Source organism: Acipenser ruthenus, chromosome 8 (genome assembly GCF_902713425.1).
Source record: "Acipenser ruthenus chromosome 8, fAciRut3.2 maternal haplotype, whole genome shotgun sequence".
Taxonomy (NCBI): domain Eukaryota; kingdom Metazoa; phylum Chordata; class Actinopteri; order Acipenseriformes; family Acipenseridae; genus Acipenser; species Acipenser ruthenus.
Window position 1 is genome coordinate 34,385,271 of NC_081196.1, and position 121,896 is coordinate 34,507,166.

Sequence of the window (121,896 nt, forward strand, 5' to 3'; positions counted from 1 at the left end):
TTTTGTTTTATTCTATAAACTACTGACAACATTTCTCCCAAATTCCAAATAAAAATATTGTCATTTAGAGCATTTATTTGCAGAAAATGACAACTGGTCAAAATAACAAAAAAAAGATGCAGTGTTGTCAGACCTCAAATAATGCAAAGAAAATAAGTTCATATTCATTTTTAAACAACACAATACTAATGTTTTAACTTAGGAAGAGTTCAGAAATCAATATTTGGTGGAATAACCCTGATTTTCAAGCACAGCTTTCATGCGTCTTGGCATGCTCTCCACCAGTCTTTCACATTGATATTGGGTGACTTTATGCCACTCCTGGCGCAAAAATTCAAGCAGCTCGGCTTTGTTTGATAGCTTGTGACCATCCATCTTCCTGGAGCATTGTCCTGCTGGAAAAACCAATCCTCAGAGTTGGGGAACATTGTCAGAGCAGAAGGAAGCAAGTTTTCTTCCAGGACAACCTTGTACTTGGCTTGATTCATGCGTCCTTCACAAAGACAAATCTGCCCGATTCCAGCCTTGCTGAAGCACCTCCAGATGAGTCCAATTTTCAGCTTTGCCCAACACCTGGTCGTCTAATGGTTAGACGGAGACCTGGAGAGGCCTACAAGCCACAGTGTCTCGCACCCACTGTGAAATGTGGTGGAGGATCGGTGATGATCTGGGGGTGCTTCAGCAAGGCTGGAATCGGCCAGATTTGGCATGAATCAAGCCAAGTACAAGGTTGTCCTGGAAGAAAACTTGCTTCCTTCTGCTCTGACAATGTTCCCCAACTCTGAGGATTGGTTTTTCCAGCAGGACAATGCTCCATGCCACACAGCCAGGTCAATCAAGGTGTGGATGGAGGACCACCAGATCAAGACCCTGTCATGGCCAGCCCAATCTCCAGACCTGAACCCCATTGAAAACCTCTGGAATGTGATCAAGAGGAAGATGGATGGCCACAAGCTATCAAACAAAGCCGAGCTGCTTGAATTTTTGCGCCAGGAGTGGCATAAAGTCACCCAATATCAATGTGAAAGACTGGTGGAGAGCATGCCAAGACGCATGAAAGCTGTGCTTGAAAATCAGGGTTATTCCACCAAATATTGATTTCTGAACTCTTCCTAAGTTAAAACATTAGTATTGTGTTGTTTAAAAATGAATATGAACTTATTTTCTTTGCATTATTCGAGGTCTGACAACACTGCATCTTTTTTTTTTATTTTGACCAGTTGTCATTTTCTGCAAATAAATGCTAAATGACAATATTTTTATTTGAAATTTGGGAGAAATGTTGTCAGTAGTTTATAGAATAAAACAAAAATGTTCATTTTACCCAAACACATACCTAGAAATAGTAAAACCAGAGAAACTGATAATTTTGCAGTGGTCTCTTCATTTTTTCCAGAGCTGTATGTAGGTGAATATCATTACATGATACACCTATATACTAACTAAGATATGGTTGCTGCTGTAAACATTAATTTGATGTTCTGGACCCTGCACTTAATCATCACTACCTAGGGCCCTGCACAGCCTATGGCCGGCCCTGGTGATGTAAAATACACACGTTCCCATTGTAATAGCATTCACTGATAGAAGAAGCAGAAACAAGAGCATTGTTTTTACATGTGTTTCTCCTTCCTGTTTTAGAAATAACAAAAGACTGTATCAATGCACTGTCAGTTTAATTCTTTCAAGTGTGCAACACCTACAGTTCCCACAATGCAACCGGTCACCCATTTAATGCCTATAGAGTTTCTATCGTTTAAGCCTGACTTAGCAATTGTAAACAATAACTCTTACAGATTAAAACTATTTACAATAACAATATGAAAGAAAAAGAGTTTCCAAAGTTAATTTTAGGGGAATTTTACAACATACATTTACAACTCGTTACACAAATGCGAATCCAAGCTATACTTTTTATACACAGATTTTTTCACAGATCACAGACATTCTGAAGAAGGGTAGTAGTTAATGTAATTGTCAGTCCATTGTTCCAGTAGTACGAGGCTTGTAATGTAGTAAATATTACGACTTCTGTTTCCACAAGCAGTATAGGGTGGACCATGTTAATACACTAAAGAAAATAAACATACAATTAATATCACATATGTATATATTTATTTATTTCTGTATGTACTGCTTGTGTCACTTTAAACTGAGTCATCCCCAACCTGCACAATCCAATGCCCTTTCACAAACAAAAAGCAGGTTTTTGAGAGATCTTTTAAAGTGGCTTCAGGGCAGCATGATTCAATGCACTGCACTCCAGGGTCATAAATGCTGGTGATTCAAGGATTTAAAGGAGTGATCTAAAAGCCCACACTAGGCAAAGACAAAGGTAGCTAGTGGTGTGCCAAACATGCCAGCAGTTATATTGTAGCATTACAGGAATAATATTCAGTCTTTCAAAAAAGAATACATCTATAGAGTAATGTCTCAAAGGAAGGCATATGAAGTAATTTTTTCCATCCTTTGACTCACACCAGCATTATTTGTGATAACCTGTGTCACTGAGATCTGTCTGCTGAAAAGTATACCTGTTAAAACAGTCACGCCCCAGCAATTCCTGTCAACCATCAAAACACTGTCTCATTGACTGCACTGCTCTCTTTGATATACACCGTTTACGCTTCATTTGACAAATGTGTTTCAGGCTTGCATCTCAAGACCCACTCTTAATCCTGGCCAGTCCCATCATTGAAAGAGATTGAACACAATATAATGGGTGAATGACAAACCTTAAGTAAGGAAAAATGGCAAAGTCATACAGTTATTTAAACTAATCTGTGTGGTTAACCCTGGAGGTAGAGGCTGGTAAAATGCAGCAATGCTATCTCGCCTTCCTCAACTTGGACCCTCTGTAACAAATATCACCACTATATTAACAGGGTGTCACGATAAACTAATGTCACGATACGCGATATGCAGGCCGTGACACGATATGTATCACGATACATATCATGGTCCTGATTGGCTGTTTGTACGATGCATAATAAGATCAAATGGTCATCTAATGATGGACCATGTGAAGAGAAGAATTAAATAAGATAGGGAGAGTGTGTGTCCATAACAACTGCAAAACACACTTATTCTTCATTCAAGAACCATTTTGTGAACAACAAACAATAGATACCTCTTAAGATATGATATATCGTGTACAGAAAAATCATCGATACACAATGAATCAATACACATGCTTAACACAAAATCAACAGTTTGGCCATTCAACAACAATGCAAGTATTATCACCATTAACCTTATTGCTAATTTTAACAAATCAAACATATATATATATGGCCAAACCAAGAATAACTTCATAACAGAAACCTCCAAATGAAGTCAGCAAAGTAGCAAAGACAGCTAGTTAACTACAGGAGCACAGGCATAACAGACAATAGCTGACCACACATGTGAGGGGGAAAAAATTTACACCAGGCTTCCAGGGAAAGGGGCCAAATACTTAAAAACACCAACACAAACTCATTACACTGATGAAAACATAAGACATAAATCATTTTTCTACTTAAATTGAGTTGATTCAAGTTTCTTATAGGTGCACCTAATGAATAAGTGTTTCATGATTGAAAGTTGTGGATGATTCTGGAATCAGAATCCATGTATTATTGGCTTGTATTATTAGAGCTGCAGATGACAGTAACATGTCTATGATAAATATTAATGACTAGCAAAAAATGTTAATCATATCTCTCTACACTTGTATATTAAAATGCATACTAATATAAGTAAGCACTTATATTACTTCTTTAGAAGTGTCTGAAAAACTGCATTCAAAATAATCCATTATTAACTAAACGTATTGTGGCAAAGTGTCTTATGTCTGTTTTGAATTTATGAATTTCACAGTCTCAAATCATCTGAAGTTTTTGAAGCACAGTACAGTTACATTGAATTATTAAATGTAGGTATGATTTTCACAACCCCTGCATTTTATATTCCACTGTAATGTTTCTAAAATATGAAAACAATTGAAAGAAATTGTGTTTTGTGATTAAGATTCAGACACAAGGACTGTTGGTCTGTCCAGTCTATACCAAAGTATCAAGACAACAAACGGTTAAAAATGCACTTAGTACAAATGGTTTTCAATTAATTTACTTCCAATGTAAAGGCATCTTTTTTGGGGGAAAATGTTTCCATTAAAGAGAAAGTAGCTTCACATGTAATTTTCTGATTTGTTTACAGTAGCCTTGATTTTTATTATGTTGTGACAGGGTGAGGGTTGAAGTGAAGAGTGAAGTCTGGCCTCCCGACAGACAGAGGCGCTATTGAGGATAATTTATTTCCCTTACCAAGATGAATCTGATGCAGGTCTAGGGCCGGGTTGCGAGAGACATCTTGGTAAGGGCAGCCACACAGGTGCTTCTAGTTCCACTTCATCAATACAGAGTGAGAAATAATCCAATCAACTAGTGATTGGCTGTTGTTAGGTTGATGGGGCAGAGCCTAGAGCATATAGGGCACTGTGTGAGCTAGGGAAGTTAGTTCTGTTTGGAGAATGCGAGGGAGCGAGAACATGAGAACACGGCTAAAGAAAGGCACACTAACCTTCCTATATACAGTATACTTGTTCATTTGTCTCAGTAACCAGGGACCGAAGGAATACCGGCACACTCAGTGACCAAGGGGGCCTGTTCGGACTTGGTGGATTTAATCAAGGAGCCAGCTCAGAAAGCATCTGTCTCCTGTTTGGACTTAAAGCTCCTGCCTTGGAGGCTCAAGCCCGAGCATCACCTTTCACGAGGATGGCTTGACAGAGTGGGACCCCAAGGACAAATCTTACCTAATAAACCCCCTCTTACTCAAGACGTTGCCCAGTGAATCTGAGTCCTGTAGCGTTCTGGTGAAAGCACCTTAAACCAGACATCTCAAAAAATTAAAAAAAATAAAAGCACAATGAAATATGAAAAATGTAATTTGAAGTTTCTTACTTTTTAAATCAAAAACCTAAAATGTAATAAATGATATCAAATATTAACATAAAATGTTCTTAGCCTACTGGGTTGCATATTGTTATCTTCGTGGCTTTCACTACTATGTTTTTATTAAGGTTCTCTTAACTTCATTAGCATTGTACAATTTGGACACAATCATTACTCCTTAGTCATTTTTCATTCTAGGATGATTAAATTATGCTGTTATTCACAAAGGCGATTAATTATGCAATGTATTAGTTTCTTTTGACAGTTTGTTGCATCCACAGAGCTGGCATGACAAGTTCAAATGCACTTTGTGTTTTAGGGTCAAAAGGAAAAGGATTTAAAAAATACAACAGTTTGCAACATTTATATTATATCCATTTAATATTACTATATCATATTTTTTATAGAAAATATTAATACAGTAGCTGTATTTGTTTCATACTGTGTTTTTTTTTATGTAAGTGTGATACAGTGAATTAGACAATCTTATTATACAGAGCAAGTAGGAGACACTACGAATGTTTGAAGATAATATGTATATATATATATATATATATATATATATATATATATATATATATATATATTGTAACACATCAGGGAGGTGGTTTGTGTCCTCCCTGAAGAAAACATGTGCGTATGCACATTTTGTTTAATTGTTTTATTGTTCATTGATTAATTATCACCCGCACCTGAGCGGTATTGTAAATTAATGCCAGGCGCGGGGTATTTGAGACGTGCAGCTTGGCTGCACGGGGCTGCTGAGTAGAAGGAGGCAGATGAGGTGCTCTGCTTCCGAGCAGTCAAAGTGTAAGTGCTGTGAAACCTGTGTGTGTAGGTTTTGGTTTTTATGACAGGTAAACGGCTTAGCCGTCCTGCGAGCTAGTCAGGGACCTGCATGAAACGTTTAGTTAGTGCTCAAAACGGAGCTAGGTGTTTTGTTTCATTTTGTTTAATTTTTGTGTGTTTATTAAAAATTAGCGCAACCGCGCTTTAAAAAAACTCCATTTCTGTGTGCTGTGTCGTGATTTTAAAGGGGCACGAACCCGTGTGAGTGCCGGGCCGTTACAATATATATATAGTGATTGAGTGTACATTCCAAACAGGAATATAGAGGCTTTAGAACCCTAGGAATAAGGAATGTATACTCCATTTTGCTGAAGGTAAGTCTGTAGTGACGCCATGTTGGTAAAGGGTTCTAATTGGGATCAGGTGATGTAATTGGGAACATGCGTTCAATAGCAAAGCGCTCTCTCGTGGTGCCCTGTAACATATGTTAGCAGTTATTGAATGGTCTGTTAGGAGCGAGCAGTTTCACAAGAGCAGGCAAGAAATGTGTATTAAAACAGTTGCTTTAAGGCAGTTTTGCAATTTTTGTGTATATATATATATATATATATATATATATATATATATATATATATATATATATATATAAAAAATTTTTTAATGTAATTACTACTACTGTAATGTAAAGTTACTGATCCTTTTTTTTTTTTTTGGTTTAGTATCTTGAGGCACGAATTATATTTGTCAATAGTCCTTGTTTCCTTTTCTAATATACTTGTCAATTTAAAAAAATACCATAATCAGTTTTAAAAAGCCAAAATGACAACTAAAATATTACTTTTCACACATGTGTTGGTCATACAAATCCAAATTTGCAGCCACCGCACTGATAATGCATTAATTTAACATAAATTAATATTTAAACAAAATTAAAGACAGAGAGAGGTTACTTTTGTCAGTAATTACAGCAAGCAAGCATGCAAGCATGGTCCTGGTATTGAAATTCATGATGAGTCATACATGTGGCTACCAGACCTCAGCACAAGGACAATGCTGACTAGACTACTAGGCAGAAGCACATGTTTGATCTTTGAAGCCTATTCAATAATAACATACATATGTATTGATTTATTAATAAGAAATGAACACTGCATTTTGGATCTTACTCTAAATTGATGGTGTTGTACTATTCTGTCAGTGTGATTCACACTGCTTCTACTCCCAAAGAAAATAAATCATGAGTGCCATACATAGCACCTAGCATCGGGCTGAGAACAACACCACTCACCCACAAGTAGAGTTTCCCCAGTCTTTGCTTTTTAGTGCCTGTTCATGGTTATGCAGCATGACGTTGATCCTCCACCTTACTAAATACTAACTGCATAGTCTTGCTCAAAGAAGTTGGTCTAGTTCACCCAATGATGATGACTTTGAATTCAGTTCCAGGCAATGCAACTAGAAAGAGAAAACAATGCTAAAGTATGTAAAATAACCTCCTGGAGGCTTTTTAATTTCACATGCGCATATTATCTAAATTGAGGGAGTTCAACTACTTAGTGAAAATATCCCAAGCAAAAAGTTGAAAGTCTGAAAGTTGCCTGGTGCTACGAGGTTATCTCATAAATTAAATGAAGGACCCGCTTTATCAAGGCCTAACCCTAATGTTTAATTACCATGTCTGTTAGGTGTTCTAGCCTCAAATTAACCCTAGAAGCTCCTATTTAAGCATGTACTTATAATTTTCTTAAGTGTACTTTATGTACTTTAGGTAATTGATTTGGCAGACGTAAAACTGCTTACATTGTGTTGTTTAGGCATTTCTGTTGGTCTGCCTGGGGTTTTGCAGTGAGGCACTGCTTAAGTGAGCCAGTAAATACAATAAATACATAGCATGCACAGATAAATAAACCAGAGAAAGGCATTGGGTAAAGCTTTTGTAAAGCAATGTTTGGTATCAGTCTACATTTATGGGAACATTCATCAACTTCTATATATATTGTGGCAGAGATCGAATGGTGCTTGGTGTTAGATCTCCCTCTCGACCTGTGAGGGCACTGTGTAACGGGAACAGAGTACCCTTAACTAAATGGCACACCAATATATTCCGTAGGGTAGGTGGAAGTTGGTCATTTAGGAAAGGGGTGCAGCTACGGTATCCAAACTCAAAGACCCAGACGGTAAACGGTGTGGTATCCGAGGATTGGAGGAGCGGTTGCACTCATTAACCTAGGGGTCATGAGCGAGAATATAAAGAGGGGACTTAGCATACGTGATCTGTTCCTTGGTAAATGGTTAGTGTTGAAAACCTACAAGGAGTCTGTGTGCTGTTTCGTGAACCGTGAGTTTTGTCTTGTGTTTGTTAGTGTTTTCTTAACTATCGTCTGTTTTTTAATAGACTACCAGTTGCACGATCCAAAACTGTAGCGAAAGCCAGCATAAACCCGGACATCTCTTTCACCCCTGCATTTCATGGAGAACTGTATTACACCACTTGCACATATTCACAATCACAAAGAACTGTGTTTGTGTTTTGTGTTTAGTGTTGGTGTGTAAAACTGGACTTTTGGTTGCGGGTCAAACCCGGGGAATTACAAATACCGAATGATACACGCCTCTGTATCACTCCAACATTAATATTTACAGGTGTTTGCCATAAGGCTCTGGACATTGTTAATTAAATCAATAAACACCCTTGCACCTGGAAATCATTGTCTGTTTGTTTTGTACTCGCTCTGCACTGCACACCAGTATTCACTCACCACTTTGCCACAATATATATATTAAAGCCCCTTTCACACTGTCGCTCCTACCTGGGTCACAAGCCCGCATAGTGTGAAACTGCGTACCCGGGTCGACCCTAGCTCGGATGTGGGTCGAGCGAGACAAAATGCATGATGGACACTTGTAATTGAAGGAAGTAACAAACAGCCATGCCTGCGTGACGGTTTCACTTCCGCAAGGAACTTGCAAGCCATTTCTGTTTATTCTGTTTAACCATATTTTTGTTGATTGAGACACACCATGAGCCAGATTGCAGCAGGGCGTGGAGTAATGAAGAAACATTTGCTCTAATCAGCATTTGGGCTGACAATTCAATCCAGAGAAGCTTGAGTGGAAGTGTCCGTAACAAGCATGCCATCTTGAAAGCCTGAACAGATGAAAGGGTGGTCATGTGAACCTTGCTGCTTCTGGGGCATTGCATACGCACATTGTGTACTTGCTTATGTCATCCAGGTTGACCCTGGTTGACCCTGCTTCTTCAAAGCAGTGTGAAATCACAAAGCCAACCCACATGACACCGGGTCGTGACCCAGGTAGGGTCAGACTCGGGTAGAACATGCCAGTGTAAAAAGGAGTTAAAGTAAATAGCGTATTTCTTGTACTGTGATGAAGATAAGTGACAGTTTGGAGCATTGTATGTAAAGTTGGCATTAAATAAGCACACACAGTTACCATAGTTTTTGTTATCTGTATTTTTTTTGAGCCGCTGCTGGTTTAAGGATACCACCACCATCATAATGGAAATGTAATCTTAAAGTTAGTCCCAGTTGGATTGAAAATTGTATTTGATATTTCTGAATGCTGTGCATTAGGCTACTAAGGCAGCCTTGGTTTCAGTCACTCCTTGCTCTCCTTAGTCTGAAACATTCACTGTCTTTATGATCCTTGCCTTCGCACAGCAAAGACAATGTAGAGTATGCATGTTTTTTTTTTTTTTTTTGTAATGTAGCACCGTGAACAGGATTCCTTCAGTGATGATGTCAGACCAGAAACACAGACTCAGGAAGTAGCTCAGCTATTTTATTGAATAATAAAACAAAAGATTTAAACAAACACAAAACACTACAAAACAAAAAGGCGCGTTGGCCAAACAAATAAACACACTTAGCAGTTGTTTTTAACAGTTGTTTTTAGCTCTCCTTGCTCGCTCTCCCGTACTCTCCTCTGTACACTCTCCGCTTTAGCGCGGTCAGGTGGAGGCTTTTATATTCTGGCCGAGGGGTTAACTAGACATTAATTAATTATTACCCCTCGGCCATAGTCTGCACGAGTTTAGTAAGGATGTGTGACTGTCAGCTAGTTAAATAAATCACTAGCTGATCAGTTACGCATCCTTACAAGGTTTTAAACACAAAAACAATAACAAATAACAAATCGGCTTTTGCCGTAATAAACATAAATCATAATAAATAAATAATAAACAAAGGGGCGGGACACTCCGCCACAAGCATTTAGAAAGTCCTGAACTATTTAAGTATTGTTATCCCCTGCTGGGTTTAGCATACTGTTTTCATGCCTCTGTAGTATGACCTTTGTAGTCAATGGTACACTTTAATCGACATAATCATGAATTATTTAAGACTATAAAATGGCTGCTGTGTATACATAGGGCATTTACTTGCTCAGAAAGTACTTTGAGATGTTTTGTGTTCTACAAATCTAAGTTATTTAACTTTCAGAATGGCTTCTCATATTGCAATAAATGAAACAGTATTTTTGGTCACATTTTGTCTTCTTTAAAAAGGGGAGATATGTCTACGGATGCATCAATAGCCTACCCTTTGGTCAATTACTTGCTCATAGACTTCTAATTTCCTTTAATCTGACATGTTGCTTCAGACAAAATCCTGTTCTTTCACTGTAATGATGAATGGTCCAACAAATCAAAGGTAAGATCAATAAGGGGTCATTATATTGAGTCTAATCACTGCTGTGTCGGGATAATCAACCAAACCCTACAAAGCCTTGTGAAGGAAAGCAGAGCTTTGAGAAGCGGTTAGTAAAGTGAGTGGATATCTATTGGGAAAATTTGACAAGTCTTCCCATTTAAATTAAATGGCATTTATTGGTTACTGAATCACAGCGTGTTGTCATAAAAAATATAGACACATGGTGAGTAACATGTGAGAATCTGACCGTTCTTATATGCAATGCTCTTTGAACAACAGTGTTCCCATGTTTACTGTTTTAGTGAATTTTGAACCCTTCTTGTCTAGTAACTTAATGTTCCCTTTCAATTTGAAGACGACCAACAACAATACTTTAGGTATATAAGTATATCAAAGCCATCGCAAGGGAGCGTGAGTGGAGACAGCAGACAAGGGACGACTCAAAACCGTAAAAATTCTAAAGAGGGCCCATGATGTAGCCACTCCTCTGGTAGAGTGCGCGGCCACCCACCCAGGAGGGGGTAAGCCTGCGCTAGTATATGCAGCCGAAATGGTGTCCACTATCCAGTGAGACATTCGCTGCTTTGAGAGGGCTTGACCCAGGGTCCTTTCACCATGACAGACAAAGTCTTGTCCTATCTACATAGCCTCTCAATGCCTGAACAGGGCAGAGAGCATTTAATCGCCGATCCTCCTCTGAAAAAAATGGAGGGCGATGGAAAACCTCTAGCTCCACTGACATTCAAGTGGAAAGCTGTAACCACCTTAGGGAGGAAAGCGGGGTTCGTGCATAACGATACAGTTTCCATCATCCCAAATACGCATACAGGCACTGTGCACTGACAGAGCCTGTAACTCACTAACCCGTTTAGCGGACGTGATCACTAACAAAAAGGCTGTCTTCATAGAGAGATAGTTCAACTCTATGGAATTTATAGGCTCAAACAGGGCCTTATTGAGAGCCTCCAATACCACATCCAGACTCCAAAGACATACTTTCTAGGAGGACGTAACCGCCGAGCACCCTTTAGAAAACGGGTCACCAGAAAATGAGCGCCCAGGTAAACTGAGTCAATGGGGACATGGCATGCAGATATAGCTGCTAGGTACACTTACCTCCACTTGTAGGCGTATAACAACAATGTGGAGGAGGACCTAGCATTCCACCAGTGCAGGGCTTCCCAGCATACGCGAGACATGGTCAGCCAACAGTGTCTGTCGCATTTGGGATGTAGCTGGTAGGCACTGAGCCACGTCTGAAGCGGGCGCATAAGAAGTAACCCCAGCTGGAGGGCTGATGAAGCCATAGCCATCAGACCCAGCAACCTCTGACACAACACCTAAAGTACTATTGACCCCTGTTGAAACAGGGATAAGCAATTTTGAATGGCAGCTACTCTTATCTCACAGATAGACTCGCATTGTCACGGAGGCCAGCTGGAGTCCCAGGTAAACTGTACCTTGCACTGAAATGAAATGGCTTTTGGCATTGTTGAGGGTGAGTTGCCTCGTCACTATTGCCGTATGGGCCACTGCCCCTTCCTGCGACTGGGGACAGCTCAACCAGTCGCCCAGGTAATTCAACACCCTGATCCCCTGCAGCCGCAGGGGGCTAGGATGGCATTTTCGCACTTTGAAAATGTACGAGGGGCTAAGGAGAAGCCGAATGGCAGCACGGAAAACTAGAAGATGGTTCCTTGAAAAGCGAAGCAGAGATATTTCCTGTGCGTGGGATGAATAGGAACATGAATATGTGTCCTTTAAGTCCACAGTAGTAAACCAGTCACCCGGCCGGACAGACTGGAGAATGTGACAGTGTGCATGACCGGTATGTACGGTGGTGAGCACCCAAGTGTTAGAGGTGCAAGTGCTGCTGAGGCTGAGGTGGAGCCCATTGTGGGGACTGCCTAGGGTGGCGTTGGAACTGCCTCCAAGATCGCTGCGTCGTTGCGGGTAGGCCCGGCTGCGGTGCCTCAGGTCATCACGCGGGGCAGTGGGGATTGGAACCGTCCGAATCACTGTGTGAGTCATAGGCGGCGCCAGCTTCTTTCCCATACCAGAGTACAGCTGCAGCAATTCTTATACTGTTGGTCCAAAGGTATGGTCAGGGGATATTGATGCATCAAGCAACACTGACTTGTCCTCATCAGGGACCCTTGCTTGGGACAGCGAAGGTTGCCTGCACGCTACCAGGAGGCTTGCCAGGCTTCGGCCCAGTGCTTATTCGAGCAGCGTACTCGAACCCAGGCACAGCTCTGAAGCCACCGGTTCAGGTAGGGGCGCCAACTGCAGAAGCTGCTTCTGAATAAGGAGCACCTTCCCATGAGACCACAATCGAAATCTCATCAAGATCCTCCACGGCCATGCTGGAACATCCAGGGTGACCACCAGTGCAGGCGGGGTCAGCTGCGAGACCGGAGGGAACAAAGGACACAATTTCAGGACCTCCGCCAGAGAATGGCTGATTCTTCTGAAGCATTGCTGCTAGCTTCAGGACCTCAGACAGCAACCACTGGAGAGCCTTCAGCTACCGGCAGATTTTAACAGCAAGAATCCTGCAACACAGACAGCCCCGTCTGGACAGATCAGATATCATAATAGAGGTGTGCATATCATAATACATCTCCTACTAGCAGCTGATGAGTTAATAATACTGACATCAGCATAACACACATACTTAACTCTCGACAAGCAATTACCACTTCTCACCTAGCTGTTGCCTCTCCATTCGATTCAAAGGGCTGAGATGCCAAGCCATTAGAGTGACACTATGGGAAAAATACTTGACCAATTGAATGTTCAATTTAATGTTAGAGTTCATTGCATTTTAAGCTATACAGCAAGTATGCTGGCTTATGAAACGTGATTCTCTCTGAGCCCGACTTTGACCATTTCTGAGTCTGGGTGGATACACACTGTAATAAATGTAATAAATCTCCTCCCACCACCGGCTGATGATTTAATAATACTGATACTGGTTCAAGTCCATGTCAGCACTCCTGGCTAGGCTCTATGGGTCAAGAGGTCTCTGTCTGATACAGCAGCTGTGTGGTATCCTTTTTGGCAAGAAGAAACATTGTCATTAAAGAGACAGAAATGGAGGATACCCACTGACCTTCACTGTTGTGGAGTTCTGCTGTGGGGAGTGAACATAATTGTGGACACTGTAAACTGAAGAGAAAAAAAGGTAAACTAATTGGGCACTCAAATTCCCCACTTCTCTCTCTTTTGTTTGCAGACACACTTGTATCCCTTGTGTGTGTGTGTGTGGCAGTGGTAAGACTTGTACCTTTCAGCTTTGCTGTTTTGTTATTGTTGTAAGCCTCCGAATGGCACAATAGCCTTTGTCCTGGACAGTGTGTAGAACAGGGTTATTTTCTGGAATATATTTTTAGGTTTTTTTTAGGTTTTTTTTTAGTTTTTTTTTTAATGGTGTAGTTATTTATTTAGCTTTTTTTAATTCCTTGTTGTGCAAAAGGTATTTCAGGATGGAGATTTTCTGTTAGTTTGTCTAGGGTTTCATAAATCAACATCAGGGCTGAAGAAAGTGAAGAAAAAATCTTATTTTATTGGTAGGCCTGTCTGAGGCAATGAGTACAAACAAATATCTGTAACAAGTATGGCAATTTGAATGCAACAAACCTTGTATAGTATATATTTTTTATGAAAGTAAAACAACAAGTTTTATTTTGCAAAAACTGTCAAGCTTCTCTATTTTTTGCAAAAATTCCAAGTAATCTACAGAAGTGTTCTAGAATTACTCTGGGGTCTATAGGGTTAAACCTCCATCTAGATCCTGAAGTAGTTAATTACATCATTTTGCCCCAGGAGGTCCATCTTGTAGGACCTTCTGCGGCTGCAGTCTTTTTCAGTTGATGAATAGATATTGCATGTGTGTTTATCTAGCTGTGTGTGTGTGTGAATTTGAGGATGTGGCCCAGTAAAATAGTGTGCTTTGATGAAATGCAGCCTGGGTATTGCTAATAGCTGTCTTCAGTACACAGGGTGTCTTTCATCAGCCTTAAATGATGGCTGCTTTTGAACGGTTTCTCTGCACAAGACTGTATGTCACAATCAAGGGAGCAAAGGCGAGTGAAGTATGACAAAATGAAAAGCTATTACATGCAATGCAGTAGGCTGTACTAATTGCCTCACAGAACAGATGGAAGGAATCCTACGAGGTTACTTTGCTACTAATTCACAAATCTGCATAATACATAGTTTTTTTTTTATAAATAGCCTCAATTCAGCCCACACCTGTTAGTCTCCTGCTGTATATATATATATATATATATATATATATATATATAGATATAGATATAGATATAGATATAGATATAATCCATACAATGAGTACGTTAAATGAAGGAATTTATTTTATACCATTCATGTGGCAAAATTTCAATAAGTTATATTCATGTTATGTCATGAAAAGTTAGTGATCATATATTGTTTTCTTCAACTGCACTGAAAATACATACTATTGCTAAGCATACTGCGTATCGTTTAAAACAAAATGCTGATAAACACAAAATATGAAATATTTTAAGGATGTAAACTAATTTTTTACTTACATGAGGATATTTTAATAGAAGAATTTCAAAAAGACTTGACAAATCCCCATGAAGAATGCACTACACCCAGCCCACTGTCAGAAGGGATGAGCACCTTACTACCAACTCTATTGCCTTGTACAAATTTATGGATTACCATACAGTACCTTCAAATTAGTTTGGGGAGCTACAGTATTTTTATGATATTTTTTTTTATAGAAAATGTAAACATTCGTGGCATATACAAGATTCCAGTATGTCATGAGAAACTATGACATATGACTGTGATAGGGTAGCATCACAGCCCAGACTGTGATGCTACCCTATCACAGTCTTAGCAGATGCCCTTATCCAGGGCGACTTACAGTCGTAAACAAATACATTTCAAGAATCACAGTGCAAATAATAATACAATTAAGAGAAAGAAAAATACAATGATGAATACAATGACTTTGGTTCAAGCAAGTACAAGTGTGACAAAATACAATTCAATAATACAGCAGATAACAGTGTCAGTGATAGTTACATCAGGATATAATTAAATATAAAATACTACAGATTAAACACTTGGCAGATTATAGTACTCTGAAGTACAGGATTAAATGCAGTAAAATAGGGGGCAGATAAGAGCAAGTAAAGCGCATTTAAGGAAGGGTGATATGTGTCCCAGGGGAAAAACAGAGGAGTTCTACAGGTGCTTTCTGAAGAGGTGAGTCTTGAGGAGGCGCCGGAATGTGGTCAGGGACTGGGCAGTCCTGACATCTGTAGGAAGGTCATTCCACCACTGCGGGGCGAGGGTGGAGAAGGAGCGGGCTCTGGAGGCAGGGGAGCGTAGAGGAGGTAGAGCCAGTCTTCTAGTGCAGGCGGAGCGGAGAGGTCGAGTGGGGGTGTAGGGAGAGATGAGGGTCTGGAGGTAGCTGGGTGCAGTCTGGTCAAGGCATCTGTAGGCTAGTACAAGAGTCTTGAACTGGATGCGAGCGGTGATCGGGAGCCAGTGGAGTGAGCAGAGTAGTGGAGTTGCATGGGAGAAGCGAGCCAGAGAGAACACTAGGCGAGCAGCGGAGTTCTGGATGACGGGTGACGGATTCTTCAGATGTTGCTTAGGAAGAATCGGCAAGTGCGTGCCAGAGTGGAGATGTGCTGGGAATAAGAGAGGCAGGGGTCCAGGGTGACTCAGAGGTTCTTAGCGGAGGAAGAGGGAGAGAGTGTGGTAGATTCCAGAGGAACAGAGATAGAGAGGTCAGAGGAGGGGGAGGAGGAGGAGGGAAAGAAAAGGAGGTCAGATTTAGAGAGGTTGAGTTTGAGGTGATGCGAGTGCATCCAGGAGGAAATAGCAGACAGACAGGTAGAGATATGGGAGGGGATGGTGGAGTCAGAGGTGGTGAAGGAGAGGAAAATCTGAGCATCATTAGCATAGAAATGGTATGAGTAACCATAGGATGCGATGAGGGGGCCCAGGGAGCGGGTGTAGAGAGAAAACAGGAGAGGACACAAGACTGACCCTTGGGGGACTCCTGTTGAGAGAGGGCGAAGTGTGGAGGTTGTTCCACGTCAGGTTACCTGGTAAGTGCGGTTGGAGAGGTAGGAGGAGAATCAGGCCAGAGCAGTGCCAGAGATTCCCAGGTCAGCGAGAGAGGATAGTAGAATATACTGATCGACAGTGTCAAAGGCAGCAGAGAGGTTGAGGAGAATTAGGACAGAGGAGGCAGCTCGGGCAGAGTTTAGTGAGTTGGTGACAGACAGGAGAGCGATTTCAGTGGAGTGAGCAGCACTTCGCCCACGCTACTCCACTACTCCGCTTGCTCCACTGGCTCCCGATCACCGCTCGCATCCAGTTCAAGACTCTTGTACTAGCCTACAGATGCCTTGACCAGACTGCACCCAGCTACCTCCAGACCCTCATCTCTCCCTACACCCCCACTCGACCTCTCCGCTCCGCCTGCACTAGAAGACTGGCTCTACCTCCGCTACGCTCCCCTGCCTCCAGAGCCCGCTCCTTCTCCACCCTTGCTCCGCAGTGGTGGAATGATGACAGATGTCAGGACTGCCCGGTCCCTGACCACATCCCGGCGCCTCCTTAAGACTCACCTCTTCAAACAGCATCTGTAGAACTCCTCTGTTTGTATCCTGGGACACAATCACCCTTCATTTAAATGTGCTTTATTTTGCTCTTATCTGCCTACTCGCATACTCGCAAATTAACGTACTGCCAAAAAGACAAGCAAACTTCATGGCTCTCTGTCGCAGTTTTGGAAACTTCAGAATCAAGGTAACTGTAGAAATTGAGCAGATTTCCTTCGCTGTATTTACTGCGAAGCGAGTCATAGCATTGCAGGTCGATAAGTTCAAGTTGAATACTCGATTCCACTGCTTCTGGGTTAGTTGAAAATGGGTCAGCGAATAACTTCAGTTTTTGAGTGTCTCTATGAAAGTTTGAGAATTTCTGCTCAAATGAATATTGGAGCTTCCCCACGACTTCAGTATAGGGCCCGGAGTCACAACTGTGATCTGAAAACACCTGCTGGCATGTAGGAAAGTGAGAGAGATCATCTTGCTGCAGTTGCGTACAGAACAGTTTCAGTTTAGTCTGAAAAGACGTGATTTGGCTGGCGAGGTCACACACAAGTTGTTCCTTTACCTGAAGCCGAACATTGAGGATGGGCAGAAGCTCAACAAGGAGAGCAAGACCACAAAGCCCCTTAGTATCCTCCAGTAGGGTCACAGGTCTTTCTTTCTCTATCAAAAAAGATTTAATCTCCGGCAGCAGCGCCACAAACCTTTTCAAAACTTTACCCCTGCTGAGCCACCTGACTTCCGTATGATAAAGTACATCACTGTACTCAGCATCAATTTCTTCTAAATACGTTTTAAATTGACAGTGGTTGAGTCCATGAGATTTTATGAAGTTGACCATGGAGACAACAACATTCATCACATGTTCGAAACCCAGATCTTTCTCACACAGATTTTGCTGGTGTATAATGCAGTGATACTGGATGAGCTGCTCCTCTCCATCGCCCAGGTGCTGCTTGAGACATGCAATCATTCCATTACGCTCCCCTGTCATTGACGGTGCACCATCTGTCGAAATGCCAACCAGCTTTTGCCATTCAAACCCTAAAGACTCCATTTTATTGTAGAGACTGTTAAACAGGTCAATGCCAGTTGTTCACCCATGAAGTAGACAGACAGCAGACAGACAGGTAATGTCCCGCTAGTTCTTCGTAAACCTCAAACTCATTTGTCACACCATGCACAAAAATTGCCATCTGATCTGTGTCTGAGCAGTCAGTAGTTTCATCTGCTGCCAGGGAGAAGTATACAAACTTTTTTGCCACATCTTTTAGCTGACATAAAATGTTGTTTCCCAGATATGACACATGGCGCTGCACGGTCATACGATTCAAACAGACTTTTTTAGTTCAGAGCTTCAGTAGGACATATTTTTTTCGCATGCTATTAATAAGCAGTCTTTCACAAAATCGGTGAAAGGCCGAGATGTCTTGGCAATTGTGAAGCAATTTCTTAGCTTACCTCCATTTTAAAGTTTTTGATTCTTTCTGCACCTTCTGGAAGACATTTTGCTGGGCAGATAACTGTCGTTTAAGATCTGCAATTTTTTTTGTGTGTAGTTCTCCTGTGTATGAATTGAAATGTCGCCCGGGGGGAGGGAGGGTTAGGTCGGCCAGGGTGTCCTCGGCTCACCGCGCACCTGGCCGGGCGCGTGCGGGCTTGCCTGTAAGCTGCCCAGAGCTGCGTTGTCCTCCGACGCTGTAGCTCTGAGGCGGCTGCACGGTGAGTTCGCAGTGTGTAAAGAAGCGGGCGGCTGACGGCACACGCTTCGGAGGACAGCGTGTGTTCATCTTCGCCCCTCCCAAGTCAGCGCAGGGGTGGTAGCGGTGAGCTGAGCATAATAAAATTAAAAAAAAACTAATTGGCAACGACTAAATTATTAAAAGTTTTAAGCTACAGTATCTATTTCTATATTCTTATGTAAGAAAGCCCTGTATTTTCTAATCAAATAATTATTACCTGCAGCTTGGTTTGAAATGTTTACTTTAAAAGACTAATAATTAATGTGTGGAGCTGCCAGCAGACATTGAAGAACTATTAATATAATTGAAAGCATTCTCTTACCTCACGATGGATAATGCATTCATAGACTGTTCCCAATCAGTTCAACAGGTTTTGCAGCAAATCTACATCTTGCAGCAACCTCAGAGCAAACGCCTGCAGGGATACGATCCACCGCACACTTTGTATCAATCTGCCTAAATCTGCCCCAATATTTGTATAATTTATCTCTCTTCAGCCCTCTTGACCGGTCCTTTTTATCACTGGTCATGCAACTTCTCTGTCGTCTAATATGGATTTTAGTTTCCAATCCTTATTATTCAAGACACCACTTCCCGGTACTCATAATAACATGGCCGGTGCATTAGCTCAGATACAGATATCCAGATTCCTTCATAAAGTCTGCAGCTCATCCAATGCCTCTGGAAGCTTCGCAGTCAAATCATCTATTCAACTAAATCTCTCCTTAGTAATATCCTGTATTCAGCCCAGGATACATGGTATCTACTCTCACCCTTCAACTAGATCACCCTACACCACCGACTGGAGTACTTTTCTCAACAATTTCTGAACTAAAATGGATTTCCTCAACCCCTTTTCAATCAAGATTGGATTCTCGCTTTTTATTGTTCATTCCAAGGACTCTTTCACTATCAAAGTCTAATTATCTGGAATCCAACATCAGTATTATGTGATATCCGTTCTTCAACACTTCATTCCAGCTGCTCGTCTTTGCCTCTGTGGGATCTTTAAGAGCCATCATCTACCTCTCCTTGTGTCCCATTTTTACCGTTCTCAGATACTTTAATCTCTCAAGATAGTGATGTTTGGCTTCTGCAGTTTCGTTCCCCTATTCAGAACTGTCAGATCAAGTCATTTCAATTTGTAATTCGCATTTTCCCCAAGGTCGGACATTTCATATTTCGATTTACTTGCTCTTTCATCAACAGCAAAAACTTGGATTCCTACATTAATATTTCAACAGAAGCTAGAAGAAACAATTAAATGTGGTTGGCTCTCATTCAGCATTGGAACGGCCTGTTCTATATTCTATGATGATTTCATTTCAGCACTTCTTGACTTGGCCTTATTTACGAATGCTTCATTTAAGAGATTTGGAGGTGTTTTGTTTTTTTTTTAACAATGGTTTTTTAGTTTATTTCTTTCTTTATTTATTTTTTTGTTTCTAGAAATTTAAAACCTAATACTGCATCTAAAATCCACAGCTCTTCAAATATACCCAACTGTCGCAGCAGGACATATATGGGGTCATCTTTGATAAAATAAATGAATACTTTTTATGTGCGAAAACAAATCTACAGTTCATATTATTATTCCAGTTCACCTGTTATTATGCAATTACTACGGTGATTTCCAGATTTTAGTCTGGTCCCTACAGCTCTGCCAACTCCAGCAGTGACATCCCTGTTCAGCCAGCTAATGTTCAACTGAACCCATCTATCCGCGTACTACTCAATACAGCGCAAGCATACATGGCTGCAGCACTCCTACTTCCATCACCTCTCTTACTTCACCGGCTGAACCACCTATTGATTTTCTGTTCCCAAAGCAAGATTAATCCGACTCCATTTAACCACATGGCTTTCACAGTTCATGCAAAAGAATCTTTACATTTGGCACCAGCTATTATCTAATCCGATTTGTCAGGAATTCAACACCAATTTCGCTTGATGTCTTTCACTTCTCCAACTATACTATGAATTCCAGTTGTTTTTTCCTCTTGCGAGGAATTTCCAAGTGCTTTTCGGCTCCACCTGCTTGCCTGGCTATCTCTATAGTCATTCTAGGCAACTTGATTACTTTCTACGCCAAGGCTGTGCCCCTACACTTCCATACTGAAGTACATCGCAGAATGCAAGACCATTTCATCCTCTGACCCTTTGTTCTTCAATTCAAGCTGGTCCAATGAAAAAAAAAAATCTATCCCCATATGCTTCCATGCTGAAATACATTAACCCTTTGCGGTCCATTGTCGGACTGGGTCCGACATTGCAATTATTTCTCACAGGTCCTTTGTCGGACTGGGTCCGACATCATTATAGCAACGCAATAAACGGGTGTTTAGTCGTTTTTTCTCCGGAAAAAGCCGAGAAAACCATTCAATTGCCGAGTGGGATCGACAGGAGCCGAGACAAGTCGAAAAAAAAAAAAAAAAAATTAAAAGGCGTATCTCATGAATAGTCATACATGGTATCAGGTATCAGATAACGGGGGAGGTCGTAAGTAAACAAGTTGGCTGACTGAATCAGCGCACAGAAAACACGGACATTTGCAGAGCTTTTTTGAGATGTTATAGTAATAAAATAATGACTTGGATCGCATTATTGAGGAGTTTGGTGATAAAACGAGTGATCCGGAGATGATCGATCGGTATGTACGACTATTATTATTATTATTATTTATTTCTTACATAGGTGAACGCTATTGCAAACGAAAGGGTGGGGCGGGGCTGGAGATGCCTAGTGAGTGCTTTGTTGATATGCAGGGCCATTTAAACCCGTTTGACTGTGAAAAAAAAATACTTTTAAACAGCGAGTATAAAATTAACTGCGCGTGTGAAAATTAATTAGACCAGGCGTGCCTGACGTGCAATTAATAAATGAACCGCAAAGGGTTAAGGAACGTAAACACAAATCTCCTTCTGACCCCCTATTAATCAATGCAAGCGGGTCTTTTGTCTCAAGACACTGGTTTTCTTCTCAGCTCTCCACTTTGGTTTCCAGAGCAGGTCTTCCACCACAATTCTACAATCCGCATTCATGCAGAATCAGGGCAGCCACTTCAGCAGCAAGAGCAAAGAATAATCAGCATCTAATAAAAAATCAGCATCTAATAAAAAATGGGACGCTGGACCTCATCAGCAGTCGAAGCTTACATTCATTCTTCACCAGCCAAAATAGCATCTGCCCATCAGTCTATTGCTAGTATGTCCACAGTGGGGACGACCTATCCGCCTGGGCCACAAAAGGTTTCCTCCTAAAAAAGAAAATAAATAAAAATGAAAGGGTTTATTTTCCTTTCCACTGTGCGGAGGGTCTTCACATAGTCAGTAGGGTACAGTTACTAACCCCTGTGTCACTTTAAGCGTTTTTCTTTCTTTTTGAGTTAAATGTTTTCTCTCTTTTCTTCTTTTCTATATGCATTGGCGGTACTCCTTTTATCTTCTCATAAACGTCTTCAGCGGGGAGCCAGGGGTCCATCCTTTGGGGGGGTTAGTAATTCCACTTTCTCCAACCCTTTGTTAATCGCCTCTTCATTTACCTCATAGAGGGTTCTCCGTGAGTCAGAGGGGACCCCCGGCCCAACCTCTCCTTTAGCATGCATGATCCCTTGTCTTCTTCTCTTTCAGGTGCTGATGCCTCTTTTTATGTGAGGGCCCCAAGCGGTGGAACCCCTTTTGTTTGTCGGGTCTCCTCAAAGACGGTGACCCCTCTCCTATTTGTCGGGTCTCCTAAGCGACTATAATGTTGGGCTTTTGAAGAGGCGGAACACCCCGCTTTATATGTTCTAACATCTACTAACTTTGTTTTCTTTCCAGTTCGCGAGCCTCTTCGTATGTCGGGTAACCTCAAAGACGGTGCTCCTCTTTGTATGTCGGGTCACCTCAAAGACGGTGCCCCCCCTGCTGCATATGTTGGGCCATTGAAGAGCCGGAACTGCTTTTACATGTTAATATTACTAATCAATGTGTTTTTCTTTCTGGTTTGTGAGCTTCTTCATATGTCGGGTCATCTCAGAGACAGTGACCCCCCTCCTGTTTGTCGGGTCTCCTCAATGACAGAACTCCCCTTTATATGCGTAGGGCTTTTGAAGGACGGAGCCTCTCTCTTTATATGTTCTATTTGTTACTAACATTATGTCCTAAACATTACAGCAGGTTGCCTAGCTCCGCCCCCTGAACTACGTGATAAGTTGTGATTGTAAAATGGTTAAACGATAATATCAAAACTGATTTCTGATAGATTTTCAAATACTTCTGTCTCTTCAATGTAATCTACATAAGCAAATGCACTCATCAACATTAACAAATATAGAAATAAATTATTTTGCCTGTGAAGAAAGAGATGGCTATGAAAAGTACACAAGTATTCATCTATTTCTGAAAAAAAGCATTTTACAGCCTTTTAAAAAATTAGAAAAACACACAAAAAAGGTTATTTAATGCTGCTGTCCATTTTTTTACAATAATACTTTTGGCCTTCCAGTGTGTCCAGTGCAGCATCAGAGACAAGGCCAGCAGTGAGGAGAGGTCATGTGTTGCACAGCGAAGAATATAAGGGCTTACACATAAGCACCCTTTGATATTGTTGGAAGGAAGAAAAAAAAGTAAAACCCTGGAGTGTATTTTTAGTCTGGATTAATATAATCACTCATTCGGTTCATCTGAGGAGTGACAGATGGGCAATCCTGTCATCTCGCTGCCCAACCTCACCTTTTATTTTTATTAACAGATTCCAGATTCCCAGGATGAGAAAGCTATAATCTGCTCAGATGCCGAGAATGCAAACTCCTCCATACATGTGAAGTCCCTGGCCTGCGTTTTTCTTTGTCATTTTGTCTCCAAAATAGGACAGACGTCATTCGTCTCGAAAAACAAATGAGAAATAAAAGTGTTTGAAACAGAGAAATGTAACATAGTAAAGTGACCAAATTACCTTTAATGGGTTTTAAAAAGGCTGCAGGGAAAGCACAGATTGAAGGGGTCTGTGGCCCAGCCAGAGGAACAATGGTTAATTTACTGAGTTGGTTTTAATGGAAGTGTTGAACTTTAAGAAGCTGTAGGAAGTATAGTTCAATACAAAACCAAAGGCAAAATCAAACCTATTGTAAAGAGTCTGTGCATATAATAATACAATATTCAGCAGATCACACTGCCCTCAACCTGCATAAGTTCAGTACCGTGAATCATTCCGTAAGTTAAGTCATGTGAGTGTGCTTGGCTGGGGGACCGCTGTGAGAGTTGTGTTTGCCTCCTTTTGGGAAATTGGCTGGGTTTATACTGGTGACGCCTCTTCAGGCACACGGAGGCAACTTTCCAACTGGGCATTTGCCAAAACATTTGTCTGCTTTAATTATCTTCTTACAAATTCAGCTCAAATCCATGGGTTTCACTCTGCCCACAATTGTAATACTATTGCAGTAGGGTGAAAGGAAGAGTCATCCATGAGGGTGGGTGGTAACAAGTTTCCCCAAAGGGGTGACAAATATAATTTGAGGATTTGCACATGTCTTAAATAAACCAAGAAATGAAAGAAAATAGCTTATAGCAATTTGCTTTCATAAGAGGCAAACGAGATTTGTTTCCTGACTGAAAATCAATTTCGCCTGTAATTAACCCTTTCTATTGTAAATTCAGCTTGAACATACTAGTTTATTGCATAAACATAGTTGAAATAAATACATAAAACATTCCCTATATTTATTTGACTGCATACCTAAATTATATTATCGCACTGTTTGAAAGCTCAACAAAACAACATATTAACTGTGTAGCTGCTTCCATAACTACACAGATCCAATAAATGTTGATAAGTCTAACTAGCAAAGGCTGGACATGCTGTCATCACCCACATGAAGATATTATGCTCTCGGCTCCCCACAAGTGTAACCGGCTAATTTTCCCAGTGTCTCCACCCTTACTCATCATCACCAGTTGACACATCAGTATGACACATTTCTATAACTGCTGCCATTTTAATTAATCACTCAGAGGAGCATATGGTGCATCTGTTTGTTCAAGTGTGTTAAGCTGTGTAAGAGAAACAAGACAAATCAGAAGCAGTTTTTTTAATCACAATTCTTAAAGAAAGTTCATATAAAATGTTGTGTCTTTTATGTAGAAGGGATGACAGACTAGTACATATGATTACCTGCAGCCACTCAAAGCATTGCCCAGTAAATGGAATGGTCCCTTCACTCTCAGTATGTCACAGGTACCTAAGGTCACATTGTGAGATACCTTTGAGCTCCAGGTCAAGGTCGCAAAATACTAGGACAATCCTGTTTCTGGGGAGTAGACACAATGATACAATATGAATAAACAGTTATATTGCTATGGAGTATACAGTTTTAAAGTAAATCAATGGAACCAAAGTAGGTCATGACAGCTATCAACAATGGGCTCACCCTCTCAAAGATGAAGTAGAACATATAACTGAATTGGATACAGCTTTGTAAAGTACACGGTTAGACACACACTTGGTTACTATGGGTTTTCAAGGAATTCCGTTCAATAGAAATAGGTCAGGCACAATAGCAGGGCACATGCAATGGTGATGTTGTCTATATAAAGTAATGGCTGCAAATATTAGATTACATGGTTCTGTTTTAAATTCATAACTGCTATCTCGTAGTGCTAAAAGGCAAACTACATCAGTCTCCTCAGAAACAGCAAACTGAAAATGAACACATTGTTTAATGCAAAGATGTTATAAAAGAGTCCAAATCATTTAGAAAAAAGTGCCTGTGACACGATGACGTCGGGCCAGGAAATGCAGGACACAGAATGGTGAGTGAATGCGCTGGTGCGCCGGTTTATTGTAAAGCAAATACTTAGACAAAACAAACACTCAAAATTGACAGACAAATAAAAACACAGCGAACACTAAACAAACAAGTATCGTGCTGAGCTTTTTCAACACGCGTAACAATTGTTGATAGCTTTTGATTTCCTCTCCTCTCTCTCCCACACCTCCTCGCTGTACACCCAACCCAGAGTGAGTGATTCATGCCTCTATATATACAGCTGTGCCAGGACTCAATTGATAATTAATCATTCACTTGAATACCAGCACGTGATCTAATTTGTGCAATTCCCATTCCCACATACAAATGTATACTTTAATCTGCACTTGAAGTGATCGTGCAATCCCCATGCCTAAATACAAATATACTTTTTAAATCACCCGTGCTACATAACCCACACTTTGTGCGCCACTACACACATACATATAAACATAAAATACACACGGGGCAGGGCACACCACCACAGTGTCCTTTGTGTATTTAGGCTATTAAAAAAAAAAAAAAAAAAACTCTGGTAGGTTTAACTAATTCAAGAAGATCTATTGTGTGCCGTCATCACACCTTGAGTAAGTGTTTGTGAAGTATTATAAACCAGATATCAGAAATCTATCATGAAGTATTTGCCACAATTGCAGTACATGGACTGCAAGGAGGCAGTGTGGTCCAGTGGTTAAAGTCCACGGCTTGTAACCAGACGGTCACCAGTTCAAATCCCACCTCTGCCACTGACCAGCTCATTGTGTTACCCTGAGCAAGTCACTTAATCTCCTTGTGCTCCATCCTGCAGATGAGATGTTAAATCAATGTTCTACTGTAAGTGACCTGCATGTAATGAGCAGTTCACAGCCTTCCTCTGAAAAGTGCTTTGTGATGGTGGTCTGCTATGAAAGGTGCTATATAAAGATGTTAGATTATTATTATTATTATTATTATTACATATTATCCTGTGTACAGATGTCATCCCATGCATAGAGCACCTGTTGGCCTAAACACATTATTCAGAGAATGTGGCAGTTGATTCTGGACTGAACCATTTCACGACTGGGGGGGGGGGGGTAATGTACTTTTTAACAAAAATACAAATATTTTTTTTTCCTTTTCAAGCTATCCCTGAGTAAAATCTTCATTTGTGTGATTTATAATAAGTTAATATGTCGTGTGTAGCATGTCTCTTATTGTATAAGAGATACAGTCATTTCGCACAGTTTGAGCAGCTACCCCTGTTTATGCATGCCAGTGTCTTCAATGTATTTTTGCTTTATCCTGTAGAAATACTAGGGCCCTGTATTAATTATTTAAATTAAAAAGCAAATCATTCATATCAGCTGTATGAAGTTGTGTAACAATGTGCTGATAGTCAAAAGGATACAGTCGCAACAGCACACCTTAATATACGTTTTCTTTGCCTCCAATACCGACCCTTACCGCTTTTTGTTATGTAATAATGATGCTTTCCTCTACATCAGATTCACTCCATTGCCACAGCATACCTTTGTTCTCTTTGTGTGGTACCTGATTTCAAAGGGTTGCCGTGGTTGCAGGGCTAAGCACTTCAGCAAACAGTCAGTCAAAAGCAGTATTTTAAAAGAAAGTGTAATTATCTTTTCAGAGATAATTAAAATATTTTAACAGTATAAAACTAGCAAGAAACCTTTCTGAAAACACAGTACATTTCTAGATATTTTTATAACGTTTCCATTTAAAATTCCTTATTCCTTCAATATAGGGATCTGTGTGTGTGCAGCCAGTCAGCCAACGCAGGGATATCCAATCCACACATACTGTTTGCTAGCTGATGGCTTGTAACAAGAGCTATTTTTAGTCCACGTCCAAATTAAATGAAACCTTGAATCATTTAGGGCCCGAGTGGTAAAACTGAGTTAAGTGTGGAGGTGTTATTATCATGCCTCCAAACTTTACTCCTTGCTTCCACTGTAATTCACAAATGTCCTAATGGAGATTTTTCTGTGGCGTTTGATAAGCTCTCATGAATAATTACTTTGCATTAATACCACCCTTTTTCAAATACATTTTTAAAATATCATATCATCTGCACAGACAATGTTCCTCCATAAATCTAGCTTTTGTAACACCTTAGGCTATACTGTAGATGCAGTATATTTTATATTTTTATGTCCGTCTTAGTTCATATCAAGCATTGGGAAACCAATTAGTCTTGCATTTTTAGTCCTCTAAACATCAACAGAGATTAAAAATAATTATTAATTTTCCTTAAGTGTTGAGGCTCAGATAAAATGTACGTCTGCGATATTGGCGTTTAAGCAATCCTCGATTAGTTAAAGTGATTACAATTTCCCACTACTATTAATTCATTTTTAGTCATACTATCTTAAAACAGTGAGTGAGTGAAAGCTAGGCCAAGATAAAATTGCCCGGACTGTGCAATAAAAAAAACCTCATATAATGATAATTGTTTTTAATATATAGAATATAGAGATGGAATAAAGGTGTGGTATAATTTTCAAGACATTTGTCGTTGTTTTAGTACCTTTTGTCTTTAGTGCTTTCATTGACTGCCATTAAAACACGGGCAATCAATATTGCAGAAAATAAATACTGTGGATCAAATTAAAACAACTGTAAGTGAACAAAGTAAATATTTGCATTGCCCAAAGAAATCTGCTTGTGTGGTGGATCGCCTCTGGATACTTTTTGAACCCCTTTGGAAATAAAAGTCCAATCAGCTATGAACATGGAAAGCACTGAAGGAATTGGGGGACCAGGTAAAGCATTCAGTCCTTGGTCAGTCACAGATTTATTTAAAAGGCTATGTAATGCAAGTACACTTATGCTTTTATTTAATTATTTTGTGTATAACCTAAATTCATATTTATGTATTGGATGTGTGCGTATTCATAACTCTTGTGGCCATTTTCCAAGTACAAGTAATACACAAGTCATTTTGCTATTATTCATTATTCTGACAAAAAAACTAGTATGTAAAACAAAATGCATTGAATGCATTGGAGCTCTTGGCTCCAATAGGGCATTGATGACTGTCAATCTCAAGTCGCGATAGAGAACCATTTCTGGGGGGAGGAGGGACCAGTGTGACAGTCTCTGGCACAGTGGAAGTAAACGTCATTCTGTGTTGCATGAGTGAGGACGCACTTTTATGAAACAACAAAGTAAACAAAATAAATAATTAAGCAAAGAAAACACAAAACAGCACCCAAACTATGCTATCACAGCACAGAGCCATTGAACATAACCTACTCCCAGTTCTTTCCCTCAACTAACTAACCCAGGGAGCTGTCTCCCACTCCTCTTTTATACAGATGGCCATCAATTAACTGATAACTTGAGAATGGCCATATTCCACACTTATATATTAAACCTAAATTAAAAATACACAGAACTTAATTTACAACAGAAACACACACAATAACACTACTTCAAAATTTTCTGTGCAGGGCCCCTGCCTTGACACATACCTCCCTTCATAGTATTTCACCTCTAGAGACAGTGATGCTAATTTAGCGAATTTGTCGCAAGATTTGGTGACCTTTAAACATGATGGATATTTTATACATGGAAATTCTGTTGAGCCAGCAGTAAGGAGAATCATCCACAGTGGCTTGAACTGAAAACACTGTTTGCAGTCGTGCGTGAGAATGAATGCTGTTACATGGCAGACCAGCTCTACAAGTCGCCCATTTTTTTATATTTGTAAAAAATTTGCTATCAGAGGTGCAGGCTGTCAACAGATTTTTCCAGGGAAATAACGTTGATCCAGCAAAGTTAATTGACAGACTTGTCAGACTAGTCACCTCACTTGGACACAGTTTAAGACTTCCTACGGCAGAGGTTAATTACCTCACAGGTGATATCTACCAACATCTGGATCCTCGTCCTCAGCTTGGGTACGAGGCTGAGAAGGTACTCAGGGAAGATCCTGTGACAGAAGCAGGGGATGCTGCAATACGAGGGCGCTGTATTGACTTCATTGTGCTACTGTGTTAGAGGAGATCTGAAATTGTTTGCCAGGCAATGTAAAAATCTTATGCCAAATGTCTACATTACATGTTGGCTTTCATTTTTAAACTATGTCTCAATCCTAAAAATATGGCAAAGCTGTTTGCCATAGCTGGACATGCCTGTAAAAGTCTCTCCAAAGCCCTACAGGTTTTTCGTCTGGGTCTACGCTCCAGTGCAGTGGTCTTCATCACTACTATTGACCGTCTTGCACAAGTACTGTAGGCTACATAAGTAACATTCAGTTAAGGAATCCTAGATATCTGACTATCTACAGCTATGGCCAAAAGTTTTGCATCACCCTATATAATTAACTAATTTTGCTTCATAAAGTCGAATGAAACCTGCTGTATAATGTTACGTTAACATATTGAATTACATACCACTTTGTAGCTTTCCATATACTTAATGAAAAACTGACAATAATTGAACATGAAATACTGTACTATTATTATAACTCCCAATAGACTTATGCAAATGTAGTTTCTTTAATTACATGATGTTAAATACAATATCTAAATTATGTTCATATAGATTAGCCTGTGGGTTAGGGAGGCACAAATGTATGACAAATGACTATTAATAAATATACACAAACCATTTCTGTTTTAATCAAACACACACACTGCAATCCTAAATCACAACTAGGGCCGCCGAGAGCCGTCATGGGCCCCGGGGGAGGATTGGTGCCGACCCCGCACCCCCTGCCGCCCCCCGCCCCACCCCCCACCCCATTGTACTACATTCATCCGACTTTGCATGTTGGATTTTTGGCACCTCTGTTTGGTTATTCTTTTCCCTTAATTTCCCTTTCCGAAATTAATTTTGCTGTTTCAATTATGGACAACGCATTTAAATAAAGCAACTTGTTGAATAGATTACATCTTTTTATTTCTATAATATCAGAGCAATCATTTCCAGCAGTAGCAGAATGAATAAAAGCCTCAGTTTGTCTCAGTTCACTTGACGTCTGAAATAGAGACATGTTTTTTTGGGAGGGGGAGGGGGCATTCCAGGTGTTGATTTAAACACTGGCAAAAACAAGACTATTCACCCAAAATGTACAACATTAACATATTGTTAACAGTTAATAAACTAAAAAAGTACCTCTTGTAATAATAATCATTTCTTTATTTTCTTAGGTCTACCTTTTCATTTATTTTTTATATAATTCATATTTTATTGCTTTTTAATATACAATCTAAACAAAATGTATTGTTATTATTTTCATGCAGTCAATACACATTAAAGTATATCACAAATGTCACAGTCAATAGATTTATATTTAACTCTGATATGCTCCTGGTAAATATGAAATACATTGGAACAATAGAAAGGTGCTTGCAGTAAAAGGATACAATAACTTGGGGAAGTAGAAAACATATAGGTACAGTATTATAGCGTTTCACGCAAGAGGCAGAAACCGGAGATTGAGATGTTCACTTTCCTGACCGGTAATGCTACCATCAGCCTCCTGCATAGACTGAAGTGCTGAGGGTTACTTTGGAAACTGATAAGTATACTGTGTTTCTTCTAAATTAGCTAAAACTGCTACTGAGCTTCACGCTCTGCGTTAGGGATTGTGTGTGTTTTTTTTGTTTTTTTTTAATTTAGTCGTTGCCAATTATTTTTATTATTTTCTCCCAATTTAGAATGGCCACTTATTTTTTTTAAGCTCAGCTCACCGTTACCACCCTTGCGTTGACTCAGGAGGGCGAAGACGATCACACACTGTCCTCCGAAGCGTGTGCCGTCAGCCGACCACTTTTTTTCACACTGCGGACTCACCATGCAGCCACCCAAGAGCTACAGCGTCGGAGGACAACGCAGCTCTCGGGCAGTTTACAGGCAAGCCCGCAGGCGCCTGGTGAGACTACAGGGGTCGCTCGTGCGCGGTGAGCCGAGGACACCCTGGCCAACCTAACCCTCCCTCCCCCTGGGCGACGCTCGGCCAATTGTGCGCCGCCCCCTGGGAGCTCCTGTCCACGGTCGGCTGTGGAATAGCCTGGACTCGAACTCGCGACATCCAGACTATAGAGCGCATGCTGCACCACATGGAGCGCCTTTACTGGATGTGCCACTCGGGAGCCAAGGGATTGTGTGTTTTAATCTTTTTGTATAACATACTGTGCTCCTTTCTTTTATGTGGAAACAATTTATGGAGTTTGATTTTTTTCAGTCTGTTTTTTTTTAATGAATGCATCAATTATAGTCGACAAAAGGTGAATTGAGAGTGTCTTACTTTTAAGTAGAATTTGTATTGTTCATTTTTACTTGTGTGGTTGGTTTGGATTTTCGTTCACAAATTGAATATTGTGTTATGTTTTCTGCAGTTGGTTTGGTTTCTTGTTTTATTTTAACACAAGTATTTTGAAGATTTAATTTGCATGGTGCACTTTACACTACTGCAAGTACTGTGCCCTAGATTCATTTTTTTCTGTTAATATACCTATATACATTTAAATTAACCATTGTGCAATCACTGTTAACAATACATACAGTACATATTTTAAATCTACCCTTGTGCAATAAACATTTTGCTTTTAATAATATACATATATGTGCAAGAACTGTTAACACTACATTTGTTATACTTTAAATCTCCTTGTATGTAATAAACATTTTAACTGTTATCCTATTTCCTGGTGTTGTGCTTGGGGTGGGGCAGGTCTGTTATTTTAAATCCTAATTAAAATAACCTTTGTCTTTTTACTGGTAACCTGTTGGCAATGGTATTGTCAGTAATAATTTGTTCTGGTTATTATTTATATACTGTATCTATGTGATTTTGTAGTTAGGCTGCATGCTTGTAGTCAAAGTGCTGTGACCTGCTTCACAGAAAGCCTCCATATGCCCCTAGATTGAGAAACACTCAGTAACTTGTGATAAAGAAGAATGTGACTTGCTACATTTCTTTCTGGCGTAGTCGGCAGGATAACCGGACATTTGTTGAGGTAAAGCGTGAAGCTATATCTCGTATAGAAGTGTATGGTGAAGAAATTCCTAATTTACATTGTCATGTTACTGAAAGTATCAGATCTTCAGTCCCTCCAGTTCATGATGTACAGCAGTGGAAAAAAGAGATCCGTGAAGAAGTAACTAGAGAAGTCAAAGAATACATTGCTGACCTTTCGACGCCTTTTTAGGAGAATTACGCACCGAATTGCAGCATTGGGGTCCGGTTGTAGGCAGCAGCTATCTGGACACCGGAGTACAGACCATTTTATCAATGGCCATCTGTGAGACTGCCTTCCGGAGACTAAAAGGGATCCTGATTACCACTCCTGTACTTGCCTTTGCTGATTTTAATCTTCTTCTTCTCTATACAGAGGCTAGTAATTGGGGCTTGGGTGCTGTCTTGACTCAGAAACAAGGTGAGAAAGAACAAGTCATAGCCTACATGAGTCGCAGTCTTCATCCAGCTGAGAAAAATTATGAATTTAAGTTATAACTACTTCCTCTTAAATGGGCCTTCAAGGAAAAGTTTAGTGAATATCTAATGTGGTCAAACTTGACAGGGTTCACTGATAATAATCTACTTGTTAATTTACAGACAGCCAAGCTAGGAAGCCAAGCTAGGAAGGGCTGCTCATCTAGCTAGTTATAACTTTGATCTGAAGCACAGACCAGGAGGAACAAATACAATGCAGTTACTCTCTCCCAGACACCGGTTGGACCAGAAGAAAGAAGGGAAGATTGTGATGATTTGGAGATCCCTGCTTTCAGTGTCATATCCACTACCGTGGATCCACTACAGCTGCCCTTGGAACAGGAAAACTGTACGTATTAAAACGGTACTGTATGTATTAAAATGTACATATTAAGCACAAAACAGCTGCCCGTGGAACAGGAAAACTGTACGTATTAAATGGTATATACGTTATAAACAGGTCAGTTTTAAACAGAGTAATTCCCCATTAAAGCCCATGTTGTTTAGCAGGGACATGCCTCCTCAATACGTTGTAAACAGAACTCTGCTCTAACAGGATCCGTTATAAGTGGAGTGCACCTGTATTGTATTATTTTTCGTATTTGACTCCTTCCTACATCATCACTTTCAGTGTGTAGTGCCTGCCTGTGCCACTTAATGTCAACACCGACCATATTTATCACTAATTACAAGTAACTATAAAGCTGACAGTAGGCTACATTCAAAACAAAGATGGACAATTTGAGGTTCACACCAATAATATAAGAATTTAAAAGTTTTTTAAAAGAGCAACAACATGATAATACAAGAAGAAAAACACTTACTGACATAAACCTCACAATGTCATATTTGCGTTCAGTGGGAGAAATGAGAGAATTTCACCAGATACCTGAAAAAGACCTGGACAAACACCTTTCGAATTTCATCTTGTCAGTAACAAAATTAAAAAATGGGTACGACTTTGAACCAAGTTCTCTCTGCAGCATTTGTAGCAGCGTTGCCAGTTAACTGCACAGACATAACAGCTTAAGAAAGAAGGTAAAGGCAACCAGGTTTAAGAAACATAGAATATATCAAATAATAATATGGGTCAGAATATATTATCAAACAAAAATATGTCTCACGTTGTTTTTGAGCTAGAAAGTAGTCTCAAAACCCAATCGAGACATATTATTGTGTGGTAATATATTCTGACCCATATATATATATATATATATATATATATATATATATATATATATATATATATATATATAACACAGCAGAGAGGGGGTTAAAAATCATCCCTGCTAAAAACCAGTAGTTGTTCATTGTTTTGTTATTTGTTAATTAATTAATTATTGTTAATTAATTTCAGCTGGCAATTATTGTAAATTAAAGACAGCTGACAGAAATAAAAAGGCAGTAGTCAGTCTAGTGACTGCTGAGTAGAAGGACATGGGAAGTGGTACACTGTGTCCGAGCAGCCATTTTGTGTAAGTACTGTGCTGTGTTTATTGTTTGTGTAAACCGTGTGTTTTGTGTATAACAGGTAAACGGCGTATCTGTCCCGTGCAAGATAGGGCTTTCCGGTGAGTTTTAGTTAGTGCTCGAACAGAGCTAGGTCGATGATAATGAAAGAATGTCAATATCCCTAAATCCAACTATATTCAGCCTTACTATGCCGTTTCAATCAAATTCATCAGGCCAGGCTGCCCTTGTAATTCAACTGTAATCAAACACTACCCCTCAAGAGAAACACAAAATGACTGTATCAAAGACTCACTGTGTGGAAGGGCCTCCTGTCAATACTGCCTGCTCTGATGATTCCGTTATGTGCAGGTTCTCTTGAGTGTATAAGCAGGTCTGATTGTGTTTCAACAATCTCTTGGTGGTCTTATGCTATTGATGTTAAAGGAAAAGGCAGCTGGACAAAAAAAGGACAAAAGAAAGCGTTGATTCCTTACTGGAAAATGAAAATAGCAAACTTGTGATAAAAACAAATGGAATTCATTCTACTGCTACTCTTGAGACTTCTTTCAAAAATAGCGCTCTGAAACAGATGAAAGGCAAGCAGTAGATCTTATGCAGTTACAAACAGCTTCTGAACTCAGGTCAACACCATAAAGACAGAAATATTACACTAGTTAAAAACCAGTCAGAGAGATTGTAAAATAAAATGAAAAGCAGCAGATATTTATGTAATTTAAAGCTGTTTACTCTTTAAATTTCACATGATCATATTCCTACTTATTCAATTAAAATGCTAATTTTGTGCAGAAAAACAGTTTAAAACCCCAAAGAAATGAAAGAACTATTTAGATCTACCAAGCATAATCAATCTTGTTAAACTGTATTCAGTTGCAAAATATTAACAACTATTAAACAATAGCTTATCTTCTGCAGAACAACAGTGTACTGCTATAAGATGAATTCTAGTCTCCATAGCCTCTGTCCATTTGAAGGGATTTTATGTTATAAATGATTCACTGCAGGTTTTATGGCCTTTGAATGGATTTCAGTGGCAGCATTGCACATTATAGATCCCAGAACCAAAAAAACCTGCCCTGTATGATTTCTAAAAGAAACCCCCATGGTCCATTAATATTAATAAGAGGACTAAGGAAGAGATAAAGGTCCTGGGCAGCATCACTGGTGACGTTGTCATGTCTTTTACAGGTCGTATCCACAGCAGGCTGGTGACCTACAAGGTTCAGTCGTTTGTGATGTCACCAAGGCTTGATATCTGGATCAGGGACAGGGCCTGCTGACATTAGAAAGACTGAATAAAAGAAAAACTCCACCTCGCACAAAAATGTGTACAGTATGCTGAAGTCACAGTGTGTCCTTTGGTTTTAAAATGTACATACACATGGTTATTGGGCTGTTATCTCACATCTGTTTCTACTGATCTGCTAAAGCAGCTCCCACTTATAATGTTCACATACAACAAAATGCAGGAGTGGATATAGATGAGTTAGATTGCGTGAACAGGTGTTAATCATGCCTCGAGTCAGGATTTTATACTAATTTATTTTTTAAACAAAAAAGTGGGCTTGCACCTTTAAAAATTATTAATTAATACTTACATTTTATTTCTTGAAACATTCACACAATGCAGTGTACCCAAGTAGTCAGTTGAAAATAAATACTCACTTTCTCCAAATCTAAACATTGCTAAACAAAATACTTCAGACTGTCGTTGAACATCTTATTTATTTCCTGCAAACTGTGAAATACAAGTTTATCTGTTTTCTAGTCTTTTTTCAGAGCTTTCTGATCCCCGTTTCTTGCACTGTAGAGGTGCCTGTGTGCTGTGACCTTTCAACTCTCTGTCACATGATTCCATCAGTGTCATTTCCATCTGATCCTTAGTACATTTGAGTTCCTCAGTTAGAGCTGAGATTGGCAGCTGCTGTTTCCCTTTACTGTAGAGTGATACCCTGCTACGGCATCATGGAACTCCCAGCCATTGGACTAATCAAGGCTTCCAGTCTCTCTACTGTTGACAAGAAAACCTCATAAACAGTAAGCTTCCACAGCAACCTTGGAAGAAGACCAAACTGAAAGCACCAGACTTTAACCTTGCCCTTGCACTGCCTGCTGTCTCACCTCTCCCCATCGTACCACATCCCAAGACTCTTTACAGGCGTTTCTTACACTGTTGGAATGGCCTCTATCAATATAGAACACCTTACCCACTACTTTGCCTTTCATGATGGAGATGCTTCTCGACATGGCGAGCTTGAACTGCCCATCTGATATTATCTGCTAGTTTATCAAGTAAGCGATTGGTGCAGGCTACCGTTATAGTAATGGTGGTAATGTCATCCATGTATGCTGTAAGCGGTGGCAGCCGCATGCCAGATGGAAGCTATTCTCCTCCCACTACCGATTTCAACGCCCTAATAATGAATTCCATTGCCATGTTAAAGGCCAGTGGAGAAATGGTGCAATCTGCCATGATTCCAACTTCAAGAAACTGCCAAGTAGTGGTAAACTCTGGAGATGAAAACAGAATTGCAAGTCCCCAAAGCAGTAACCCTGTTATAGTACTGGGTACACGGAATAACTCAAATGCAGCCCAAAGGAGCTTATGTGGCATTGAGCCATATGCATTAGCTAAATCTAGGAATGTTACTTGGAGGTCCTTCTTGTCTTTTTTTGCAGACTGAATCTGTTGCCAGATCACACTGACATGCTCCAAGCATCCTGCAAAGCTTGAGATACAGGCTTTCTGTAAGGGGGTGTCGATCATGCGGTTTTACAAAAGATAAGCTGACAAGATTTGTGCCACAATGCTGAATAATAGCTTACCCTCCACATATAACAGGGAAATTGGATGGGATTGGCCGATGCTGGTAGTCTCTAGAACTGTGGGTTAAGGGGATCTGCCAGTATCCCTTTGTCAGGTCCAGAGTAGAGATAAACATCGCCTTTCCCAATCTATCTAGATCGATGACCGGAGGCATGGGGTACGCGTCAAACTTGGCAGTAGCGTTTACCTTATGGAAGTCAACGCAGAAGCGGTTGGTGCTGTCCTTTTTGGCCACTATAATAATTGGACTGCACCACTCGCTCCTGGAAGGCTCCATCACCTCAAGTTCGAGCTCCGCCCATACCTCTTTGCGAATGCCACTTCGTTGACTTTCTGGGATCCAGTAAGGTCTCTCTCGTACTGTGACACCTGAGTGAAAGATAATGTCATATTCAACAAGGTTAGTTCTGCAGGGCAAGTCAGAAAAAACATAGCTGAACTCCTTAATAAGCTTACGCAGTTCTCGTTGCTGATCTGGAACCAGTTGTTCCCCATCGAAATTAATTTAGTGCTAGGGGTCTGTAGACAGGGGCCTAAATCGTCCTCTACTACGCCTGGGGCTATAAATAAGACCTCCCTTGCCTGCCAAGGCTTTAATAAATTTACATGATAAATTTCACTTTCATCATGGCGATCAGGCTGTCTAATTTCATAATTCACTTTTCTTACAGCCTGAATCACTTCATATGGCTCTTGCCATTTAGCACATCATTTCAATTCTGAGGAGGGAAGCAGCAGCATTACCTTGTCTCCCGGTGGAAAGTTTCGAATTAGTGCATTTTTATTATAATGCTGCTTTTGCCGATGCTGAGCAGATTTGAGGTTGTCCTGGGCAAATGACCAACCAAATCCAGGCGATCTCTTAGTAGCACATGCTTCACTACATTTTTGGATGAGCCTTTGTGCTCCTCCCTCCCCTCTCTCAGCAGATTGAGGATGCCGCGAGGCTGTCGGCCATACAAGAGCTCTGTGGATGATAAACAGATGTCCTTTTGACTGGCGTTTGTTACCATTGGAGTAGTCTCCCACCAAACCCCAGCCTTGTCTCATTAATGCTCCTTCACATTTTCTTATCCGTCTCTATTTGTTTTTCTAGGATGAAAAAGGGGGGAAAACATTTCAGTTTGAAAGGGAAAAACATTACCAATTATTTCCCTTTCTTTCTTTTCTGCCACGATTATGTGTGCAGTCGAGACTGCCATTAATTTCACTAATTCTTTATAGTTTGGCCAGTCTCGGCCCAGAATAACTGAATGTGGTAGCCTTTCCGCCACCCCCACTGTTGATGTTTTATCGGTCCTACCGATGAATATGCTTTTATGGTGGGGTATGTCATCGTGTCTCCATGGATACAGGAGATAGCCACCTGACTTTGTGGCTTCCATGACACACCGCCTAGGAGAACTGTCCTAATTAAGTTCTGCTCACACTCTGTGTCCACTAATGCGTGGGTGTTCACATTCCATAAAACCACATTAACAATACAAGGCCCATCCCGACCATTTTCCCCTCGCTTACCTATTTCAGGTGCCCAATTACACGCCACCATGTCATACTCCATTGTAGCGGGCATGACCTGGCCAGGTGTCCAGGTTGGTTGCACCTAAAACAAGTTGGGGGGACAGAGGGCACACTGGTTAGATATCTTTCCCGTTGCTGGTATGGCAACGGGGCAGGGGCAGCACCTCTACCCCAGCTGTGGGCCAACCTTGGTCTCCATGAAGGGGAGGCAAGGTGGCCCATCGGGGTCGGCGGTCTGGATCCCATTGCCAGTGCTGGTGCTGTTGGTGGTGGTAGGAGAGAGAGAGGAGGTGATGCTTGGCTGCTCCGGTAGGAGGGAGTCATGATTATCCCTGTCTAGGCGGAGACCAGGGAGTCTTCAAAGTCCTCGACCATTTTCATGGCATCTTCCAGGGTTGTGGTGCCGTATCCAAGCTTGGGTTTCGGCGTCGACCACATGGCAAAATTGCTCCACTACAATCGCCTCCCCCATTTGCAGATTGGTCTTCTTGTTAGGGGTTAGCCAGTGTACCATGTGATCACACAACCTTTGTGCGACCACCCTGGGGCGTGTATCTGGGGACCTTTGGTGCTCCCTGAACCGTACCCGGTGCGTCTCTTTGGTGATGTTAAGGCGACGGAGGATGGCCAGCTTCACCAGGTCGTAACTGCCGGCGTCCGCGTCTCTCATTGCCTGGTATGCTTCCTGAGCCTCCCGAACAGGCAAGGTCCCAGCTGGCTTGCCCAGAACTCCCGCGGCCATGACGCTGTGGTGGCTAGCTGCTTAAATGCGACCAAGTACGCCTCCGGTTCATTCTCCGCCATCATCTTCAACGCCCATGCTTTCGGGGCCGTCATTGTGGGTGCTGCTGTAGGGTGTGGTGTTATTGCCAGCCCTACCCTCTCAATGAGTGCGGTGTAGCGCTCCTCTCTCCTTCTCTCCTCTGCCTCCCGTCTGCTGTCCAGTGCCTCCAGCAGCTCCCCCAGTGCGTTGCAGTCCATAATCCCTCTTCTGACACCACGTGTGGCAAAGTGGTTAACAGTGTGCAGGTGCAGGTGATCAATAAACAGACAGACAATTATAATCCAGGTGCAATGTTGTTTAATGATTTGTAATTCCAGTGCCTGACAGCAAAACAAACAGTAAACAATAAATGATGCTAAGCAATACAGCAGTGTGTATTACTTGAGTTATAATCCCCGGCTTTGTCCCAAAATAATAGTCCTGTTCTTTATACACCCACACGAAACAACAAAACACATACACAAGTCCGTTAGTGAGTGAATTTGTGCTTGTGGTGCAAGTACAATTTATTCGTGATATAAGTGCAGTGCTGTTCAGGGTTTGTGCTGGCCCTTGGCGACAGCTCCGGAACGTGTTAGCCGTCTACTAATAACAAGAAACAATTAGAGACTAACAAAACAAACACTCACGATACGTTTTTCACACACAAATCACAGGTCCTTCCAGGTTGTTCTCTAACCAAAACAAAGGAACAGATTACGTTGCTTCGTCCCCTATTTATACCGTCTGTAACAGGGCGAGCAGCCCTGTACAGGGTTTGTTTATAGGATGTGCGAGGTGTCGTCCTTCAGTGTTTTTTATTATTATTATTATCGTTATGATTTATTTATTTATGACGGCGAGGCACTGTGTGTTTATTTGTATTTATTTGTTTGTATTAAGTAGCGTGGATGGGAAGCCCCATCCACACAGTAATTAATAAACTCGTGCAGATTGTGGCCACGATATAAAAGCCTGCAGCTTGCTGCACTCAAGGTGGGTGTACGAGAGGAGCGTAGAGAGCGAAACCGAAACTGAATAAAAATAGATGTAGGAACAGTGAAGGCAATCTGCCCAGCCTGACCTGTGTTGTTTTATTTATTTTGTGTTTGTGATTTGTTTTATTTAAACCTTTTATTTTCGCTCTGTGAGCAAGTTTTTTTTTGTTCAAACCTTTGATTTATTTTTGTATTTAAATGAAACAGCGGCCAGCCGCGTCTTTCTTTTTGAAACTGCAGTATTGGTGTCAGTTTGTTTAGTTCCTGCTTCTGCCTGACGTCAGATGACTCAGCCAGCCTGCCACACCATCACACATGACCCCTTGGTAAATGATTGCAGCCGCTCCGCCAATCTGCGGCTGCCACATCATTTCCCTTCCGGGTCGATGAGTTAGTGCACCATAGCTCCGCCCCCTTTCTAAATGACCGACTTTCTTTTAACTCTGGGAATGAAGTGTCAGGCCAAACAGTCCAGGGTACTCTGTTCCTGTTACTTAGCGCCTTCACAGGTCAGGAGGGAGATTTACCACCATCATTCTATTTCCGTCACAGTTATTTGTTCAAGTTGAAAATTATATATTAACCAATGTTGTGGTTTTCTTTTTTCCTTTATTAATTTGAAATGTGATTTTTAGAATTTAGATTATCCAAAATGTTCTTGAGGAAGTGGTCACCGGTTCAAATCTCACCTCAGCCACTGGCTCATTGTGTGACCCAGAGCAAGTCACTTAACCTCCTTGTGCTCCGTCTTTCGGGTGAGACGTAATTGTAAGTGACTCTGCAGCTAATGCATAGTTCACACACCCTAGTCTCTGTAAGTTGCCTTGGATAAAGGTGTCTGCTAAATAAACAAATAATAATATAAATTCAGTACTGATGTACTGGTGTTCTCGTTGTTCCTTTGTATTTGTGAGTGTTACTTACTGGTTAATCAAGAGATTTGAAATCACAATTAAATGTGGGATTTCTGCACAACGTCTGACTGTAATACAAAATGACCTAATGTTTTAACAGTGCATTTCTATGCAGTGTGTGTCTATTCTTTATTTGTAAGAAAGGACATGATGGCAGTGTAGCCACTGAAGAACCTTACATATGAACAAAAAAATCATTCAGGATCCTGGCATCCTTCATGCTCGTACAATATTGGCCTCATGGTTGTTGAATTATTAAATAATGAAGTCATTTTGGCAATCAAAATATTATTGATGAAATGTTATAATTGGCACAGAATAAAAAATGCACTTTAATTACTCTGGAAAGCTGAAGGAATGCTGTAGTTTATTGAAGCACAGCTGCAGATCATGACCACCCAACAATGCTATTAGCGATGACAATGCACCTATGGTTTCAGAAGCATGACAGAGAAATTGAGAGCACAGAATAGACTGTTTGACAGTGCATTATTCTTATTGAATTAAATCTACTGCAGATATGTTACAGTAGATTGTAAAATATAAATATATGCTGAATGCAAAATATGTGTTATCATATAAATACAAATATAAGTTTGCCAAATATATGAATATGGCTATGCTTAAATAAACTACAGCATTTATAGTTTGTAACCTGATGGAGACACTGATGTGTCGAAACACATTGTTCTACACTTTTTAAAACAAATGGGTAGCAATAAAGATTGGTTTTAATGATGTGACGAGTATTTCATCTTATTTAACTGTTCAGAATGTAAAGGATCTACAGGAGTGTGCTGCCATACCGGTTTCTGTTACTGGGAAGAAGTGGATACTACAACCAGCTGCATCAGAGACAATTATATATATATATATATATATATATATATATATATATATATATATATATATATATATATATATATATATATATATATATAATAAAATATAATAAATATATATGTTAATATATATTTATCCCCCCCCCCCAAAAGGCTGCTTATAGGAAATAATAGTGAATTATTATTATTATTATTATTATTATTATTATTATTATTATTATTATTATTAATAATAATAATAATAATAATAATAATAATAATAATAATAATAATAATAATAATAATATATTTGTATTATTTGTTTAGGTTAATGGAGAGTCTTTTTTAGGTAGAACAAAAGTTAAAAAATCTGGGAAAAGAAAATTGAGTACAGCTGCCATTGCCCTTGACTTTGTGAGCTGTCAATCAAAATAGAGCGCGTACCTTGGCTGTCTGGATGGACGTCGCAGGAGAAGGTGAAGGATGCGGAGGGGAGGGGGGTAACTGCACGCGCAGTTGTGTGGGGGCGGCGCGTTCACGAAGCTGTGTATCAAGTGGATCTGTCATCAGCGCGCTACAAGTGCAGCGGCAGATTTAGTTCATGCACACAACGATCAGTCTAGTAATTCACCAGCAGTAGTGCTTTCTTTTATGGGGTGAGGGAAGATAGCACAACCGAAGCCTTAATAACACCACACCGTTTTAAAGAAGTGACACAAAACGTCCCGGCTTGGAATAGATTATCTACAAGATGACTCCAGACAAGTAAGTAAATGATAAATGCACTACTGTTTTTGTGTGAAATCATGAAACTCCTTATTGTATATATTCTTTTTTTTTTGTGCATAAAATGGGTTTGATATATTTTCTTTTTTTAATTGCGAGTGTGCTGATTTATAAATCCAAATTACCTTCGTATCTGTTCGGATATATTAACAGCTTTCACTTTCCTGTCGGTTCAGCTGAGCTACAATGCATAAAGAATACCTTGTTTCCAAAGGTTATGTTTGTTTTTAATCAAGCATTACTTGAGTTTCAAACAGTAGGGAAAGTTATGATTTCACTTAGCCTGAACAAATAGATATTGTTAAGACAGATGTTACTACCAGCAGGATTCTTACTGGCACTAAGGCAACTGATTTTTATAACGTTTTATAAGAAACCCCCACAAAGCTATCAGTAGATTTTCTACTGGCTATATATAGTAATTCAGTAATTATAATTACTGAATGACTAAAGCAGCTTTTTGGGGGGTTGTTATAAACAGTACAAATCCTACTGCCAGTAAGAAACCCTGGCAGTAGTTTAATATCAGGGCGATGTTTAATTGCTGTGAAGTGTAGAGAAAGTGGGCAGTTATACAAATAATTAGTTGTATTAGAAAAATCAGTTGTGTTAGTGGGGGTTATAGGAGTGATTATTCAGATAATTTAAATAGAAATATAATAGGTTGCTGCTGCACTGTACATATGCACTGTGTATAATCTAACAATGAAAGATGGACAGAGGCTGTATGATCCAGTAGTTAAAGAAAAGGGCTTGTAACCAGGAGGTTCCAGGTTCAAATCCCGGCTCACTCACTTTAACCTCCTTGTGCTCCGTCTTTTCGGTGAGATGTTGTAAGTGACTCTGTAAGTTGCGTTGGATAAAGGCATCTGCTAAATAAACAAACCTTAGTAATAAAAAAGAGAACATGTGCATTCTTAGTGTCCACAGTGACTATGCTGTGGGTTATGTGGAACCAGGGTATTCTATATTCTCATACCAGTGGTCTTCGTCTGCCCTCAGGCTATTGAGAAATATATATAAAAAAATGTATCCTAAAATATATATATAGAAACGCTATTGCAAAGTTAGACATTGCTGCTTAAAAAAGTTTAAATATGTTTTAAAATATGCCAAATATATATTTTTAATAAATGGAGATCTACTTATATACAATTTTCCACATTTTATTCTGAAATACATGGACATATTTAAAAAAAATATATTGTGATTTATATTGTAATATGTTCCACAAAATATTCCTAAATGCATTTAGACATATTTTGAAATATATTATAATTTATGCTTTGAATGGTTCTGTGCACATTTATAAACATGTTTACTCCCTGGTACCCCAGCAAACTGCATATTGTTTTATTCATCTGTTGTTTCCCCGATGACACCAATGGAAATACAAACTATTGACAATTGGTGCATATCTCTCAGTGCATATTTGAAATCCTGCAAAGCGCTAAGCATAAGTAAAGCCCAGGCATTTCAATAGCTGTGTTGAACTTGCTATGATTAATAACCTCTTCAATAATGCACTCTCTGTGAGAAGATGTGGCATTTGGGACCTGAAACCGTTTAGCTTCTTAATGGTCTTTACCAACCTCACCTATTTTCTTTTTCACAAAAAGCAAACCCATTTGATACTTTTATGAACAAATGCAGATTGAAACTCATTTAATAATTAAGATGCTGTTACTACAACAGGAAAGTGCTGCAATAGTTTTTTGTGTGTATTATGGTATCACAACACAAAGGATTTGACAATCGTAACACTAAACACTAGGGTACAGATGTTTAAGCCACATACAGTAGGCCAGGCTTTGAATGCACTGAGAGTGGAACTGTATTGTCATAATGTTACATATGGGATGGGAATAAGACTCCCGTTGCACAGAACTTTTTTTTCACTAATATTTTTATTCATTTCAGGTGTCATACCATAATGATTGAATTTTAAAAATGTCCCCCAAAAAACTCACATTGGGGGACGTGGTTGAAATTACTAATATAGGACCCTGAAAAACAGTCTCTTTTATACAGGTTGGCAGGTTCAAATGCCAATTAATCATGCAATCCAGTCTTTTCCCCTCCTGATTTGCTGCATTTCAGCCACATCTGGCTTGCCTACCAATTGGAGAATTAAAAATAAAATAGTGCTGCTGTCAATATGGGGCTTTTGTTTAAAGTCTGTTTGGCTTGTATAATAACATGATACAATTCCTTATCTTAGTAATGGCACTCCCTCCTTGGTGCTTTTCAGCCTTTTATTCACAATCTGGCATGTTGCAAGGGGGTGGGGAATGCCTCCTCGTTTAATGACTGTCTGTCATTTTAGTACATATTGTAATTAACAGGTGTTAAAATGAGAAAAAAAGGTGTAAGGATCATTATAGTAACTGAGTGATTTTTTCATGTATGCGGGACACTCTTCGGAACGCGTTGTTGCAACTCAATAATCTGTCCTGGCTACGGTATTTTTTAGATGCTGCAAAAACACTGTTGTATGCACTGATGGTAATAATCTTATTTTAATGATTGTAAAATTGCCACACACATGTTCTGCTTCTGACCAGCAGCTGACCAAATTCGTCCCTGGGTGGAGATATTCAAGCTAAGGCAAATCACAGCAAATGAAACAGGTGTCAATCATACCTGATGCTTTTGTATTAATGGTATTTTGTGAGACCACGAAAAAAAGGTAAAAAAGAGCAAGTTATTTTCAGTAATTGTTTTTCACCAAAATCAGAAGTCTTACATATCTGCTTTTTTATTTATTTATTTATTTATTTATTTATTTATTTATTTATTTATTTATTTTGCTGATCGCCTGTGTTGTTGAGTAAAAAAGTTATAGTAATAAACAGTTTATTAATTGAAAAAAGATGATCATATTTCCTTGGGGATAATACAGTTGTTTTCTTTTGGAAGTGAAGCTTTGACAGGCAGTCATGTCGAATCTGTGCACTGCAGTAACCTTGTAATCCAATGTATTGCTGAAATAATTGCCAGGCTTTCAATGAAAGCGTTGGAAATCTAAGTTGTGTTATGAATAAGGGCTGGTTTTCTACAGTAGATAAAAGACGGGTGGTACATCATTTTCTTTGAAGGCTGCTAGAAGATGAGAATTGATTATCTAACTGAAAGCATGAAAAGCATGTTGAGGAAACATGCTGATGTCAAAAATGAAACAAACCTGACAACAATATGGGAAGCTATCTCTCAGTTATGAAAAGGTTCTGAAACAGCCCTAATGGGTTAGGTTATGGCAATTGGCACTTGAAGTGTTTCCATCTCCTCAATAAATCTGGGCTGTAGATCTTGTTTTATATCCCTTATCACATAAGGACCTTCCTTATGTTTACCAGTAAAAACAGCAAAGTGTAATAAGGCATAACACAATGCCTCATTTGAGAAGTTTCCCAAGCCTAAAATGCTGGTCATTTCTAAAGGAATTGGAAAAGGTGACCCAGACCCTATGAAAAATGCAGTTCAGAATGAAGAAAAATGTTTCATACAATGTACAACGAGAGAATGGTTTGCTTTTTCATATGCCCCTGGTCTAAACATCCTTGGACCGCATGTGGGCTCAAATGAAAAAGTGGGATTTATTTTGCAAGCCTGCCAAAAGAGCTGGACTATTATAAATTAGGTGGTAACATTGTGCTTATTAAAAAACACCCTCTTTTCCGTCTGCAAAGCCTGAAGCCGCTGTCAAACGGGCATAGGAGGATGGTTTTTCTCTGTTTGATAGATTCATTGTGTTGTTACTAAAAAATTGTGCACTGTGTGTCTGTCTGCATGATACATGGTTTTAACTTGTGGGTCAGTTGAGGATTTTACAACTCTGTAAGGTACACAACATTCACTGTGTTATTGATGAAACACAGTGGGAGCAAATGTGTGAGACCTTCTGGACAGGCGTTGAGGGAGCCAAAAGGATGCTGTTTACCACAGCGCACTGTTTGTACCCTCTTAGCAATGAGAAAATCAATAAAAAACAACTTCCAGGAGACACCATGGCATTCCAGTTTAGTAATGAGCCTGGGAGGCCACAACTCGTCATGTAGTACTCTGTAGGTATGTAAAGTGAATTGGCATGAACAAGAACACTGCCGGACTAGAATAACAATGTATTTTTTTGTGCAGGCAGCATCATTACATTCATTTTCATATGCTCTGGCCTAAGCAGAGAATACATTTTAATTATTGTATGGATCTACAGTACCTCCCAACTCCCAATTAAAATAAAATAATGCTTTGCATCGTCCAATCGGTTGCTACCAAATTTAATTGATAGTTCTGCACCACCGAAAAAGAGTCTATTATTATAAAATAACGAGTTATTTTACTTTATCAAGTTTGTTGTGAGTGCCAGGGACATTCTGTTGAAAAGTAACACAGTAAGTGTCAGTCATGGGTAAGGATGTGGGTACTAACAAGAATGTGTCGGTACATGGTATTACCTACTGCATATTTTACTAACCTGTAAATGCATTATATGTTTTTATAAATATGATTTTCTCTCAATAAAGCAATTGTGTGGCATAGTGGTTAGGGCTCTGGATTCTTGACCGGAGGGTTGTGGGTTCAATCCCCGGTGGGGACACTGCTGCTGTACCCTTGAGCAAGGTACTTTACCTACATTGCTCCAGTAAAAACCCAACTGTAAAATGGGTAATTGTATGTAAAAATAATGTGGTATCTTGTAACAATTGTAAGTCGTCCTGGATAAGGGCGTCTGCTAAGAAAAAAATAATAATTGGAAAATCCATACACAAGATGTTTTGCAGGCCTTTTGGGAATACTATCATGATTGAACCTCCTTTAACTGTAGGTACCAGGTTTTCTTCATTGAAGACTTTTCTCCAAACATACTGTGGTTCATTTTTGGGGAAAAGTTATATTTTAGTCTCATTAGACCAGAGAATTTTGTTGCAGAATGCTTCAGATTCCTGTTCATATTTCTTGGCACATTTTAGACAGTTTGTTTTAGGAATTGGTTTACAGCGAGGTCTACATGTATACAACTCTTCTGTGTTCAGTTTGTACGTGCACTATTATGCCTGATGCTTCTAAATCTTTCTTTAAGTCCTTGGCTGTTAATCTTGGATATTTTTTAGCTGCTCGGACGATTCTCCTACCTGCTGTACCTGTAATTTTCTTTGGACATCCACGTCTTTGAAGCGTTTCAGTTGAATTTGCTCTGTGGTACTTCTTAATTATTGTTCTGATTGTGGATTTTGGTATTCCATATTTCTTTGATACTGTTCTGTAGCCATTTCCTTTGTTGTAGTTAGTTATGAGTGCTTTTCTCAAATGTGAATCCAACTCCTTTGTCTTGACCATCATCTGCTTTGTTGCCAAAACGTTCTACTTCAGTAGGTGTTGAAAATAATGACCACGTTTTCTGGCTATTGATTAATGCAGCTCGGTTGCTGTGTAATGGTTTTCAATAAATGAATATATTTTTTAATGAGTTTGATTAATTTTGTACAGCTATTTTGTAATGTAAAGGTGCCAATACTTGTGTCATGAACAAACATTTGAAATTGCATAAGTGCTCTCGTTTTTTTTATAAAGATTGTTTGTTAAACTACCACAAATTGTCATATTAACACTTTGTCATATTAATTAGTGGCAAATGTTCACTTGTAGTTAACACGTTTTCTTGAATTATCTTATATTAAGTGTAGTGTGTCAATACGTTTGCCTGTAACTGTAACAGCCTATTGTTCTGCATGATATTCAGTAATTCCTGAAGTACTGCATTTATCGTATGGAGACTGCTATCAATCCCTGCTAGTGGGTGGTAGGCTTTTTTGTTCATGTTGGACCTCAGGCATAATGCAAAACTGATGTTTGGAAGTTGTGCTAACAGTATTACTATTTTTTAAGTGTGGCTGTCAGTGTTGCTGTTTTCTTGGTAATGTTACTCTAAGCCCACAGTACATGCCCAAGCATGCATCACTTGATCTGCCTCTGTAGTGTATTGCAAGCTCAACCCTCAATAGACTTTTAAATTAATTTGCTTGCTGTCTGGCAGTGTATCTGCATTTTAGTGAATAAGCCTAGATTGTATAGTGTTTTTGCAGGATTTGGCTTTCCATAATTGTTGTTGTGTAACTATTTAAAAAACATTGTTACCCTTTTAACTAACATGGCATTTGTATAATTTTAACAGTGGCGTACTCCTTTATTCAGTAAATCTGCACCCATTAATTTATGTTTGTAGATGATTTTGAGGTGTAACTCATTTTGAAGAATTTTATTTTGGTTACTACACAGTGTTTTATGGCCTGATCCCATACAAAAATACTATAGCGCCATCCATAAACAGTATAGTTTCCAATAGTATACTACAGTAAATGCTATAGCAGACTATTGTTTTCGGACAGTACTATAGTATTTTCTTATATGGGATGGTTGCCGAGTATTAATATTAAAATGAAAAAATAAGTAATTATGGTGGATCTTTCATGTGATGTATGTATTTTGATAGCTTTTTTTTAAGTTGTGGTGTTTAATATTTAAAATCTAGCTTGGATAGATTAAAATAAATGTTAAAAAGTTGGCATCTCTGCAATACCTCATTTACACTACAAGACCAGCTTCTCTTACCATGTACCACATACGCATAGTTTAAAAAACACTGTATTTGACTTGTATTTATTTATTTTGTTCATGGCAATTTGTATTTGTAAAACTAACCCCTACTTATGATTCTAACTCCAAGACCACGTTGCCAATAACTCTGGGCCACCTTTGAGCAATGCCCCCCTTTCTCACAGATTATATTGTGTCTGCAAAAAAGGGCTTTTTAGCTCAGTCTTGTCAATGTAAGTTTATAGTTTATGGATTTTCTAAACAAATATTAATTGTGAACTTATTACAACACGTTGAAAAATGGTAGGTTAACTGGCTTGGGTTTTGTATACAGTAGTTAAATGTATTCCTGTGATGGGCAATGTATTGCATGGGGTGTTTCTTACTACAGTGGAATCTCGGATCTTGGTCGTGGTATCCCAGCAATGACTTCTCAGAAGTCATGCGTAATGTTTTCACTGGTCTTGCTGAGGGGAGATTGGTTAAACAGTCTTCCACCTGTCCTTCCCTCCTGTCTACCGTTTCTCCCTGATTTTAGCCACGTGTACCAGTCAATGTCTCCTGGTACTGAGGTTTTCCACTGACATGCACCTTACATTATTTTTGGTTATCAATATTCTCACCCTCTTTACAGAGTTTCTCAGTAGCATTTATAGGAAAGTATTGTGATGATGTCCCAACCAAATGTATGCCAATAGCATTGATGTGAATTTTCTGTGTTTTATTCACCTCTCTGAAACTGAATCACTTAACAGCCTACCAGCTAGTCTTTTCCAACATCACTGAAACTTGTAATAGCTTTTAACTGTTTTCTATAGATGTAAGTGACTGTAACAATGTCATTACACTGATGTAGGCATTAGTGGATATGTTAGTCTACTCAACATAGTATTTCTTATAATCTAGTTTTACAGTGAACAGATTAATCTTGCCAGTGCAGACAATAAGATTTCTAAGAGGGGCTTTAAAATCTTAGTTCATTAAATCTTAGTTCTTAATGTATTTGTATATTTTTTTCACCTTTCATTTGTAGGATGTTTTTGAGTTCTGTTGCTTCAGTATGATTTTTTTTTTGTATCCTTTTTCTGTATCATTTTAAAGGTTACAGGAAAAGTAAAAAAAAAAAAGTGAGATTCTTAACCTTTAAATGGTTCATAAGTCAGTCCAAATTGCCCATTCAAACTGCGCACAGAGAGAAGGGCTTGAAGACATGAATAGACGCTGTGCTTCAATCTTCAGTCTTCTTTAAAAACCCAGTTAGTTCTACAGGGTTGGGTGGAAACTGAGATACCCCTAAATTGCAGCTGGTTACACTGCCATCGTGCTTCTTGAGAGAAGCACTGCTAGTGCACATTACACCAGTGCAAAGACAGGGACTGCTTGGTCAACTGCTGCTTCCACCATTAAGAATGTGTTAATGTAGTGTATGCAGAACGTTGTATATGTTACTGTACTTACTATGTTCATCCTTAATATTTACTATTTCCTTCCCTTTTTATTTTAAGATCCCCCACTCCTTTTAGTGTAGCTCACACTATATCACAGCTTAAAGGAGTGCTAATGAAGTAAATATATTTTCTTACAGTTTCTACTATTATCACTGCCCCTTTTTTCTTGTGCTGAAGATCTTTTGGTTCTTTGCCTATTTGTATTCTGTAATTTAGGGATACAGTATGTACATAATTGAAATAAAACACTATAAATGAAAGTTTACTGCTGCTATCTGGTATTTCATGTATTGTAGTTCAAACTCACTACATCAGTCTAATTGTAATCAGACCACGTGACCTACAGCACAGGATGCAGCATTCTTCATGACGCTGTTTTGATACTGCAAATCTGCCTCGCTGTAGACCTACTTGCTAATATATTCTTCTTCAGGTTTTTGAAGAGCATATAAAGTGAGGTTATTTAAAGATAGATTCAATATACTTTGCTGTAATTTCTTGCATTTGTTTCCATGGCCACAAGACCATTTGAGATCAGAATCAGAATAACCTCCAGCTCCCTCCCACAGCTCTCTTAGCACTACTGCTGATAAATTCCAATGCCATGGTAGAATAGCACAGATGAAACACTGCACCCCATAGGGATTTGACCAGCCAACTTTAATCAGACTGTTATGTAGTCCTTGGCTTGCAGTAGATGGGCACCCTGGAGTTCTGTGCCTTTTCAATGTTTACTTTTCATTGGCTCACAAAATGCCTTTTAGAGTACAATATGTATTTGACGAGTTCTTCATTAGAACACCATGAAACCTCTTAATTATCCAATAGGGTTTGCCACTGATTGAGTGTGGCAGCGCCCTTATAAATACCATAGTAAAAGCATAGCAAAGTGTAGTACAGCATAGTATAGGTGAGCATTGTAAATTATAGCGGGGTATGGCAAAGCATATTAATAAACATGGCAAACCAGGGTAACTGCATAGTATAACCATGGGAAAAGCATGGTGAAACTGCAAAAATACCATGCAAAAATACATGGTAAACTTTTATAAAGGAGATACTGGTACCACCCGTTTCTTTTGCTGTGATTTTTCCTTAGCTTGGTTATGTCCACCCCTGAAAATTCCCTGCAACCTGTTGCACAATTAATAGGGCTTGAGTCGGCTCAAAAATCAATACATCTCTGAAAAATCAAAGTAAAAAAGCAGCAAGCATGTTTATGATACTACCCAGCTTCTAGTGCAGGGATTATCTCAGAGAGAAGTCCATAGTCAATTTCAATTAATTGTCCCTGCACCCATTTTTTTTAGTAGCAGGGCAAGTTGTCACCAAGCACAGATTTACCTTTGATGCTCAAATTACCTTTGATATGCAGCAGTGGAAACAGTCCAAATGGGTTATTTCTAATAGTTTTCTTGCTTACACCAAGAAGCGTTTTAATAGAGGAGTCTGTAGCGCTGACACCATTCTGGCTCATGCAGTGCCAGAATTCTGTAATAAACTAGAAGTAAGGTGGCTACCATTGAATTTCATGACTTCCTCTATAACTCTGGGGATATACCGCTGTATCTTAGAGCAAACGGCTCCCTGAATTTCATGATGGTGTATTGTTATACCCAATCATTTGAAACACATGTGACATCCGAAGAATCCGACCCTTCCTCACCAACTATGCTACCCAGCTCCTAGTCCAGGCCCTGGTACTCTCCCGTCTAGACTACTGCAACTCCCTCCTGGCTGGCCTCCCTGCGTCCGCCACCCGTCCGCTCCAGCTCATCCAGAACTCTGCTGCCCGCCTGGTGTTCTCTCTGCCTCGCTTCGCCCACGCTACTCCACTACTCCGCTCGCTCCACTGGCTCCCGATCACTGCTCGCATCCAGTTCAAGACTCTTGTATTAGCCTACAGATGCCTTGACCAGACTGCACCCAGCTACCTCCAGACCCTCATCTCTCCCTACACCCCCACTCGACCTCTCCGCTCCGCCTGCACTAGAAGACTGGCTCTACCTCCGCTACACTCCCCTGCCTCCAGAGCCCGCTCCTTCTCCACCCTTGCTCCGCAGTGGTGGAATGACCTTCCTACAGATGTCAGGACTGCCCAGTCCCTGACCTCATTCCGGCGCCTCCTTAAGACTCACCTCTTCAAACAGCACCTGTAGAACTCCTCTGTTTGTATCCTGGGACACTATCACCCTTCATTTAAACGTGTTTTATTTTGCTCTTATCTGCCCCCTAGTTTACCGTATTTAATCCTGTACTTCAGAATACTGTAATCTGCCAAGTGTTTAACCTGTAGTATTTTATATTTAATCATATCCTGATGTAACTATCACTATTTAATCATATCCTGATGTAACTATCACTATTATCTGCTGTATTATTGAATTGTGGTTTGTCACACTTGAACAAAAGTTATTGTATTTCTTGCTCTTATTGTATTACTTGTATTGTAACACTTGAAATGTATTTGCTTACGATTGTAAATCGCCCTGGATAAGGGCGTCTGCTAAGAAATAAATAATAATAATAATAATAATAATAGTAAATTGGTTGTCACGCACATGAATCATTTACTACTGCTAACCATGATGTATTATGTATTATAAGGCACATGGAGACTCTCTGCCATTCTCTTTCATTTGGATTTCGATTTTGGCTAAACAAACATCACAAAGGGTCCCATTGACAGCATAGTGACAGCAGCCTCTCACACAGCCAGATGATGATTGAAGTCAAACTCAGACGCACAAGGAGCACATAACTGACTTCTTTAATTCAAATTCAAGATCCTAAAACGGGAAAGATTATATCCACTGGGAAGATATATAAGCAATTGCCCCTAAAATCTGCAATGACCCTGTGAGTAGCCCTACAGATACCCACAATTATTTAAAAAGATACTCAAATAGACTCCTAAATAATATACAAATGGTTTTAATGCATGTAAACACAAGTCAATTACTGCATTAGTTTGTTGTACTGTAGCTGCTTGGGGGTTATTAATCATGTTATTTTCTTAAGATTTCATTAAAAATAGTTCTTCAAGGCAATTCCTGACTTGCTATTGTGAAGTTATGATGGGGTGATGGTCTGAGCTTACCTCCACCCACAATCACATTTTTCACCTCAGGTTTTTGGAACGCAGGAAAGAGCAACTTGATAGTGTTCACAGGAATATGTATTTTGGCACTGGAAGAATACTTCACACATGTTACAACTGATGCCCACAGGTTGTACATAAAACTGACACTCACAAAGACAAGATCACGAATAACAAAATGCCCAGGAAAGGAAAGACAGAGCATTAAATACTCCTAAAGGATCAATTAAATACAAAAATAAACTATTATTTAACATTCATTCCATTCATACTTTTTACAATAAAAACATGAATATATTTTACAACAAACGTGTTTCTTCTCCTTTACACGACATTGTTTAACCTGCATGAATACCGTCTTTGTTTACAAACAGACGATTGATAAACATTTCCATTGTTCTATGTTTACTTGTTATTATTATTATTCCCTAGTCCAAGGGTCTCGAAGAGTGACAGTGTCTTCTGGTTTTCATTTCAACCAAGCTCTCAGTTACTTAATTGCACCAATTATTGGATTAATTAGTGAAGATTTACAGGTGTTCCAGATCTTTAGCCATTGATGATGTAAAACTGAAATCCTTTTCTTCCCCTCCCCTTCTCCCCCCCACCATTTCATTTCCTCCCCTGTCCCTCATTCCGCTTAATTCTGCTCGCAACCTCGGCGTCATCTTTGACACTACCCTTTCCCTTGCTGATCATATCTCGGCCACTACACGCGCCTGTCGATTCCACCTATTTAACATCCGTAAAATACACCCCTCCATCTCTTTCTCTGCCACTAAACTCCTGGTTCATGCTCTCATCTTCACCCGTCTCGATTACTGCAACTCCCTTCTCCTTGGCCTTCCCTCCTATGCCTTCACACCACCACAGCAAATTCAAAACGCCTCTGCCCGTATCATATTCAACCTCCCCCGCTCCTCTCATACCTCCCATCTTCTCCTCCAGCTACACTGGCTCCCTGTTTACTATCACTGCTTATTTAAATTCCTTACTCTAGTCTATAAATCCCTCCACGGTCTCGCCCCACCCTACCTGGCTGCACTTATCACTTACTATGCTCCCTCCCGTCCCTTACGCTCTCAAACCCTGTTGTCCCTCTCGGTCCCACCCTCGCCCTGTGCCCAATCCCGTTTCCGTTCTTTTTCCCTCCTGGCTCCCCTTCATTGGAATAAACTTCCACTCCATATAAAACAGTCACCTACACCACGCAGTTTTCGCTCCTCCCTTAAAACACATCTTTTCACCCTAGCCCATCCCACTGCGTGCCCTAGCCCCTAACCCCTGATCAGGACCCTGCTTGCTTGCCCAACCCTGCCCTAGCCTCTGTTCTCACAGTAGCACCACTCTCTACTTCCTCACCCTTGCTCAATAAATGTACCTTCTTCCTTCCACCATTTCTCTTGATTGTACCGTTTAGCTTAATAATTGTAAAGCGCCTTGGTCAAAGGCGCTATATAAATATAAATAAATAAATAAATAAACAAATAAATAAAAGACACCTAGAAAACCTGCAGGATTGGGGCTCTCCATGATGAGGGTGTAGACCCCTGCTCTAGTTCCTAACTGTTAGCAGTAAAGACTGAAGATTAGCATGAACCCTTCTCTTGGAAGATTACCGAACATATAGCTATAACAAACACTTGTTCCACATGTAAAGCTGTGGCAACTTCATTAAGGGAAGCGCCCTAACCTAAATACAATGCAGTGCACCGTCATATATCAAATACAATTGCTCGACAGCATAAACGATGCATAAACCATGGCTCTATCGCCGATAGAATAACCCTAATAATGAACACAATAATGAGCAGACATTTCATGTTACCGTGAAGGTCTCACACTCACAGGAGTACATACACGATTAAAGATTTCCACTCCAGCTTCTCTGCAGTAATGAGAGGTGGTGATGCTTGAGGAATGGGCACATTTTGTAGCCTTCCAAAACATATTAAATACATTGCTCTGTGTTTTTGCTTGCTTTTTAATATTCTTCAAATGTCTGATTATTTCCTGGTCCACCTACAATTGGAATTCTTAGCAAGTTTCTAAATCTGTTTTTATATATTAAATCTCTATAAACCTTTGATGCTGTTCGTTATATAAATCATGTCCTGAATATAAATATAAGCACTAAAACCTTTTCAAGTAAAAATAACCTTGGTGATTAGTGACCAGAGACTGAAGCACTGAAGAGGAGCTTTGAAAGACCCACTCATTGTGTTCTTACAACAACACATTCTGATTCTCAGGTTTTACACACAAAGCAAATCAGTTTCTATGTCATCATACTCTTAACAAATAAACCTCTTGTTTAAAAATATTTTAATATATATTTAATAGACTTATCAAAACTGTAAATACCCTTTTGTTTGAGAAAATAACAATGAGATATAATAGACACACCCTGTAACATTAATTAAGAAAGCTTTCAGTTTAATAACTCAGTTTTCAGGGGCAATCAAATTTAATCTAAATTAAAAATCCCATTTATGGGGTAGACCTTATCAGGTTAAACACTAAAATCCCTTACAGTACCCCTTTTTTTTATCGTTGTGTATCAGTAGTTTCTTTTTCATTTCTATACTAAGAAATAAGAATAAATAAATAAATAAATAAATAAATAAATAAAATGCTAGCCCATCAGCCTTATTGTAGGGAAGTAGCATGCCCTTCCATTAGCCTGGGTGTTTCAGGGGTGTGTAATTCATATTGCCCGATGCCTGGTGTTGTACCATATAGTGTCATCAGAAGAATAGTGTCTCATTTGTAGTCAGTCAGAAGACATGTGCAGTCATGCGAATTCATTTATGCATGCCTAGAATATTTTGCCAAAAACTCACATTTCATTTTGAATCAGTGCATGAAAATGGAAGAACTGGTTTTAACAATTTGCGTTTTTTTTAACTGAGGGTAAATACCCAAATAATTGTTGCAAAAATCAACAAAGAAGTTTAAGATGATATGTCGACAAGTTCTCTTTGGAAGCAAAGTACAGTATTGAAAACTTTCTTACAGAACCCACCAGATTAGTCTGCATATTAGTTTTCAGTGTTTCTTTACCCACCAGATTAGTCTACAGATTAGTCTTCAGTGTTTCTTTACCCATCAGATTAGTCTGCAGATTAGTTGGCTGTTTTCCTTTTAACAGTTTGACACCTTAATGAAAAATTATGCTTATCATGTTTCATAAATAGAGAATGGGTTATACTTATTAGAATAGTCATATTCCGTATATGATCTGCTCATAAACGTAGTTGTGCAGTGTTAGAAAGTGGTACATCATCACAATGTGGTACGCATACCAAAACTTGACCCATGTACTGTCAGAAACTGGTACACTGTCAGAGTTTGGTACAGGTGCAATCAATTACGATCTGATGGGTATTTTCCTATTGTCAAAAACAGGTACATTTACCGTTAATTATAAATAGTTTTTTTTCCAAACTTAAACTGAAAACCGATTTCTCTTAAAGGAAAAAACTATTCACAACGAACAAGACAAAATGAGAAGTCACTGCAAAGTTGCACAAGTAAAAAAAATGTACAAGACCCAATGTATTGCTTATGATAAATATTTGCACACTATTTTCTTAATGGTGGAAAAATGTGATAAATTACATTAACGATGTAAAAGACTGGAAAATATAAGTGCAATTTAAAAAGATGTAAAAGACCGAAAACACCATAACGTACCCGATTTAAATGGCCGTTTTCATGCTTTCTTAGCAGAAGTTGTTTAGCCTTGCGTGAGCAAGCACAGTGCTCTGCTTACCACATTCACCATCAGATAGATCTGTCAACTCATCAACATTATTGTTTAATAAAAGCAAAATTCTAAGTTATATTCTATTTTGACATACATGACTATAGATTTTTCTAGAATATTGTCCCATGGACAAGAAGTTTAAAAACAAATTGCACACTCACAGGTTTATTTCCCATCCCTCTGTAATCACAGCCTTAATAAATCTTAATGGCTTTTACAAAAAATAATAATTAAAAGGCAGCTTCTTTCACAGATTAGAATCTTGGCTAGATCAGCTTCACCTTTCACTTAATTCTTTTATGTCACAACAATCTCCAATACACCTGACACTGGTTGCCAGCTGGTTCTGTAAAGAGCATCCATTAAATGAAATTGCCACACTCCTTGAATTATGACACAATAATTGCTTAAGGAAATCACGCTCACTGGGAATTATAAACCTTACTGAAAGGATTTTAGGCAAAGCAGCACAGCGTGATCATATTCCTCTTTCACTGAGAGCTAGCTAGTGGTGGGGGTTCTTTCTTTTGGTGAACTTGCCTTGATTAGCCAAGAAGCCAAGTACTCGGCTAAAGCACATTTTCATCAGCATTGTCACAGTACCCATACAACCTTAAATGGATACTTCATATCATCAGCTTTTCTCTGATATTGAATTTCTTACCTGGTTAATATCCTAGTGTGTGTTCTCTATGATTTTCTATTGTTGTTTCTGCTTGGATCAATTGCTTCTGAAAACACTCCTCAAAGCTGATTAAGTTAGGAAGCCTTCAGTGTGCACAGCACAAAGTGTAATGCTTCCACAGCTTTGAGAAGTCTTTTCAGAAGCAACTTTTGCTGGAATACTTATTAAGAATTGCAAAGAATGATTTTATCTAAGTATGGAATCATACAGAACACATATAGGGCCCGTTAATTTCTGAATTAATATCAATGCTAGCATCCTTTCTTCAGCAAACTAACCCCACAAATATCAGTCTCTGTGCTTGAATTAGAGCTATTAACACGTTTTCTTAATAGCTCTTTGTGAATGCATTTGGGGTGTTTCCATGTTAATTATATGAGCCACGAAGGTGTAAGACACTTTAGCGCTTTTTCAATGTAGCGTTATTAAAACCAGGAGAGGTCAGCTTTAAAAAATGTAGTATTAGTCCCATTCTTATACACAGGAGTAATAGGAAGATTTCTGTCATTCTTTGGTTATTGGAAGGCATCAGAGATCAAGAATTAGACCAGGGAAATTCCATGTGCCCCATATCAGACCTTGAATGAAGTTAGACAACTGCATACAGGGCACTAAAATATGCGAAACGTCTTAAAAACTATACCACATGATTACAATAGACTATACTGTATATTTTCTCTGTGTCTCAACACAAAAGGAAAAAACAATAATTAACATTTTTAATACCATGATTAATTACATAAAATCCTACACAGCATGTAATATTACATGTCACATTGCTGTTGCTTGAAAGCAACAGAAATACAACTCAGAAGAAAAAAAAACGTTATAAGTAACAATGTAACAATACTTACTGGTATATTAGAACAGCTGTACTGGAGGTATTACATGTGGCAATTTATTTAAAGGTGATAATAAGGTAAGACACACTATCATTTTAAAAGGGTGGTATTAACACAAATTATTTATTACTGACAGCTGATCAAACACCATTTGGGCTTTCGTGAATTACAGCAAAAGCAAGGTGTAAAGTTTGGAGGAGTGATAATAGCACACCTCCTATTTTAGCTCCAGTTTTACCACTGGTATGTGAATCGGGCCCAAAGATATTAAACAGGGTAGAAATTAAATATTGGGAAAATGTGAATGCTTAAAAGTAGCCCTTTCAGTGTTCCTTTTGTAAAAATTTTCTAGATTTGCAAGCAGTCTGAAAAGTGGAATGGGATTCATAAATCCTATACAGTAGAATTAAGGAAGGTTTGTTTGTTCCCACTTTTTCTCAAAGCAATTATGTACCTGATCCAGATAGTTTCTTTTTAGATTTATATGTGTAACTTTGAACAGTCACACAGTTTTTTTTGTAATACCCAACAGTTCCAGCTTACGCAGTAACTGCTGTGTAAATACATGGGATTGTCCTTGTAAAAAAACATTTTGTTACCTGATGTAATTACGTGGCAACACCGTGGCACCAGTCATTACCAAGTAATTACACATTTATTTTATCAGTAGGTACCACGTGTGACTGGGTAACTGCCCCTGTTAGAAATACAGTCAATTTTTGTTTGACACATATCAGTGTAAGAATAAACTGGGGTAGTTATGTAGATATATGTTTATCATTTCATTTTTCATAACAATTTCCCATTCTAAATCCGTTTAAGTGTACAGCTTGTAACAACTTGTTACATTATTAATAAACCATGTAAATAGAAAAGGGGAAAACAACTTACTTACCCCATCTGTTCTTGTGTTGCTGTCTGAAACCCTGTTTGTGTTTTGGTGGTCACATGACCACTCCCCATTTTGTAGCAAACAAAGTGGAAATGTTTGACGTATTTATAAATAAGTACATTTTCTTGTTGTTTCCTGTGTGGTAAAGCCCACAGGTCAAGGCGGGTCTGCACCCTTGAAATATTTGACCAAATAAAACCCTGGAACAAAACAAAACAAAAGCCTAACTCCGTCTTTGGAGTGCTAACTAAACTTTTCCAAATTCCTAAACTATAAGCTGTACAACAAAAACACTTGTTACACACAGTATACACATTATACTGTGTGTTCTCATTTGTATTGACCGTGAGCAGCCACCATGTACCATTTGAGATCCATTTTGGTATTTATGAAAAGAACTGTAATCAGCTTGACATTACTTTAACAGTTCAACAAGTGTGAACCTAACTGAATGGTCACCATTCTCCCTTTCTAAAATAACATTCTTTTATATTATCAATTAGCACTGGTGCCCCTACGCTACGTTTGAATATGTCTATAACATATTCACGCTAAAACTTGAAATGTTCAAAATCCTGCATTTCTTCTTGGTTGTTTTAACATCCAGTTTCACCGCACTTCATTTTCTCCTGAAGGTATATTACATAACACAGAAAATGCAGATTTCTTTTACAAGCCTTTTTGTTGTTTGCCATCAAAAAGGTATTTGAGAATCACAGGTTTTAATTATTGTCTCATGTTGTCTTGCCTTAATAAACTGATAAAAGAATGAAAGTAATTATTGTTTTTTGACTCCTGCATATTAATTTGAATATAGTACTGTATGTTTCACTTTCACCCTTGGAAATAGAAACTTCACTCCTCAACTAAATCTGTTAACCTCACGATAATATAATATAATATACAAGAAATGTGTAACAATTGTGTTCTTGCTTGTTTAATTGCACCAAGTAAACCTCTATCTACATCCTAATGCAGTTAATTATTTCATTATACTCTACCTCTTAAACCTGGTGTAGAAGGGCCCTCCAGGACCAGTTGCCCATTCCTGCTCCATAGTGAGACAAAGGCCTGAGAGGTGACTGTCTGGGTTCTGGAATGTTTTCTGTATATAATCTGCACACATGGCAGACATGACAAGTCTCGCTCTTTAGGTGTGGGACTCATTTTAGAAACTTTTTGGCCTTAATTGTATCAGTCTCTCTCCTAAAAGAAAGGAAATGACCAAGCCTATTCTCAGTCTCACTCATGTGGATGATCTGATTGCTGCATTGTGTTGATTGTCTGGGTCTTGAGGTAAGACATAATGGCTTTTTTTATGATATATACCTACATGTATACTCTACCACTTCAAATACAATTTCATTCTATGATAAACTCAGAGAACTCATCACAACCATTCTGTGATAAAATAGACAGCTGGAATTTCCAGTGGACTGAAAAATTGTTTTTCATTAGTTTTATATTTGTTTTGGGCAAAACACTTATTTTGCAAAAAAAAAAGAAATAGGGGCTGCATTATTGAATAAATCGGCCATATGCATCTATACCATATACCAATATTTATATATGCGCATATGACATATACACAGGGAAACTTGAAATAATATAACAGTTTGGCATTTTAGTTGCAATCAACCAAAACATGCACTGGACTATATGGCAGGCTCTAATTCAATAAGTCAGTTAGAGGAGTATTTGTATTGGAATTGGTCAAGTCCATGCCACATTGATATATGCTTAGGTCCTAGTGAGCATTTTGATAATTAATTATTTGTTAATTGTTTGTTTGTTAACAGCTTACAAATCTGCATGTCACTCTGTAGTGTTTACAAATACTTTATTGACTGCAGAAAGGATTCTTTTGAATTTTTAGAAGATTGATGTCAAAATGAAAAGCTTTTCATGTCCGCATCAATAAGAACTAGAAATTGTGAAGGATGAGCTGTGATAAGGGCTAAAAACGGCATCTGTTGGAAATGTTTTAGTCATCAAAATTGTGCCTAAGGAGATATTTTTCTTCCTGAGACTAATGAGACTTTTGTACGTGGAGATGAAACATGACTTGGCAACTAGAACTAAAATACAAGCATGTTTCAAAGTCTACAGTTAAAAGTCCACAATGTTGTTTTTTATTGTTTTTATTGTATTCATTCTTAAAGCTCTTAACTCTGAATCATCATTAGAAATAAAACCCAATTACAATTCTGAAATGAAACAAATCAAGACAACTTACAAGCCCCTACATAATTGTCTCTGTTGATCATTTCTGGAAAGTGTTTTTTTTTCTTTGTGAAAATATGTGGTAATGACTATAATATTGATTTTTTTTTTTTTGTCAACAGAAGAATGGTAGTTTGATTTTCATGAAACTGTTTACAATTGTTGATGAAGATATGCAAAGTTGTTTTTATTATTTAAATCACCTTAACAGACTTAATCAACACTCTTAAATTGGGTAAAGCTTTGGGAATAGGGCCCATTGTCATCTATTTAAGAAGCATCGGGTGTAATTTAATAACATGTTCAGTAAGCTACAGGCTTCTGGTCTAAGGCTGTGTTGTAAATTACTATAAAAACAAGCTCGCTTTGGCTTATACAGTGCCCATTTATTGTTGGCTCTAGAACACAAGAGGCAGTCCTTTGAACTTGAGAGAAACCATCCCTGCTCCTTCCAATCAAAGACAACTCTCACAGGAATCTGTTATGAGTCTATCCCTTCTTATTTTAACACAAAGACTGTTCCCAAGGTGCGATGTAGGTGTACAATACTTTTTATCTTCCACTAGCTGCAGAATAAAGGACGTTATATTTTTGTTTTAACAGTAATATGCTCAGAGAAATTCTTTGTTGTTGAACACATTTTTCCACCCTAATAAAGCTACTTACAGTCTAAATATGTATTATTTAAAGTGCAAAGCAGAACTAGCTGAATGCTGAGGGTTGCTGATGAATTAATATACCTTAGGGAAGCTACAATGCTGCCTGATAATTAAAATCTTGTGTGATCTTTTTCTCTGTGTCAGTGGTTCTATGGGAGAGAGAAAAATGGGAATTCGTCAGCAGTAATTTGAAGATATCTTGCTGAAGGGACCAAGATTATAGTTTGTGCAGAAATGTACGCACTTGAACAATGCAACCTGACCAAACACCATCTTGTTTTTTTGTTTTTTTTTTTCATTCTGCATATCCATTAGGCATGTATTCAAATCTTTGCAAAAAATCGACCTGTACACAAGTTAGCTGGGTTTCTGGTGGCTGGTGTTGATTAAAGGAATGCCTGCATGCACTCATTTACACCATATGGGTCAGCCTTATACTGACTCCTATTAGCCTTTTTGTGAAGGACATAACTATCAACCACCCATCTTAACTTTAGGTAAATTTATGAAATGCTTTAAAATAATGACTGCACATTTTAATGATTTCAAATTGAGTAAAGTTGGTAATCTTGTAAAATAATAGGCATGGTATTCCAGTGGAATGTCAAAGAAATAACAGGTAATCAGTCCATATGAAGCATTGATAGGACCTATTTCTACATGGATAGATGTGAATGGGCTGATTACAAACCGATTGCTTATAAAATATGTCAAGTCATTTGGGAATCTCAGAAGCAGTGCTCCAAGGTGGTCCCATATGTGACACAAAAGTTGTTGTGATCATCAATTTTGTTTTAGGAGCATGTGTGTGACCAATTCTTTCTTGACCTCAAACATAGAGCAAAAATTGAAATTTTGTCAGCTAAAAATATAAACTGAACTGAAAAACAAAAATAATGTTTTCCAGATGTTCTAACTCATGCAAGTGTTGTTATCACTGTGTGTTATACAGTACCTGGAATTGTAGTCAGTTGTTTCCTTATTTATATTGCTAAAATGGCTCTAAAAACGACATAACCCAGCACCACTTCTGTTTCCGGTAAAAGCATACAACAACGTGCTCTTTGATCAATGTTCAGTACTCATGGTTTGAAAGAGTTATAAAGGACTCTTTCAAACCATGAAAACAAGGGCAACAACTCAGCCATGAAATGTATTTATCTAAATGCTAGAAGTCTCAGAAACAAAATGTTAGAACTTAAAGCTACTGCACCAACAAGTAACTATGATGTGATAGGTGTTACAGAAACTTGGTTATCTGAGAGTGATGGAGACAAATATAATATTAGTGGGTATACACTGTGTAGGAAAGACAGGCAGGACGAAAGAGGCAGAGGGTTAGCGCTATACATCAAAAATAGTCTTAAAGCCCAGGTGTTAAATCTGGAAGAAAAAAACAACTCAATATGGATCAGAATAATGGACAAAAATTCAAAGTGCATAATAATAGGGGGATGCTATAGATTCAGGCACAGAGCAAAATAGTTATACAATGACATTAGAAATGCGTGCAACAAAGGAGAAGCTATATTAATGGGGGATTTCAACTTCCCCCATATAAAATGGGAAAACCCGGTGGGGAGCACAACAGACGAAATTGAAATGGTGGAAATGACAAATGACTGCTTCCTAACGCAATTTGTCAAGCACCGACTAGAGGGGAGGCATGCCTTGATTTAGTCTTTTCAAATAATTAAGACAGAATAACTAAACAGAGGTCAGAGAATCATTGGCAAACTCAGACCACAACATGGTCTCATTTTAAGTGCTTTTTAAAACCCCAAAAGTAAAGACTAAAGCTAAGGTTTACAATTTTAGAAAGGCAAACTATGAAGGTATGAAACAGGTACTAACATAAATAAATTGGAGTAAAATAGAGAAAACATCCACGGAAAAAGGATGGCTGTTTTTTAAAAATGTAGTACTAGAGGCACAAAATAATTACAGCCCAAAAATAGATAAATCTAAATCTAAAACAAAATTGCCAAAATGGTTTAATAGATCAATTAAAAAATATTCAGAGAAATAACTAACTTAACTAACTTAAATAACTTGTCAACCTATTCCTATCCAGTTTTAAATAACTTTAGCATAACAGAGGCAGAAGTGTTAAAGGGATTAGGAGCTCTTAAAATAAACAAATCCCCTGGGCCGGATGAGATCCTCCCAATAGTACTCAAAGAAATGAAAGAAGTTATTTACAAACCGCTAACCAAGATCATGCAACAGTCTCTTGACACAGGGGTTGTGCCGACAGACTGGAAAATTGCAAATGTAATACCGATCCACAAAAAGGGAGACAAAACCGAACCAGGTAACTACAGACCAATAAGCCTGACTTTTATTATATGTAACCTTATGGAAACTATAGTAAGATCCAAAATGGAAAATTACCTATATGGTAACAGTATCCTGGGAGACAGTCAGCATGGTTTTATGAAAGGGAGATCGTGTCTAACTAACCTGGTTGATTTTTTTGAGGCTGCAACATCGACAATGGATAACTGAACGCAGTAGGGATTCAAGGAAATGCATGCACATTGATTAGGGAGTGGTTAACATGTAGAAAACAGAAAGTACTGATTAGAGGAGAAACCTCAAAATGGAGCGAGGTAACCAGTGGAGTACCACATGGATCAGTATTAGGTCCTCTGGTATTCCTAATCTACGTTAATGGCTTAGATTCTGGTATATTAAGGAAACTTGTTAAATTTGCAGATGACACAAAATTACACCATTGCAGCAGCAAAGGTCATTCAAAATGATCTAGACAGCATTCAGAACTGGGCAGACACATGGCAAATGACATTTAATATAGAAAAGTGTAAGATACTGCACGCAGGCAATAAAAATGTGCATTATTAAGGAGGCTGTGTGGTCCAGTGGTTAAAGAAAAGGGCTTGTAACCAGGAGGTCCCCGGTTCAAATCCCACCTCAGCCACTGACTCAGTGTGTGACCCTGAGCAAGTCACTTAACCTCCTTGTGCTCCGTCTTTCGGGTGAGACGTAATTGTAAGTGACTCTGCAGCTGATGCATAGTTCACAAACCCTAGTCTCTGTATGTCACCTTGGATAAAGGCGTCTGCTAAATAAACAAATAATAATAATATAAATATCATATGGAAGATACTGAAATTGAAGAAGGAATCTATGAAAAAGACATAGGAGTTTATGTTGACTCAGAAATGTCTTCATCTAGACAATGTGGGGAAGCCAAAAAAAGGCCAACAAGGTGCTTGGAAATATAGTAAGTGTTGAATTTAAATCAATTGAAGTAGTGTTAAAACTTTACAATGCATTAGTAAGACCTCATCTAGAATATTGTGTTCAGTTCTGGTCACCTTGCTACAAAAAGGATATTGCTGCTCTAGAAAGAGTGCAAAGAAGAGCAACCAGAATTTTTCCAGATTTAATAGATTCTTTAAGCTTGTCTGTATGTCATATGCAGACAGGCTTAAATAATATATTCTGTCTTGAACAAAGAAGACTACACAGCGATCTGATTCAAGAATTCAGAATTCTAAAAAGTATTGACAATGTCGACCCAAAGGACTTTTTCGACCTGAAAAAAGAAACAAGGAGGCATCTTCTTACACAGAGAATTGTGAGGGTCTGGAACCAACTCCCCAGTAATGTTGTTGAAGCTGACACCCTTCAAGAAGCTGCTTGATGAGATTCTGGGATCAATAAGCTACTAACAACCAAATAAGCAAGATGGCCGAATGGCCCCCTCTCATTTGTAAACTTTCTTCGTTCTTATGTTCTTAACTAAACAATTTTGTACAAAACCAAAGAAAAATATATATATACGTTTCAGTTTTAAATATATACAGACTAGAGATTTCTGTGAGATGCTAACATGCATATATGTAAGAATTTATGTAGTAGTTATGTTTTTAATAATAATAATAATAATAATAAACATTAAAAATATAATAATAGATTGTTTGTATTGGTCTTCAACTGTGAGGCACGTGGCTAAGAATCATGAGCCTAAATGTGTTTATTGGAGCAAAAGCTTAGAAAAATTGAGTGTTGAGTGTTTGTAATAGGTGTCTTGCTGTTGCAAGAGTGTGGTTAGTGAAGATTTTGTTTTATGTGCTCCTGGGGTTTGCAAGAGTAAATGGTATAATCTTGATAGATATCTTTAGATTGTCCCCAATAGCATTTCGTACAAGCTGGTAGCAACAAAACATCAATTTTTGATTTGTAAGTTCAATCAAATATTGTGCAATTTAAAAAAATATATATTGATCCAAAAAGCAATACAATGCCTCCGTTGTCTATATAATTTAGTTTTGTTTGTGCATCCCATGTCTAACATTTATAATAATTAAAAATATATGATAGCCAGCACAAAATAATAAATGCATAAAGTCTACATTTCAGAAATCGATCTTCACGTCAGTAACCTCTGCAAATAGGTAAGAAAGTGATATTACTGCAATAATAACACATAACCACGTTATTGTCTAGCACAATCTAAAGGTACATCATTCTGGACTGAATTCAATAAATGTTCAGTTACTTTCCAAGTAACCTTTACATTTTGCACAACCAATGTATGTGCAAGGTTTCTAGATTGTACATATATCACGTGTATATATTTTATTTTCCTTTAGGATGATAAATACAAAAATGTCTTTTCAGATAGGAAACACTTACCTTGTTTTATAGCTTTAATGTGTTGTTTAAACATTCACACATGCGCTGAAGTGGAAGGCAAATATAAGTCCTCTAGCTGTCTTACCAGTAACATTGACTAATGTAAATAATTGTCACAATACTGTACATCACACACGTCTCTGGACTCCAACCGGTAAACGTGGCCATTCCAGGAGCAATGGGAGACTGCATTGACCAGCTGTTGAAGTCAGACAAGCCGATGACACCCAGCTTCCATGGCACTAATTAAGTAATTGAGTGCCTTCTGCATTCTAATGATTAATGCTAAATAATTATACATAACTTTCACACAGGTTACAGTACATGAACACAAACATTTTAATGCTGGGACAAACATGGGTTTTTCATGGTTGAATATGCTTTCAAATTTTAAACAAATATTAAAATATTTCATTTTGAATTAGCTGTAAAACAAAAGTATAATTCGTACCATATTACACTAAGAAACAGAATCTCAGGAGTGAAAAATGAACCCACTACCCCATATTAAAGAAAGGTTAGAAACACTGTACTGGCTGCTATTTATTGCCATGGCAAACCATGGTAAACTAGGTAGATAGTTCTGTATAACCATGGGAAAACTGCAAAATGACTTGCTACTTGGTAAAGGGATTATTGGTAAGATTCTTCAAAGACCTTTATTTTTTCCATTGTACTCATTTACATTTATTTTCATTCTAAACCTATGCATGGTCCAGAAAAATATTCCACAAGATAAAGTGTGTCACAGATCAAAGCAATATTCAAGTGCTGATTTTAAGTCAGCTGGATAAAAAGTACTATTTAATTGACGATCACAAGGGAACATTGGCTATGAATAGGCAACAGAACTGCAAGATCATGATTAAACAATTCCTTTTAAAGAATGCATTTGTGATGAACCAAAGATGGTTACATCAGTTTTGCTTTATGTTCACTTTATGTGTAAGGCCCTGTGTAAATCCTGATTCTTAAGAAACAAAAATACATTATTTCATCATTATTATTTGTATTTAATACAAAAAAAGTCACATTAACAAAACTGTACAGCTCTGCTATGTGCCTGTGTGTACTATTCGCCATGCACTAGTGCTGTGCAGTGATTATGTAATGTGACTATATGCAATCTAGGCAGGAAATTAAAATACTACACACTGTAACAAGAAAATGGATGTTTCTAAAAAGGCTAAAAATGTGTCTGCAGCAGATCACATAAAGCAGTGTCCAGCAGGAGTTTTACACAGCAATGGAGGGAAGCTCTTCTGTACGTCCTGCAACGTTACTGTAGATCACTACAGAGAATCGGCTGTTGACGGGCATTTAGATTCAAGTATTCACCGAAAGAGAAAAGCAGAATTCCAGAGCAGCACAGCTACTGCTTTACTTGCAAAGCAACACAAAACGGTGACTTCCATGTTCCAAAAGTCCACTGAAAACCGTGAAGCACGAAACACATTGAATTTTGACCTGACAGAGGCGTTTGTTTGTGTAAATGTCCATCTTGAAAAATTGGACAACCAAACGTAAATTCTACAGACTGAGAGTAGCAAATGGTGGAGTGATTCCTTCATCAGCCCAGCTGAGACGTGAATTCTTAGCTAAGGTTGCCGAGTATCACAAGCAGGAGATTATGGAATTGGTAAAATAGTCTGGTTGCTTGTCAGTGGTCACACAAAGAGCAGTATGGGTTACACATTGTATTTGTTTTGCAAGACCTAAATGGTGAACATGCATCTGACGTACTAGAACTGAAAGCTGTCCTTGCAGATACACTATACCTACAGGCTGTTAATTACAGCACAGTTTCACAAGCTATTGTAAAGTGCTTGAATAACTTTGACGTTGATTTTGATGATGTCAGTGCATTTATCTCTATATTTGATGTTTAAAAGAATAATAATAATCTGTACACATTATTTATAAAATAGTTCTGTGCACATTCCGTGAAATATGATACTTAACCCGTGAAACTGTCGCGAATTTTAAAGACAATTTTGCCGATTTTCACAGGGCCTTATTTATGTGACACAATTACCAAGGACTAATGATAGATTTAGAAAAGCCAACACTGAACTAAATGCATTGCTCAATAATGAAATGTAATGAAAATTATAATCTATCTGTATTATACTTCTTCATCCCCAAAAATATAATCACAGTGTACTTAAAGTACAAGAGCTGCAAATTAGGTTCTGAAAGCCACAGGCAGACAGAGTAGGTTTGGTGCAATGTGAGGATTTAGTACAAATTAGGAAGCACTGTGATCCATGCAGTAATCAATTGTGTAAGTGAGTCCCTAGCAGTGGAGGCTCTAAAGGGAGGCAAGGGGGTAGTGCCTCCACAAAATTTCAAAGTGAAAAAATATATATTATAGCCAATATATTATATTATTGTGTGTGTGTATGTATATATATATATATATATATATATATATATATATATATATATATATATATATATATATATATTGTAACACAGCAGGGAGGGGGTTAATCCTCCCTGCATGAAGAAAAAAACATGTGAGAATGCACATTTGTTTGATTGTTTGTTAATTGGTTTATTGTTAATGATCCCCTGCACCTGGTAGTTATTGTTAAATTAGGACCAGGTGCAGGGTATATAAGGGGTGCAGTCAGTCTGCTCACGGCTGCTGTCTGGAAGGAGGCAGGAAGGTGTGCTCTGCTTCCAAGCAGTCGGCAAGGGTAGAAATCCTGTGTTTTGTGTTGTGGGGAAACGGCTTAGCCGTCCCACTTGATAGTCAGGGTGTTCCTGAGTCTTAGTTAGTGCTCGTAAAGAGCTAGGTGTTTGTTTTGTTTTGTATTTCTGTTTGTATTATTAAAAGTGCGCGGAAGCGCTGAACCCCAATTTCTGTGTCTGGGTCAATTTTTAAAGGGGCAACGAACCTAAGTGGGGGCAGTTCGTCACAACGTGGTGTCAGAAGCTGTGGGCGCCCCTAGGACCCAGTAAAAGAAAGAATGGATTTTAAGGAATTGATCGAGAGGATCAAAAGAAACACCGCTGCTCAAGTGGAGCAGAACGAGAGGTGGAGAGTGGAGTTAGGTTTGCCGGAGCGGGAGCCTACAGAACTGGACCTGCTGCTCCAGAAATGGGAGGTAGAGCAGCCGTCCCGAGAGCCAGAGAGGGTGGAGCAGCTGTCCCAAGAGCCAGAAGGGGTGGAGCTGTCCCGAGAGCCAGAAGGGGTGGAGCTGCCAACCCAAGAGCCAGAGGGGGTGGAGCTGCAGTCTCGGGAGCCAGAGGGGCTGGAGCTGCCGTCTCGGGAACCAGAGGAGGTGAGGGAGTCACCTCCACCACAGCCCCGACCACCACCCCTGGAAACCAGTCCGGTGCTGCCGGGCACGGTCCCTTGCCCTGTGCTTGTTGAGACCCTGCCGGAATGCATGGACCTCCCTGTGCTCGACCTCGTGCCCAGGTCGGGGCACCACCAGGCACAGTTGCTTACCTGGTCCCTTGCTCCGCTCCCCCTGAAACCTCAGACGTCACGACACGGTCGTGTGACGTCACTGGCGTTCCCCCTTCCTCCCGCTGTGTTCCCCCTGGACTCTCAGAGGTCGCTGCGCCGGTCCCGTGGCTCACACCTCTTCCGGTTGCTGCACCGTCCAGGTTACCGGCCTATGCGTCGGTCGCCCCTGGCAAGCCGTTTGGGTCCCTACTCGCCGGATCGTGGTCCCTTCCGCTGGGCACCGGACTTCAAAGGGGGGGGGGGGAGAATGTGGCCTTGGAATGGCCGATCAGTGCTGTGCACTTAAGGGGGGGGAAGTGTAACACAGCAGGGAGGGGGTTAATCCTCCCTGCATGAAGAAAAAAACATGTGAGAATGCACATTTGTTTGATTGTTTGTTAATTGGTTTATTGTTAATGATCCCCTGCACCTGGTAGTTATTGTTAAATTAGGACCAGGTGCAGGGTATATAAGGGGTGCAGTCAGTCTGCTCACGGCTGCTGTCTAGAAGGAGGCAGGAAGGTGTGCTCTGCTTCCAAGCAGTCGGCAAGGGTAGAAATCCTGTGTTTTGTGTTGTGGGGAAACGGCTTAGCCGTCCCACTTGATAGTCAGGGTGTTCCTGAGTCTTAGTTAGTGCTCTTAAAGAGCTAGGTGTTTTGTTTTGTTTTGTATTTCTGTTTGTATTATTAAAAGTGCGCGGAAGCGCTGAACCCCAATTTCTGTGTCTGGGTCAATTTTTAAAGGGGCAACGAACCTAAGTGGGGGCAGTTCGTCACAATATATATATATATATATATATATATATATATATATATATATATATATATATATAGTTGTGTAGCATTATAATACAATACTGTTCAATAAAACTAAATAAAATAAATATAAGAAAAAATGACATTTTAACCAAAACCCTAGAGTCAACATACCTATATGAACAGCAATTCTGGAGAGAGTTTTTTTTTTTTCCTCAGAGGCAAACTGCTATTAACCACAGTACTAGCAGTAGCGGATGATGTGATCTGAGCACAGGTTTTAATTGGAGGAGCCCAGAGAGTTTTTTTTCCTCAGAGGAGGCAAACCTCTGTTATAAATTCCTATCTGCTTTATCCCTGGTTTTAATTGGAGGAGCAACTCATACCCTCACGCCCACTGCTGAAGCACAGCTACTGAGTGTGCTCAATTATGAGTGAAGTGTTGAATAATGAAAATTGCATCATTCGGTTTCGCATTCAATTTTCTGAAGGAGGTTTTTAAAAAACAGGTCCCTGCCGCCCCGTTCTATTCCTTACCTCAAATGGCTGCCCAGCAGGGCCCCGCTTTTCTATCCAGTCTTCCATCCTTCCGTGATCCTCCAACCGTAACCTTTTAGGTCCCGCCCCCCCGTCCCCCCTCACTGCAGGCGTCCAGCAGGCCCCCATAGTGATCCCTTCTCTGTGAAATCTTTTCTTCCTTCGGCTTATCAGCAATTTCTGAACATTTGGATCCAGAGACTGTTTCACAGTCAGGAGCAGCTGCTCCCACGATCCATCCCAGAGTTTCAGTGGCCGCCACTGTCATCCAACAAGCCCCGTCCCCCGTACCCACTCTCTCACTGCAGGCTTCCATCTCCCATAGTGGCCCCTTCTCTATCCAATGCCTTTCTCCTGCCTTTTCATCTGCAAGTTTTCAACAGGGCCTCGCAACGCCTTTTATATACCTCAAACGGCCACCCAGCAGGGCCCCACTTTTCTGTCCTCTCTTCCGTCCTTTCCAGCAGTCCAGCAAACCCCTGCTTCCTTTTCTTTTCCAAACTTGCAGCAAGCACCTGCTTTTCTTACCTCCACTTTAGTTTCCCAACAAGTCCCCTCAGTAGATTCCGTGTCCCACCTCAGCCGGGCCTAGATTTCTTTTCATCTTCCTTCCCCACGGCCACGGGCATCCAACAGGCCCCCATAGCCTCCTACCTTACCTTCTCAGTCGGTGCCCCCCAATTCACCCCAGCACCCCAGTTTTTCCATAACCACCCTGTACTCCTCCCTCCGCAGTGTCCGGTTATCATTTTTGCCACGAGGAACTCCTACTACTAAAGAATGTAACGGCATTACATTATTTTACAACAACTGTCTCCTGCTGCACAAATACATTCAACTGTTCACAGATGCAGCTGCCTCTCTCAGCTTTGGAGGATACTATAAGGGGAAATGGTTTTCTGCTCCGTGGCCCGAGGAATTCAGCACCATTCCTAAGCCCGATCACTCCTCGTCATTTTACGAGATTTTATCCGGTCGCTGTAGCCCTCCTGGGCCCAAAAATCCATTCTTATGCACTCAGATAATTTAGCTACAGTCCAAAGCATTAACAAAGGTCATTCATCCTCCCGAATATTCTTAGAGCTCAACACATTCCCGGCCACCTTAATGTAATCGCTGATTCCCTTTCTTGTTTCCAAATTCAGAGCATTAGTTCCTGAAGCAGACCTCCTGCCAACTCAGATTCCTGCCTTTTCAGACTTGATATTCCTGTGAGCCACCCACTGCATTCCCTGGTTCTGCAGGCTCAAGAAACAACTCTTCTCAGTATCGCTCACTGCAAACATATTGGTCATCCTGGAATTGCTTTAAAAGTTTTCACATCACCTTCAACATTCCCTTCCCTTCATTTTCAATGCCTGCAGTATCATCCTTTATTATGTCCCTTAAGAATAGAGCTATAAGAGTTTCCTCCATCAAAGTTTCAATTTCTGGTATCCAGTTTTTTCACAAACTCATTTTCAGCACCCCCAGCTCTACACTCAGCAACTCACAAATTTCATTAAAAGGGCTTCAACGATAAGAATTTCCTTCTCCCCCTGCTCACCTACCTATCACCATCAACATACTCTTCCAGTGCATAGCCTTAGGTGCTCAGAGTTTACATCGCACTCAAATAAATTCAACCCCCAGATTCTGCATCTCCGATCTATCAATCACCTCATCTGACACCCTTTCCTTCCAGCTCAAAAGAAGTAAAACTGACCAGGAAGGAAAGGGTTCACTAATCTATTTGTTTAAATTAAACTTGCATGTTAGCCCCTACGATCCCCTTCTCTCTTTTCTCCATCTCCGTCTTTCTCAGGGCGCATCACCCTCAGACTCGCTGTTTATTAACGAAAATGGAACAATCATCACCCACCACTGGTTCTTCTTTCACCTGCGCCAGATTCTTTCCAGGTCCGCATTCGCAGCTGAGCAGTTCTCCGGTCATTCCTTCAGAATCGTAGCAGCTTCTCACCACGGAGTTCCAGACTCCCTTATCAAAAGGTTAGGTTGTTGGTCCTCCAGTGCTTAGCAAGTTTACATTAGAACAAATATTACAGATCCTAAAAATGCCTTTACTAAAATGTGCTCTTAAGCATTGTAGCCTGCCTGGAAGAAGGGCAATCAGATCAGCCATGGATTCCTAGAGGTTTATTACCCAACTGGGGTTTTGTTTTCCTCTCCTGCGTGCTGACGATCATCTGTTAAAGGTTAAACCTTCAAGTGGGCTATATCCAGTACTACTCGCGGCACTGAGACCTGCTTGTTCTTTTTGGGGGTCTCCATCTTGTCCAGTCGGCCAGGCAGCGAGCCCTCAAACCAAGTAAGGTTTGATGCCAAATGAATGTGCATATATAACATACTTCTCTGTAAAATTGCATTCTCCAAATTCTCCTCAATAAATATCTGTACTAAAACATTTTGTGATTGGTGTTTGTCCCAAACTACTGAAATAATAATAATAATAATAATAATAATAATAATAATAATAATAATAATAATAATAAAATGAAAAATGCTGCCAGTCCAAATACAAAAATAAGAATGTATTGCTGCTGGGAGCTTTAAGGGGACCCCAGGCCCTATGCCACTGGTCTCCAGGTATACTCAACCCCTCACTGTGTGTGTCAGTGATTGAACCCAGCAGACCACCTTCTCTCTATTGAGTTGCAAAAGGCATCAGGTTTTTTTTTGGTGCTGTTTTTTTTTCTAGCCTAAGTATTGGAATTGCTATTTTTTATTTATTTTGTTATTTATTTTCATTCCAAGGAGAAATAAAATGTGCTAATAACAAATGCTTTAAGAATCATAATAAATAATATCACATTGTGTTTTGTTTAAAATAATGGAGATGATAAATACTATTATACTATATTATTATAGTAATTATTTTGAAGTGTAGCCTACCAAAACAACTGTCATGTTGTAATGATGCCCTCAGCTTTGACTTCAGGTTAATTTTTGTATGTAAACCCTAATTATCGCTTATTACATATCTTTGTGCTCAATTGGCAGTAGCTAGAAAATTACCCCCTTTGTGCTTGTTCATGTAATTAATGTAAGGCAGTAGTTTCCATGGTATTGAAATTTAGTCCAGACACATTACAGCTCCCTCCAGCGTACAAGCTAGAATTGCGTCTCCAATCTTGAAGTCAGGTAATCATCAGCAGGCACTTGTACCCCCTTTCCACTGGCACATCCGAGCTGTGAGGTCCCCAGGCACTCAGTGTATGGGAGCTTTGCCACTGGCTATTTGTTGAGCCGAACAAGAATCAAATCATGAAACTGGCCTCACAACACATCTGAATCTGTCTCGGAGCCGAGCAGGGCCAGGTGCGGGGTTCATGATTTTTATCATTACATTGCTTCAGTCAGTACACTCAAGAAAATAAATGATTAGCTGTCGATCTGGCAAAACTGATTTAAGAATCAGTACAGACAAGGATTACTCTACAACATTTAATATTGCATCCACACACTTTGAAGGAAGCAAGCATGAGAAATCGTTTTTACCATACAGCGTCTTAGGCCGAGTATCTTGCTGGTTTAGCTGGAGCGCTCCCAACCTTTATGGCAATTGTTTGGCACACCCTTTCTCTGTAAAGTGATCAGCTCTGAGGCTGGTCCTCCACCAGGGAATTTGGCAGATTTTCGAATCTGAGATGTTTTTCTTTAATACAGATTTCAAATCATAATATCATAGTATCCCATGGAACAGATGAAACAGCATTCACATAATCTGGGAGTCGGTGAAAGCCGGGCGAAGATCAAGCTCTCACAATTATTCGCCTCTATATCTTAAAAAGCATTATTATTAGTTCATCCGAGCAGATTTGTCTTGGTCTTGAAGCATTTTAATATATTAAAAAAATATGAAAGCCCATATATACTGATACTGTAATATGTATATTATAGTGACATATAATCACATGGAATAGTTTTAATACTTTTCACATTGTTTAGTGCCAAATGTTTTGTTTTTTTCCCTTTTTTTCAGCTATTATTATAATCTTTTGTTCAGTAAAGTTGCCCTCGCTATGCTTTTGAACACTTTGAGCCATCGTCTCACCTCGTACGCAAACACACCTGCATCAGACCGTGGTAAAGTTGGTTTGACGTTTGATATTCATTTGATATTCAAAACTGCATCACCTAGGCTTTCCAAACCAACTTTGCGGTCCTATGTCAGACCAGGTCCGACATTACAATTTTCCCTTAATGGTCTGGTCCACGAGGTGGTTCAGAGACGGCATAAAATATGACGGCTCTGTGACAGTATAGGCACACAGACCAAAAAGCCGCATCAGTGCCGGTTCTGAGCCGTCATAACTCGTCTGTGTGAAAGGGGTCCTAGTCATTCATACTAAATCCATTGCCATTGTAGATTGTGACCAAATGGGTGCTATTTCCGTATTTGTGATAATTCAGTGCATTCTGTAGTTTACTACTTGCCATTGTACCTGGGACAGGTGTTGCTGTTGATCATTTAAATTCAACAGCAAGACTTGATTTTAAGTTTACATTGACAAAATGATCTATTCATCAAAGGTATTGAAGATGGACACCACAAGGAAACAGCATCACCGATTTAAATATTCAGGATTGGTTAATTACAAAAATGGTGCTTACACTCATTTAAGGTAGGTCACATTTGTAACTACAAGGATTTGGTTTTATGTGTTGTATACTACAATGCATTTATAAGTGGCAGTGTATCGCTAAATACATTACATCACAACTCTGGAAATCGTCCACGTCTTCAAGCTACAAACTATTTTATTCTCATGTTGTCATTGTTGCAGATTGTTTATTGGTAATCATCCAGAATTTCACTCCTATTCTGATATGCACTTTGTTTTGTCTAGTGGTACCTCTTGTGCGTACCTCTGACTACAGTACTTGAGAACCACACAAAATGGGTTAAAATCCGGCTTATTGTATTACTGTAGATATCGTACGTGAGTACTTGGAATTTGTAGGCCAATTAAAAAAAAAATCATTGACCCACTTTTTCATTGCCAATTTCTCCTAATCTAGCGGAGATACTGACATTTTATTTTGCATGTTGAGTTGTCTAGATCTGCACTGCAACATAAGGAGAATTAAATTGTGTGAGATTCAGACCATGTTGTGAAAGGCAATGATTAGCAACAATCACTGGGTTTCATTCACACTCCTGTCTTATTGTCCAGAGAGACCTTGTGGTGATCACTTGAAATCCTATGAATCCTAATTTTCCAAATGTCAGGCTCATTTCAGTGCCTGGTAAACATAACTTCTATCCACTTGAAACCAACCAATAACCAATTAAATAATAAACAACAAAGATTATGATTACAGTTGTTATAAAAACATTTGAAGTGTCCCCAATTAAAAAAATAATTTTCTATGAAGCAATTATGTCCTTAACTGTGAATTGTGATTTGTTTTATCCAAAACCTAATTATATCTTTAATGGAAATGATTCATTGCCTTACAAGCTTTTCGCTTAATTATGTTTACCTATAGTCTCAAAACTTGCATGTTTTTTTTGTTTGTTTTTTTCTTGAAGTACAAAAAAAAATCATTTTAAATTCTAAATAAGAAACCACATAGGACAACAGGCGCTTTTAAGAGTACAAAGGTTTTTTTAAGTGTTATTTATTGCGTTATTAAAAGAATTATGTACTACCTAGTTATAGAATGCAAATTCCCAGGTCATTACACAACTAAAAAAAACATCTAAAACTAGAATATAATCAGCATCTTCAATTTGCAAGAAACAGAGCTGTAAGACACCAGTCTATAAATGATAATATCCCAATTATTGAAAAAAAAGCAACAGAGACATTTGAGAGACTTTTAGCTGAAGTGTTTGTTATTGAATTTAAATATAGTTTATTTAGTTTATTTAAATATATAACTTGAGCTATACATGTATGGCAGCTTTGGTTTGCTGTAGCACATCATATTTCATTGGAGCCGCACCATACAGTAGGTTAAACACATAAGGCAAAATCCTGTATAATCAGTTTGGTCAATTTGTTGATTGCATGCAGTTTGACATCTAGATACTGTACCTTGATTTTGAGCCTCTATCACGCTGGCCTTTTCAGCGTGGTTTCTTTGTATAAAAGGTCATGTAAAAAAAAAAAAACATTGGTTGAAATAAATATCTGCATAATATAACTAGGAGAAACCATTCCAAATTGTACTGTATATATCAAAATCAACAAAAGACTGCTGCAGAAAAACTAATCAACTCTGGGACAGAAAGTGGTTCAAATAAAGTTAACGGATGCCGATTTTTATGGTATCTAAGCAACTGAGAATACTTTTTAATATCTCTGTTTAGAGCTTATTAAACCAAAAGCATGTCTCCCCCTCCATTTTCTCAAGTAGTATGTGATAAGTGTGCCATCCACTTAAGACTGTTGCACTTTAGGATAATATTGTTATCGTGGAAATATGCTTGCATCAGTGTGGTTGTTTATTGTCACATCAACCAAGTTGGTTATCTCAAATCTAATAAAGCTGAGTAGTCAATAGGCACTCTTGCTGAGTAATATACCAAACCAATGACAGGCTTTGTGCTCCATCAGCACTGATAACTATTTTAAAATGAACATGAAAAATACTATCAGCAGAGGAGGCTTTTGTTTTCGGTAAAGATCAGATTGAAATGTGTGTTATTTGTGATTACTGGGTAAAAATGGTTGGAAAAAGTCAATTTTAGAAGTAATTAATATGTACGTTTAGCATTTTGATAATATTAGGGAATACTTTAGCTAAGACATATAAACTGAGATAGCTCTTTAACTTATTATTTACTAGATCTGCTTTAAAATGCATGTTTGTTACAAACGTTAAATATTTTTTGTTTCAAAACAGCACATTTGAGACCTAATGGATGTAGCGAATATTGATGTCCACACATGCAATTTGCATTAAATAACTGAGTTTCTATTAACTATATGGGGCCTTATTTACTGTAGTCAACCTCCTATCACTTGGGAATTGGTAAGTATATAAATACCATTTTCAGTGAATGAGGTTTGGGGATAAACATGTTGATAAAAGCATTTGAAGGTCACTGATGTCTGACTCAAGGTTGCTTGTAGTTTACAGGGTGGGAGCCAGGACTGTGAGAGGAAGGGCATGTTTTTTGCAACTTAGGATTGGAGGCTCGGCCTCTAGACAAGGGAGAGAGAAAAGGATGGGCTGGACTCCAACTGAGAGAACTTTACCTATGGAGTCAAGGCTAGCCCTATGGCCTCCGAATCCCTGAAAAGACAGTGTCCTCTGACTTCTTGGAGAGTAGTTATAGGCTCAGCCTCGCGACTGGGTCCCAGTTAGCGACCGGGTCCCAGTTAGCGACCGGGTTCGACCCTCAGAGGATGGAACGGTTCATACGATGCCTTGACATAAGGAAGAAAAAAGAATCTGAAAGAACACAAATAATTTTTAGTTATGAGACTCAAGCACTAAGATTAAGAGGGCCACATCCCAGGAGGGTAAAGGAGGAAGGAAGACAGCCTTCTTGAGGCAAGATATAGCGCATGAACTGCGAAAGAATAGTGTGGCCAGTGGTCCCCTCTGACCACATGAAGAACCTGTAGAGTTACTGGAACTCCAGGTCAGGGAAGTGAGACTTAATATCCCCCCCAAAAGATGGACCCTGCTGAACCCGCACCTGTGAAGACAAACAAAGACTACATGCCAATGTATAACATAAAAGCAAGAATAGACAAACAATGACAAACAAAATAACTAAAAACAGATGGTTAGTAGAACAAGCAATGTGTCAGCCATCTGCTCGGAGGAGAGAAAAAACCCTTCTATTAGGAGAAAACCTCTGGTGGTCCTGGGGGAGAGGGCGCCCCCACTGTGGGCATACTAGCTATAGACTGGTGAGCTGCAGAGATATTGGATGGCAGCGATAGGATGTAGGAGTTGACTGCTGAAGAGGACCAACACCCCATGGTCTTGATCAGGTGATGGCTGATGCAGGCTCTGGCTGCTGAAGACGCTGCGCCAATCCTGAAGGAGTGTGTGGTGTAGAATAGGGGAGAAAGACATGCTCTGGTGACGAGAGCGGAGATGTGGGAAGAGAACCAGGTGAGAAGAGAGCCAGTGTCTGGTAATGATGCTTTTGGAGATATTATAGGAAGTCTGGAAGAAGATGCAGGGTGGGGTTCTTGGTGATTCCTCGGAGTGTCAGACGTACTGATGAGATGACTGCATTATTGTAAATGCTTGGAAGATGGCGAGCTTGGATGGTGAAATTGTGGGAAACTGATATCCAAACAATTAAAGATGAGCTGCTGGAACTTCATTCGTTGACTGTTCCAGTGTTGCAGCAAGGTGTACCACATTCTGATGTCTAGAGAGATGAGATGCCGACCATCCTATGTGTTAGTTAATGCAGGATCGAGCAGCGGTTTGCTACTATCATGTCTGCTTGGAATGGAAAAGGTGAACTCACATTCAGAGATTTGGGTTTCACAACTCCAGTCATTCTCCTAATAGTAGAACTCCTTAACTCATATTCAAGACAGATTTCCAGTCTCGTATCACGTCCCTCACCAGGTATTAATGTTTGTAGTATTTGAGAGGATGAGCGGACATATTAGATGGGAATTAGCGTTAGCCAGACTGCGTAAATGGCTGCCACAATCCGAGTACTGGAGGAAAGCTAGAGCGTTGGAAGCTCTGGAGGAGGGTTTCTTGCTTCTGAAAGATATTTTTTATGTGAGAATCCAGGTTTTCCGAATGCGAATTGTGAAATTGAAGTGGCCGAGGGGAAATAACAGGTTGCGCTTAGAGATTGATTTTGATACTTGGAAGTTGTTAATGAGCTGACAAATGCATTCCAGGATTGTCGACTGGGAGGCTGGCTTCGGATTTGACAGTGTCCCAGGTGATTCCGAGGAATTCTAGTTGGACCAATGGATTATCTTGAGAGTGGGACTCCTACTGAAGAAAACAGGGATCGCAGATTGAAGACTGCTGGAGTGGGGGTGGGCGGGGGGTTTGGGGTCTGAAGGTGGGGATATAAGGAGAAAGTTGTCTTCCCCGCAGATCCTGAACAGGTGGTGGAGGGTGAATGGGCATGATTTAAAAGCATCTAATATCCACTTTTGCGAGCTAGGCACCGTGGCCTGCTGCTTTGATGGATTTAATAGCGTCTGAAACTGTAATGTAACAAAGGCAGAACTGATTGTGGGGAATTAGGGCGTTGAGACTTGAGTGGAACTGCCTCTCAGGGTGGAAAGATCGATGATTAGATGCTTTTCACGATATTTTTCGGGTCGCTATTCCTATGGGGCTAATCCTGAAAACGGGGAACGGAGCTGGAAAGGGGCCGACCACGAATTCTTTGTCCATCTCGACTTGAATTAGAGATTTTTCAAGATGAATGGGAGATGGATTGAGAAGGGGGCCAACCAAGGGTTTTAAAGTGTGGCGGTGCAGAGGGTATGTGTATCTGTGACTGCGGGGCGGTGCAGAGCGTATGTGTGTCTGTGACCGTGGGGCGGCACAGAGCTTGTGTGTGTCTGACCGCAGGGAGGTGCAGAGTGTATTTGTGTCTGTGACCGTGGAGCGTGTGTGGAACTTGGCTATCTTCTATTATTTGCCTTCGGATCAACGGGGAGAGCGTGTGACGTCGAATGGCGGCTGCTGATTGGGAGCCTGAAGCAGATAGTGTAACCAGGTTGTACTCTGCAATGCTGATAGATGGGGCCGGGGCTGGAACTGCCTGGGCTGGGGCAAGCAATGGAGCTGCTGAAACAGAAAATGTAATGAAGGACGGGGCGGAGATTGGCACGAGAGGCTGAAGGGGGAACTGCAAGCGTTGCTGGTGCTGCTGAGCGAGCAGGGGAGTGAAATTTGGCCTTGCCGGGGTAAAATTATGAAAATATCTTTAGTTCAGTAGCAGTGAAAACTGGAAGTGTACAGGATGGGAAAGTCCAGTAAAATAGCAATGTGAAGCCTGTTTCCAAAAATTAAACTTGACAGAAACAACAACTCAGCCATTTCTTAGTACTTGCAGCAGTCTAAATCAGAATTGTACTTGAAAAAATTCCCTTTTAGAAAAATAAAATGAGCTTGGAAAATAACCCTTAATGTTGCACAAGTTTCAAAAGAAGAAACCATATGTGTTCGCTGGACTTAATTTCTGACTTCGACACTTGCTGTGGACCATTGAGGGCGACTGATGTCCGGTTGTATGTGGGAATGTCAGCTGTGGGTACTGGAAGTGCTGAAGCCAAAGACAGTGGCCATGATTTTTTTCTTTTTTTTTTTAATTTAGTCGTCGCCAATTATTTTTACCCCGGTTTTCACCCCAATTTAGCATGCCCAATTATTATCTGTATCCCCGGCTCACCGCTCGCAACCCCCCCGCCGACTCAGGAAACGGAGGCTGAAACACGCGTCCTCCGAAACGTGCTCCTTCCAAGCCGTCATTTTTCGCACTGCAGATCCACAGCAATGCTACCAGACCTATAGTGCCGGAGGACAACACAGATCTGGCGGCTCCGCTGCAGAGCCACAGGCGCCCTATCGGCCACAGGGGTCGCTGATGCGCGGTGAGTCGTGGATTCCCCTGCCGACCTAAGCCCTCCCTACCCAGGCAGCGCTCAGCCAATTGTGCGCCGCCCCCTAGGAACTCTCAGTCACGGTCAGCTGTGACATAGCCTGGATTCGAACCAGCGATCTCCAGGCTATAGGGCACATCCTGCGAGGAGCGCCTTTACTGGATGCGCCACTCGGGAGCCCCACGACAGTGGCCATGATTGAAGTGGCAAATACTGGCTTGAAGTAATGGAGATTTCTGCAGTGTTGGAAGCAACCCATTTGTCCATATCGTTGAGCCGAGTATTGAAGCAATTGAGACGGCGATGGGGTGAATGAGGTACTTCACTTCATGTCCTCGAAAATGTTGTTATGAAGCTGCAGGATGGAATCTGTTCGGCTGCACTGCGCTGGAGAGGAGGGGACGACCATGACTGGAGAGGAGGGACTCTGGTGAGCGAGTTTGCGGAAGCAATGTGGGTGTAGCAGATATAAGGTACAGTTATTATTGAACAACTCCATACACTCGCTTCTAGCCGGGACGTTGATATTGTTGTCATGCAGGATTTGGCGTGTGGCCAGTCCTTATAATATAGCTTCTCCGGAGGTTGAGCCTGTTGGTGGGTGAGCGTTTTCATCTCCGTAGTGCCGGGGTAGCAGCTCTGGTTGCTGGGTAGAGGTCTGCATTAGAAGTAGACGTTACTGAGCTTCCATTGGAGAAATGATGAGGTAGAGAAATGAATGCGATATTTTGAGGAGATCCGACAGGGAGGGAGAATGGGCCGCAGTGTATACATAAAAAAAGCAAAACACAAGAGAAAGAGCTGAGCTGTGACTGGGTTTAAATAGGGAGTCAATAATGATAGACAGGTGAAATTTAGTCAATAATGATAGGTAGGTGAAATTAGGAAGGGACGAAGCCCTGGCTCACGCTCCCCGAACTCCACTAAAGTTAACGTAAATAGTTAATGTTGATGGTACATTGCCTGCTGATTCAAACTGGGTTCTTCTGTATTAACTGTGTTACACATGGAAGATAATGATCCTTGCTGTGGACAATGCAGAAGATGGAGAAACAAAACCAGTACACAGGTACCAGATTTTGATAATAATAATAATAATGTTTTCAAACCTGTAATTGCTATAAAATGTTAACATATGATGAATAAAACACAAATAAATGACCTAAACTGTGTTTTTCATTAACCCTTTATGCTCTTGTGTACTACATTCCCATGTTCAATATAGATAAAAACATGTTTTGTTTTGTTTTTCTGTGTTTTGATAGTATTTCGTCACAGCACTGCCATTTCAAACCAAACAGCTTCCCATTTGCAGCTGGCTTACCGATAAAGTAGCTGCATGCTCTTTTGTTTGTACAGTTTGTACTGTTCTTGGCTCCATATCCTCTTCATCATCATCGCTGAGTGATAAGTCAGCATCACTGTCGCTGGTATCGAAATCCTCCGAACCAGCTTCACTCCTGTTGCTCATTATAGAAAGATCACATACGTTGCCATGTTTAGCTTTCGCTAAAAACTATATAAACTACAACTAAACAAGTAAAACTAACAATAAAACAAAAAATAATAATTTAAAACACTATATATATACTTGTAGAAGTTAAATGGCTTACCGCAATATATCTCAGTCTTCTAAATGCCTACAGGTAGATTGGAATTGCTACATGACACGCAATTGGATATAAATGTCACCTGACCCTCCCCCGACTTTCATTGCACATTCCACAGTACTAGCACTGCCTTAGGGAATGAAACCTGAAATGCTACATTGAGAAACGTATCATAGAATAGAATGGGAAACTTGACGTACGCAGGTACGGCATGGTACTGTAAGTGGGTTTTCATTTGACGTACGTGCGTACATCATGGTGTTGAAGTGGTTAACATTCTTTATCCAAGTCATTTTGTGCCTTCGGATAGCAGACAGACAGGATTACTCTGCACTTTGCTCAAGGTTGTCCCATGTGGCATAATTTATATTTGATAGTCATGTATATATAAATGCATATGTTTTATTCAATTTCAGCTCAAGGATATAGAGCAGCTTGATATATTTCTTAACGTCACTCTTGTTCTGAGGCTCCTGGTGAAACTGTGTAACTTTGATCTTGCAGGGTGTTATATTAATCCCAGTGTGTTGTTTTTGTTGTCAGATCAGTAACTTTACAAACATTTGTTTTACTGTGTGTGCTGCAACTTTAAAAAAGCAATTGTGTTGTGCTATTAAATGTCCCTACCTTGGTAAATGCCAGTAGTGATCTAAATATAGTGACATTTATTTTCTATGATGCTGTTTTAACAAATAGCTTTTGGTTTTGAAAGTCTGAATTTAGACTGATGCCCTGTTGAAATTGTATCAGATCCACCATTGTTTAGATCACGTACTGAGGCTTCAAGGTCTACTGTATACTGATGAAGTAAAGTCCACTGAATGATACATTAGGGAAGATTGTAGAAAAACAGAAACCAAAAAAGTGTTTTTGTGTAAAATTGAGCTTGAAATAAGGAAATAAACCTGAGTGGTTATCTGACTGGCGACTCTGTTGTTGACTCCACCAAAGCTGTATAATAATATAGCAAGTGAGCTCACTGCTCAATGCTTACTGCTCACTGCTGCACTTGTTCACTGAATGGTAGTACATTCTCTAGCTCATCCAGGTACATTGATAGCCACTCTAAAAATCATATATTTTCATGTTAGGTACTAGCCAAAGAAAGTTCTCAGTTTGCAAGTCTTGTTGGTCCGGTAGTTTGCACGGTTGCAGAAAGACAAGAAAATTGAGAGAACACCAGACGAGCAGCGGAGTTCTGGATGAGCTGGAGCAGACGGGTGGCGGACGCAGGGAGGCCAGCCAGGAGGGAGTTGCAGTAGTCTAGGTGGGAGAGTACCAGGGCCTGGACAAGAAGCTGGGTGGTGTAGTTGGTGAGGAAGGGTCGGATTCTTCATATGTTGCTCAGGAAGAATCGGCAAGTGCGTGCCAGAGTGGAGATGTGCTGGGAATAAGAGAGGCAGGGGTCCAGGGTGACTCCGAGGTTCTTAGCTGAGGAGGAGGGAGAGAAAAGCCAAATGAATGGAGATAGAGAGATCAGAGGAGGGGGAGGAGGAGGAGGGAAAGAAAAGGAGTTCAGATTTAGAGAGGTTGAGTTTGAGGTGATGCGAGTGCATCCAGGAGGAAATGGCAGAAAGACAGGTAGAGATACGGGAGGCGATGGTGGAGTCAGAGGTGGGGAAGGAGAGGAAAATCTGAGCATCATCAGCATAGAAATGGTATGAGAAACCATAGGATGGGATGAGGGGCTCAGGGAGCGGGTGTAGAGAGAGAACAGGAGAGGACCCAAGACTGACCCATGGGGGGACTCCTGTTGAGAGAGGGTGAGGTGTGGAGGTTGCTCCACGCAGGTTACCTGGTAAGTGCGATTGGAGAGGTAGGAGGAGAACCAGGCCAGAGAAGCGCCAGAGATTCCCAGGTCAGCAAGAGAGGATAGTAGAATAGAGTGATCGACAGTGTCAAAGGCAGCAGAGAGGTCGAGGAGAATTAGGACAGAGGAGAGAGAGGCAGCTTGGGCGCAGAGTTTAGTGAGTTGGTGACAGACAGAAGGGTGGTTTCAGTGGAGTGAGCAGAGCGGAAGCCAGATTGGAGAGGGTCGAGGAGAGAGTGATTGGACAGGAAAGCAGAGAGCTGGCGGTGTACAGCCCGCTCGAGGGTTTTGGAGAGGAAGGGTAGGAGGGAGACAGGACAGTAGCTCTGGAGGGAGGTGGGGTTTTTTGAGGAGAGGAGTGATAGAGGCTTGTTTGAAGGCAGAGGGAAAGAGACCAGAAAGGAGAGAGGTGTTGAGAAGGGAGGAGATGAAGGGAAGTAGAGCAGGAGCAGCAGCTTGAAAGAGGTGAGTGGGGAGGGGGTCCAGGGCACACGTGGTGGGTTTGTGACCCTGGAGCAGGGAGGAGAGGTCAGAGTCTGAGAGGTGGAGAAGGAGGGGATGCAGCGGGTGTAGGGGTTGGAGCGGGAGGGGGTGGGGGGGGAGGGAGAGGTGTTAAAGAGATTGTGGATATCTGAGATTTTAGAAGAGAAGAAAGGCAAAGTCATCAGAGGAGATAGAGGAGGGAGGAGGTGGGAGGGTTTAGGAGGGAGGGGAAGGCAGAGAATAGTTTACGTGGGTTGTTAGTGGAGGCTTGGATTATAGCTTGGAAATAAGAACATTTAGCAGAGGAGAAAGTAGAGGAGAAGGAGGAGAGGAGAGAGCGGTAGAGGTCTAGGGCAGCAGGGAGTTTGTTTCTCTTCCATTTCTTTTCAGCAGATCGCAGTGTGGTTCTTGATGAGCGGAGCACAGAGGAGAGCCAGGGTTGGGGAGGGGAGGGGCGAGCAGGTCGGCAGGTGAGGGGACAGAGGGAGTCGAGGGAGGAGGTGGGGAGGAGAAGAGACTCCCACAGCTAGACTCCCGGCTCTTTTGTTGTGAGGCTCTTCGGTTTGCTGGCACACAAATAGCCTAACTGACTAATATAACAACTAGGTGGAAAAAAGCTGTGTGGAAACCAATCAAATAGCAAATCAACCTCTATTCAATTTAACCACACTCACCTGGTACTAATCACACACTACCTCACCTTATTCAAACACCACCTTATAATGTTACTTAATGTAGTTAATTTAAAATTACTTGAAGCAGGATCATTTACCTATCTGCCTCAGACACTGGTTACCTGTAGACTTAAAGAAACATAACAGATCCATTTGTGTTAAAAAAAATGAATGCAAAGTAGGAAAAAGAACCTCAAAAAGTACACAATGGGCCTGCATAGGTTTCTGATGCCCATGACAAAAATAAATGTGTAGCAATAGATACTCATAGGTTGTTTTCAAGCAAATATATCCTTATGGTACTTCCATTAAAGGCAAAACAACTTCCATAGTAATTATTTCATTTTTGGCAGGGTCACTTGTAGGTGGTGAGATGGGTGATCAATGTTTTGCTCTTAGCAGTTAGTGCATGTAGACATGTAATAAATAGCACATCATCACATGGAAGGTCAAGGTGGCCATGCAGCCCATTTTGTTGTACCAAGACATCTGCTGGCTAATCCATTTCAAACAGGATGGACTGATATCAATGGATAAACGGTGTCACTTGATTTTATCTGTCAGGCTGTATTTTTCCACATTTGTTCTAATGTTATTTTTACCATGTCTTGAATAATCTAAATTGGTTGCTGATGTATTGGAATTATACAGTTTGTCTCCTTATGTCGCTTACCTATCCATCAATCCATGTGTTGGCTCCTGATGTTTTTTTTGTTTTTTTTTTAATATGCTTTTTCAGCAAGAGCAAGTTTCATCAGTCTCATCGTTGAATTATTGTTTTGTTTTTTCATCAATATGTTAACTTTGTGCAAATTTCTACTTCTTCTTCTTCTATTATTATTATTATTATTATTATTATTATTATTATTATTATTATTATTATTATTATACACAACAAACAATAATTTTCCTTTTCCAAACTTAGTCTTATTATACATGATGGTGGTGCGGGACCCATGTATAATAAGATTAGGTATTAGGTATGTATTATAACATTGCCCTTGTATAATAAGGTTGATGATAAAACTACTAACCTCCATTTTTCTACCACCATTAAATTAACACAACAAATCATGGTCAATATCCACACACACACAATGGCCAACAGATTTATAATGTTATCCACAGTAGATGGAGAAATTTATGGAAGTACTTTGAAAGAAACTTGTGGTCCAGTGGTTAAAGAAATGGGCCTGTAATCAGGCGGTCCCTGGTTCAAATCCTGGCTCACTCACTGTGTGACCCTGAGCAAATCAATTAACCTCCTTGTGTCTTAAGTCGTTTTAGATAAAGGCGTCTGCTAAATAATAATAATAATTTGCCCCATTGCTGCTGTCCTTTATGCATCCAGGGTAGGTCAAACATCAGAAAAAAATCACAAATTGTGCGTCCCTTCCTGCGATTTCAATCAGGCAGTGTGTGATGCCTGCTCGCAAAGATTTTTTTGTGACACAACCTTGCATCGGGCAGTGTGTTCCAGGCTTTGTATATACCAAAACTGTAAAAATAAGCTGCAACTCTGAATCAGGCAGAAAAGCTTGGATAATGTTTACAGCCTGTGCAGTGGTTACCTATTTGAATTCATACAATGCATTTGTTCTCAGTAATTTCATATATGTAGAGAAGAGATTAGATTTTTGTACATATTGTTTAGCTAGTGGATACATGTACAAGAACAAAATAGCAATCCCCATCCCAACCTCCCTTATAAAAGTTTGCCATTGTTATATTGGATGCATTTACCATACTTTACCGTGGTTTATCGTGTCAATAAAGTGTCTTAAGCACTATGCAAAAGAACAGGGCTTGTCTGCATTCGTGGTGTGGGGCAAAGTTATCCAGGGTAAATGCATAGGGCCACGAATAACGCACAGTTTATACCCACTGTAACTGAGAAAACAATATATAGTCATGTTTTAAAATGGGTAGCAGGACTACACGTCCCAGAATGCCTCAGGGTTCTTAACACGGCAGGGTGATGAGGCACACCTGGCACTAGTTTAAAGAAGAGTAGTTAAACAGGTCCTAAAGTGTATAAGGGTTGTCTGTGTTAAGGCTATGACCTTTGGATAGACTTGGAGAAAGGTATTGTGGATTCCCTGTTGTGACCGAGCTGTTGAGTGGCGTGTGGGTGGTGACGTCACGGACCAGAAACAGAAACCAAAACAGGTAATGGCAGTGGTGAAACTGAGCACTACGGTGCTCAGCTATTTTATCAAATAATAAACAAACAAAATATTTAAACAGAACACCAAACAAAAGGGCACAAGGGCCAAACAAACAAACAAACGAACAAACGATAACGTTAACAAGTATTTTTATCTATAGCAATTGTTTTTCTCTCTCTCTCTCTCTCTCTCTACAAAACCCGTCTCGTCTCTGACACTCTCCTCTTCCACCACGGACAGCTGCAGGCTTTTATATTCTGGCCGAGGGGTTAACTAGCTGTTAATTATCTTATTACCCCTCGGCCACAGTCTGCAGAAGTTTAGTAAGGATGCGTGACTGTCAGCTAGTTAAATAATCAGTAGCTGATTAGTCACACATCCTCACAAGGTTTTTAAAATACAAAAACAATAACAGATAATGGCGGCGGCTTTTATCCGCACCGCAAACAATAATACAAATAATAATAAAACAGTGCACATATATATAGGGGCGGGACACTCCGCCACACCTGTGTACTTGTATTTGCAAACCAGTGTTTCTGGTCAGGGTTGCCAGACACTCCTCGCAAAATTCCCTTACTGGTGAATAAAATATCCCCCATTGTTTTCAGCAGTTTTGCCCCATGAACATGTGTATGACATATTCTTTAAGAATGTTAATAAACATACCATTTTGTTACAGATTATGATATTATTAGGTGTACTTTGTATAGATATACAATGAGTGAATAAATAAAATGATTACTGCAAAATATCTAGATTCTACCAGGGAACCCTCTGCAAAATTAGGCTTCCACCATTAGAGCTTCCAGGCAGTCCTGCTAATTGGCGATATTATACATGTTGCTGTTGAACTTCTGCAGCATTTATGGAGTTGGCTGAAAGCTCCTGCTGTCATGTCCCCTACACTCCAAGCAGTACTTGACCTGTAGCAGGCTTTCCAAAGTTCTGCACTGAAGTTGATTTCTCAGTTTTGTTTTCATAATTGTAACAGTGCTGAAAGTTCGTTCCACTGCTGCATTTGATATTGGTAGTCTCAACATCATGAGGGCAAGCAGAGCCACATGACCGAACCACCTGTCCCCTGCAGCATCGCTATCTTCATAGACCTCAAACCAGAAGGATGACTCATTAGCTGTTTCTTTCCAGGTCTTGTTGGTTAAATTGTTTCTTAGTTGTTAATATGTCTTGACATATCATCTGGAATTCCTGAACAATAGTTGTGATGGGTCTCTTGAGTTGTGATAATGCCTCTTTTGTGCTGTGTGAGAACCAATTTTAGATTTCACGCGCAAGAAAATCCAAATGCCTTGGCAATACTTCAGAGGCTTTGCTCCCAACTAAGTTTAATGAATGGCAGATGTACTTCACCAGTACTAAATAAGGGACCTTTTCCTTTAGCATGATGTATACTGAATGGTTTCATCCTATCATTACGCTTGCCCCATCCACACCAATGTCAATGCACTTTTGCAGATCCAGGCCATCTTCTTCCAGTGCTGTACACAGAGCTTTTACAAGGGATTCTGCATCAACCACTGGAATTAATTTAAAGAAGGTTGACACAATATTCTTCTTTAAAGAACTAGGGTATCTGATCACAACAGAAAGTGTCTGTGAATGTTATATCATCAATGATAAGTGAATAGAAACTGTTACCAATATCTGCCAACAGTTCTTTGTGCAACTCAGGACCCAAACGTTAATAATCAATGCAGTACACTTAGTGCGATGAAGTGCAAGTGCCTTTAGAAGCGTAGATAGGGGATCTAGGGATGGTAGTGGTTCTGATAAATGGTCAACTGTTCTAACTGAACAGTGCTCTGCTGTGTAACAGGCTGTGACAAGATGGTTTTGACATCAGACCAGGAAGGATATGGACACAGAATGGTGCAGCAAATGCGGTATTGCATCGGTTTATTGAAAATAAAAGGTATAAAACAAAAGAAAACACTGAATAAACTAAACTGCATGTTGGCCAAAATAAATAGACAGTCAAACACTCTGTCACAACCCTGTGTGTGTGAAACATACACTCTTTTATGCAGCTGTACCGGAACTCGATTACTAATCAGTCATTTTTGAGATAAGAATAAAAGAAAGAAAAATAGAAAGACAGAAAGAGAAGTCGCGGGCTGCTTCTTTTCAAGTCCAGATAAGTATAGTTTATTGAAGATAAAATTTCTGAGTTGCAAAGTTACAACCAGACATCTTAAAGGTTACATGGTGACAACAGTTTGCAGGTATCCTCTTTCCAAGCACGGATCAGCAATACCAAGAACATTTCAGTATTCTCAGTTTACATGCAGTCTCAATGACATCATGATTTTTCCTTAAACCAATCAGAAAAAGGGGCTCCCGAGTGACGCATCCAGTAAAGGAGCTTCCCGTGGAGTGCAGGATGTGCCCTATAGTCTGGACGTCATGAGTTCGAGTCCAGGCTATTCCTTTGCTGACCGAGGACAGGAGCTCCCAGGTGGCAGCGCTCAATTGGCCGAGCGCCGCCCAGTGGGAGGAAGGACTAGGTCGGTCAGGGTGTCCTCGGCTCACCGCGCACCAGCAACCTAATTGGACATTACAAAATTGGGGAGAAAACAATTAAAAAATAATTGGCGAACACTAAATTAAAAAAAAAAACAATCAGAAAAAAAGACACAAATCTCTTATGACTTGGTTAATTGTCCATTTATCCTAACCCTAGCTTCACAGCATCTGGTTCAATCCAGTTTCTCTTTGAAGTAGCTAGTTTTTATAACCCTCATAAAATCAACTGTAATTTCTTAAGAAAACCTGTTTTATATCTAGTTTATAAACATATTTAACAATATGTTGGTACCTCTAACACATAAACAATGATCCATCCTAAATGGCAAATGCCTTTCATGGTAAAACTGGACATCAAAGGAGATGCTAAAACCTATTTCAAAATATCTTGGAGGTCAGCCTTGTCCTAGCAAAGACAAAGTGACCAGAAAGATCTTCATCAACTTACTGTCTAACTAGGAATTTAACCAGAATGTGACTTAATGTATAACCCATTCTGTGAGTTGTATTCTAAGACCAACAATTCATTTATATCTAAATATCTATATCTAAGGAGGCTGTGTGGTCCAGTGGTTAAAGAAAAGGGCTTGTAACCAGAAGGTCCCTGGTTTAAATCCCATCTCAGCCACCGACTCATTGTGTGACCCTAAGCAAGTCACTTAAACTCCTTGTGCTACAAAAAAGTACCATGGGAGTACTGCATGGTACATTGATGGTACAGCATAGTACTACCATGGTACAGTAATTAGTACCATGGTACATTATTGGATTACAATGGCATTCATTATAGATACCATGGTACTTGTATTGTACAAGAATGGTACAATGGTGCAGCATGGTACAGTATGCCTATATGACAATAAATATAAAAGTATATATTTTGACTAATTGTATACTGTGTAGTTAACACTGTAGGACATAATATGTGCACAAACTAGATATTGAGACTTAAGTGTTGTACTCCATATGGTTTTAAAAAGCTTGGTTTTATATTATATTTTATGAATACAATGTTAGAGTATTTAACAGCATTGTTTTGTACCTTGGCCATAAAAGTGGTGCAATGTTTACTTTCCAGTTCTCTTTTTCAGTTAGTTGCACCACTTTAACCATGGTACAGTATTTAAAAAAAATGTTGTATTTTTTAAAATGGAAATATATAGTTAGAAGATAAAGGCGGGGTTTTGTTTTATACAATTATCAAATATAAAATCATATAGTCAATATATTTAATTTTTAGGAAAATGTACTTTACTTTAAAAAGGTAAACAATTTAATATTGGTAAACATCAGACATCAACATACATATCATTTGTAATATGTTTATTTTTATATAGGTAATAAATGCAATATACACAAACATATATCACTATAGATATAGCAGGTAAAAATGACAAATATAAACAGTCACATTACATATTGTATATTGTATTAGTTTTAAACAGATACAAGTGAAACATAAAAATAAAAACATTTTGTATCAGTAAATATACTTAATGAAATCAGACAACTGTTATTAATATTGTGGTAACTAGAAATTTAAAAAAGGGCTGCAACCTTTATTAATTATTTTATTATTATTATTATTAGTATTCTATTATGGACGTAAGAAGGTGCATAGAGCCTTTTTATGTAAACCAAACACATTGACACCACCAAAAAGGTCAAGACAAGATACAGCTGTACCCGAATGTTGTGTTGTATTTTAAGGTCCTCCATTTTAAGATCCTTTACCAAGACATTTTCACTCAGTTCAGTCCTATAATGAAACGAGAAGGAAGATGAGCTCCTAACACAGAGAGGAGATCATCTAATGCTGATTCAGTTAGATTGTGCTTCAGAACTAGACCAATGATTAGCAACTCGCTCTGAGTTTGCGTTAGTGGTGCACCAGGATAGAGTTGGTTTTCCATAGTGTCCAGAAATTAATTAGTAAAAATGCATGAGTTTAGAAAACCATGTTACAGAAAATGTTGGCATACTAGCAATCACAACAACACATACTAACTGACATTAAGTACCATTGTGGCAGGATGACAGAGGTTTGAGGCTCAGAGACAGTGGAAGGGGCAAATAATGATCTTTATTAAACAAGAATAATCAAATAAATAGGCACAAGGGCCCAAACAAAAGGTTTAAACAAAATACAGAAATGTAGGCTGGGCATTCGCCTTCACTACAGTTTCTTTCTTCAAAAACTAAAAAACACAGCACAGCACACCAACAAACTCACTCACTCACACTCACACTCACACTCTCACACACACACACACACACACACACACACACACACACACACACACACACACACACACACACACACACACACACACACACACACACACACACACACACACACACACACACACACACACACACACACACACACACACACACACACACACACACACACACACACACACACACACCAAAAAAAACTCCTCTCCCACAAAGGGTTTCACCTGCCCTTTTATAGTCTGTGGCTGGAGCCCAATTAACTAATAATTAACAATTAAACACTTAAGGCTCCAGCCACATTCTCACATGTATTTTATAGGGAGGAATTTAACCCCCTCCCTGCCAATCCAAAACAAAACAAGAATCACAAAAACATAATGAAAACAGTAAAAATAACAACAATAACAAAACACAAATTATTGGAGCGAGCTAGCACCCCATCACAACCATTCATTGTAAAACGTGTATGATTTGCTAACATTTGTGGTTATATTAATCCTTTGAAGAAGAAACATTTAACAGTCTTGTGAGATATTTTCTGACCACAGTCCCATGGTTCAGCTGTTTTTATTGTTATATTCCCTTTGATAAACATTTATTTTTTTAGCTCTTTGTTACATTCAACAATACCTATATATACGTTTTGGTACATTAGTGAGAACAATTCAGAATCATGGATTGGCTTTGTCAATTTTCAGGCATCTCTGTGTTTAATGAAATGTGTATTGGAACAATTTGTTTCTGTTTGCATATTTGATATAATATATAGAGAGAGATTAATGCATGAGCTAGTATGTGATGTGATTTTCAATGCCCACATGATGGGTGGGATGCTACAGAAATCCAAGCACCCCACCCAAGGGTGGGCATTACATTTCTCTTTATCAACCATGCAGTAGCAAGAGACAACTGAAACTATGTGAATTTATGTGTAATATGTATGTTTGCATGCATGTATGTATGTATGTATGTGTGTATGTATGTATGTATGTATGTATGTGTATATTGTAGCTGTCTTCAAAATAATTTATATTTTTAATTTTCATGGTTTATCACAGACTGGCTGTTTACCAAGGTGGATTTGGGGGCTTTCAAGCCATTGACATATATTGCTATACATAATATACAATAGTGCATTGGCCAATACATTTTAAAAAATAAATTAATATATAAAATTACAATTTACCTTTGGTCTTTCAGAAAAATCTTCACTTTCCTCATTTTCAGAAACCCTAGATTCCTCTTGAAATTGACCTGATGCTCTATTCCAGTCTGAGTGTGCCTCTTCTTCAGAATTATAAGAATCCAACAGTTGAAAGGAAAACATTTTTAACAAATAAATAATGGCAGATAGATTAAACTCGGTCCTCATAACATAATTTATATCTGGGTTTGTTTTAAACAATATTTGAACAGGAGTGCACATCTGTCTATCTATCTATCTGTCTATCTATCTATCTATATATCCAAAGGCCACTTTTTTTTTTTTTAACAAGATACAATAATGTAAATAGCGTAGTGTTCTCACCAATAGACCTACTTTTCTTTCTGTTATTAACGTTTAATAATTAATTAATTCACAAATAAACATAAATAATCATAAATGTACTTATTACTAACCTTTGTGAAGATGCAGATTGCCGAATCTTTCTCCTCAGTAGATGCGTGAGATTTCTGGTTGTCACTTTTGTACCTTTAAAAAAGTCGCTTGTGCAGATAGACTCGCGGACAGAAGCGATCGAGCCTGAAGTTGTCTCCTTATATAACGTCTTCTTTTGTAATTTTTACCTCAGGATCTCAGGTGAGTGAAATAACGTACTGCACCCAAATGTTTCATGGATATATAAAACATATTTATATATTTGTATTCTGTAAGTCGCCTTGGATAAAGGCGTCTGCTAAATAAACACATAATTGTAACGTTGTGTTCTGTGAATGTTTGTCAAAACATTACCCCCCAAAAAAAGTAAATTAAACGGCATGTAGGTGTGCCCTCGGTCGCTACCCAATTATAATATTGGGTATATAGATGCTGTGGGTATATTATGAGCCCAAAATTTGCATATTTATTTAACTTTAATTCGCTGATTGTTTATGTGTTTGAAAGTAAGTATAAAGTTTTGACTGCTGTATTATTTCGTGTATCATTGAGGATGTTATTGGTTGCACACAATGTTCTTATTGTTTCCTATAGTAGTTTACAAATGCACATTCATGTCATAAAGTATACAACTACGATTTGATAGCCTAGCTACTCGTGGGATTTAATTGATTGGTATCGTATGTGGTTATGAAATTAACACCTCTCTTAAACAATATTCTTTTTTTTTTACATAGCATTTAACAAAGTGCTGTGTTAAATACAGTAACATCAGCATCGGTTAGTAAATACCCCTATGCTCACTACAGCAGCATAAACATGCAAAAACTAGCTTATTTTTGTATTGTACGTCAACTTGCTTTTGTATTGCATTTTAAACTGTCTATACAGACCATGTTTTGTAACGTGTTTTGTAATATTTTTTCTAGGCACATACTTAGTAAAAGTCGGACAACATGGCTTCGATGAAATATACACTTTTTGATTTTTATGATGACAAGCCTCATCCAACGATGGGAATAGGTTTGGCAGAATCAGTTGAAGCAGAAAATCAAAGCGTTTTTCTCAACGAAATCCATGATTTTACTAAGGCAGCTCGTGTAACATGGCCCACTGGTGGACTTTCACACAAACCAAAATGCAAGTGGACAGAATGTCCAGCAAAAATAATCAAGTTTTCCGTTAAGTTACGGTAGAAAATGAGAATTATAATAATCATAACCTCTCTCTTTCTCTCTCTCTCTCTCTCTCTCTCTCTCTCTCTCTCTCTCTCTCTCTCTCTCTCTCTCTCTCTCTCTCAAGAAACAACTTGTTACATTCAAATACTATATATTTAAAAATACAATTGTTACTTTATTACAAACTATTGCATTCATACCAATAACAGTATTTCCAAATTAGTTCAGAGGTTTTCTGAGGGAACTTAAAAACAGCTCAACACCAAGTATAGTTTTCTCTGTGACAGATGGTCAAATGTGAAAATGGGCAGACCATTTGAAAGACTTAAATATTAAAGCATTTAGAACAATATATTAACAAAAAATATGACATCTTAAAAATATCAATGTTATTGTTATTCCTCTCCAGGAACATCTAGAGCTACACAACTGATGTTATTATTCTTAAATTTTTTAGACAACTAAGAAGATCTGTTGGAACTATTGAAAACATTGGAAAAAGAGAAAACGTCAAAGGAAAGTAGGAAAGAAAGAAAAAGAAAAGACATATTTCAATGAATTCTGACAGTGAGGTTGTTTTACAGAATGTTAGAATTCCATTAAAAAATATGAGAATGCAAGTCTGAAGAAAGAAAATAATGAGCTTAAAAGAAAAGTGGAAAGTCTGACAAAAACAGTTGCCCTGATTGAGAGTAAGTGTACATATTCTGAAATCTTTGTTATATTTTGGTATAGAAGGCACTTTGTATTCATTACCTGTATTTACGTACAATAAACATAAACTTGTTATCAATGGGTATGTATTTTCATGGCTACTTTTTAAATGTATGTTCTTATTGGAATATGATTGCATTAAAATAACTAAGTTTACCAATTATTTTAACTGTTGTAATAGCTTAAGTATGTCAGCTTTGTTACACCTTGGATATTTAATATTTAGCTACAAATGAAACATTTGGGGTTTATTTTTAAAATAGTCTCTGTGTATTACTGTACTTAGTTTAAATGTATAAAAAGTGATCTTATTATTTTTGCCATGATCAACACGTTGTAGGTGCTGGGCCACTATACTGGACATTTCTTTTTTATGAACATCAACTTTAAAATATTGATTTAGATATATATTGATTTAGATATACGATTTGTTTAATAGATATTCCTCATCTGTTACGAGGTTAAAAAAATTTTGGGAGAAGTTTGGGAGTCACTCACATGGAGAAATCTTTCTACAAGTCAACATTACATGAAGCACCCTGTTCAGTTTCTGGAGCTAGGCAGGATAACAGCGAGCCAGATCATGAAATGGTAAGCATATCCCTTAATGTAATGTGATTTACTGTTATAATGTGGAAAGGAGTATGCATGCAGCTTATGTATATTTTTAAGTTAATCAAACTCCAGTCTTTTGGTTTTTGTTCCATCTTATACTTCAATTACTTAATTGATCAAAATATTCTATTATAAATATTTTATGTTTGTCCTGGTATTATGTAATTAATGGATTAGAATATACACTGTTACCCAAGGGACAGAGTCTATAAAAAAAAAATCGGAAAGAATTTGTAAATGTGTTTAAGTCATAAAATAATTAGATCAATTAAGTAATTGATATCTCAGGTGAAGTGAAAGCCAGAATACACTTTGTCCTCTTAGAAATTAGTTTGACACCCCTGCTGTAGTACACTTTAACCATGATAGAACACATTACTTTTGTTTATGGATCTGGACTGTTTTTAGTTTTCCAACAGTAAAACAAAAATAATTTGTGAATCTGGACAGTGCTAGTGGTACAATATTCTCTATAAACAATTCAAAGAAATTCTGAGGCATACTGAAAATATTTCTACCAATTTTTTATTTTTCAGGAAATGATACAGCTCTTATCTGGCATTAAAATAATAAAAAGCAAGTTGCAAAGATGTATCCACAAGACCCCTACTAAGCTTGTGTCAGACTTGCTGACTGTTCTGGTTCCCAGAGAAATTTTCGTCCAGTGTCCTTTGACGGGAACAAGCAGTTATGCAGCTAAAGAAGGAAAACTAAGAAAAGAAAAACTGGATGAAGAGGTTGTTGATACCATATGGTATTAAACACTCTAACAAAGAACAATACTTCATAAATGTATTGTGTTATTGTGAAAAAAAGTAATATGACCTCAACAATTTGTTATAAACTAGATATGCAAAGTTTTGCAAATGTCAAGGTGCTTCCTTAGATTTAGTAAGAATAATTAAATACAGCTGAGTACAAAGCAATCTTTTTATTTTTATTTTGTATACAGTAGCTCAGTTTTATTTACTGAGCTACTGTATATTATAAAGTGATTTAATCTATAACTTGTATTGTAAGTAGTAGCAAAAGTGTGCCATTTACAAAAGAGAAACAGATGTCAAGATAAAATGAATCACTGGTTTGTATTAAAAAAGGTCTAAAAAATATTTTTGAAGATTACTAGTGAAATTTTGTGAAAATGTGGTTTCCATGCGCAGAGACCTGCTACACAAGTGAATCTAAGCTGCTGTAATAAAGCAAAATACCTCGTCCCTGGCAGGTTAATAATGTGTTTTACTACTCTTACCCAAATTGTTTTTCAAATGTCATTAGTAGTGAATACTGTTTCAACTAATGTATCATATGACTCATTAATTAAAAATAAAAATAAAACTGACCGACAGGTATTGCAGATCACCATGGCTGAAAACCGGCAGGGACATTATATATATATATATATATATATATATATATATATATATATATATATATATATATATATATATATATCCCTTTCAGTCAGGCAATACAGCATATAGGGGATCAGGTGATGCTGTGTATACTACCCTGGTTTAGAAACCCTACCTGTCCAGACGGCTGACAGCTGCTGAGGAAGCATTCAACACCACGCTTGGGCAAATACGGGTAGTGGGCACTTGAAAGGGAGGTGGCGGATACTGATGAAACAGACTGAAGTGCAGCATTAGTTCGTTCCCAAAATTGGCACTGCCTTCTGTGACAGATGGGGAAGGTTACCAGTGTTGCCAAGTCTAACGAGAAAAAAAAAGCGACACTGCCTTTCAAAACAAGCCTAAAACAAGCCTAAAACAAGCCTAAAACAAGCGACCCGTGTTAGAGTATGGGTGTTTATGCAAGTTCCAACCAGCGACTCTCAAAAACAAGCCCAATTTTGCTTATTATAAGCGGACTTGGCAACTGTGAAGTTTACCTCAGTTGCCAGTTTCAATTTGATAGGAGCGATCTGAGGAGGCTCATCTTTCTTTTGACTTGTGTTGGATTTACTGTTGTATCAAATATTAATGATGCAAAAAAATAAAACACAATCAACACGTTAATTTGCAATTTTATTTGGTCAGTTCTGAGAGAGCATCAACAACTTGTTGGATGTTTGTTGCGCTGTTTTGGGCGATCGAGCTGGCTCATGACATCCAGTTCACAAACTATATTTACTAACGTGGAGGGCAGACACGCGTTGTCTTTGGAAAACTCGGAGAGAGAGAGAGAGAGAGAGAGAGAGAGAGAGAGAGAGAGAGAGAGAGAGAGAGAGAGAGAGAGAGAGAGAGAGAGAGAGAGACGGGAATTAATTCAGTTAGACATTTAAGTAGCAAGGGTATTCTCAAACAGCTGCATTAATACTATAACACGGGCATAACGCAGTTCATGGTAAGTGGTTTTATACAGAACTGTAAACCCACAAGAGATATACAACATGACAGACCAGACACAGGAAAACACAATAATAAAAAAATAACCACCCGCATTATCACTAAGATGAACTACACCACTGCTAACCATAAAATCGGCAACTACTTTCTGCCATCTTGGAATCCACAGTAACAAATGACCTGCTCCCTTGCAATATTTATAGTTAAGAATGAATACGCTCATTAACATTTACACGTGAAATGCGGGTTTCAATGTGTAACTGGGCGTGGATTTCCCGTGTGTTTCGTCATTTACACGAGTAAATGAGATTTACCCTATCCCTCTCTTTGTATGTTTTTTTCGGCCACAAACCTGATTTACCCGAGTAATTCTCCCAAACGTGCACACACATCGCCATTTCACGTGTAAATTGACCCGCATGGAAACCCCATGATTATCACCTTTCTATTTGTTATTGTTATATTATGTTTTTTTCCACCCAAATATACTGAAATAAAATCAATATGGAGGGAGGATATCAATGGAGATTCCATATAATCACAGTAACAATCTGTTTTGATTAAATTATACTGCATAAAAATGACAAAATAATTTAAAAAAGAATGAAGCTTTTAAAACATTTTACTAAATCTGTGTGCCTATTTTAATATAAATATTAATATTGTTATTTTTTAGTGTACGCCACAAAGACATTGAACTGCACAGAAGCAGAAGTGAAGAAAGCCATACGGCAGAAATTAAGCAATAAAGAAAAGCTTATGCATCGTTGTAGGAAAATAGTTTAAGAATTTTCTTTTTTTTTGGGAGGGGTCACAGTACCTTTTTTATTATTATTTTATTACCTGGCCCCTAAATTGAGGGTTTGTTATTTTTCTGTTTTTTTTCTGTATTATTAAAATATATATATATATATATATATACTTTAAATTAATTTTGTATGCATATTTATTTATATTGTACACTATAAACATATGACAGTACCATGGTATAATGTATAATGCCTATAGGATTTCAGATCATGGTGGTTTTATGCCAGTACCATGGTATTAGTTACCATGTTAGTACCATGGTATTTTGTAACATGCCAGTATCATGCTAATGTACCATGCCAATACCATGATATAATGTACCATGCCAGTACCATGGTATAAAGTACATGGTACTTTTTTGCATTGCATTACAGTACTTTAGGAATATATAAAAGCAGCCGAAACGCCATGTAACAAAAACAAAAACCTGCATTTGTATAAATGCGTTTCTATGTACATATTATAATCCAAATGACATAAATAAATAAATATTTGGATAAAATGGGGCTATATACAATAACGACAGCGCATCATGTCATCAAAGAAGTTCATAGGCTACCTGCACTATATTTACGTTTCGACACTGCCTTTATGCTAGCTACAGCCTTTATCCAGTGTTACCCAAGTATCGTAATTAAGCTAGTTTCATTATCTCATGCTCTACAGCAAGTCTCCTGCTACTCCTCCTTTTGAAAACAACCTGAGTGGACCCTCTTGTGTTTTAGTTTGTCTATGCATAGCACACACAGAATATTTCATGATTTCTCACTGACCATCCATATCCTGCTGATGTGTGCAGTAAGTTGGTCCATGACATGAAAAAATCAACCAGTTTGATCAAAATCCCTGTCTGTGTTTTACCAAGAGAACCGTACACCAGAAACAGAACAAAATAACAAGTGCCTCAGCACCTTCAGTGAAATGGTGTGAATCAATGTTCACAGGTTGCTGTTTTGTTTTTAATCAATACTTCATAAATTTTGACTTGCTGTAAAGTGAGAAGATAGAGCTTCCAGGACAGTACAGAGGTATTCTCCAGGGAATGAACCGTTATAAAGAGAAGGGAGAGAGTGAATGAGGAATTGCCGTAACAAATTTACAAAGCAAAATAATACATTTTGCCCTGTATTCAAGTATTTATGTGCCAGGCCTGTGTCTAACGGCACACTAATGCTTTATGAATATGTTTGTTAATGCTTAAAAAGAATGTTCTCAAACTGGATAAAGTAGATATAAAACTGTATATATAATTGTCACAAAACTTGGTATTAACATTATTAAGTTTAAGACTATCAGGGGATGTATGGAGGTGTCCGTATGTCCGTTATCCATCTGTCTGTGTGTCACACTTGTTTTTTTGCATATATCTGGAGAATCGCTTATCAAATTGTGATTAAATATTTCATAGCTAATGCTCATGCTATGCAAATCTACATAGTGTTGATATATGTCCTGGTCATCAACTTTTTCATCAAACTGATAGCTATAATTTTGAATTAACAGTCATGGCAGGGATGTATGCACTGACATACTTGTGAACTCACATCACATCACATCAATAAGGGCCCTCTCTCCAGTAAAGCATTCTTCTATGAAGTCTATTACACACATAGTACTCCTGAATTATCTAATAAATCTATGCATCTTTCAAATTATGTTTATTCAAAACCTGATTTAATCATTTTAATAATTGTTTAGTATAGTATGCCCATGGATTGAGATTCTTCTAGCATAAACTCATCAAAATAATTCCTTCATATATTCCAAAATGATTTATATCAATGGATTTGAAGTTATTCTTATTTTAACTAGAGGACATTTTAATATTGATAACTGTTGGTTTTAATAATAATTTAAAATTACCTAATGGATTATAAGTCTGTGAAAAATATCTGTAATTAGTGTTAATTGGCATGTGTATCCCTTGTGTTTTGTCTTCCAAATCTGCTGATAGATGCTGATAAATAACAACAGAAATTTCCTCTGCTTAACCAGAATACTTGCACTGTAGCAGGAATTAGCAGAAGTCCGATTTCCCCTGCAGGGGCCATATATAATTACAAGATGCATTATGAGAAAAATTTGAATTCTTTCGTTTTCAACAGATCACTATAATTACCTTAGTAGTAACCTGAATAAATGTTTTTTTAATTGTTTTAAATTGCTGGTTTATTTCTGTTCATACAGTTTTTTTTTTGTAGCAACATAATTTATAATATAGTGTTACGGGTAATTTCATTTATTTTATTGCATTTTTTAGGTATGACAAAAATAATGACAGTGTTGTCTGATGACTTTGCCTCCTTCTTCTCCTCCAAAATCACAGACATCCGCAAACTCTTCACTATCTCACCTCCTTCCCCATCCACCCCCTGTCCTCTGCTCACTCACTCCCCATCACCCTCTGCAACCACTACTATTCTACCCTCTTTCTCCTCCTTCTCGCGTCTCTCAGACTCCAATCTCTGCTCCCTGCTCCAGAGCCATAAACCCACCACGTGTTCTCTGGACCCCCTCCCCACTCACATCTTCCAGGCTGCTGCCCCTGCTCGATTCCCTTTCATCTCCTCTCAACACCTCTCTGCTCTTTGGCTGTTTCCCCTCCACCTTGAAACATGCCTGCATCACCCCCATCTTAAACTCAACCTCTCCAAGTCGGACCTAATTTTCTTCCCCCCTCTTCCTCCGCCACTGCTGTTCTCTCTATCTCTATTCCTCTTGAATCCACAGTCCTCTCTCCTTCCTTATCCACCCAGAACCTCAGTGTCACCTTTGACCCCTCTCTTTCTTACTCTCAGCACCTCTCTACTCTGGCACGCTCCTGTCACTTCTTCCTCAGCAACATATGCAGAATTCGCCCCTTCCACACCGACTACTCCACGCAGTTCATTGTTCAGGCTCTGGTACTGTCCCACCTTAACTACTGCAACTTTCTCCTGGCCGGCATTCCTGCCTCTGCCATCCATCCGCTCCAGCTCATCCAAAACTCTGCTGCTCGCCTTGTCTTTTCTCTTCCTCGTTTCTCCCACGCTACATCATTGCTCCACTCTCTGCACTGGCTCCCTAGTGCTGCTCATTCAATTCAAAACTATTGTACTTGCCTATCGCTGTCTTGACCTTTCTGCTCCCTCCTATCGCCAGACTATTATTTAAAATGGGAATTTTTGGTATGGAAGCACAGGGAGTAGATATTAGTTCACGTGAAGATGTACCGAGATTCAAATTGAATGATTGATTAGCAATTGAGTCTCGGTACAGCTGCATAAAAGAGTGAGTGCTTCACGCACACAGGGTTGAGTGTTTGGTGAGTGGAGAACGAGAGAGAGAGAGAGAGAAGAGGTAACAAAAAGAATAAGAAAACAATTGCTACTCGTGCTGGCTTTAAACCAGCACGATACTTGTTTGTTCCGTGTCTGATTTGTTTATCTGTTTCTTTTGGCCAACATGTCTTTTGCTTTGTGAAAGTGTTTGTGTTTTGTTTAAACCTTTTCTTTTTGTTAATAAATCATTGAGCACCGCAGAGTCTCAGTTTCACCCGCAGTTGCTGTGTGCTTTGGTCTAATTTCTGTTCTGATGTCACCCCTATAGTCATCTTGTTCACATATCCATATTCACATTTTTTTGTAATTGCTCTTATTGATGTCATTCTCATCCATTCATCCATTCATACTGGACTTTACTCGTATATGTAAATATTTTTAATATTAGTTAACTGCTCTTAGTCGAACCTGTTCTTATATGTAATTCTTTTCTGTATTCTCTATTTTTGGCTCTTATTTGAATTGGATCTTTTGTTACTGATTTAATTGTACTTTACAACTGCTCTTATCTGTAATGTGATTTTCTGAAATGTGATACTTTATAATGTGATACTTTGTACTGTGATATTTTGTAACAATTGTAAGTCGCCCTGGATAAGGGCATCTGCTAAGAAATAAATAAAAATTATTATTATTATTATTATTATTATTATTATTATTATTATTATTATTATTATTATTATTATTATTATCAGTAGGAATGATTTAAGATTACAACCTATTCGTGCATCCTCTAATTTGGGAGGGGTAGACCCAAAATAATGTGTGGGATCTCTAGGAAAACGGAACCTGTTATTTAAGAGGTTACTTGACACACCACATCAGCTATGATAAACTGTGAAGCAAATTCAACAATGCCCATGAAGAGGGTTGCCACCACTGTGGTACCAAAAAAAAACCCAAAACTGGATATCTGAACACAAGGGCCGTTGTTAAAATGTTAAACGCTCTAGAAATCCTATAGTCATTCAATAGGTAACATTGATAATATTACTATTATATTACTGACAACTAATTCATATTGTGCATCCATTGCAGTGATATTATCTTGATTTTTTTAACTTGTGCTCAACTTACGGCACTGGTATTATGATGTTACTGTAGTGATATTATCTACATGGATGTTGAAACATAAGACTAAAGACCAGGATGCCGAGAAGGCATACTGAAATCCCAGGATGCCTTCTTCAAAACCATGACAATCCAGGGAAGACAGGAACAGGTGGCAACCCTACCCATGACATGTGTTCCCATGTTTGCCAGCATGCCAACAATGTACTGTAGTTTTGAATACTGTTGCAGCACCAAGAAAATAATAAATAACCCAACAGTAAGCAGTAAGTGCTGTTATTTAAAGAAATGGAATGAGGGAGATCATGTTTAAATCCTAATGTGTATTTATGTTGCCAGAACCAGCTCTCTTTAAAAATGACTTATCTTTTGAATGAGCTTAACATTTGTTCCATAATCATTGTACATATATTAATTCATTGGTTTGTTACTTTAGGAAAAGCTATTTTAGAGAACATTGTTGGCTCATTAATAAACAAAATTCATTGCGCAAACCCTAACAGTATTTCTATGGCAACCATCTCCACAGATACAGGGATAAATGGAAGGAGAGAGGAAAAGAAAATCTATACGCGCTAGTTTTTGGATACATTAAACAATTGATATGAAAGAAGGCTGCTAAAATTGCTAAACACAATGTACTCTTTCCTACAGAATGTGCTAGCATTTAAATCATCTATATTAAGTCAATATTTTATCTGTATAAATAAGTGTTTGACAAATAGGCTAGACAGTGGAGGATATCTGCTTTTGAAATAATTAGATTTTTTCCATTAAACATAAACTTACTTCATTCAGCTCTCGGTTTTAAAACTATGTCTATGCAATTATATAATTGAAGAACTCTGCTGTATACCCCCTATTACTGTATATAACTGCCCATCTATCCCTTATAAAATGTTCCCATGGTTATCAGTATTTTATTGATGACCTGATGTTACTGTACAAACACTACTAAAAACTGTTGGGTGAGACAAGGTAATGAAAGTAAAGGGATCATTTATTTTGTACAGCACTGAAGAAACCATACCGAAACTGTCATTACCCAAAACTGACCTCAAAAGTGTTCTTATTATTTTTTTTATAAATTGGTTCATGACTAGAGCAAAGGCCATAACACATTTATTATTTTGAGCCTATACTTTTTGACAATTAGTGATGTATAAATGTCAATAAGCAGTTGGTTTATGACTAGAACAATACAGTAGATGTGTACTATACTAAAGTTAGCTTTATTTAATATGTCTGTTCATTCAGTGGTAATGATTGTAGTATAGGCTGGAGAGTCATGAATGCAGAGATGTATTTATACTACTGACAGTGGGGTCTGCAACTGTTTTAAGAGGTTTTTTGTTAAGTACTGTATAAACTAACTGATAAAATAAAGTTTGTAGTTCATAGAATATTTTTTCAATTGTTTTAGAGAGGGTTTTCTGAACAGGGACCTAGCTTCTACCACTTTTACTCGTGACTTTAATATGGTGTCAAAAGCGCACTCAGAAGGGGCTCCCGAGTGGCGCATCCAGTAAAGACGCTCCACGTGGAGTGCAGGATGCGCTCTATAGTCTGGACGTCGCAAGTTCGAGTCCAGGCTATTCTTTTGCCGACTGAGGACGGGAGCTTCCAGGGGGAGGGAGGGCTAGGTCGGTCTTTGTTCACCGTGCACCAGTGACCCCTGTAGTCTGGCCGGGCGCCTGCGGGCTTGCCTGTAAGCTGCCCGAGAGCTGTGTTGTCCTCCGACGCTGTAGCTCTTGGGTGGCTGCATGGTGAGTCCGCGGTGTGAAAAAAAGCGGTCAGCTGACGGCACACACTTCGGAGGACAGTGCCCTCCTGAGTCAGCGCATGGGTGGTAGCGGTGAGCTGAGCATAATAAAACAATTGGCCATTCCATATTGGGAGAAAATAATAAAAAATAATTTCTAATGACTAAATTTATAAAAAAAAAAAAAAAGCACACTCAGATACGAATCACTACTTAGGAAATATGACACCCCTAAGTATGCGTTGTTGGAAATTGATGCTGCTATACCCCCACACCTATCCGAGCGACAACGCATACCTTGCCTTATTGAGATTATATAGTGACCAAATCCAGAACAAGAGTAAAACAAAGCTTAGTGTTGAGGCTCAAGAGATCCAGCCAGTGCGCTGCTGTCCAGGAAAAGCTTTGTGGAATGATCTCAAGCCGTACATTCATCTTCAGCTCCTGAATTAATTAATCCTATCCCCAGATAGTTTCACCATCAAAATGTCTTCAAGTACAGCGAAAATGTGTCAAAGTTTGTATTAAGAAACGGGTTAAAACATACTGTCAAATAAAAAAAATAAAGCTGTGTCCACATTTTGAATCGGTTTAAAAGCTAATTTAAAAACTAAAAAAAGACATTGTCCTCATAACTTGAAAATATCATTTTTATTGTATTCATTCCAATTTTCAGAAAGGTTGAAATCCTGTTTAATACCAGATCCCTTCTGGTCAGCTTTCTACAAATTGTCTAGTACTTAGGGAGGGGGTCTGTGACAGGAATGAATAATGAGATCACTATGTCTAATCTGAGCGGGCAGGCTATGACAACACTGAGGGCTTTGACCACATCTTATTAGGTAGTTATTTAATTAATCATTTAGAAAGATATTTCCTAATTTTGTTTATTGTTGCTTCTTGGTCCTCTTGGTTGACAAGATTAAGCATCAAGTTAAAACTTTATTTAGTTGCCGGATATATCAAGGTATTTTCATCCACTTTTTGACATGATTTATTCCTACTGTTAAATGTGTTTGGTGGAGGCTTATTTTTTCTACACTGTAATTATTGGGTGAGCGTTTTGGCTATAAGGATTATGTTATTGTTGTAATATTATGTTCCGAATTCTACAGTTTCAGGGAACATTGAAGAAAATAAAAGTTGAGGGTCAGAGGAGGCTTGTTTTCACACAAGACTCCACAAATTTAAGGATATTTTCGAAAACTAATAAAGATTGGTTATGGAGGTGAACAGAATTATCAACTTTTCTACAGAATGCAGAAAGATTGAAGGTTTGCAATAGTATTTTAACCATAAAATAACCAGTAAAATGTAATGGAAAAAATAATTACTCTTTGAAAGCTTAGTTTAAAAAAAAAAACAGAAATTCCCCTAGTTTGTAATTTAGGCAAATGTATTTGTACGTGTGACATGTCATGTGATCCACTACACCTATAGAAGCCGTGTTATTATAGTAGTAAGTACATTACCAGTTATAAATATACAGCACTTTAAAAAGATTTTTGTGCTCATTGAAATGAAATTCAACAAGGGCCTTTCAAGTGTACAATGCCTGATTGAAATAGAGGTCAATAGTATAGCCCCTCTTGTATTAGAGTTAAAAACAATATGAAATGTTCTTCTGTATAAATGTATATTGATTTGCTAAATTATATTGATTTCAGTATTACTGTTGAAAGCATAATCTGGCAGACGCAGTGCCCCGTGTAATGTTTCGATAATAAAGAAGGGTACTGAAAAATATCTGCCCTGTTAAGCAGGAATCATAGTTTAGTATAAAACTGAACATTGTCATGGGTCCCGGCAGCTTTAGAAGATCATCTATTACACATTTGGCATTGGTCCCAGGTGATATCATACCTTATTTGTTTGTCGTCATTTGATATAACTTTTATAGCGTTTTCTCACTGCATCGTAAAACACAATGCATATTGTATTGAATGTGTATTGTAATGTACAGGAGGGGCAACAAAGCCCACACCACATTTATTATATTGAGCCTCTACTTTGTGACAATTTGTGATGTTTAAATGCCAATAAGCGGTTGCCAAGTAATGCTAAAATAATTGTAATTTACAGTATAATGATCCTATAATTGCAGTTCAGTCTCTAAAGAATTAGATCCGATTATCTCCATTGTGTGCTATCACCTGCTACACAGTCATTTTGAAGTTGTTCCTATGGTTTTCCCATTGTTATACTATGCATTTACCATGGTTTGCATGTTATGCTTTATCATATCTCTCTCAGCTTTGCAATGCTTATCTATGCTTTACCATTCTTTCACCATGTTTTCACTATGTTTTATTGCAATTGTTTTTTACTATGGGAAATTGTTATAAGGGGTTGATTAATCCAATACTAAATGCTTATTAAGTATCCACACTTTCAACAGCATCTGTTGTATAGAGAATATTATTTTAATTGTCCCACTGGGAAACTTAATAGCAATTTCATAATCTGAGATCAGGATTAAGTTTGTGGATGCCTCCTGACAAATGTGTGGATGTGTGTGTGTATACTGTTTGACATATTGTAAGCAAAAAGAAAAAATGTAAATATACTTTAATGGCATGAATGAATTTGGTTGAAACTGTGAAAGTGTGGCCTGTAGCATGTAGGATGTGATTAGGTGAATTAGCAGTGTCATATAGTATTGCTCTGTAGCACGGAACTTGAAACATCTGCATATCTTCTTCTAGCATTTCCCTTTTTAGTTATGCATATCCTGAATAAAATATTCAAAAACAGAAAAGAGGAACTGCTACTAAGGTTACTTGTACTGATAAGGAACAAGAACACACAAAGTCACTAATTAAAAAAAAAAACAACATAAATTGATCTGTCCCTCTCCCTTTATTTTTAACAGTGCAAACTTGCCATGGCATGCTTTTTTTAAGGGTTGGCTTGGGACCTTGTTGCACAAAATCAATAGTCACCCCCTTTCACCTTCCCAGCTCTATCAATTTGTTAATATAGCAGAGCAGCTTGCTCTCTCTATGTGCAAAATCTCTTGGGCCAAGAGTGAATTTAGGAAAAGGCCCTTTTTTTTGTTTTGTTGTTGATCACGACTAAAAATCCATACCAGAATGGATGTCATTGTTTTTAAGAGAGTGCCTCAAAGTAATGAGTAATGCTAATTATTTTTATTATTATATATGTTTTCATCTGCAGAGGTTCAATTCTGAATCCCTTAGTGTCCAATGCAAGTCACCAAAAAAATGAAATCTTAAAAGCAGTATTTTACAGTAGTCTTTTAGTTATTGAATCAGCAATAAGAAAAATGGTTTAAAAAAGCCCTTTGAGTGGTCAACTCAAGCCATATGTTGTTGTTTGTTTTTTAGTTTTTTCAGTTTCAACCCAAGTCGAGATTATGATGCTATTGGTAACTGGCTTGAAAACGTTGATTGAGCTATTGTCAAAGGAGCACAAGAGAGAGAATCTGAAGCTGAAATGCCTTATATGCATATAAAAATGAGTGCTTTATCCCAGAGCACAGGCAGAATGAATGTACCAGCCTGGGCTTTTGTTTTTGCTCATTGGTGCCGGAGAACCCAATTTCCTTTTCAAAGACAGGAGATGCTCTTCTGTTTTTGTGCATTTGACAGCCATCTCTTTGATCAATACATTGTCATGGTTGATGGCATTAGTCTCCCGTCCCGTCATATAACTCATGCTCAGACCTATCATGAACACATCTGCATCCGTCCGTCTGACTCATCCTGTTTCATTCTAGGTAGGGCAAACATGAAAGAGGAAGCTGAAGGCTGCCGGAGAGCCGGGTAAACCATTCAGCATATATGAGTTAATTGGCAGTTATAGAAAACAAGAAATATCCTGCAAGGAGAGTGAGTAATCAATCCAGAGAAAAGCATCAGGTATGGTTTGCGGTTTTGGTTGTAAGGATAAAGTTTCATTGTGTTCCATCATTATTAGGTTAGCTTGAAAATTTATTCTCCAAGTTAATACAGTAGCTAGACTTGATACTTATTTTCTCAAAAAGGACTGCCACTTGATTGGAGTATTTAACCAGTGTTTTAACCAGTTATTTAATCTGTTAGTGGAAGCCACCACAACATGGGCCAGAGAGTGACGTACAGAAGAAGTTTTTGGCTGACATGGACCGTTATGATTTTGTTAAGTGTTTTTAGATATATAAGATGAAAAAAATAGTGTTACTGCTAAAAACTGAATACCCAGGCATGCATATCAGTATGTGTATCTGATCACAAACCCAATGCAATTATTTTTTCATTGCGTATGTAATGGCATATTTTGTAAGATGTGTTAAAAGTTTGTAAAACCTTGGAAAAGCACAGAGAAGTATGGTGAAGCATTATCGAAAAGCATGGGAATCCGCAAAATTGCTGTGCATGTTCACGGCAGTATACTTCCAGAAGGGAAAACTGGAACTTGAAACTACTGTGTTTAAGACTGTTCTGTAGCTGTAGACAGAAGAGTTCAATTGTTTTTTGGAGCAAGTGACTTGTTTTTAATCTTGTTCTTGTGGTGTGTGTGTTTCTACAATATAATTGTAGCCTATAAAAAAGTTTATGTATATATCTTGCTGAAAAGGACATTACTGTTATATAATAAATGTGGTCTATACTTACTGAAGTAAATTAAATTACTTAAGTACCTTTTTCTATTATTTGTGAGAATATTGTAGTCAGTGCAGTTAAAACAAAAAATTAAGATATTGTTAGAGGCTGCGCCTTTACCAGTAAAATTCTGCATAATCACACATGTTGTTTGATGGATTAAAGAATTATTTGCTAACAAATTTGTTGAGTGTTTTTTTTTTTTCTCCCCTTTGCTGGTCTTTAATGAGGAGGTAGTCAAGGAAACAATGCAAATTATGTCCTGATATATAGTTCTAGGTATATACCCCACTTAATACAAAAAGGCTAGACTTGAGGAGCTTAATGGAAGCGCTGGTGATACATATTAACCTTTGCTTCAATGTTCTGTTCCAGTTGAGCTAACTGAGTTTGTTTTGTTTGTTCTGCAGATTACGTATATCTTGATATTCATCACCTACCGACCGTAGCATGGATTTGACCAATTGTACCAATGTGAATGGTTCCTCTGAAGAACCTACTGAAGGACCAACAAGCAAGATCTTGATATCCCTCACACTCTCTGTGCTTGCTGTAATGACGACGGCCATCAACTCCCTCGTGATCACAGCAATAATAGTGACGAGGAAGCTGCACCACCCAGCTAACTATTTAATATGCTCCCTTGCAGTCACTGACTTTCTGGTGGCCATTCTGGTGATGCCCTTTAGCATTGTGTACATCGTCAAGGAAACATGGATCATGGGTCAAGTGGTGTGCAATATCTGGCTCAGTGTTGATATCACATGCTGCACCTGCTCCATCCTGCACCTGTCTGCCATAGCTCTGGACAGATACAGGGCTATCACAGACGCAGTCGAGTACTCAAGAAAAAGGACACCCAAACACGCTGCCCTTATGATCTCGGTGGTGTGGGTTATCTCCATTTTCATTTCCATGCCACCGTTGTTCTGGACAGCCAACAAGGAGGATGAATGCCTCATAAAGCACAGCCACATCGGCTTTGCCATTTATTCCACCTTTGGCGCCTTTTACATCCCGTTAGCCTTGATTCTCATCCTCTACTACAAAATATACAGGGCGGCCAAAACCCTCTACCACAAGAGAAGCGTAAGCCGGGTTGCAAAAGAGGAGATGAACGGCAACGTCTCGCTGGAGTCCACAGAAAAGAGTTCAAAGAACAACCCATCCATCCTGTGCATCCCAGAGAAATCCTTATCCGAACCTTCCACCGATGGAGACAAGATCCACATCACTGTCAGAAACCCCAAATGTGAAACCCAGAGAGAGAAGTCTTGGAAGAGGCAGAACATTTCAAGTGCCCGAGAGAAGAAAGCAGCCACAACTTTGGGTCTGATTTTAGGGGCATTTGTAATATGTTGGCTACCTTTCTTTTTGAAAGAAGTCATCGTCAACATTTGCATGAATTGCTACATCTCTGCAAACATGTCAGATTTTCTGACATGGCTGGGATACCTCAATTCTCTCATCAACCCACTGATTTACACCATCTTCAATGAGGATTTTAAAAAAGCCTTTCAGAAGCTGATCAAGTGCAGACATTACCTTTAATGCACAAAGGTGGTATTTCGGGGATAAAGACTAGTGCTTGGGACTGCAGAACCAAAACTATTTGAAATGATTGCTTTATTTACAATATCTATTACAGTGACTCCAGATCCTAGCAAAATATGGATCCCCAGCATAACAACAGAATTTGCTGTATTTGTAAAACATTTATTAATTATATTGTTCTATTTTTTTTTTTAATCAGTATTGGTAACGTACACAATACTGCATCCCCTTTTATCTACAGTTGTGAAAAGGTATGTTTTATTATTGATGAACTGTACTATAAAGGGAAGGAGTACAGCTCTGCACTGTGCAGTTACTCCAATACCTGAATGATCTTTGAAGTCAATGAAACAACATTTGGACACAGCCTTCCAAAATATTGAGACTTCACATACAAATTGTTGGTGTTCTGGAATCACAATAGACAGCAGTGTTACTGTTTGAAATGGAAGTACTCCAGATCTATTGCAGCTTTTCTTGTTGTGGATGAACATATGTTTTAATGGCATTTTTCAGTTTATTTTAATGTTTATTTTAAAAAAAAATTTTATACCACTATTCATGCAACCTTCCACAACCCCAAACACACCACCCCATTTGAAAAAAGTGTAATAAATGTGTTATCAATCTACACAGCTTTAATTTAAAAAACACATAAACCACACCTTTGGAAAAATAAGCATTGTATCTCACCCAAGTACTAACCAGGTCAAACTCTGCTTAGTTTCTGAGACTTGACAGGATTGTGATGCTGCAGATATTAATTGACGCTGCTGGCTTCAAATTTGATAAACAGATTTGTATTCAACGATTGTCTTGTTCTACATATTGTGAATGTAGGTCATTGGGTTACAGACACACGATTGGTGAATCTTTGTTAGCAGAAATGATTCCATGGTATAAAGCAAACCAATAGGAAGTATGAAGTGTGGAGTGGGTTAATGCACTATGCTGTGCCACATGGAATGCTTTGTTTTTATTAATAATAACCCAGATGTCTTAAACATCAGGAAAGACCTACAGTGATATTTCATTTGTAACAGCTGTGGAAATGATATGGGAATTAATTCAAGAAAAAAGTCAAACCAGGAAAAAATTTACATTTCAAAGCTGAGAAAGACACAACTTCATTAAAACACCAGTAAGATATCTGACAGGGATTAAAATAACCATGTTTACAATATGAAAGACACATTATTAGCACTGTCATGACATATTAAATACCATTATTTTTTCAGGTCCTCATTCAAAAACTGATTTTGCATCAATTTTCACCAAGTTTTTGTTATACACTCCTAGCCTCATATATATATATATATATATATATATATATATATATATATATATATATATATATATATATATATATATATATATATATATATATACAGTACTGTGCAAAAGTTTTAGGCAGGTGTGAAAAAATGCTGTAAAGAAAGAATGCTTTCAATAGACACACCACCTTGAAGCCTGCGGCCGCACCACCTTGAAGCCTGCGGCCACACCACCTTGAATAAGCCTGATCTCGTCCGATCTCAGAAGCTAAGCAATGTTAGGCTTGGTTAGTACTTGGATGGGAGACCACCTGGGAATATCAAATGCTGGTCTAACTAACCTACTTGACTTTTTTGAGGATGCAACATTGAAAATGGATAACTGCAAATCATACGACATGGTTTATTTAGATTTCCAGAAAGCTTTTGACAAAGTCCCGCATAAAAGATTAATTCTGAAACTGAACGCAGTAGGGATTCAAGGAAATGCATGCACATGGATTAGGGAGTGGTTAACAGGTAGAAAACAAAAAGTACTGATTAGAGGAGAAACCTCGAAATGGAGTGAGGTAACCAGTGGTGTACCACAGGGATCAGTATTAGGTCCTCTGCTATTCCTAATCTACATTAATGATTTAGACTCTGATATAGTAAGCAAACTCGTTAAATTTGCAGACGACACAAAAATAGGAGGAGTGGCAGACACTGTTGAAGCAGCAAAGGTCATTCAAAATGATCTAGACAGCATTCAAAATTGGGCAGACACATGGCAAATGAAATTTAATAGAGAAAAGTGTAAAGTATTGCATGCGGGCAATAAAAATGTGCATTATAAATATCATATGGGAGATCGTGAAATTGAAGAAGGGAATTATGAAAAAGACCTAGGAGTTTATGTTGACTCAGAAATGTCTTCATCTAGACAATGTGGGGAAGCTATAAAAAAGGCTAACAAGATGCTTGGATATATTGTGTTGAATTTAAATCAAGGGAAGTAATGTTAAAACTCTACAATGCATTAGTAAGACCTCACCTAGAATATTGTGTTCAGTTCTGGTCACCTCGTTACAAAAAGGATATTGCTGCTCTAGAAAGAGTGCAAAGAAGAGCGACCAGAATTATCCCGGGTTTAAAAGGCATGTCGTATGCAGACAGGCTAAAAGAATTGAATCTATTCAGTCTTGAACAAAGAAGACTACGCAGCGATCTGATTCAAACATTCAAAATCCTAAAAGGTATAGACAATGTCAACCCGGGGGACTTCTTTGACTTGAAAAAAGAAAAAAGGACCAGGGGTCATAAATGGAGATTAGATAAAGGGGCATTCAGAACAGAAAATAGGAGGCACTTTTTTACACAGAGAATTGTGAGGGTCTGCAACCAACTCCTCAGTAATGTTGTTGAAGCTGACACCCTGGGATCCTTCAAGAAGCTGCTTGATGAGATTCTGGGATCAATAAGCTACCAACAACCAAACGAGCAAGATGGGCTGAATGGCCTCCTCTGGTTTGTAAACTTTCTTATGTTCTTATATTTATCAATTAACAAAATGCAAAGTGAGTGAACAGAAGAAAAATCTACATCAAATCAATATTTGGTGTGACCACCCCTTGCCTTCAAAACAGCATCAATTCTTCTAGGTACACTTGCACACAGTTTTTGAAGGAACTCGGCAGGTAGGTTTGCCCAAACATCTTGGAGAACTAACCACAGTTCTTCTGTAGATTTAGGCAGCCTCAGTTGCTTCTCTGTCTTCATGTAATCCCAGACAGACTCGATGATGTTGAGATCAGGGCTTTGTGGGGGCCATACCATCACTTCCAGGACTCCTTGTTCTTCTTTACGCTGAAGATAGTTCTTAATGACTTTCGCTGTATGTTTGGGGTTGTTGTCATGCTGCAGAATAAATTTGGGGCCAATCAGATGCCTCCCTGATGGTATTGCATGATGGATAAGTATCTGCCTGTACTTCTCAGCATTGAGGAGACCATTAATTCTGACCAAATCCCCAACTCCATTTGCAGAAATGCAGCCCAAAACTAGCAAGGAACCTCCACCATGCTTCACTGTTGCCTGCAGACACTCATTCGTGTACCGCTCTCCAGCCCTTCGGCGAACAAACTGCCTTCTGCTACAGCCAAATATTTCAAATTTTGACTCATCAGTCCAGAGCACCTGCTGCCATTTTTCTGCACCCCAGTTCCTGTGTTTTCGTGCATAGTTGAGTCGCTTGGCCTTGTTTCCACATCGGAGGTATGGCTTTTTGGCCCCAAGTCTTCCATGTAGGCCACTTATGACCAGACTTCTCCGGACAGTAGATGAGTGTACCAGGGTCCCACTGTTTTCTGCCAATTCTGAGCTGATGGCACTGCTGGACATCTTCCGATTGCGAAGGGAAGTAAGCATGATGTGTCTTTCATCTGCTGCAGTAAGTTTCCTTGGCCGACCACTGCGTCTACGGTCACTCAACGCTGCCCGTTTCTTTGTGCTTCTTCAAAAGAGCTTGGACAGCACATCTGGAAATGCCTGTCTGCCTTGAAATTTCTGCCTGGGAGAGACTTTGTTGATGCAGTATAACTACCTTGTGCCTTGTTGCTGTGCTCAGTCTTGCCATGGTGTATGACTTTTGACAGTAAACTGTCTTCAGCAACCTCACCTTGTTAGCTGAGTTTGGCTGTTCCTCACCCAGTTTTATTCCTCCTACACAGCTGTTTCTGTTTCAGTTAATGATTGTGTTTCAACCTACATATTGAATTGATGATCATTAGCACCTGTTTGGTATAATTGTTTAATTATACACCTGACTATATGCCTACAAAATCCATGACTAGTGTACCTAGAAGAATTGATGCTGTTTTGAAGGCAAAGGGTGGTCACACCAAATATGGATTTGATTTAGATTTTTCTTCTGTTCACTCACTTTGCATTTAGTTAATTGATAAATATAATCTATTAACATGTCTATTTTTGAAAGCATTCTTACTTTACAGCATTTTTTCACACCTGCCTAAAACTTTTGCACAGTACTGTATATATATATATATATATATATGATTGCATTTGGCTATTACTCTTGATTTTATAAAAATATTATTTTACTTTTCAGGTACTGTGCACTTATGATGCAATTATGAGGACCCTCTGTTTGTGCCTGCACTAGTTTTATGTAAATAGGAAAAGCAGCATCCCAAGTTTTAAACCCACTCATCCTGCAATTTAGGATGAAGCATTACAAGGCTGGTACTCTTCTGCCTTTTGTCCAACGCACAGTATTATACATCCTGAAGCCACCAAACGTCAGATTTCAGAACATTCCAATACATTCCAGTACATCTTATTGTTCCATTAGTGTCATCTTGTGCACAGTAGAGTACAATTGACAACTATTCTAAAGACATGGATAACAGTATTAGCAGTGTATTGTGGTTTTTACATATTAACGTATAGCTTATGTAACTTGGTATACTGATGGGAGAGGCAGCAGCTGGTGTGTTTAACTCTTTGATTGGTTCATCAGTCCTGTTACTGCTTTACTCATGTCCAGATGATTATCTACATGTATTATAGGTGACCCTTCAAATCACTGTGCTTTGGTTCTGTACTTGACAACGTTGCTGCACTTGTGAGAATTCCTCCCATTGTTTCATTCATAATTTTGCTATAGAACAAAACACCCTCAACATTCCAGAACATGAGTATACAAGAGGGATCTCTGCAACTGTCAATATTCCAATGGCTCAAATAATGCAGTCCCATGCTGCAGCTCAGAATTGCTTAGCCTGGAGGCGTGGGTCATGTGGATCTCATGGGATCCAAATTGGATTGAAAGCCTTTGATTGGAGTGACCAGGATTATTTGGCAGTGCTGTACCTGAATGTCATGTCAGATACGTCCCTTCTTTTTAGATGGGTCCTGGGCACTACCAAGAAGCTGTCCTTATTCACTGATCCAGAGGGGTTAGGGGCTGGTTGCTAGACTGCCCAATCACAGCTCTCTAAATCAAGCTATATGGGGTTATTTTGACCAATGTTTCCAGGAAATACAAACCTGAACAGGAACATGTTGCTGTACATATACAGTCTACAGTCATGCTAAAGGGTATCCAGTGGGCAGTCAGATTGCCCTATCAGATAAACCATTCATTTCTGCACCTCTGTGTCATGCAATGAAAATACAGTCATATATAGAGCATTATACAAAGGAAAAGGGCAGAAGAAAGGTGACGAATGCATAAACTGAGGAGATAAATTCATACTGAATAGTTATTTACTAAGAATCAAGGAAGACAAAAACAATACAATTTGTAAATTCTTACTTAAAATGTAAATATTCCACAGTGCACATTTAACATTAAAACCAAACCTTGCCAGGGAACTGACTTTGAATGAATATAAAGGACAAGAATATAAATTAAATGTTTTCAAAAACGTTCTCACATTTTACCAGCAAATATGAATTATGTATACCAACCACTTGAAGATGAAATGCTGGACTGTGCTAAAAGCTATGTTTAGCAGAGCTAAAAGGAATTTCTAATGCAGCCTATAAGACTTGCACTAAATAAGTAGCAGCCATTAACTTGTAACTCACAACTGGTCAGAATGTTATGTTGCTATCAGCAACAATATGAAAACAAAAAGGGCAACAAAAAGAAAAGGCAGTTCTCAAATAACATTTGCTTCTATAATTGGATTATTGAAAATATTATTGTGTGAACCAATGTTTATTTTACAATCTGATTTCTAAAATGGACGATGTTATGACTGGAGGTTTTCTTGAAATGTATATTGGGGCAGATTTGTTTGGACTAATTTGTTGTGTTTATTAGCCATTTATACTGCGTGTTTCAATCAGACCAGGAACGATAATGAGTGGGTCTCTGCTGAGGAATTAAAGTGTCACTCATGTGCAGAGAAAGCTGAACAATTCTGATCTGAACCTCCCTTTAGGATGCAGTATAATTTTGCTGCCATAGTTCAACTTACTATATGAACATGAACAGACATGCGCTGAAATATTTTTTGACTGGCTACTGCTATCTATGTGTTATACAGTTTTAACCTTGTCTTTTGTTGTTGCAATTGATTCCCTTTCTAAACTTGCACTGTAATAAAAGATACTGTCAGAACTAGAAATTGAATTGTACACTGGATATAAAACACATAACTGCCAACTGATTGCCAAATAAGCACATTCAGTGGCGGCGCTAGGCATGAGCAGATTAAGCAAAAGCTTAGGGCCCCAAGTTCAAAGGGGTCCCGATTCATGGGGATTATAAAAAGAAGAAAAAAAAATGTTTTTAATGAAAGCATACCTGAATGGTGTCGAAAAGACCTTAGCCCTCGGTATTGTTTTTTTCTTGTTTTTTTTTTTTTGGTGGTTTTTGAACTTTTAAATTAAAAACATATGATAATGTTATTTATATATATGTAGTCATGTTACATTTTCATACCAATTTTTTAAAATGTTGCTGACAAGATCAGAACGTAGTTATTAAACCGAGTTGATAGCATTGGTACATGAGATAGGACAGCAGTGTGGAGTAGTGCTTAGGGCTCTGGACTCTTGACCAGAGGGTTGTGGGTTCAATCCCAGGTGGGGGACACTGCTGCTGTACCCTTGAGCAAGGTGCTTTACCTAAAATGTGATATCTTGTAACAATTGTAAGTCATCCTGGATAAGGACGGCTGCCAAGAAATAAATAATAATAATGAGATAAATATGCTAGCTCAGATTACCTGAGGCTGGCCTCTTGGTTGTGCCAAGATTTAAACAAGCCCCTTTTGGTAGCGATTATTTTGCCTGTTAGTGACACTTTGGAATCCACTGCTTAAAGATATTAGCTCTGTTTCTGTGTTTAATGCACTGTGGCTAATGGCATTTAAGCCTGATGGTCATGGTGTCTGGTGATGTGTCGTGACTCAGCGGGATGGGTTTGGGTTTCCATGTTATGTTGTTTTCTTTTTTATTTGATTTTATAGTAAAGCAATTGAATGGGTTCCATCATGGAGTTGTTTTATTCTTTTTATGGTGCCTATGCGATCATTTATTATTATTATTATTATTATTATTATTATTATTATTATTATTATTATTATTATTATTATTATTATTATTATTATTATTAATATTTTGAAATGTACCATGCTTCCCATTCTAATAGTGTTTTACCATTGATTTTACTATGTTTTACTATAGTTATTTATATTTTACCCTGCTAAAGCGCTGTT

At 38.9% G+C, this 121,896-nt stretch overlaps 1 protein-coding gene and 1 pseudogene across 2 annotated transcripts; both read left to right on the top strand.

Moving 5' to 3' along the window:
- The first annotated feature begins 42,902 nt into the window (after positions 1-42,902).
- On the top strand, positions 42,903-115,660 carry LOC117406868 (5-hydroxytryptamine receptor 1F-like). Of its 2 annotated transcripts, XR_009329366.1 has the most exons (4): positions 42,903-43,074; positions 98,052-98,286; positions 98,748-98,899; positions 99,460-99,840. XR_009329366.1 is itself a non-coding variant. In XM_034011232.3 (2 exons), the coding sequence occupies exon 2, from the start codon at positions 113,289-113,291 to the stop codon at positions 114,387-114,389; it is 1,101 nt and encodes a 366-aa protein (XP_033867123.1). In that variant the 5' UTR covers positions 42,903-43,074; positions 113,249-113,288; the 3' UTR covers positions 114,390-115,660. The 2 variants fall into 2 exon arrangements, 1 of the variants encoding a protein (XP_033867123.1); XM_034011232.3 differs by lacking the exons at positions 98,052-98,286; positions 98,748-98,899; positions 99,460-99,840 and adding an exon at positions 113,249-115,660.
- A 223-nt stretch (positions 115,661-115,883) lies between these two features.
- Positions 115,884-116,000, top strand: LOC117407549 (5S ribosomal RNA; annotated as a pseudogene).
- The last annotated feature ends 5,896 nt before the right edge of the window (positions 116,001-121,896 follow it).

Coding starts and splice junctions, on each gene's coding strand:
- LOC117406868 (XM_034011232.3), top strand. CDS start 113,289: ATGGATTTGACCAATTGTACCAATGTGAATGGTTCCTCTGAAGAACCT.